Source organism: Cibotium barometz, chromosome 5 (assembly GCF_041138505.1).
Source record: "Cibotium barometz isolate CiBa-2024 chromosome 5, ASM4113850v1, whole genome shotgun sequence".
NCBI classification, from domain to species: Eukaryota; Viridiplantae; Streptophyta; class Polypodiopsida; order Cyatheales; family Cibotiaceae; genus Cibotium; species Cibotium barometz.
Window position 1 is genome coordinate 41,903,216 of NC_141050.1, and position 144,179 is coordinate 42,047,394.

Below are 144,179 nucleotides of genomic sequence, written 5' to 3' on the forward strand. Positions count from 1 at the left end.
ACAAAGTGAAACACATTGACTACATGTATATTGCCTTTATAGAGAACCCAGTTGGAGCCAGACCAACAGTTAAAATCTAGACTAAGAAGAGTGAAGTTTTGGAGAAACAGTCTCCTAAAGGCTGCACTACTGAAGCCATGATTAAGGCTTGCATTCAGCTAGGTTATCAGATTTCATGGGGACAATCTTCTTTTGCATTAGAAGATGACATATGGTTTTTGGTTTGTGATTTGTTGAACAGGGCTTGAATGCAATGATGTAAAATATGATGTAAAGATGTAAAACTACTTTTTGGTAATAAATATATATGTCTATTGGTCCCCAAAAAAATTGAGAGCACCTAGAAAGTGAAGTACTCAGAGAGAATCCGAGAAAGTTCTCACTAAGATCTCCTGAGTGTACTTGCACGGCTGAGTTACCCAATGGGTTAAAAAACTTTGAATGGTGCAATAGAATCTAAAATCCCTTTTACCCCAAACTCTCTATGTATTTTTTTTAGGAACAGTAAATATATATTATATTAAAAAGGGTAGCCCTTTACAGAGAGCACACTTGCAACTCTTCTCTTAGACATATCACCAAAGAGAACCTCATCCCTTTACCCCAAAATTCTAATGCAAAATTACTTTATCCTGAACACTTTGTGTGTCTAATGTGGAATTTCTTTGTCCAAAACTCTTTGAGTACGTTGAAGGCCGCCCAAAAGATTTGCTGCCGGCGCACCACCTAAAGTAGTGTGCCCAAAACTGTCAAGGAAAGCAAGTAGTGTGCCCAAAACCGCCCAGGCGAGCGAAGCCCTGTGGGTAGCAGGGGTCACTGAGGTGGAGCAAGCAGCAGAGTGAAGATGGCAAACTGGGTGGTTGACTAGCATTTGCTTGGAACTTCTCGGTATTAGACTAAGTGTTAGACCAGTTGATAGTTGGACTGTTTGATACACTAAGATTGTATATGTAGTTGGATCTCACAATGGTCACACGATGGATGCAGTTCCATAAAATTATTTTGATTCTAGGACTTTAGAGTTGAATGGACTTCCACTTGTTCATGGGGTGTAACCCATGGACATGTTCGGGGTGGAATATGTTGTAACCATCATCCTTCAAGATCTCTATTAATTAGATTGCATGGACCTTTAGTAACCTTAAGTTCATTCCAATTCGGTGGAATGAAAAGTAGCTTGAAGTATTATGTTGTCTTTAGGCCATTCGAGGACATGGGACGTACACTAGGGAGTTTTATGCTTACCATAAAGTAGATGTGAGTATCTATTGGTTATATGTGAAAACACAATCTAAGTTCAATCTTAGATGAGGATTGCAAAGGGGAGATATTGTGCGTAGAATATTGTACTGGTGAAGTACAGTATGATAGGATATTGTACTGGAAGTATAGTATCCTAGAATATTATACTTGTGGAAAGGGGAGATCTTGTAGCTAGAATACTATACTAGAAAGTACATGGCACAAGAGCGAGCAACCTCACTGGAGGCAGAAATGGCAATGGCACAGACGCCAAAGAGTTGGGAAGTGAGCCTACGGAAGGACGAGGTTAAAAAAGGAATAAAGGCAGATGGTTTGCCCTAGTGCTTTGAGTTTACCATAGGGATGTCACGTGCACACCTTAATCTAATGCCACGTGAACATTATTATTCCTTGTAGCCACCTTAGAGTCAAAGTTAGAGGGTGTATATTGTCGGTTTGGAGTAGCCTATAGGTGCCTAGGACATGCACTAATGGTTGGGGACAAGTATTAGGCATAATATGAACACATTTTATCACAATTCTCATAATGTTTATGGCTTGAAAAGGGATGGCTGACTTGAATATTACTTGCTATCAAAATTCCTATATAAAGATAAAACAGGAGTCATTTGTAACCATTAAGAGGCAGGGCATGCAAGGCTAAGAGCAAGGGCATGCAATAACAACATTTAGATTAGTAAAGTACATCTCCAAATCAGAGCTTTCCATTACAACTTCAAATCACGTTCATGATCTACAATCATTATAATTACTCATTCATTTAGTAATATACAGTAGGGGTAGGTTAGGTAAATACTCTCTCTCTACTTTTCTATGTCATCAATTGTGCATGTGATTAGCACTAATTTTTATAACTTAACATTAATCATCACATTAAGCACGCTTTTACATAGCTAGCATGTAACACTTTCAGATACTCCCTCGACAAGATCTTAACTCTAATAGAGAGGATTGTAGCTTTGATGCAAGAGTTCTATCGAGAAATTGAGGTGATAGACTCCTCCTGAACCTGAGCAGAGATAGATGGCAAAGTGAGAGAGAAGTACGACATGTCAGAAGGCAACAGAAAGAGGAGGATTGCAACTTTGATGCAAGAGTTCTATCGGGAAACTAAGGAGATAGACTCCTACTAAACCCGAGCATAAACAGGCAACGTGAGGAAGAAGCACAACATGTCAGAGGGCAGCAGAAAGATGTAGACAAATGATAAAAATGTTGAAGCACCAAGTCAGAGATGAGAGAAAACAACAAATCGCCGATGTAATAATCCTCAAGAAGCAAGATGCACCAGCCCATAGGCAAGGAGTGGTCTCCACAAGCAGAGGGCTGAAGAGTGCTCGCACCACATGGCTAAAAAATGATGATGATAATGAGGGGGAGGGGCTACATACATACTCTCCATATGCACTAGCCGACTCACCCATGAATCCAATGGGACCTAAAAAATAGGAACAAATAGGCAAAATTGCCATAAAAGGGTGGGCATCCCACATGAGAGGCCCAGGAAAAATAAGGAGGTGCGTGAACATGGGAAAGGCACCTGTAGACACCAAAATAGCCACCAACAAGAGATGATATATACTAACACCCCCTCTCAGGTATTTGGGATGCCCCAAGGCCCAAGGAGTTGCCACATGAATGCCAATAGCTGATTGAGATAATCCTTTGGTGAATAAGTCTATAGCATTGTCCTGGGTAGGACAATATTCAAGAATAATCTCCCTCCAAGATCCACTCCCGCACACAAAGTGGTATTGTATCTCTATATGCTTGGTCTGTACACATGAAATATCGGATTCTTAGTAAGAGCCAAGCAACTCTAGTTTTCGCATGAGATAATGGTAGGTTGATGTGGAAAATCGATCTCCTCAAGTAGCTTCCGCAACCAAATTCCCTCACAAGAAGCCGAACATGCCACTCAATACTCCACCTTAGTCCGATGAAAGCACCACCATAGGTTTCTTTTTACTTGTCCAAGAAATTGCTCCTAATCTAAGTATAAAGCAAAACCCTATAGTGGATTCTTGGGTGTCCACATCTCCAGCCTACTCCGAGTCACTCTAGCCACGTAAAGTGGCCCCCTCTCCATAGAAAATACCAAAATCCTTTGTTGGTACCTTGCAACAAGTACAAGAACACAAAGAGTGCTACTTGTGAGTGAACGTCCAAAGGTGTCTGCATGCATTGAGATTTCCCACCATACATGTACAATCAGGACGTGTGTTAAGCAACCAGATCGAGGAATCAACCAATTGTTTGTATATAAGTAAGTGTATTTGCACTAGGATCAGGTCCAGAAGAGGAGAGTTTGATGTCAAGATCCATGGGAGAAGTGATGGGCTTACAATCTATCATTCTGAAAGCCTCTAAGATCTCTATAACTTATTTCTCTGAGAAATGAATATGCCATCTGAGGCTCGAAGATCTCCAATCCAAGAGAGAATAGAAGAAACTGGAGATTTGTCATCTCAAAGTCCTTACTAAGGGTAGCCTTTTCTAAGCAATGTGCACTATATGACTACCTGTGAGGTAATCAAGTCATCCACATAGAGAATGACAAGAGTATACAACCCTTTCTTCAGAAAGATGTAGAGATTTGGAGCCGCCGACCCCTTGAAACCCTTCTTTTGAGAGAATGCATCAATGTTCTCATACTAAGCCCTAGGGGATTGTTTCAAACCATACAAGGCCTTTTTCAGCATGTAGACCATACCTTTGGAGTCAAGAATGTGAAATCCTAAGGGCTGTTCCACATAAAATTAATCCTTTAGCTCTCTATTGGGAGAGGAATGTTGACTTGACATACACATTGGCCCATTTGAAAGATGGACCAATGAGAGTGTGCAACAAGAGCAAGAATTGTCCGCATAGTCACCATCCGAGCAGTAGCCTCAGTGCAAAAGTATCATTAAAAAGCCACGTCAACTTTCTAAGAATATCCTTTGGCCCCAAGCCTAGCCTTGTGCTTATCCAGAGTCCCATCTTTGTACTTGGTCTTATAGACCCATTTGACACCAATCACCTTCCACTTTACCGATCTAGGAACTAGCTCCGAAGTGTGATTCTATTTAATAGAGTCAAGTTCTGCTTCCATGGTCTGATTCCAAGTCAATTTGGAGAGCATCTCCCTAATATGAGTAGGTCCGAGTCCTTATGGATATGTGACATTAGTGCATAATTGACGCACAGATTCTCCTAAGGTGATGTCGTGGTATGCAACTGCTCTAGTCAATAGGGACCCCTTGTTGTAGGTGAAGGCAACCATGCTACCTCTAAGTCCCGTGATGTCAAGTACACCAATTGGGAATATGATATTGCCCCTCTAGAGTAGAACCCTACTCCTAAGGTGTAGCTTGCTATGGAGCATCCACCAAAATCTCCTCCTCATCATCATTGTTGGATGATTCCTCCACCTAAGGTTTTGGAGGATGTGCCAATTCAAGTTGAGGAACTGGAGGATCCAATGAGGAACCAATGAGGAAGAGGAACTGGAGGATCCAATGAGGAACCAAGGAGAGGCTAAGTCAAATCAGACCCTGAAAATGAAGAAACCCCCTCTAGAAGATGAACTCTCATCAATGCTACCACATCTCTGCTAATGATGATCTTCAAAGTTACATGATTGTGGAGCCGATAACCTTTGGATTTTGAGTTGTAGCTAACCAAAATATGGTGCTTGGACTTAGCGTCCAGCTCCCCCTTATCACCATCAAGTACATGAACAAATGTATTTGACCCAAAAACCCAAAAGTGTGAAACCAAGGGTTTTCTTCCTATGTAGGCCTGAAAGGGGGTCTAACCTAGAATAGCAGTAGTAGGGGACCGATTGACAATGTAAACAACATTAGCAAAACTACCTTTTCCCAAATCTTTTAAGGTAGACTTTGATGTTCCAATATCATTTGAGCCATCTCAATCACCAATTTTTTTTTCACTCCATCATGTTGTTCTCTGAAGGAGTACCTATGTTGGCAAACTCCTATTGAATACCATTGAGGTCACAATACTAGGGTTAACCTCACAAGAAGTGAACTCGCCTCCTTTGTTGTCTCATAATGTCAAGACAGAGTGTCCCAACTGTTTCTCCACCAAGGTTCTCCATGTTTGGAATTTGTTGAAAGTTTCAACTTTGGATTTGAGAAATAGACCCAGGTATACATGCTAAAATCATCAACCAAAAGAAAAACATAACTACTACTAGCAGAATCAAGAGTCGGAGTATGCATCGGGTTGTATAAATCTACATGAACCAATTCCAGAGTAGCATTCTTTGGAAAGGCCTCCTGATGTTGTTTCCCTTTGAGACAAGAGTGAAAAAGGCCCTCATGTGTGCCAACATCTGGCAACTCATCCACTAGTTGCTCTTGAAAAGCCTTTTGCCCTGCAAGGCCTCCAAATGAGGTGTCTAAATCTAGCATGCCAAAGATCACTTGTGTGGGTACCTGTGTGAGAGTAAAGAGGTGTGAGTTTGTAAAAAGAGGCCATGGTCCTCTATGCCTTGCCATAGGATCCTGTCAGTGAGAGGGTCACGAATGACTTTAGAGTCCCCCATAAATTCCACCTTATTGCCCAATTTGCAAACCTTATGTGTACAAAGGAGATGGAACTCTAAATCTGGCATTGAAAGTCCACTTAATAAGTTGGGACAATACTTTAAAGGTGATAAGTCTAATGCATTACTACCATTCACCACCAAGGGCATCACAATAATGGGAGTCCTAGATTTTGGTACGAGAGTGATCTGTAAATGAGATCGAATGCCTAGTAAGGCATAGCAAAGTAGCATACGGACCCTCGGATGTTGCTAGCCTAATGAGTGATCTGTAAATGAAATTGAATGCCTAGTAAGGCATAGCAAAGTAGCAAACGGATCCTCGGATGTTGCCACAATCGGATGGCATTCTTGTCATCAGAGGTGAAATCTCCTAATGGACCCTGAATCCTACCATGTGTGGAGAGACTTAAAAGAGTGGGTCAAGGAAGGAACTTTAGAACCATAGGTGAGAGTAGGATGTGAAACAAGAGTCGCAGCATCTAAGGGAAGAGAGTAACACCCCCAAATTTTTACAAATCTAGCGACATCACTAAAAAAAGGATGACACAAATGTAGCCATCTCCATTTATCACCACAAGATCCTAGATGGTGGAGCAGATGTGAGTAGATGTTGGGAAAAAAAGGGGTAAGAACGGATAGATCTTATTGTGAAGATGGCCGATGAAACCTTTACAAGACCCATGGGAGTTTTATAGCAAACTAAATTAAAAATCTTTTCGTTCCGCTATCATCACACATTTGTAGTGATAAACTTCTTATGCCAACCGAACTCTTACAATGTCATTCTTTGTAGACCTTTTATGAGGGAGAATAGGCTGGTGTATGATTAAGCCTTGGAGAAAATCTATTTACAAGAAGAGACTCAAGTTCTAAATATGGATTTACAATCTTAGAACCGTCACTGTATGGAGGGAAACCTCTTTGCAAATGAGTCTTTCACCATTAATCATAACACATTAGTGCAAGTGTGTGGTGAACCAAACATTGTGCCAAACAAGGTTGAAGAGGAGGGCTTAATGTATACATCTCTCCCGCCTCTAGATTTTAGAAAAAATTGGATACACATATTATCCACAATCAATGTATTCCCTAGTCAAGGAACCAAGTTCATGGATTTGGATGATGCAATGATGTGCATACCCTCGAGTTTCGTCATGATGTTGAGAGTTGGGACTATTACTAAATTGAAAGAAACAAAGTTGATACAAACCTGACCACAAAGCATCACCACACGGGGGGAATCATGTAAGAAGAAGGTTAAGGTAAAAGTGCTACCAAGGTAGATGTAACAAAATCTCCACTTGCTCCATATAACAAAATGTTATGTTGCCAATGGTGGTGGACATTGGTGGTTTAGATACATCAAGGCTACAAAAATACACAAAGAAATCTCAGAAAACTAGGGCAAAGGGCTAGAAAAGATAACTACCTTTGGTAAGGCACACAAGAGTAACCCCAATCCCCAAAGAAATTTGAATCGTGACTTTATAAATCAGAAAGGCATAAGAGAAACAAAGCCTTAGAGCTAGAAGCCAAGAAGATACAAGCCCAACAAGGAAGATCATGACCAAGTCCTTGATTGTTATAAACCATATGTAGTGGGTGAACAAGTAGTTATCTTCCTTATAGCCCAATGCTCTAAGGAGTGGCAAGAGGGAATCTCTTACCATTAAAGTACATTTATAATGATGGGAGACAAGTTTTCCTATTGAGTTATGCCCTTTGGACTAACTAATAGCCCTTCAGCATTCCATTGGCTAAATGTGCATAGCTTTTAAAGACTATCTACCGAAGTGGTTGGAAGTTTTCATTGACAACTTGTGTGCTCACTCCAAGTGGAAAGAGTGGAAAGACCACCTAACTTGATTGAGCCAAGTATTTCAAGGTGTTAATTATATTGAATATCTTGGATCCCACTGAAATGCCAAATTTGGTCAAGCCTGGTGTTATATTTGAACACATTATGTCTAAAAATGTTCTCTACGGATGAAACCAAAGTCAAGTTGATTCTAGAACTTCCACTACCCACAAATTTTAAAGAAGTACAAAGGTATATTGGATATGTTAGGTACTACATAAGGTTCATAGTATTCTATATGCAGAGATTACATGACCATTGTTTAGAGACTATTTGTAGTCCTTGAATGGACCAAGGAATGTAGGCAAGCATATGATGAACTTAAGAAGTACACCAATCTTAAGACTCCCTAATTAGGACGACATAATCTTTCATATGTATATTGACGCATTAAACTTTGCCATTAGTGCGTTTGTGCTAACACAACCAGGGGCACAAATTGGACTACCTTATTTATTTTGCCAATAGGAAACTCAATGAGGAGTAAATGAATTACACCACCACAGAGCGAGAAGAGTTGTCTATGGTTTATGGCATGAAAAGGTATATACACTAGCTAATAAATTTGTATCCTTTGTGGATCAACAAACCTTGTTATATCTTGTTAATAAGCCCTACACTATAGGAAGGAGTACAAGATGGTTGATCCTACTCTTGGAGTTTAACTTCACTCCCACTCAAACACAACATTTACTAGCTTATAATTTGTCATAAATTCCTAATGGTGTGAGCCTGCAACACAAGAATCAATGACAATCTCTCAGATGCGTGCTTATTTGAAATTGACATGGTACTTGAGTGAACTGATGAAATCTCTTAATACCTTTCTTAAGGTTTTTTGCAAGATCAACCATTGAATAAAGATAAGATGCAATGGGTTATCAAGCTAGTAGCACCATATCAACTGATAACATGACAACTATACAAGCGAGTTAGAATGATGTTCTACGAGAAGATGATTTTGTGCAAGTACTCAAGGAAGAACACTCTAGAATTGCTAGAGGACACTGGGGAAGTGACAACATGAAAGGTTCTAAGTTGGGTTATGTGGCCAACGTTGTTTTAGTGATGTGGTTTGCGATGAATGTCAATGATTTGCTATACCATAATAGAGAGACCATATTCCTCTCAACAAGTAATAGTTTAGCATCCCTTCAAAAAATAGGGAATTGATTTTGTATGACACATTAGTCCTACCAGCAGACAAAGACCCCATGACCACTACATCATAGGAGCCCAAAGTTGGCATAATCTAGGACTACTAAGAAGGTTGATGCTCATACCACTGCTAAATTTCTATATTTACAAGTCATTTCTAGATTTGGATGCCCTTTATCAGGGTCACACTTTGTCAATGAGGTGATTGATCGCCTCATGAAAGGCTTTATGATAGCGCACAAGAATTCTTCGCCCTCCTATCCACACAAGCTAATGGCCAAGTAGAGAGCACAAACAAGATATTATGTGGCATTTCTAACAAAAACAATTCAAGTAAGTAGAATGGATTAGGAGAGTACCAGCTAACAACTGCTTTGTGGGCTTATCAAACATCATAGATGGTAGCAAAATGAGTTACACCCTATTTTGGTTTTGACCTATGGGGTTGATGCAATAATGCCCATGGATCACTATCAGCAAAAGATTAATTGATAATGAAATGGTTGAAAGGCTTATTGACCTACAAAAGTCAGAAGAAACCAAACTAATTGCCATACGTGGATTGATGGTAGAAAAGTTATGATGCAAGAAATGGTTTGATCAAAACGTCAAGGTATGAAATTAGGAAAAAAAAGTTGAAATTAGGGGATTGAGACCTTTCCAAATCACTGAGATTACTCCAGATGATCATTGAGATTAGTTGATCATGATTGATACCTTGGATGGTATTGAATCCCATGGGTACATCAATGAGATTACTCCAATCTCAATGAATGAGACCTTTCTAGATCACTGAGATTAGTCGATTACAATTGATACCCTAGATGGTATTGAAACCCATGGGTAAATCAATGAGATTACTCCAATTGATCACTGATACCTTTTCGGATCATTGAGATTAGTCGATCATGGTGGATACCCTGGATGGTATTGAAACACATGGGTACATCAATGGGAGAAAATTGAAAAATTAATATGGACCCTTGACATACGATATGTCGGCCAAAATACAAAAAAAGTGGGAGAGAAAAGAACAAGACAGGGTGAAAAGACTTGCCCAAGTAGAGGAGGTTGTAGCCAGGATCAACAAGCAAAAGATGAGTAAAACATTATCAATAAACATGGCTACACTATCATCTAAGGAAGATGATGGCCTGGATATTGAGCTTGCAAGGGTTAGTATTCAAGTGTGTGGCTAGAAACACTAACACAAGAATAGCTCTAAACATAGGAGCCAATCAAATAGTAGAAGGCACAAGTCAAGGCCAATAAAGAAAGAGATGCCACTGAAAGAAAACAAGCATTGGTGTGGAAAATAAAACTACAAATTCAACCTTGCCCATTGATGAAAAGGTCGAGGAAATCCAAATGGATCTAACTGAACCAAAGCTAATAAGCAAGAGCAACATCAATTACAAGGGTAAGTGTAAAGTTAAGGAAGAAACTACCCTAGCCCATTGATGAAAAGGTCAAGGAGATCCAAAGGAATCCGGCTAAACCAAAGCTAATAAGCAAGAGTAACATCAATGACAAGGGTAAGTTTAAAGTTAAGGAAGAAACTACCCTAGTTTCCATCACAGATCTATAGATCTAATAATGACTAGGTTTATCTGATGGTTTGGAAGAGGAGGTGCACAACTCAAGGAGGGAACTAGAAGATCTCTAGAGACAATATCCTTAAGCAAACAGATAAGGAAATCCTCCCACAAACTGGAGAGGTAGGAAGCCAAAGCTTAGTGCATTTCCCAAAAAAGGAGATAGATTGATTAAGTCAAGTTCTGCCACCTATAAGGTCGTCTTAGGTGGAGAAAACTCATGCCAAACATATCATAAAGCTAAGAGGATCAATCTATGAAGTCATGGGTATAAAATTATGAAAAACAATTGACGTGAAAAACCAACGGATTGAATAACTTGAGTTTTCCATGCCTAAAAAATCCCTACATTAAGCAAGAAAGACAGAACTAAACAAGTCAGTAGGATTACAAGACACAAGAAATCACTTCGAAAGATGGACACTCAAAAGATTTTTCAATGTGAAAAACTAGCGTCGTGAGTGAGTAACTTGAGTTTTTCATGCCTACAATTGTTGGTTTAAGGACAACAAAAATAATGCACGATGTTAGAGTATGACATTGAAATTCATAAGCTAAGCTCAGCTTGACAGAAATTGGAAGATTTTTCAACATGAAAAACCAATCGATACTCACAATCATGTGATGAGTAGCTTGAGTTTTTCACGCCCAAATTTTGCACCAAAATAATGATGTGAGCTAATAAAAGTATTCCCGAGGGTAGTGTGTAACCATCTATATGTGTTTGTAATTCACATTAAGTCATGCAATCATCTCTCAAGCACATTGAGTTTATCTCTCTAAATATCTCCCTTCTCTCTCTACAGCAACACACATATATGATGGAGTTCTATCCTCCATAGCCTATAGCTTATGCCTATCCCTAAGGCTAATATCTTTGAGCACCATCGGCCACCACCATTATCCTACTTAGAAAACTTTTGGCCTTGTGATATCTCTTTAAAAATGTCCTTCTATAATTCCTTGATGCGGTTCTACTAAGGCAACTTGTTGCTCAAATGTTCTCTTCCTCATCATCTTCTACTCCTTCTAAGTAATTCAAACCCTCAGCATTAAGTAATTCAAACCCTTAGCATAAGGTGGCCTTATAGATTTATTGACGTGTGCTTTACCTAGGATCGTAACCCATATCTTCTTCTTTCCTTTACACAAGCTGATTTGATTACTGGCCCAATTATTCTTGATCTTCTGTTGCCTTAACCATGGTCATCCAAACAGCATCATAGGTATGTGCTGTCAATTTCCTCCATGATCAACATTACAAAAAAATCACATCCAAACAATCTAGATTAGTGGCCCAATTATTCTTGATCTTTTGTTTCCTTAACCATGGTCATCCTAACAACATCATAGGTATGTGATGCTGATTTTCTTCATTTTCATGATCATGACATTGTTAAAAAATCACATCCAGACAATCTAGATTGGCAATCCGTGTACCAACCCCAAGGGCTTAACTCGTCTTTGATCCACCATTTTGACTAAAAAAGGAGTGGGTTCTAGCTCCTTGATTCCCAACTCCTTCTGCATGGTATCTGAAAGAATGTTGACTCTGGATCTACCATCTAGTAGAGCTCCAAGGATCTGTCATCCTTTTATTGTCACCATTACTTATGGTACTACTACATCCCAATCATGTATGGTTGCTGCAAAATGGTGGTTGGTGTCTACATCGACCTTATCTGTGTGCACCACTAGATCATCAACGTTGGGTTTGATGTGTCAACATCCACCTTATCTGTGTGCACCACTGGATCAAGTAGTTTGCCCAGAAGTTGTCTCCAATAATTCGACACTAGCCTAAGCAACTAGACCTCTAGCATCTTATTATGAGGTCGATCATTCATGTGATTAGGAGATTGTTGTCCAGATTGACTATCGTAATAACATTGCTATGTAGAGTCATTGGTAAGATTACAGATTGCACAATAATAAGCATGCTTGTAATCCTCCTTCAAATGTCCTAATTTGGAACATTTTGAACACGAGACATTTGGTTGGACTCTTGCAGAGGATCCTGCACTCTTTTCGTTTGCCTCCCAAGTCAAAGCGTGCGGATCACACGAGGAATCAATGATATGATGAAAATGCCCCATTCACAACCATTGCCAGTATGTATGAAGTATGTTAGAATCCACTAACAAGGACCGTGGTCCGTGATCTTTGGGATCTTGTGATAATGCCCCCTCTAAGATTTTGTCATGTTTGCATGGTAATAGTAAAATACACATAAATCTGTTACTACATTTGCAAGGCACATTATGAAGTCTCATTGCATGAGTTTCCCCCCTCTTTTCCATCTCAATGAGAAATGTGGTGAATGCATCAACAACGATTGCACAAGTGGTTTCAAAGTGTTGTCATGTGCACCTTTTTAGGTTATGGTTGATGGCTTAGGTAGAATCTTGCTTCCTCTTTCAACTCTATATTTGAATCTAAACATGGTGATTGGCGACTTCCTTTGTGGAAAATTCCCCCAAAGGATTTGCCTTGTAGATCTTTTGATGTGCTAGGGATCATTCGTCTTGGCGATGCCTTTATGGAGCAGAAGTCCCCCAAGGGATTCATCTTGTAATTTTTTGACGTGTGTAAGGGGTCATTCTGGTTGGTGAGGGATAGGCTAAGGGCTCTAAATTGAATTTCGAGATACGAGAGAAGCTAAGTACCATTCCTAACCTCCTTAACCTTATGCATAATGTGACAAAAGATTTTGAATGTACTTTTGAGATATGAGAGAAGCTAAGTTGCACTCCTAACCTTAACCTCATGCATAATGTGACAAGAGATTTTGAATGTACTTACGTGTCAAATTTTCCCTAATTTGGAAATTTGTATCCCCTTTTTGTATTATTTTTCCTAATTTCCCCTCTTTTGAACCTACTTTACTCTTGTCTACTTGTAGATATGCACTTTAATACCCTTAGCCTCAATAGCATGCAATCCCTAACAATGGTGCTCTAACTGGATTGTACAGGTGCATAAATATCTTTCTTAACCTTGCTTGAGGTTTTTCATCACTAGCCACATGGTCTATTTTAGTAAGACTTGGGCACACAAATATCTTTCTTAACCTTGCTTGAGGTTTTTCATCACTAGCCACATGGTCTATTTTAGTAAGACTTGGGCAAGGCCTAAGGTGGTTCGCTCTGGGCCTACTCATTCCCACCTCTTCTAATTATCACCTAGAAGATTTGCGCAAAGCTAAAGTTTTTAGTTCCACCACAAGATCACCTACACCTACTCCTAAGGTTTACTCTATCAATCCCCATCCTCCTAGACTAAGTGATGGCTACTCCATCCAAAGGCACCTTTTGCGTAAGTGCTCAAGCCCTCATATAGTTCCTTGGCTATGAGAGAAGATTAGTTTACATCCTTTATCCCTTTTTAAGCTTAATGAATTTGGTAGAAGGGACAAGAATATGAAGGATGTAATTTGGGGGCAAGAGAGACTGGTCGAGAAGCTGCTCGGAGACTACTTAGGTGTGACTGTAGAAGCTGATTTCAAAAAATTGAACTAATAGACTTAACAAGTACTTTTTTTAAAAAGTTATAATAGATTAATATAATAAAGATTGTGTCTTGCAATGACTACAAAAGTAATGCAAAAAAAGTACTATTTTATCTTTTGGAAAGGTTTGAGAAGATTTGGCCACATAGAGCCCCAACACTCACGTATCGTTAAAAAATAGCTCCACATGTGTACTCTTTAAAAAGAAAAAGAGCAAGATACCATTGCATCAATTGCATCATGCTACAAGATTGAGGAGTTGTAAAATGCAAAGATGCTTAATTTTTCATGCTCTATCCAAGCATAATCTCAAATCTAACCCCACTTAGGTATTTTCACCGAGGAAAATAGGTTTGGGAGACTTTCCAAAAACACTCATATCTTGCAAACGATAGGCTCATTTTTTCTTTGTCTTTTCAACTATGATGTCAAATCTACCCCTCCATTAAACATTCCTATTAGGGAAAAATAGGTTAGAAGGCACTATAAAAGGTCATAACTTACAAATTACAACAGACTCTGATTCTTTGTGTGAAATTTCAAGAATGAAAAAACATAATAATTAATAGTTCATGATCATAATAGATCCTATTTCTTGGAAAAGTAACTTTATTATGAGGTTAAATTTAATATCACCTCAAAAAACTTAGTTCGGAGCTTTTAGCTCAAAAACCGTACACATCCCTCTATAGAGGGACACATACCAACATGGCCATAAGCAATAGTTTAGCATCTAGGTGTTGCACTTAATTAGAGAGATCAAGGGGCACCTGAATCAACACAACCCATCTAGGAGCCTCATCGAAGACATCAATGGGTTTATCCTTTTCATCTGTTTTGACATGGCATCAATCAAGAGTCAGAATTGGCACCATAAATTTTCTCGATCAATGATTGGTTCAACAATGGTCGCAAGGTTTTGCTATTTTGCTATAGTGCACGTGCTGCCATGGCCCTTATGAAGTCTTGTCTAGAGTTGTTTTATTAGTGGCGTAGATCAATTGGCATTGTCTGTGAGCTCATACACCAACTACGAGCTAGTAATGTTTTCCGCACTTGTTATTCTTCATGATGAATAGCATGCATAACAATGTGTGAGAGAGATGTATATTTATATTTTTAATTGATGTCTACTGGTCTACTAGACCAAGTGTTGCATATGTTCCAAGCTGTTGAAATCACTGGCATGGACAACTAACAGGTTGAAAGAACAGCCAGTTCATAAACATGCAGGTAGGGAACACTCAACCTGAAAAAAATGACCATGGCCACATCCCCCTATACATCAACTTAAACACAGTAAAAGTAGTTGGAGTGGCGCTCACAACGCTCTTTTGACTTTAAAGGATGGTTGTTACCACATCAAACTAGGCATTTTCAAAGTTTGAAGGCCTCAAAAGAGATAAAAGACTTATATCTAGCACCTGTAGTCAAGTTCAAAATGAAAATGAAAAAACAGAACTTATGAATCTCTTGTATATATTTATTTACATCCACTCAAGGTTTATTTTAAGAAAGAAGACCGACGACATCAGAACAGCACATAACTGAAGCGCACGTGTATTACAATTTCTTGTCCAGTTTACTTCAGAATCAAAACCATCTTTACAATTTACTTCAGTTTCCTGTTCCGAGGGAATTACAACCTGAAACGCCTCTTTCCAACAACTCCATCCCACCACCATGCACTACACCCTAGGAGCAGCACCCACACAAACTACATACCCCACGCGTGGTTTGAGAGAGAAAGAGAGAAAGAGAGAGACTATTGAACTTTCGAAGGTTAGATGGCAAACTTGACCACAATGTGATGATGAGCCTGTTACTCATGCTCTTCGATTCCAAAAAAGAATTAAAGCAAAGCCCATCAATGGCTTCTCAAAAGGTCAATAATAGTACTGATTAGAATCAAGATATTGAAAACCTTGTTCTAGCTGTGCATAGGAGAGAATTCTGCATGGGCAGGAGGCCTATTTAACTGGGTCAAATGGAAAATTCCTTTACTTTAAAAAAAAAAGACCCTAGATACCTGGGCAGCCTATGAAGAGTACCACTGCTCACCTCACTTCACCTTTGGAGTTCCAAATTCCAAGTCTTTTCAAAGGACAACTTCGGAGGTTTGTTTTCATTCGCATGGACTGTGCACATTACCTGTATCATAAGTGCACAAGGCATCAAAGAACTCACTGTTGACTAAAAAGACGACACACTTCAAGAGATCGAAGGTTTCTTATGGAAAAAACTACTAGTAAGCACAGCTTGCTATTTCCAACAAAAAGACTAAATGGTATGCCGCTAACTAAATTTTGAGACTTGAAGTAGAGCCCTGAGCCTTGCAAGAAAGCATGGCCGTAACAAAATATCAGCAATCATTACATCATTAAAGAAAAGAATTTCATAAATAGATAGATAGATGCGGGTACGTATGCATTGATGTATATTGTGTATGTGTGTGCCTTGTATGTAATTATGTATATGCTAGGGGTGCTGGCATCTATGTACGGTATGAATGGTTGGTATGTGCGGCATGTTTGTCTTATATATGGTATTTATGCATGGTATGCATGAACGTATATATGGAATTTATGCATGTATGTACAGTAGTGAGCAGGTAGATCACCTTGAAAAAACCGGTTTCCTTTGACTCTCTGGTCCATTCTAGATCCACCACTTTCTTAGATGCTTCATAAGAGGCCTTCAATGTATTCTCTCCAGCCAGCTTTTGAGATGCAGCAAAGCTCCACGCCTCTGAATGGAAATCATAGGAGGGTTCCAAGGTAACACCCAAGCTGTGTACATATGAATATTTGAGTGAACCTTTTCCGGAATAAAAGCTGTATTTGCCAGTCACCTTGTTTGCAGGATCGAAAGCCAAAGTGCTCTCCAATACGGTAGCATTGGCCTTCTGAGAATGTATGTATGTCACCTTCAACTGTTTACCGCAAAGTTTGGCCGAATTCATGAACTGAAACCTGGCAGCCTATAAATATCATTTCAGAGTTCAAATGTCCTTCAGCACATACTTCAGAGATATCCTTATATTAGTGGAGTAAAGTAAATACCATTGTCAGTTTTTAATATAAGATCTCAAACAAATGTGCTGGCTTTACAGACCACTTTAAGCATAGTTGTCAAAACTCGACTTTTGCAAGGTCCCAACCTCGCTCTCACATTTTTCCCCTGGGAGGAGCCATTGCCAACCCCGTTGTGATGTTTACCTCCCAAGTTCCAACTTCCCAGCCAACCCTTTCCAACACCATTGACAGCAACACTGGAAAGCACTAGTCGGCAAGTTGGAAAGGGCACATTGCCACATCACATTTATTTTGGCTTTTTTTTTAAAAACTGTAGTTGTGGATGGAAACATTGTGGGCACCGTCATAAGGCAGCTGTGTCATTGCCATTTTAGTGCACCTTCAACCAACTCTTTCTGGCTTGTAACCTGTGACACACCCACGACCCTATAAGATCCATACATGACCTAACCAAGGATTATCTGACATAGAACCACAGAAGTGTTGGAGAATGCACAGGTGGAAGCATAAACAGAATGAAAACCCGGCCAACTGCATCTAGAAACAGGCCGACAGCTCATGACTTGCTACACAAGGGAAAAATACATAAAATGCCCAATAAATAGGGTAGCCTCATAACACAAAGATGCACAAATTTTAACAAGAAGATTAGGGTTAGATCCACATACGAGACAAACCCTACAAGAGGTTTCATAGACCTGACGGCGTGTGCATCCTATGACCACAATGGATTGTGGCTAGCGACTCACGAGTGACCACTCAACCATACGTTCAATGCCTCAAACCACCCCTAAGCCTAAGGTCCAATTTCTGCAAGCTTGCCAACCCCAAGTGACCCCAACTTGGCATCCCATACCACTACGCCACCCGCTCACAGCTCCATGGCCCTAAGGTCTTCTACATGCCCCTGGCAGCTCTCCTATCCATCGCGTGGATACCTCTCATAACTCGTAAGTGCCCCCCCAGGTCACTTATATAGCAATAACCCAGCTATTATTGACCCTTGCTTTATTTATAAGCTTTCGTCCTTGCGTTGGAGAGTCCTCATTATGCTATTAAATAGCATTTTTTCCTTGTCCACAGCAGGCTGACGGCCTCTAAAGTGAACTAACCAGCAACTAAAATCATATTCAAGAGGCGCCTCATCCACAGCATAAATCATTCAGTCATAAATCAGTCTACAAGCATTCCAAGAGCAGTTATGTGTGCCTAGAGCCTCCGGTCTCTTGTGCATACATTCAGCATTCAGCACTTTACTGTGCTACTGTGCTACAGTCCCAAGGCCTCCACGAAGATCCTCTTCAGCATTCAGCCAACATATGTGCATCCCTCAGTTATGGGTTTGCATAGTGGTCATTGAAGAGTTTTTCAAGGTATCCTAGACAGCATATGGTTCAGCCTACGTTCGTTCTACTTCGTCCTTGCGTTGTTGGACAGTCCTCATTGATCATTCAAATTTCATACTCATTGTACAAAGTTCTCCAAAGAAATACAAGCAAATACTCCTGCTTGTAAAGGGGTCCCTTCAGTGGGTAATTGGGACCCAATCTAGTGTCGACTCTCTATCTTCTCTCTCTTCTCTTCCCTCTCAATGTACAGTGGATTGCATAAGCTCACAGGTGTCATAAAGCTTTGTTGCGCATTACGATGATCAACCTATTGTATGCTACATTGGTATCAGAGCTGCAAGTTTAGCTACCCAAAAAACCCACCCAAGCTTCCACAATGTCAAGAGAGACTTTGTCAGAAAGCTACAAAGAAGATATGGAAGGAGAGATCTACAAAGAAGACACAACCACTACAAAAACGCTTCCGCAATTCAATGAAGACTTCGTCAAAGCAATCTTGGAACAAAATAGATTGCTCAAGCAACAGATAGAGGCTACAGAAGAAGAAGCAACCAAAGAAGAAAAAAAATAAAGACGCGGCTCAAAAAGCCAAGAAAGCAATTGAAAAGCCAAAAGAGCTCTCAGAATTGGAAAGATTGTTTCTTATCATGGAGCAACAAAGACAAAAAGAAAATGCAAAAGAACGAAGGGCCAAAGAAGCCCGAAGTGAGGATGAACAAAGGGCCAAGGACGCCAAAGGCAAGGTTTAAGAAGAGCAAAGACAAACAGACCAAGCAGCCCGAGAAAGACTTGATCATGTCGCTATAGAACTCGAGTACCAACAGTTGATAGCCACTATGCCAACAAACATGCTGTCACTTCTCTCTACCTTGGCGCACCAAGGGCCGAGTTCCTCTAAAACTACACCAGCTAAGTGTGAACGTCCTTGGACCCTGTCTCGTGAACAATACACACGTCACACTTAATATGTAAAAGCCAGATGCACATAACAACTAAATGATACATCATTGCACAAGATAATATGCAAAAGAGACAAGCACCGCAGAGTACACCATCACTGTGACCGCGAACGGGCCGATCCCCCCCTCAATACTAAAGTATATTATTGGAGTATTTAAATTTGTACAAAGTTCCAAGGGCTTGCCAGCCAAATAATCCAATGCAATGCAAGTATGAAGACAAGTTACCCTAACAAAAGTGTGTCAGAGTAGTTTGTCGATGCCAAACTCGTCGAATGAGTCTAAATAGCCTAGCCACTAGTCTCATACACTTGGAGGGAAATGAACATGAAACTATCATTCCGAGACCACGCACAAACAAGCACTTTCATACTAGATCCTGGCTCACCCCCACGCAGAGAATGTGGTTCAAGCATCCCTAGTACGAGTACACAAACATGTATTGGTACGCGATGTCAATAGTAGGTACTCCAACGGGTATTCTTGGTGCCGGTTCACAGCACGTACATCTGGTATTGTAGATGTAGGATAATAGTCAACATGTACGTGCAAGTTCAGTAGAGTTTTCAACTTATACTTGCAAGTTCAGTTAGGGTTTCAATCAGAGAAATGGGAAACGGAGAAACAAGAACGGGAACGGCCTTTTAGGGGGGGGGGGGGGGGGGACGAGAACGGGAAAGCCATGTACACATATTAGAATGGGCGGGAGAGGGGGAAGCGAGAGAGGAGAGGGAGACTACAGAAAATCCAATTTCCAAGTTGAAAAGTCTGAAGAGTCAAGGCTAATGCATTAATACTCAAGAGTTCAACTTCTACAAAAAGTTAAAATGAAGTACAATACCAAAAAGTTGGTAACAAAAAAGCTAAACAATAGACTCTAGAGTCTAGACAATTTCTTGCGGAAGGATGTCTATTTCCTCCTCGTCATTTGCATCATCATCTTGAGCCTCGATAGGCTCAACCTCTTCATCCTCCTCCTCAACCATTGCTTGTTGAATAGAACCAGATTCTACCTCAGTCTTATGAAAGCCGATATACATATCACGTGTATATTCACTTCATTTGGTAAGCAAACGTAAGTTCACATTAACAAAGACAAGGTCATCAACTTTCTGAGCTCTCAACCGGTTCCCCTTTTTGGAGTGGATGTAACTAAAGTGTCACATGCACTCTGCACTCAGTGCATGGTGACAAGATGGCTCATCATCAGAAGTGCAACAGTTGTACAATTTTAGAACCCAATAGGATGATAATTGTCGTATGCCGTGACCCCATTGTACATCCTCAGTCCAGGATAAGTCAGGCACGAGCTACATAGGTCATTCCTCAGCCTTAGCGGGTCAATCAGTCAGTCAAGTCCCTTAACCCACTTGGAGAGAATCATTCATGCATGTAGAGTCAGTAGAAGCCTTAGGGTTTGCATCAGAAAGCACTCTGCATCCTGCATAATATGCATTCATATGCGTGTGCATCATTTAGAACATCCCAGAAGTCTTAGGGAATTTACTAGGATTTATCTGGTATTTTTTCCATATTTAATAGTTATTTATTTAGCATTATTTGCATTATTGCGCATTTATAAATATAAACTTTATTAAAGGACCAACCTCCAATTAGTATAAATAGGCTGGCATAGGGCTTAGTTTCTCATTCAGTCTTCATTGTGCTAAGAGCTCTCCTCCTCAACCCCAGGAGTATCCTTGCCTTCAGCCCTAGACTAATCCAGCCCTTGGAGCTCATAAGCTTGCTTCTCCAGCCCCTTGAGAACCCTTGCTTCAGTCAGCCCTAGGCGCCTGCCATCAGCATCACTTCAGTCCCTGATTCAGCCTACAGCCCCACCTCAGATCAACGCCAGAATTCAGCGTTTCTATCCAGCCGTACAGCAGCAGCCTGCGTTTTCTGTCAGCATCAGCATACCTGCGTTTCAGTCCAGCAGCATCCCTGTAGGTCTGCGTTTCTGTCCACAACAGTTTCCAGCCCTGAATCAACAGTTTGCAGCAGTGTCCAGCCTTCTGTACATCATCCATACATGTAGCAGTCATCTGGTGAAGGTAACACAGCATTCATAAGTGTTTTCAACATTCTAACATAGTGTAGAACAGTCCACCTTCTTCTTTTCTCAGCCTCAGGTGTGCAGCCCTTCCTCATGCCCTTGGGAAGAGTGCATAGGCTCGAGATCAGGTCATCGAGGTGTTTCTACAGCTGTGTACAGATCAGCCACTCTCCGATCCTCGAAGATCTTGCGTTTGGCTTATCTACAGTCCACATTCATTCTCTCTAAAGAAATAAAGCAAATACTATCTCGTTATCGGGATAGGGGGCCCTTCAGTGGGTAATTCGGGACCCAATCTAGTGTACAGTTCTCATATCTCTCTCTCATCTCTCTTTAAAGTTTGAAGTATAAAAGTGGATTGCTAAACTCACGAAACTCAGGATACAGAAGACGGTGTGAGCATTTGTGTGACAGGATCTTCCAATACAAAGACTTCCGTTGCATATCACATTGGTACCAGATTCAGATTGTCCACACACACCGTATCCTAGCGTGGGGGCATCCTTGGATGGTTAGATTGCGTTCCGGCACGACCACCGACTTCAGCATCATGTCTACAGGAGAGAGTACTCATCAGCCGGAAGACGTCTCCCCCGAAGGAGACCTCGTTCTTCCGCCTACATCAGACACCATAGCTCTTCTTAGAGCTCAGAACCAACTGCTCATGGATTGTCTCCAACTCTTGGAGGCAGCAGCAGCACGTCCTTCTACGCCTCCATCTAAGAAGGACAGCAGTAATAGCTCCAGTTCAGGGGGTAAGAAGGATAAAGAACCTGGATAGAGAAGATGGCGAACAAGGCGAGACGAAGGGAAGGCGACGGCGATAGTAGCGAAGAGAGAGAGAGAGAGAGAGAGAGAGAGAGAGAGAGAGAGAGAGAGAGAGAGAGAGAGAGAGAGAGAGAGAGAGAGAGAGAGAGAGAGAGAGAGAGAGAGAGAGAGAGAGAGAGCGCGACTCTAGAGGCCCTTACCGGAAGGTGTACGCCGTACGGCCTGCAGAGTCTAGACGCTATCGGAGGCGAAACCCAAAAAAAAAACATTTATCACAAGCGAAACTCCACCCCCAAAAAAAAAACGTACGGATCGAAGGCGAAACACCCAAAAAAACGTACGGATCAATCCGTACGTACGGATCCCCGTACGGTACGGATTGGATCCGTACGTACGTTTTGATCCTACCTTGATCCCCTCCCTCTCAAGAGACCCTCTCTATGTCTACGCAGCTCCAGCAAGTATAATCCGAGGCATCTCTAATCTTGGTATCTCATGACTCTAGAAAGTGGTCCGAAACCCTCTCTAAACAGGCAGTGAAAACGGCCTCGTATCTCATAATATACTGGACAGTGACATATGTAATGTAACTCTGTCTCTGGCTCCATCTGGCACAGCTGACAAATCCTAGCCTCAGCTGGTACTCCTCTGAATCTGCCAGTCTCAATCTCTAGCTGGTGTGAGGATGTGCGCATCTGAGCAATAGCACACCGTACCCCATGAGAAAGATGAGTATCCATGTAGCTGGGTCTAATCACAAACCCATCCTTCGTGAGCTGGAGAAGATGATCTCTATAGAAAGCCATCTTCGTACCAAGCTCGTGTGTCGGCTGTATCCATGTCCTCCTAGTGTCCAGCTGAGTCAAGTCCTGCCTGGTAAGTCTGGTAATCTCTGCCCGTGTGAGAGAGGAGGGTGCATCCAGGGAGTACTGAAATGGAGGTAGCCTGTCCATACTAAAGCCATGCAGTTGGAACCAAGCTGTCATCTGTGCATACCAACATGATCCGTCTCCCTGTGATGCCAACTGTCGTGAAGACTCCAGGGCTTAGCGAGCATATCTGTCTCTAGGGAGAGCCCAAGTGCTATGTATAAAGGAGACTGATCGAGTGAGTGCCTCTACTACCAATGGGGGGGCAGCCATCTCTACTCGTAATATCATGTGGAACAGAGGCCTTGGCCCTAATCATCCAGGAAATCATAGAAACCAAGGGCCTCTTCATAGAAGCTGTGTAACTCTGCTATATACACACAAGAAAATCCTAGAATCTACAATGGAGAGTGTGGGGGACAAGGGATCATTTTATATGGCCCCAAGCTGCTGGTCGGCCAGTCCAAAACAGGCCAATGTCACATGCACTTTGCACTCAGTGCATAGTGACAAGATGGCTCATCATCAGAAGTGCAACAGTTGTACAGTTTTAGAACCCAATAGGATGATAATTGTCGTACGCCGTGACCCCATTGTACATCCTCAGTCCAGGATAACTCAGGCACGAGCTACGTAGGTCATTCCTCAGCCTTAGCGCGTCAGTCAGTTAGTCAAGTCCCTTAACCCACTTGGAGAGAATCATTCATGCATGTAGAGTCAGTAGAAGCCTTAGGGTTTGCATCAGAAAGCACTCTGCATCCTGCATAAGATGCATTCATATGCTTGTGCATCATTTAGAACATCCCAGAAGCCTTAGGAAATTTACTAGGATTTATTTGGTATTTTTTCTATATTTTATAGTATTTATTTAGCATTATTAGCATTATTTGTCATTTATAAATATAAACTTTATTAAATGACCAGCCAACTTGACCCCAACTTGACCAACCTCCAGTTAGTATAAATAGGCTTGCATAGGGCTTAGTTTCTCATTCAGTCTTCAGTGTGCTAAGAGCTTTTCTCCTCAGCCCTAGGAGTTCCCTTGCCTTCAGCACTAGACTAGTCTCATCCAGCCCTTGGAGTGCTTGAGGTTGCTTCAGTCAGCCCTGTTTCTCCAACACATGCAGTTCAGCAGTCCCTACAGCACTAGGCGCCTGTATTCAGCATCTATTCAGCCCAATTCAATGCAGCAGTCCCACAGATTCAGCAGTTCAGGTTCAGTCCATCTGTGCAGCCCATAAGCGCCTGCAGCCAGCCTGCGTTTCTGTCCAGCAGCAGCCGTACACCTGCGTTTTCTGTCCAGCAACAGCCGTACAGACAGCGTTTCTGTCCAGCAGCAGCACACCTGCGTTTTCAATCCAGCAGCATCCCTACACGTCTGCGTTTCAGTCCACAGCAGTTCTCAGCCCTGAATCATCAGTTTTCATCAGTATCCAGCCTTCTGTGCCTCATCCATACATGCAGCAGTCATCTGGTGAAGGTAACACAGCATTCATAAGCATTTACAGCATTCTAACACAGCGTAGAACAGTCCACCATCTTCTTTTCTCAGCCTCAGGTGTGCAGCCCTTCCTCATGCCCTTGGGAAGAGTGCATAGGCTCGAGATCAGGTCATCGAGGTGTTTCTACAGCCGTGTACAGTTCAGCCAATCTCCGATCCTCCAAGATCTTGCGTTTGGCTTATCTACAGTCCACAGTCATTCTCTCTAAAGAAGTAAAGCAAATACTATCTCGTTATCGGGATAGGGGGCCCTTCAGTGGGTAATTCAAGACCCAATCTGGTGTACAATTCTCATCTCTCTCTCTCATATCTCTTTAAAGTTTGGAGTATTAAAGTGGATTGCTAAACTCACGAAACTCAGGATACAGAAGACGGTGTGAGCATTTGTGTGACAGGATCTTCCAATACAAAGACTTCCGTTGCATATCACATTGGTATCAGATTCAGATTGTCCACACACACCGTATCCTAGCGTGGGGGCATCCTTGGATGGTTAGATTGCGTTCCGGCATGACCACCGACTTCAGCATCATGTCTACAGGAGAGAGTACCCATCAGCCAGAAGACGTCTCCCCTGAAGGAGACCTTGTTCTTCCGTCCTACAGCAGACACCATAGCTCTTCTTAGAGCTCAGAACCAGCTGCTCATGGAGCGTCTTCAACTCTTGGAGGCAGCAGCAGCACGTCCTTCTACACCTCCAGCAGCACCCAACTACATCTCCCTCTTCTTTCAAATGGAACAACAAAGGAGAGAGGACGAGGCCCGAAGAAAAAGAGAAAAAGCAAAAAGACGGGACTATGAGGAAGCCCAACACAGGATCGACGAAGACCGACGTCAAGTTGAACTCGCCGCTCGGGAACACCAACGTGAGCTTGATCGAGAACGTATGTTACTCGAGCACCAATGGGAAAAGGAGGCCATACACTTGAGGTATCAACAGCTCTCCTCAGTCTCCCCAATCATAGGTGTCACCAGCCAGCAGCCCGCAGCAGCATCAACCACCATCACTCGCAGTCAACCAAACTTCAGTAAGTATGATGGTAAGTGTGATCATTCATCAGTTAATCAATTTATCCATCAGTTTAATGCTCATTTTCCATTAGCTAGGATCACAGACCCCAAGACAAAGTCCACTTGGCAGCTCCCCATCTCACTGGTGAGGCAGTCACTTGGTGGCAGCATTGGTCTAGTATCCATACAGACCAGGCCACAGGTGTCACAGCCTTTGACTGGGACATCTTTGTCCATGACCTGAAGACCAGATTTCTCCCGCCCCAGTACATGACCGGTCTGAAAGATGAGTTCTATGGACTCAGACAGAACGGATCCCCAGTGCTTCAGTTTTCCGGTAAGGTTATTACTTTAGCACAGCAGTTAGGGTTATCTGAGCAGGCCAAGATGGAGCAATTCATTCGTGGATTGGACTCATAACATTTGGTTCACAGTTCGTAACTTTGAACCAAGTACATATGACCGGGCTCTGACTCTCGCTCAGAATGAAGAAATGAAGCTTAACAGGGGCAAGCCCAAGGAGGCATCTCAGTCCAATACCAAACCCCAGCACAGCAGCAATCAGTTGCACAGACAGGGAAAGGTAACGCATCTTCTAAAGATGCTAAGAAGGACAGCAGTAATAGCTCCAGTTCAGGGGGTAAGAAGGATAAAGAACCTAAGAAAACCCTTGATGAAAAGGCTAAAGCAGGCATTACTGGAGGTTATCTTCCTCCAGAGGAGCAAAGGAAGTACCAGTCAGAAAATAGATGTTTTTTCTGTCATATTATAGGGCATGGTAAGAAGGATTGCCACAAATGGCAAGCGGCACAAGCTGCCAAAGCTCCTTCGGCCACAGTTGCCACAACCTCCCCAGCTCCTCCAGCCCCGCCTCCTACCTAAATGCCTTCAACTTTTACCTTCCATGCATCCTATGTGTCAAATCCCCACGGATCCCCTCGTGATCGATCTTGGTTCGAAACTCGAATCCTGCAAACAAACGAACAAACAAACAAGCAAGGGAGTGCAGGCTTGACTCACCTTCCAACCATGACAGCCGTGGGCAAGCCCACAGTCTTGGCTGTCCCCACCGAGCCACGAGCTGAGCTAACTAGGATGACGTACCGACCAATCTCCTCCTCGCGACGTCCCATACCGCCACGAAGCTGCCCTCGCGGGCCTCGAGATTGCTGCCGGCCTCGGCTGCGTAAAGCAGGTGCACGTCTGCACTAGATCCAGGCTCCAAGACCATAGAGCTCTCACAAACACGCGAGACTCTCTATCATACAATAACTAACCTTGGCCACCCTTTTATAGGCTCTTGGCCGGTCATCGGGCGTCCACACTTGGCCGCCCGCCCGTCCATACTTGGGTGCCCGCCCATTAGTATTTCCCTAACTCAACTCATCAATCAGTCTGCCTAGTTCCAAGCTTCCCCAAGCCTCGAAACGAGTCTTGCGTGCGTGTAGCACACGGTAGATACACACTGTGCACATGACATACTCCCCTTCCTCTAAGAGCTCACTCCTGAGCTCACTAAAAAGCTAGGGTAATCTCTCTGAAGAGTAGTCAATGTCTCCCATGTAGCGTCCTCCTCAACACGATCCTTCCACTTGAACTTGTATTCCGTGATAAGCGTATTACGCAATCTTCTTTCACGAAATCCAAGAATCTTTTCAGGTTCGTGCAAAACAAATGTCATGTCCTTGACATCAATAATTTCTTAAGGAGTAACTACCTGATCTGCTCCACCCAGTAATTCCTTAAGTCTACTGACATGAAATATAAGATGAACTTTCACATGAGAAGGCAAATCCAATTCATATGCAACTGAACCAATCCGTCGTGTAATACGAAATGGTCCACAGTATCTAGGAGATAATTTCAAAGATCTACCTGTCCGTAAAGTCTCGGAATCTTTCGGAACTCGCAAATACACTATCGTTCCTTCAGAGAACTCTCTAGGTGAACGATGTCTATTAGAATAAAACCTGTCTCGATCTTGAGCACTTCTAATAGATTCCTTTGCAACTTGTAACATTTCCTGCATATCTTGCAAAAAATTACATGCTGCATCATGCTGAAGTCCTGAGAATCCTACTGTAACAGGTGATCTAGGTTGAAAACCATACATAAGCATGAAAGGACTAAACCCTGTACTCGTATGCTTAGTACTGTTATATGCAAATTCTAACATAGGAAGATAATCCTCCCATGAACTCTGTCTTTTGGATACATATGCTCGAAGCATGTCCTCCAAAATCTGATTCACTCTTTCAGTTTGGCCATCAGATTGAGGATGATTTGAGGAACCCAAATTCAAAGTTGTTTCCAACTTCTCAAAAACAAGTTTTCAAAAATCACTCGTAAACTTAGAGTCCCTATCACTGACTATGTCCTGCGGTAACCCGTACAATCTAAACAATTGCTCGATAAACTGCCGAGCTAATTGCGTAGCTGTAATAGTCTTCCGGGTCGATAAAAATCTAGCCATTTTTGTCAAGCGATCTACCACAACCCAAATAGAATCGTGGCCTTGATGTGTTCTTGGCAATCCGGTAATAAAATCCATAAAAATGCTTTCCCATTTATTACCTGGGATTCGCAAAGAATGCAACAACCCAACCTGTCTAAAGCGTTCAGCTTTATTTGCCTGACAAATCTGACACTTGAGAACATAATCTTCTACATACCCTTTCATCTTCGGCCAATAAAAAGTGTGTTTCACTAATGATAGTGTCCTGTGTACCCCAGGGTGTCCAGCAGAAGGGGCGTCGTGACACTCCTTAAGAATCTTGGACCTAATGTCCGAGATCTGTGGCACACAAATTTTGCCATTACGGAATAGCAAACCATTCCGAATCATCCACTGGCCTCCTGCAGCCTGAATAGTAGACTCCTCAGTCATCGAGTCTTGGTCAATCAATGAGCTCTCGTCCTGGATCTTCTGTCAAAATGGACCAAAATAACTATCAATCCTGCAAAGCCCTCTCAATGACTGAAATAAGTCAGTAGAAATCTCGGTGAACGACAAAGTATTCACCTCTCGAATTCGACTAAGTGCATCTGCAATACTATTCATGGACCCTTTCCGATAACGGATCTCAAAATCAAAATCTTGCATTAACTCTGCCCAACGAGCTTTCCTGCCTCTCAAATCATCCGCATCACACATACTTGATTGACTGATGATCAGTCAATACCACAAACTTGGAGCCATATAAATAATGTCTCCAAACCTTGAGAGCATGAATCACAGCATAAAGCTCCTTCTCAAGGATTGGCCAACGAGATTGAGTGTCGTCTAGCTTTTTACTTTCAAAAGCAACCGGTCTACCATCTTGAAATAAAGCAGCTCCGATAGCATAGTCACTGGCATCAGTTTCAAGAACATAAGGCCGACTAGGATCAGGCAATGCTAAGATAGGTGCTTCCTTTACTTTATCTTTCAAAAGTCTGAAGGCCATATCCAAATCGTTATTCCAAGTGATGGCTGAATTGACTTACGTCCACAATCTTTCAATAAGTCGATCATCGGTAGTGTGAGCTGAGAGTACTCCCGTACAAATTTCCGAAGAAAAACAACAAAACCAAGAAAAGAACGAAGTTTCACTGTTCGTGGTATAGGTCAGTCCAAAACCTTCTGAACTCGGTCATAGTCAATGCTCAACCCATCTCTAGTGATCTTGTGTCCCAAGTAAATGATGTCGGTGATAAAGAACTCACATTTACTCAATTAGCATATAGTCGATTCTGTCTTAAAATAGATAAAACAATCGCGAGGTGTCTGAAATGATCCTCAAGAGTACGACTATATATCAAAATATCATCCAGGAACACCACCACAAATTTTCCCAAATGTTCACGAAAAAGATCGTTCATCATTTGCTGGAAAGTGGCTGGCATTGGTTAGCCCAAAAGGTAATACGAGAAACTCGTAATGGCCATACCTAGTCTGAAAGGCGGTTCTTTCAACATGCCTTTCATGAATACGTATCTGGTGATAGCCAGTACGTAAATCTATCTTCGTGAAATATTTCGCTCCTGCTAACCGATCAATCAAGTCATCTGATCTAGGGAGAGGATAACAGTTCTTAATGGTCAGCTTGTTAAATCTCTTGTGATCTATACACATTCTCCAGGTATTGTCCTTCTTTCTCCTAAGCAACACACGTGCACCCCAAGGTGATTTACTTGGACGGATCTGGCCCATCCTCAAATAAGCTTCGAGTTATTTAGCCAACTCATCTTCCTCAACTTGGCTCATCCTGTAAGGTGGAATACTGACAGGGTGAGCACCAGGGTTCAAGTCAATACGATGATCTACTGCCTGTTCAGGTGATAAACCCGATGGCAGTTCCTTAGGAAATACATCTAGAAACGAATCAAGTATCTTCTGTAATTCTTTGCTTTCAAACACACTCAATTCATTTACATCCATGAAAGGAATGAGAAAAGAAGAGTGAAATCAATACACAATGGAAAGCGGTATACAAAGAAGAATCCATTATATTTCCAAAATCAATTGTATTTACAAGAGGTCCCTGAGAGGAATGAATACAATTACCTAAAATACTATACTTGGTGTCCCTATGCTGAGAAGAAAAAATATGACTAGACGAATCTATCTGGACGTCAAGAGTCTTAAACCACTCAATCCCTAATAACAAGTCTACATTTTCCAGATGCATAACATAGCATTCCAGAGTATCATTGTAGTCCTGAATCTGGATTGGAAGCATCTCCACCTTGCGATTCCAAACTTGCCTTCCCGCAGGTAGGCGTACCTCATAGGTATGGTCGCTGAGTGTCGTATCAAGACTCAATTTCTGCACAAGTTTGTAGTTAACAAAGTTATGCGAACTACCAGGGTCTAAAAGAATGTGAATTTTATGGCCATTCACTTCTCCATACACTCGGAGAAGATCATGCAAGCCAAATACCTTAGAATTGAACAGACAATCAGAACAAGTACTAGGATGAGAAAGTACAGTAATTGACTTACCTGTCAAAGACAACTGGTTAGCTGCCTTTGTCTTGGGTCCTGCGTTTGACTTGGTACTCTTTTACTTCGAGGACTCGTTACGCATGTGTGCTTTTTCTTCCAAGATAAAACAACGTCCTTCCTTCTTGAGCTTTAAAGCCCTAAGGAGTCGTTTCTTCTTCGCTAGTGTCGAACTTGAATTCTTCGAAGGTTGGTCCGAAGACTTTCCCTCTGTCGTGTTAGCCATAGGTGCGGAGAACTTTCTTTTATGCTTGTTCCCCTGCTCGGTAATGGGTTTCGACTTGGAAGAGACCATCGTATCAGCATAGATACGAGCTGAATGAATGGCCTCGTCCAAAGTTTTACATTTGTTATTTTTAACCTGTAATCGGTACGAGTCTGGTAAACCAGCTACGAAAAACCCCAAAAGAGTAGTGGGATCCATCTTTGTAGCTTTCATCTGCAAGTCACGAAACTTCTGGAGGTAGACCTTATAAGTGAGGTGCTGCGAGGTCATGGTCAAAGCTGAAAACCAGGCAACAACATCGTAATCATCCTCTTTCTTGAGGAATTCTTTCTTGAAAACGTCTTCAAATTGTACCCAAGTCGTTGGCTTAGGATTGAGTTCCTTCCACCAAAGCAAAGCTTTGCTGAACAGGAAACCTTCTGCTAACTGGATCTTCTTTCCATCATCATATGGATGAAATTGAAAGTGAACTTGCCCCTTATGTAGCCACGTGTCCACGATCTCCTTGGTTCGCTGCTTTTGCTCGCCCCCGAACGGTTCCGGAGTAATATTGGGACCTAAAGCTGAAGCCAAGGTATCCATACCCGAGAAAGTAGAGAGGGTAGTGGTCAATAGAGCAATGGAGTTCTGCAAAGCTTGCATCTGGGCTGCGATTTGTGCCTGACGTTCCGTCGAAGAATCTTCGAGAGCTACTTTGAACTCTTGGAAATCTGATTTTGACACAAAATCGTCAAAAAGATCGGCATCGGTACCTTCTGTAGCCGGCAAGCCTTCGCGTTCCACGAGGGGCTCCAACTTCGATTCTTGGGTCGACATCGTGAAGAGGGTACGCGGAGAGAAAATTCGATCTTTGCACAACAAAAGTACGAGCGAACTTGAGAGATTGAGAGCTTGAAAACTTGAGAACTTGAGAGATGTGTGGCAAGAAGCCCACTTGAGAGGGTTTATAAAGGTTTCCCCCAAAAGCCAAAAAATCTCCAAAAGCTAGGCTTAGCTTTTGCTTAGCTTTTATGTTTTTTTTTCCTTGAATAAATATATATATATATATATATATATATATATATATATTCTATAGTCTTTTTAAAATTAAAAAAAAATAAACACTTTGGAAACCTTGGAGGAGGGGTCTTTTAAAACTTTTAAAAAAAAAAATTAAACTCCAAAAAAAAAGCTAAAAAAACGTGCTTTCCTTGTTTTTCTTTCTCCCCTCCTGGAATAACCTGCCGACGAGCTGCCGTCAACTGATGTGCTGCCGACGCATGTTGTCCTGCCGGCGCTTGCACGCCTGCCGACGGCTACTGACTGCCTGCGCTTACTCGCCATCCTGCGCCTGCGACAACCCTGCATAGGTGTGGCCACCAGTCCACGTGTGCCTGGGCGCCCGCCTGGCCTGGCCTGGGCGCCGACCTGCTGTGCGTGGCCTGGGCGCCTGCCGGCCTAGCTTGGGCGCCGCCTAGGCTGGCTGCGCTAGCTTGGCCGCCTGGCTTGGCAAGCCTTGGCCGCCTTCAGCCGACGGTAGCCCCTCGCCCGCACAATCCCGCCAGTGCATCGTTCACACAAACGCTCTCTCTCTCTTGTTCAATGAAAAAGCAAACGTGCGTTTTTCTTCTTTTTTTTCTGTTTCTCTCCCTGCAGTTTATGCGTATGCACAACAAACATGCCTCTTCTTTGCAAAGCAATCGACCCTACTTAACTACCATCCCTCCCATCAACATGGATTTCTTTGATGAAGGAAAACACATACTATTCTGAAATCTGCAGTATGCACAGAAAAAACAGCAAGCTTTTGAACACATACCATTCTTCGACCTCTTCTTCTCTACCTACCGACTTGCTCGTTCACGAGGTATGCTCTGATACCACTATCAAATCCCCACGGATCCCCTCGTGATCGATCTTGGTTCAAAACTCGAATCCTGCAAACAAACGAACAAACAAACAAGCAAGGGGGTGCAGGCCTAACTCACCTCCCAACCATGACAGCTGTGGGCAAGCCCACAGTCTTGGCTGTTCCCACCGAGCCACGAGCTGAGCTAACTAGGATGACGTACCGACCAATCTCCTCCTTGCGACGTCCCATACCGCCACGAAGCTGCCCTTGCGGGCCTCGAGATTGCTGCCGGCCTCGGCTGCGTAAAGCAGGTGCACATCTGCACTAGATCCAGGCTCCAAGACCATAGAGCTCTCACAAACTCGCGAGTCTCTTTATCATACAACAACTAACCTTAGCCACCCTTTTATAGGCTCTTGGCCGGTCATCGGGCGTCCACACTTGGCTGCCCGCCCGTCCATACTTGGGTGCCCGCCCATTAGTATTTCCCTAACTCAGCTCGTCAATCAACCTGCCTAGTTCGAAGCTTCCCCAAGCCTCGAAACTAGTCTTGCGTGCGTGTAGCACACGGTAGATACACACTGTGCACATGACACTATGCCATCCGTGGTATTTGATGCTCTGCCCAGGGCCGACAGTTTGTAGTCCTTTTCGATATGGGTAGTTTTGAAGATGCCATCTCTCCCCAGTTGGCTAATAAATTGAACTGCACATTAGTCCCATATCATCTGGATGTAGACGGGTTTACACCTGGTCTTCGCACCCACATTTCCCAGAAGGCACAGCAATTTGCCTTTGAAGTTCAGAAGGCCTCATTTCAACGAGATTTCATCGTCTCACCTCTGTTGGAGTGTGACATGATCTTAAGAATTCAGTGGTTCCGTCAGTTTGAGCCTATTCCCAATTGGGAGCAGGACACTTTTACTATTTGTAAAGGTTTTCCTGAGCCTGTCATGATTCGTTGGGATAGAAGCATTCTTGGCATCCCATTGATTTCACATCTCCAGGCCAGACGAGCTATCCGCAAGGGAGCAAAAGGAGCACTCCTTTATGTGCGTGCTCAAACAGCCCCTCCCTCATTAGTAGCATCCGTTACATCTTCAGTCCCTCAATTAGCAGACCTCCTATCCAGACACCAGGACATTATGCTTAGGGGCGATCTCCCGCCCAGTCTCCCACCCTCTCGCCCTGAGGACCATCACATTGATTTGGTCCCTCGATCAGATCCTCCTAGCACGTTTCCCTATCGTCTTTCCAAGACTTTAGAGGGCGAGTTAGAAAAGCAGTTATCTGAGCTTCTCCGAGCCGGATTCATTCGGCCTTCTTCCTCCCCATTTGCTGCACCTATCCTATTTGTCCAAAACAAGGACAAGTCTGCACGCCTTTGTGTAGACTACACGGCATTAAACAAACGCACTATCAAGAATAAGTTTCCTATGCCCAGGATAGAGTACATTTTGGAGCGTTTAGATGCTGCTAAGTTTTTCACTAAGATCGACCTCAAGAGTGGTTACCATCAGGTCCGCATTTTTGAAGCTGACATTCCAAAAACAGCTTTTCGGACAGAGCGTGGTCACTACAAGTTCGTAGTCATGCCTTTTGGGCTTACAAATGCACCCGCAACGTTCAATAAGATGATGTCCAGGATTTTCGCAGTCCACATTGGGAAGTGTGTTTTCATATTCCTTGATGACATACTAGTCTTCTCAGCCACGCGAGCAGCATGAGAAAGATGTGGAGAAAGTCTTGCAACTTTTGCAAGATAATCAGCTCTACATAAACGCCAAAAAGTCTGTCTTTGGTGTTAAGGAAGTTCAATATTTGGGCTACATCATCGGTTCCGATGGGATTAGACTGGACCCATAAAGGTTCAGGAGATCTTAGATTGGGACATTCTTAAGACCGCCCAAGAAATCCGTTCATTCGTAGGTCTTTGTCAGGTCTATAGTACCCATGTCCATCAGTTTGCCAACCTTGGAGCACCTCTTACCGACTTGCTCAAGGGGGTGAAGACTCGCAAGTAGAAAGTCTCAGTTACAAGTAAGGCACTTGATGCATTCCATGCACTCCAGAAAGCTGCCTCAGAAGCACCTGTATTAAAGTTAGCATCATGGGACGAACCTTTCGAGGTCATCACTGATGCCAGCAATGTAGCCATAGGTGCAGTCCTCCAACAGGACAATAGACCCGTGGCATATTATAGCAGAAAGTTGGATGCCGCCGAAAAGAATTATTCGGTATATGACAAAGAGCTTTTGGGTGTGATCACAGCGCTCAAACATTGGAAGCCTTTTCTTTATGGACAGGCTTTCACAGTGAAAACAGACCACCAAGCACTTAAGTGGCTTCAGACTATGCCAAGTGCCCAGTGGAGTGATCGACAGGCCAGGTGGAGTCAAATCTTCCAACAGTTCGGAGGTATGATTGAATACATCCCTGGTAAACACATAACCCAGTAGCAGATGCTCTCAGTCGAAAATCCAAGAAGCTACCATTCTCGAAATCACGGGAAAGGACTTGGATAATATGAAAGACCAATATGTCGACTCCCTTGAGTTTGGTACTCAGTATAGTTTGGCCCTCACTTCTGAGCCTGGCTACTATTTAGTACAGAACGGTTGGTTGTTCTACAAGAACCGTCTCTATGTTACTCGGGAAAAGCGTTCCGCTCTTCTCCACGATGCCCATGACTCCTTAGTTGGAGGACATAGGCATATCAACAGTACCCTCGAGAAATTAGAACGGTCCTTTTATTAGCCAAAGATGAGGCGTGATGTCTATGCACATGTACAAGCCTGTAAGATTTGTCAAAAAGTCAAGGTTCCCCATACAAAGAAGATAGGTTTACTTCAACCTTTGCCTATCCCCGACGAACCTTTCATCGACATATCTATGGACTTTGTAGGGCCTCTACTAGCATCCACCGGATCCCGTAACACTCAATGTTTTACCATTGTGGATCGCTTTAGTAAATTCTGCATGCTCATCCCATGCAAGCATACGGCCACAACCGAGGACGTAGCCCGTCTATTTCTCAAGCATTGGTATCCAATTTGTGGTTTTGCCTAGCACCATAACATCAGATAGAGATTCCAAGTTTACCTCGCATTTTTGGAGGGCATTATTTGAAAACTTCGCAACCAAGTTGCAGTTGTCTAGTGCATTCCATCTCCCAGACAGATGGCCAAACAGAAATCTATAACCAGTTGGCCTTTGATGTCCTCAAGTCATACTGTTATGACCAGCAATCCAAATGGGAACACTATCTTCCATTGGTTCAAGCTATCTTGAACGACACTCATTCTTTTAGTGTCGGACGGACTCCATATGAAGCAACCTTTGGTCGCCGTTTTTCTTCTCTTTTGACGAGAATGGTGTCTCCATCGTTAGAGGCTACTAAAACCACGGAAGCATTTTCCGAGATCATTGAGTCAGTCAAGGACCGCTTGACCAAAACTCAGGAAGCATATAGCAGACAGGCAAATAAGTCTAGACGAGATGTCCACTTCAAGGAAGGGGATTGGGTCTATTTGCGTATCATGAAACAGAGATTGAAACAAGTGGGAAAACGTTGTCCCAAGCTTTCATTCCGTAGTTTTGGCCCTTTTCCAATAGTTAAGAAGTTAAGTGATGTCTCCATGAAGTTAAAGTTGCCTGCCAGTTGGACAATGCATGATGTTTTCCATGTTTCTTGGCTAAAACCATATGTTGGTCCAGAAGTGTTTGATGTTTCGGATGAACAGCAGCCAGACGTGGTAGACGAGGCAGACGTGATTGAGCAGACGTGATTGAGCCTGAGCAGATCCTTCTTCATCGATGAAAGCATGGTTTCGGTCGGCGGATTCGTCAGTTCTATACGAAATTCCGAGATCGAGGCACCCATGAAGCCGTATGGCTCGATGAGGAGTTCTTCCAGGAGTACCCCCGGTTATTGGCGGACTACTTGGAAGCCATGAACCTACCGCCAAGCTAATCAGGAGGGAATGTCACATGCACTCTGCACTCAGTGCATGATGACAAGATGGCTCATCATCAGAAGTGCAACAGTTGTACAGTTTTAGAACCCAATAGGATGATAATTGTTGTACGCCATGACCCCATTGTACATCCTCAGTCCAGGATAAGTCAAGCACGAGTTACGTAGGTCATTCCTCAGCCTTAGCGGGTCAGTCAGTCAGTCAAGTCCCTTAACCCACTTGGAGAGAATCATTCATGCATGTAGAGTCAGTAGAAGCCTTAGGGTTTGCATCAGAAAGCACTCTGCATCCTGCATAATATGCATTCATATGCTTGTGCATCATTTAGAACATCCCAGAAGCCTTAGGAAATTTACTAGGATTTATCTGGTATTTTTTTCATATTTTATAGTATTTATTTAGCATTATTTGCATTATTTGTCATTTATAAATATAAACTTTATTAAATGACCAGCCAACTTGACCAACCGCCAGTTAGTATAAATAGGCTTGCATAGGGCTTAGTTTCTCATTCAGTCTTCAGTGTGCTAAGAGCTTTCCTCCTCAGCCCTAGGAGTTCCCTTGCCTTCAGCACTAGACTAGTCTCATCCAGCCCTTCGAGTGCTTGAGGTTGCTTCAGTCAGCCCTGTTTCTCCAACACATGCAGTTCAGCAGTCCCTACAGCACTAGGCGCCTGTATTCAGCACCTATTCAGCCCAATTCAACGCAGCAGTCCCACAAATTCAGCAGTTCAGGTTCAGTCCATCTGTGCAACCCATAGGCGCCTGCAGCCAGTCTGCGTTTTCTGTCCAGCAGCAGCAGCCGTACAGCCAGCGTTTCTGTCCAGCAGCAGCACACCTGCGTTTTCAGTCCAGCAACATCCCTATAGGTCTGCGTTTCAGTCCACAGCAGTTCTCAGCCCTGAATCATCAGTTTTCATCAGTATCCAGCCTTCTGTGCATCATCCATACATGCAGCAGTCATTTGGTGAAGGTAACACAGCATTCATAAGCATTTATAGCATTCTAACATAGCGTAGAACAGTCCACCATCTTCTTTTCTCAGCCTCAGGTGTGCAGCCCTTCCTCATGCCCTTGGGAAGAATGCATAGGCTCGAGATCAGGTCATCGAGGTGTTTCTACAGCCGTGTACAGTTCAGCCAATCTCCGATCCTCCGAGATCTTGCGTTTGGCTTATCTACAGTCCACAGTCATTCTCTCTAAAGAAATAAAGCAAATACTATCTCGTTATCGGGATAGGGGGCCCTTCAGTGGGTAATTCGGGACCCAATCTGGTGTACAGTTCTCATCTCTCTCTCTTATATCTCTTTAAAGTTTGAAGTATTAAAGTGGATTGCTAAACTCACGAAACTCATGATACAGAAGACGGTGTGAGCATCTGTGTGACAAGATCTTCCAATACAAAGACTTCTGCTGCATATCATAGCCAACAACAGCCAGATGCTCACGACCAGCAACAGTATTGCTCATGCCAGCAAAACCCATGTCGGCCAAGTCCCAGTAATCGGCCAGGTCTGCAAATCAGGTCGGGTAGCAAACAAACCAGTCGACTAGCAAATGAATCCGCCAATAGCCCTCCCACACCCAGAAAAATGGGAACACCAAAACTGGGTGGGCACACCCACAACAAAGATAGGACAACAAAGGCCCTGGTGTAATGTACAGATAGGAGATGATTGCTAACAATATCTCCCGTTCCAAGAACATGTAAATAGCAAGTCTTTTCGAGCACAGAGTTGGCTCAGTGGGAAGCCTAAACTGGAATCCTTGAGAATGGGTTCCACATGTTGGCCGCACTACAAGTGACGTGGTCTAGCCTCCCATAGGTGACACGAGTCCAGGCCTCAGTACGAGCGACACAAAGCTCCTTGGCCTCTCGTATCTTGGCACGAAATAGAGAAAGCCCACTTGGGCGGCCAAGTGGTACCGCCCCAACCACCACCATCATATGAGCTTAACCAAATTTTGGTGAGTGTTATCATGCTACAATTATGCAATTTATTCATCAATTTATAGCTTATTTTTCTCTGGCTCAGCTTTCAGATCCTCAAGACTATGGTCACCATGAAACTCATTTCGGTGGCTTTGAAACTCGTTTCACGTTTCGGTGTTGAAACGTTTCATGTGCACATTGAAACCATATCGTTTCATGTGGAGAAAAAGGTTGTGATTTTGTGTGCTTTTTATCTTTTATAATTCTCTCTCTTTCCTTCTTTCATCGTATTTGTTCTTCTCTTCTCTTTTGTATATCTTCTTTGTTTATTGATGATAAATATACTAATATCATCTTATAACTATTGGCTAGTACCTTCACATTTTATGTATATGTGAACGTTTTGATCCAACGTTTCATTGTCCACCTACTTGGTGTTGAAACGTTTTATTCCAAAATAAATCGTTTCAGTAGTGAAACGTTTTGCAATGACCTTGCGAGTCAAGACCGAGTCCACCTAACACCTCTTGTAACTTGGTTGAACACAATGCTAATCAATACACTTAAATACACCAAGATTTAATGGACAACATGCTCAATACAAGAAGTAATTTGTTGAATTGACAAGAGACGCACAATGAGCCAAAACGGCCGACCCCTCCCTCAAATAAAGTATATTGATCTTGAAAGAATCAAGTACATAGTGTCATAGGCATTTCTGACTAAATTTTCATACCAATGTATATGAATACAGTATTGCAAACAATGTGGTTGTCAGTGTAGACTTGCAACTCACACTACCCTCTCAAGTGTCCATGTTTCCTACCATCTTCTCTCTATTGTTTCACCAACACATGGTAGCAACAATCTGCAAGAGAGCACGTAGAAGAAGAGAACACTACACAAAGTATGTGATCTTGTAATCCAGTTCCTCTCTCCTGCTACTTGCTTCCAGATTTAAGCACAAAAGCTTACCAATTGTAAGTAGAGTCGATGACAGCGAAAGTCTTCACGATGGAAGTGCTTGGAGTGTTAAAATCTTTGATTTGTCACAATTCTTCGCGACAAAAGTCTTCAAGAGGATGGAAGGAACCCTGGGAAAGCTTCCCTTATGGTTCAACAAGGTTGAAATTAAGATTTTCAGCAAAAAGACCAAAAATTACAACAAGAAAGAGAGTTGTTTTAGTGAATTTCAATCATTGGGAGTGTGTAAGAGAGTGAATAGCATTCAAAAACACTCTTTGGGAAACACCCTAGCTTGGATATGGAGTTGGAATGAGTTGTCCACTCTAGGTGTCATGTAAATACTATGTGGTGCAAGCTAGAACAGACACATGGTTGGTTACTCCCTTTGTGCAAAGGGGATAAGGTCTGGGCGATGGACATTGGGTTTTGTCCACCTCGGGACATCAGTGTGTGAACACCGAGCTAGTCATAATTTATAAGTGAGTTTTGGTCACCCAAAACTCAACGAAGTGTGTATACACTCACTTACAAATCAGTGCTAATTCTTAAGGCTAGGTTTATGATCAATACTTACCACCTGTCACATGCCACATAACCATGTCAACAGACAGTTTCACAGCACGATTCACGGGCAGACGTCCCCTTACCCGAAACTACGCATTGGTCAAGTAAGCATGAAAATAGCATTCAATTTCAATTGCAAGCAAGCACATAAAGATGTTATGCAGTGCAGCATTGGTATGGACAATCTCCGTTCATGAGACTACACCAAAATAGACGTGCTTCAGGCAAGTAAACGAGGACCCAATGAAACACCAATCCACCAGGCATTTCCGAGCATGTACACAGAGACGCAAGTCCCAACGGAAAGTCAATTTCATAGTATCACATGAGTGGCATCGATCCCCGACATACAACTACCATGGACACCAGTCCAATGTACATACATGATGAGAAAGCACGGGTGGATCAATTGGGTGGCCAAATGGTGACACCTTCTCACCTCTCCAACGCCTTGGTGGCAACATTGGTCCAGTCTACATGTAGACGGAATCAAGGAGGCTCCACAGATGTATTTCCGATCACGCCTACCGCATCCTCTTCGACCTCGATCCCCACATTCCACTTGATGAGCTTACTACACACCTCTCAGCCACCCTCCATACGTCCGCTGCAACCGCCTTCCCGCACTCCAGAGCCACCCCTACATCACTAGGAGGGACTGTCCCATAGAATAGCTGGTACGATGAGGAATGTCGTGATACTCGAGCCCGTCTACATCGGGAGATGGCACTGGGATCCACCACTCACCAACAAGCGCGAGTGATCTTTCGACGTCTCACACAGAGAAAGAAGAGAGCCTACCTAGCGAGGCTTGAGCAGGAGCTATACCAGCTATTTCTTGGAAGGGACTGTAAGGAGGCCTGGAGGATCTTCCACTTGCCAAAATCTCGACTCTCTCTCTCTAGCTTTCCACATCGGCATGGTGCTAGTACAGTGGACTATGTTATGGCTCAACCCAGTCTCATTCCCTCTTTTCAGGATTTTATGGTAGGCACTAGGCCGGTTGGAATAGCAGTGGATCATGCTATCTTGTCCTTCACTCTCACATTTCAGTTCAGCACCGCTCCATTGGGACAGGTCTCCACACACACTCGTTATACCTTTACGAGGGAGACTGACACCGTATACACGGATGAGATATACAGACGCCTATGTGCCGAGGAGCCGGGACGGCCATTAGATGAGCTCACTTAGATATTGATAGAGACGCTTCATGCTGCAGCATCAGAGGCATATCCCCATAGTCAGCCTACACAGAGACGATCTGGGAACATGCCCCAGAACAGTTGGTATGATGAGGAGTGCAGAGAGATGAGGATCAGATTACAGAGAGAGGTGCTCATGGGTGTTACCACTCACAGACAGTCACGGATTACCTTCCGGCACCTAGTGCGACGGAAGAAGAGGGCTTATCTTGCTCAGTTAGAGAGGGATTTGTACCAGTTGTTTATGAGTCAAGACTCAGGCGAGGCATGGAGACTATTCCATGAGCATTCACCATCACCAGCCATTACCTCCACAGAGATTTGGGGTGAGTATGGAGCATCCCTGTACACAGCACCAGGACAGCCGCCCCTGCCAGACCCATCGGAGCCATGCCCAGAGACGTGTGCTTTCTTTACTGCTGAGATGGTAAGGAAAGCTATTGACAGGATGAGCACTGGGAGAGCATATGATCATGATGGTTTGGTAGCAGAGCACTTTATTCATGCCAGAGATATGCTTGCAGAGCTTATTGCTATGATGTTTAACCGAGCCATGTGTGAGGGTTTTCCTGAGACTTGGAATATGTCCACGATTGTGCCTATCTTCAAGTCAGGGGATCCTATGCTTCCTGGGAATTATCGTACCATCATGATTGGTCACACATTGGCTAGATTATATGCATCTATTCTTGAGCAGGAGTTGAGTAGATGGGCAGAGAGAGAGGGCATACATGCATCAGGGCAGGCAGGGTTCAGGAGAGGTTTCTCCACTCTTGACCATATCTTGACACTCAGAGCTATTATTGAGGAGGGCAGATTATATGGCAAGAGGATTTATTGTTGCTTTGTGGATTTCCGCAAAGCTTTTGACACAGTACCGAGAGCCAGACTGATGCGCAGACTACAGGAGATGGGAGTGCCCACAAAGCTGATTTGGGGAATCGTGGCTTTATACAGGACAGTTGTGGGGCAGGTACGTACTACCCAGGGTGTATCTGAGATGGTTCACTCCACTATTGGGGTGAAACAGGGCTGCCCCCTTTCCCCCACCTTATTTGGGATGTATGTGGATGAGGTTTCGGACTATGTAGAGCGGGAGGGTGACAGAGAGCACAGCTAGCAGGGACATGGATTCCGCTGTTATTGTATGCTGATGATATTGTGCTGATCTCAGATTCTCCACAGGGGATGCAGCGTCATTTGGATGCATTGCACATGTTTGCAGAGGACAGTGGATTGTCTGTTAACCTTAGTAAAACCAAGGTGATGGTGTTTAACACCACAGCACAGTGGGTTAGGAGGTCAATGCCCACCTTTACATATGGTCAGGAGACAGTGGAGTATACAGATGCATATACTTACCTTGGTGTGGTTTTTAGTGGCCCACTATTTTCCTTGAGGAGAGCAGCGGAGACCAGATTGACCAGAGCTTATGCAGCATTGGGGAGACTAGAGAGGATGTGTTCGCAGGTTCAGTTTCAGGAACCTCGAACAAAGCTTTGGCTCTTTGACACTTCAGCCATGCTGTATGGAGTGGAGATATGTGGTCACTTCAGCCATGCTGTATGGAGTGCAGATATGGGGACCCTCAGTGGATCACCACAGCCGAGCTGGTAGCACTGATGGATGGAGACGAATGGAGAGGTCCTTGGTTTCTATGATTTCCCAGATGATTAGGGCCAAGGCCTCCGTACCACGTAATATTATCCGTGCAGAGATGGTTGCCCCCCCATTGGTAGTAGAGGCACTCACTCGATCAGTCTCCTTTATACATAGCACTTGGGCTCTCCCTAGAGACAGATATGCTCGCTTAGCCCTGGAGTCTTCACGACAGTTGGCATCACAGGGAGACGGATCATGTTGGTATGCATAGATGACAGCTTGGTTCCAACTGCATGGCTTTAGCATGGACAGGCTACCTCCATTTCAGTACTCCCTGGATGCACCCTCCCTCTCTCTCACACGGGCAGAGATTACCAGACTTATCAGGCAAGACTTGACTCAGCTGGACACTAGGAGGACATGGATACAGCCGACACATGAGCTTGGTACGAAGATGGCTTTCTATAGAGATCATCTTCTCCAACTCACGGAGGATGGGTTTGTGATTAGACCCAGCTACATGGATACTCATCTTTCTCATGGGGTACGGTGTGCTATTGGTCAGATGCGCACATCCTCACACCAGCTAGAGATTGAGACTGGCAGATTCAGAGGAGTACCAGCTGAGCCCAGGATTTGTCAGCTGTGCCAGATGGAGCCAGAGACAGAGTTACATTACATATGTCAATGTCCAGTATATTATGAGATACGAGGCCGTTTTCACTGCCTGTTCAGAGAGGGCTTTGGACCACTTTCTAGAGTCATGAGATACCAGGATCAGAGATGCCTCGGATTGTACTTGCTGGAGCTGCGTAGACATAGAGAGGGTCTCCTGAGAGGGAGGGGATCAGAGAGGGAGAGACACCTACAGAGGCATATTACAGACTTCTTTCGTCCAGAGATTGAGCAGTCACGTCAGCAGGCATTGCAGCTAGCCCCAAAGTACAGCCGCACCAGAGGTACACTGATTGATCGGGCTATAGAGCTGGGGCTGTCCAGGCGCCCCAAGATGAGAGGCCCATCTCGACACCGGCGGAGACTACAACAGAGGATCAAGACCATACTAGCACGGCATGGGAGACGTCCAGTCAGAGTACTCACCATGGAGGACATTGAGGATATCCGCCATCGACCGATGAGAGACATCTTTGGATAGTGATGTGTATGATGCTTACCTTTGTTGCTGGAGTTTTCCTCCCACATGTTATCCATTAGGAGCTCCTGGTACCGTACTTTTCCTCATAGTTGTTTCAGTTTCAGTTAGTTGTTTAGTTGTTTTTAGCTTTCCTTACACAGACATTGTATCAGATCCACCAATTGTTGTAACCTTTTTGGTCTCATAGGTCATTTTGGCCTTTTGAAGACGTTAATATATCATTTCATTTCATTTCATTTCTCTCTCTCTCTCTCTCTCTCTCTCTCTCTCTCTCTCTCTCTCTCTCTCTCTCTCTCTCTCTCTCTCTCTCTCTCTCTCTTCGACTCTCTCTCTCTCTCTCTCGCTCTGACTTTTATTACAAGCCAAAATTTTGACTCTTTTTTTTTTTCTAAACAGAATTTTGTCTGAGTTATGCAGAGCTTGGCGCCCCAGACCCCATGGCCCTCGCCCACGGCCACGCCACCACAGGAGGATCTGGGCCATCATCTCCCATCATCGCAGGACTTCTCGTGCCAGCTCAGTTTTACCACCTTGAGCACCATGTCACAGTGGCCCATGAGGGATGTATTAGGATGATATGAGAGCTCTTTGCTCATGTACCTAGATTAGTTCTAGATTTTTGTTATTTTTTTTTATTACTATTTTGTACCCAAGATGATGTACCTTATGGATATGATGTAACCTTTTGGTCTCATAGGTCATTTTGGCCTTTTGAAGACGTTAATACAACTCTCTCTCTCTCTGTTATTACAGGCACTAATATGAAAAGTTTTATTATAGGCAGAATTTCAACTCTCTCTCTCTCTCTTTTCAATAAGTAGTATCATTGTCAAGAAAAAAGAAAACTTAAATAACCACTAGTGACCACTACTTGTACCACTACCTTCTCTCATGATTCATAATGTAACTCGCAACGGCGGTGCCCGGGGGACTAGGGCCTTTGACACACTTGTTGATACCATCAATGCATATTAAAACATTTAAACATGGCCACAGCCTTAACACATATCCATCATCACTTTGCATAAAATATAAAGCTGGACAAAACATCCACAAATGCTGAAAATGGATCCTGCACATGTGACACCACATAGAGGCCGGAATGGGCCGACCCCCCCCTTGGAGTATTTTATTACCCAAGGAGAATAATATCATGTACAAGCTTTGAGGGCCTTACTCTCCCCACGGGAGATGCCGGATTATCCATATACAAATGCCATAACACAGCCCAACATGAGGCAACCAAGCCGGAACATAGGCTGTAGAAATGCCGAGCCAACAATATAATCCATATACCTCCGTGTGGGTACTGATTCTTCCCCAAAAACCACGGGTCTTCATGCAATAGAAAGGGTACAGCAAGTATAACTCTCCATTCAGCCGGTACAGCAGGTACAATGGCTGGTACAGCCGGTACAATGGCTGGTACAACAAGTACAACAAGTACAAATGCTGGTATAGCAGGTACAATTGCTGGTACAGCAAGTATAGTGGCTGGTACAGTCGGTACGGTGGCTGGTACAGCAGGTACAGCAAGTACAGTGGCTGGTACAGCAAGTACATTGGCTGGTACAGCCGGTACGGTGGCTGGTACAGCAAGTACAAATGCTGGTACAACACATACAATGGCTAGAAATCATAATAAATGATTGAATACCCTTGCCTTTAGTATTTCTTCGCGATGGAAGCCTCCAAAACAGTCCCCAACAGCCGGTATTCTTCATGGGCAGCCTTCAAGAGAGAGAGAAAGAGAGTAGCCATCATTAGAGAAACCTTCAACGGTGGTAGAGGCTAGTGTGCAGCAAGAGAGCCTCCATTAATGAAGAGAGAGGGCTCCAATTTATAGATTTGGGCCTCCCATGAGCTAAAATGGCAAGAGAAGGCTACAATGACAAGTGGAGAGCCACACAATAGCTGAAGTGACAAGTGTGAGGCCACTTGTCTCACTTTGATCCACTTTATAACAAGTGTCAGGCCACTTGTCTCACTTTGGTCCACTTTCTTGCCACATGTCCCAATCTAAGAGATGGGTCCTTCCATAAACTTTATCTCTAAAAATATCCCAACTGGTAGACATACTGTCATAGGCACTTTGCCAACTCTTGGTATCTGCTCAATTCCAGATGTAATGACGCGAACAGAATTTCCATCGGAGTCGGGCCAAAAATAGCAACTCTCCTAAATTTTAGGAGTGTGGTCCTTTGTATTCTAGGATAATCCCCCATTCCCAAAGCTTGTACTTTCCAAATATTTAAACATCCTGGAGTCCACCAGACCCCTTTCAGACTGGGAAATGTCCAGGCTGGTGACATCCTCCCCAACTTCTTAAAAGTTGTCTGCAACTTTAAGCTTCAAGCCATATATTCAAGATATAATCATGTCCCATCGATTGGGCGAGACGAGACAGTCTCAAAAAATCCAATATAACTGAAGAATCCATGTCCCAAAGAAATAGGCGAGACTAAATAAGTCTCCATAATACCAATATCAAAATCATGTCCCAAGATAAATGGGTGAGACAAAACAGTCCCATAAGTCCAGATATAATCCATGCCAATGCATATGAAATTCAACATTTAGAAAACAATGGTATGTCGATGTAGATCACCAAGGAGCTGCCTTGACGCCCGGCCCGACTTCAGTGCCCATATTCTCTACCATTGGCTCTATGTTCTACCAAGCAAGGTAGCAACATCTTGAAGAGCACTTAGGTCAAGAGAAATACTACACAGGGCGGCTAAACAAGGAGTCCTGAAAACAATCGCTCGCAGGCATAGATAACCTGGTGTTCCATACGCATTTCTGCTACACATAGTTTATAGGCATTTCGGCCACCAACTCACACTACCCTCTCAAGTGCCCATGTTCCCTTCCATCTGCTCTCTATTGTTCCACCCACACATGGTAGAAACAATCTTCAAGAGAGCACGTAAGACAAGAGAACACTACACAGGGTATGTTGTGCTTGTCACTACCCTTTGAAGTGCCCATGGTTCCCTTCCATCTGCTCTCTATTGTTCCACCTTCACATGGTAGAAACAATCTTCAAGAGAGCACGTAGGACAAGAGAACACTACCCAAGGTAAGTGAACCATGAGTTCCATAAGTCCAATGCATCCCAAATAAAGGGAGCCAAAAAGAATAATCCATCCCAGTAAAAGGGAGCCATAAACATAATCCATAAACCTGAGGATGGATCCAAATTCCTAGAAAAGAAGTCCAGGAATCCATACACCTGTATACCATAATCCTTGTATACCATAACTCTTACCACATACTCCGTGCTAACCACACACCTTGGAGTAGAGGTGAACTTAATCCATAAAAGCATCATATCCATGAGATAACCAAAGATTTCTTCTCTATAAACTCGAACAGATTCGTCCATAGAAATTGCCTGTTAAGCCCAATATCTATATAAATCTCGTCCAAGAAAGAAATCTCCATAGATATATTCCATCCCAATAAAGGGAGCCATGAAAAGAATTCATCCCATTAAAGGGAGCCATAAACAATGTTTCCCTGAAACCATCTCAAGGCAAACAACAACACCTTTCTCCTTGCATAGCTATACAAGGGTTAGTGACCATCAAAAACACTTCATAGCAAAAGCACTAACTTTGCAAACTCAAAGTATACTTAGCTTTTCTTTTCCAGGTTGGTCATGAAGCCAAAAGAAATATCTCGTCACCATATCCTTGAGATATCCTGAGATATATCTCCATATAGCTTGCCTGTAAGCTTGATAATATAATCCACAATATCCATATGGAAAGAGTGCTAAACGTGTGCACATAAAGCCAACTTCACACTTCCACGATAAAATTCTGTGAATTCATAAACCCTTAGATCAACAAGCTGTCTACTGCTCATGCTCTTGCTTCATAAGCTATAAAGCGGCTGGCCATGCTTAACAGCAATGATGGTAAGTGTGGTCCCCACTTGAGATCTTTTCTCTTCCTTATTGATAGAAGGAAGCCTCCGCTTCCCAAGAAAGCCTATGCTCTGATACCAATGTAACTCGCAGCGGCGGTGCCCGGGGGACTAGGGCCTTTGACACACTTGTTGATACCATCAATGCATATTAAAACATTTAAACATGGCCACAACCTTAACACATATCCATCATCACTTTGCATAAAATATAAAGCTGGACAAAACATCCACAAATGCTGAAAATGGATCCTGCACATGTGACACCACATAGAGGCCGGAATGGGCCGACCCCCCCCTTGGAGTATTTTATTACCCAAGGAGGATAATATCATGTACAAGCTTTGAGGGCCTTACTCTCCCCACGGGAGATGCCGGATTATCCATATACAAATGCCATAACACAGCCCAACACGAGGCAACCAAGCCGGAACATAGGCTGTAGAAATGCCGAGCCAACAATATAATCCATATACCTCCGTGTGGGTACTGATTCTTCCCCAAAAACCACGGGTCTTCATGCAATAGAAAGGGTACAGCAAGTATAACTCTCCATTCAGCCGGTACAGCAGGTACAATGGCTGGTACAGCCGATACAATGGCTGGTACAGCAGGTACAGCAAGTACAAATGCTGGTACAGTAGGTACAATGGTTGGTACAGCAAGTATAGTGGCTGGTACAGCCGGTACGGTGGCTGGTACAGTAGGTACAGCAAGTACAGTGGCTGGTACAGCCAGTACAGTGGCTGGTACAGCAAGTACATTGGCTGGTACAGCCGGTACGGTGGCTGGTACAACAAGTACAAATGCTGGTACAACACATACAATGGCTAGAAATCATAATAAATGATTGAATACCCTTGCCTTTAGTATTTCTTCGCGATGGAAGCCTCCAAAACAGTCCCCAACAGCCGGTATTCTTCATGGGCAGCCTTCAAGAGAGAGAGAAAGAGAGTAGCCATCATTAGAGAAACCTTCAACGGTGGTAGAGGCTAGTGTGCAGCAAGAGAGCCTCCATTAATGAAGAGAGAGGGCTCCAATTAAAAATAGCAACTCTCCTAAATTTTAGGAGTGTGGTCCTTTGTATTCTAGGATAATCCCCCATTCCCAAAGCTTGTACTTTCCAAATATTTAAACATCCTGGAGTCCACCAGACCCCTTTCAGACTGGGAAATGTCCAGGCTGGTGACACATAACCACCTGCTCATGCATTAATTTCACCATCTCTCCACTATCCCACCCATCAAGAACTTCTTCTTCCATGACTCCCCTTCAGTCTTCTATCCACCTATATAAAAGCACTTGCATATACTCTTCCTCACATCTCAAGCTAATACATCTTGTTAGGCATCCTTTACACTTACTTTTTTGAGCCCTCTTAATCTTAAGCCGCTCTCTCAATCACCATCTTAGCCTTCTCTACCACTCTAACCTTCCAACTCTTTGACAATGAATCCTCAAACAATTGAAGCTCAAATCTCTAAGGTCCGAGCTGAGAAGGAGATGACCCAAGCTGGCTATTGGTGGCGACAAGTTGAAATAGTTCGCAAGTACGACAACAATAGAGGTGGTACAAGAAAATTCCAATGCCGATACTGTGGGCTTCAGAGATGAGATTGTGCACAATGTGTGAAGGCTCATTTACTCGGCATCAATGGACATGACATTGGTCCATGCACAAAAATCACAACAACAGATAAGAAAAGGATGAGGGAGGAATACATTTCTAGAAACAAGACCTCGCAAAGATCAACATGTACTACCAGCTTCAAGGCCCGTGAATGCCGCACGTGGAGCTCCTCCTCACCTTGACCAATCAGCCCAATGTGCTCAAAATCTTGCAAGGGATCATGCGGCATCTTCTCAAGCCAAAGGTAAACAAAGCACTTTATTTACTTCTTGGCATCCACAAAGGAAGGCACAAGTTAATGCAGTTGTGGCTCATTTCTTCTATTCTTGTGGAATTTCATTCAATTTGGCACGGTCTCCTTTCTTTAAAGAGATGGTGGCAGAGATTAAAGCCTTTGGTCCCAGTTATCAACCACCAAATTATGATGCACTACGTGAAAAGCTGTTAGAAGAGGAGGTCTCAAGCATCAAAGAGGCCATCGCACCAATAAAACAAAAGCGGAGCATCTATGGTGTGTCTTTGTTAGGTGACGGTTGGACCGATGTATGGAGCAATTCTTTGGAGGACATCCGCGCATCTTGCAGAGGTAAAGCTTTGTATATCAAATCTACACAGTGTTGTGTGCGCCAAAAAACAACACCACTACTTTGTGAAATGTGGAGTGAACGAATAGAGTATGTTGGTGCACAAAATATTGTGCAGTTTGTGTCCGACAATGAGGCCACAAACAAAGCGGCTGGAGATTTGTTAGAGCAAAGGTACCCACATATCACTTGGAGTCTTGCATGGCCCATTGTTTAAATGATCTACTAAAAGACATTGCCAAGTTGCAATGGGTCAAGAGCACAATAGATACTGGGAAGGAAACCATCACATTTGGCACTCGACATCATTTCTCCCTTGCTTTGTATAGGAAGTTTGCAAAGAAGGAACTGTTGAAATACTCTGAAACCCACTTTGCATATAGCTTCCTTATGAGTACTCTGAAATACTTTGACAATGAGGCCACAAACAAAGCGGCTGGAGGTTTGTTAGAGCAAAGGTACCCACATATCACTTGGAGTCCTTGCATGGCTCATTGTTTAAATAATCTACTAAAAGACATTGCCAAGTTGCAATGGGTCAAGAGCACAATAGATACTGGGAAGGAAATCATCACATTTGTCACTCGGCATCATTTCTCCCTTGTTTTGTACAGGAAGTTTGCAAAGAAGGAACTTTTGAAATACTCTGAAACCCGCTTTGCATATAACTTCCTTGTGGGTTGACTACCATAAGTATATAACATGCACATTCCTAGAAGGTGAATTTGGGCATGTTCCTAGATTCATCTAGGTATATAATTCAGTTGTAGTAGCGGACATGCAGATATCACATTGTGAAGGTTTCGTCTGAGTTGCGGCCAGTTGATATTGTGCTAATTCTTTCTATCTTTAGCGGTGCATTTACCCTATCAACTGCTTATTTGTTGTACTAATTCTTTCTATTTGCTTCTTCCCTTAGTGCTAGGCTTCATTATGGTTGAGTTTGCCCTGCATCTTCGGAGGTTTGACAGAAACTCAGTACGAAGAGCTTTGTGTGAATATATGCTCTTATGTGTGTGTGTGTGTGTGTGTAAGCATATCTTGATACAGAGTTCTACACCCACTATTGGGCACTGATGACGATAGTAGGGATGTCGTAATATCTAGCCCATACTATGCATAATGGAGTTGATAGTTATATAGTCTTGTGGGTTGACTACCATGAATATATAACATGCACGTTCCTAAAAGGTGAATTTGGGCATGTTCTTGGATTCATCTAGGTATATAGAACTTCTTTATGCTTCGTCGTTTGTACAACATGAGGCCAGCCTTGAAGCAAATGGTAGCAAGCCCGGAATGGGCACCTTGGCCTACCTCTAATTCAACCATGGCACAATTGTGCTATAGTACTGTCACTCAGGAGGAGTATTGGCCTGAAGTGAAGCAACTTCTTCTCATTTGCTTGCCTATTGTAAACGTCTTACGCCTGGTCGATGGCGATATACCCATCATAGGAAAAATCTATGAGGCAATGGATCGGATGATTGAGAACATCTGAACCATAGAGACAGACCAAGAGAGACTTCAAGAACTTGAAGAACTTGCAATGAGCAGATGGAATCAATATTATTCTACAATTTATACTACAGCATATGTGTTAGACTCGGAGTTTCAACACAAGGGCAGGCAACAGCAAGCTGATAGCCAGGTAGCTCGAGGGTGGATCTCAACACTCCAAAAGTTGATGGGCTCTGTTGAACAATGGCGACTTGTGAAGGACCAGCTTGCAAGCTATCGTGGCAAAGAGGGCATGTTTGGATGGGAGGATGCTCAACATGATAGGTAAAAAATGGGTGTATAATATATATTAATCGATTTCTATCTAGGCATTTAAGAAAGATCTTTACTTTCAAATCCCGTGTTGGTGGTGTTACATGATAGGAGGATTATGGTGCTGATACTCCAGAGCTTTAGAATTTGGCCATAAGGATATTAAGCCAAGCGTGCTCTTCTTCAGCATTGGAGCGACTATGGAGTATCTTTATGTGATATGCAGCGGAAGTCTTTGTATTGAAAGATCCTGTCACACAAATGCTCACACCGTCTTCTGTATCCTGAGTTTCGTGAGTTTAGCAATCCACTTTAATACTTCAAACTTTAAAGAGATATGAGAGAGAGAGATGAGAACTGTACACCAGATTGGGTCCCGAATTACCCACTGAAGGACCCCCTATCCCGATAACGAGATAGTATTTGCTTTATTTCTTTAGAGAGAATGACTGTGGACTGTAGATAAGCCAAACGCAAGATCTCGGAGGATCGGAGAGTGGCTGATCTGTACATGGCTATAGAAACACCTTGATGACCTGATCTCGAGCCTATGCACTCTTCCCAAGGGCATGAGGAAGGGCTGCACACCTGAGGCTGAGAAAAGAAGAAGGTGAACTGTTCTACACTATGTTAGAATGCTGAAAACACTTATGAATGCTGTGTTACCTTCACCAGATGACTGCTGCATGTATGGATGATGCACAGAAGGCTGGACACGGCTGCAAACTGTTGATTCAGGGCTGGAAACTGCTGTGGACAGATACGCAGACCTACAGGGATGCTGCTGGACTGAAACACAGGTATGCTGATGCTGACAGAAAACGCAGGCTGCTGCTGTATGGCTGGACAGAAACGCTGATGTGCTGCTGTACGGCTGGACAGAAACGCTGATGGGCTGCTGCTGAATTCTGGCGTTGATCTGAGGTGGGGCTGTAGGCTGAATCAGGGACTGAAGTGATGCTGATGGCAGGCGCCTAGGGCTGACTGAAGCAAGGGTTCTCAAGGGGCTGGAGAAGCAAGCTTATGAGCTCCAAGGGCTGGATTAGTCTAGGGCTGAAGGCAAGGATACTCCTGGGGTTGAGGAGGAGAGCTCTTAGCACAATGAAGACTGAATGAGAAACTAAGCCCTATGCCAGCCTATTTATACTAATTGGAGGTTGGTCCTTTAATAAAGTTTATATTTATAAATGCGCAATAATGCAAATAATGCTAAATAAATAACTATTAAATATGGAAAAAATACCAGATAAATCCTAGTAAATTCCCTAAGACTTCTGGGATGTTCTAAATGATGCACACGCATATGAATGCATATTATGCAGGATGCAGAGTGCTTTCTGATGCAAACCCTAAGGCTTCTACTGACTCTACATGCATGAATGATTCTCTCCAAGTGGGTTAAGGGACTTGACTGACTGATTGACCCGCTAAGGCTGAGGAATGACCTATGTAGCTCGTGCCTGACTTATCCTGGACTGAGGATGTACAATGGGGTCACGGCATACGACAATTATCATCCTATTGGGTTCTAAAATTGTACAACTGTTGCACTTCTGATGATGAGCCATCTTGTCACCATGCACTGAGTGCAGAGTGCATGTGACACTTTAGTTACATCCACTCCAAAAAGGGGAACCGGTTGAGAGCTCAGAAAGTTGATGACCTTGTCTTTGTTAATGTGAACTTACGTTTGCTTACCAAATGAAGTGAATATACACGTGATATGTATATCGGCTTTCATAAGACTGAGGTAGAATCTGGTTCTATTCAACAAGCAATGGTTGAGGAGGAGGATGAAGAGGTTGAGCCTATCGAGGCTCAAGATGATGATGCAAATGACGAGGAGGAAATAGACATCCTTCCGCAAGAAATTGTCTAGACTCTAGAGTCTATTGTTTAGCTTTTTTCTTACCAACTTTTTGGTATTGTACTTCATTTTAACTTTTTGTAGAAGTTGAACTCTTGAGTATTAATGCATTAGCCTTGAGTATTAATGAACTTCCTTAAGACCAAAGACAGACTTTTTGGCGTTAATGTACAGCTGGTTATCTCGCAAAAGTTGCAAGACTTTCTCCACATCTTTCTCATGCTGCTCCGCAGTGGCTGAGAAGACTAGTATGTCATCAAGGAATATGAAAACACACTTCCCAATGTGGACTGCGAAAATCCTAGACATCATCTTATTGAACGTTGCAGGTGCATTTGTAAGCCCAAAAGGCATGACTACGAACTCATACTGACCACGCTCTGTCCGAAAAGCTATTTTTGGAATGTCAGCTTCAAAAATGCCGACCTGATGGTAACCACTCTTGAGGTCGATCTTAGTGAAAAACTTAGCACCGTCTAAACGCTCCAAAATGTACTCTATCCTAGGCATAGGAAACTTATTCTTGATAGTGAGTTTGTTTAATGCCCTGTAGTCTACACAAAGGCATGCAGACTTATCCTTCTTTTGGACAAATAGGATAGGTGCAGCAAATGGAGAGGAAGAAGGCCGAATGAATCCGGCTCGGAGAAGCTCAGATAACTGCTTTTCTAACTCGCCCTCTAAAGTCTTGGAAAGACGATAGGGAAACCTGCTAGGAGGATCTGATCCAGGGACCAAATCAATGTGATGGTACTCAAGGCGAGAGGGTGGGAGACTGGGCGGGAGATCATCCCTAAGCATAATGTCCTGATGGCTGGATAGGAGGTCTGCTAACTCAGGGATTGAAGATGTAAGGGATGCTACTAATGAGGGAGGGGTTGTTTGAGCACGAACATAAAGGAGTGCTCCTTCTGCTCCCTTGCGGATAGCTCGTCTGGCCTGGAGATGTAAAATCAATGGGATGCCAAGAATGCTTCTATCCCCACGAATCATGACAGGCTCAGGTAAACCTTTACAAATAGTAAAAGTGTCATTGGGAATAGGCTCATACTGACGGAACCACTGAATTCCTAAGATCATGTCACACCCCAACAAAGGTGAGACGATGAAATCTCGTTGAAATGAGGCCTTCTAAACTTCAAAGGCAAATTGTTGTGTATTCTGGGAAATGTGGGTGCGAAGACCAGGTGTAAACCCGTCCACATCCAGATGATATGGGACTAATGTGCAGTTCAATTTATTAGCCAACTCGGGAGAGATGGCGTCTTCAGAACTACCCATATCGAAAAGGACTACAAACTATCGGCCCTGGGCAGAGCCATAAGCTCGGATGAGGCTCTTTTGAGCAGCATCGCTCTCACCCTCTGCTTAGCATTAGATACCATGGATGGCATAGGATGCATGGAAGGTAAAAGTTGAACTGCATTTGAGGTAGGAGGCGGGGCTGGAGGAGCTGGGGAGGTTGTGGCAACTGTGGCAGAAGAAGCGTTGGCGGCTTGTGCCGCTTGCCATTTGTGGCAATCCTTCTTACCATGCCCTATAATATGACAGAAAAAACATCTATTTTCTGACTGGTACTTCCTTTGCTCCTCTGGAGGAAGATAACCTCCAGTAATGCCTGCTTTAGCCTTTTCATCAAGGTTTTTCCTGGCCCCGTTTCCGCACCCACCCTTGCTCAGGCCCCCAAGGCAGCAACATAACTCTCTCTCTCTCTCTCTCTCAGAGCCTTAGCCCACCATCTGTGGAACGTGCACTGAGCTCTCAGCCTCTCTCTCCTCTCTCTCTCTCTCTCTCTCTCTCTCTCTCTCTCTCTCAGCTGAGCTGCCACTAAATATTATGCATTGCATGATTGCTGAATCTTGATTGAAATTGTATGGCATTGTGCATTGAATTTGTCTGAGCAATCATGCCGAAGCGAGAGAACCCATACTGGAAGGCGCACACAAACGTCATTCGCATTGTGACTACTCCAAGGCAGGCAGGTAGTGGCACTCGACAATGGCAGTGCAAGTACTACAATTTCACCCTCACGAGTACCATTACTCGTGTCATCAAGCACCTCACAGGCATTGGCACCACCAACAATTGTGCTGGGTGCAAGAGAGTGCCACCAGCATTGAGAGATCAGTTGATTGCTGAAAATTTCCCTGCAATGGGGACAGCTGGAAGAGGAAGAGGCACGCAAGAGAGACAAGATGCGCTTCATGATGCTCTTCTTGGGGACTTGGCCGGTCCATCCACGCAGGTTGATGAATCTCAGCCTGCCTTTTCTGAGCAGGCATCGTCTGCCAGAAAGAGGCCTTCTGTCATGCAAGATGAGGATGAGGGTGATACATATATGGAAAGGCAAACCACCTTGCCTTCTCGTGTGCATGCACAGTCTTGGGTCAAAGAAAGCCAAAAGGTGGTTGACTGTAATATGCGGAAGCTTCGGAGGAGGATCGGTACTTCAAAACTCAGAAATCAGCACTCTTTTCGCGACGGAATTAACGCACAAACTGAAAGGAGAAGTGTAGAAAATAGAGAGAGAAGGGGGAGATGGAGAGGACACAGTATTGGGTCCCAATTACCCTCTGTAGGGCCCCCACCACGGATGGTGTATTTGCTTTATTAGAATGATGTAAATCTGAAAACAAATGCAGAAACTTGACCTTTTCTTGGCTGGAAAATCCTGCCCTTGACCTTCAGTCTTTCACCCCTTTGCGTTAGCAACTTCTTGGCTGTCCTGGCCCTTGTTTGCTTGATGCACTTGGTGAATTATGAGATGCCTTCATTGATTCTTGGCTGGAGTATTTATACTCCCTTTATCATCCAATCGGCCAGCTTTATTAAGCCTCACGACCATGTCTTTAGTAATATTGTGCTTTCAAATTGCTGGCCACTCTGTGCATGCCTGCTGGGACAGTACCAGGCTGCTGGGCACTCTGCGCATGGGTGTGGGACTGCCCTGGCCGACCTGCTGGGTAGGGTTTCTAGCCCTGTCGGCTGCCTGTCTAGAAGCACTAGGGCTGGCCGACAGCCCTTCCAGCCCATGCCATGGCTGGTGGGCACAGCCTGGGCCCTCCTGGTCCCTTGGGGGTGGTTCTACATCCTCCCCCATGCCCACACTAAGAGTGCAAATCTTCGCACTGGGGTAGCCCTATGGGCTGGCCCCATCTCTACATGCAAACCTACATGCCCACAGAGGTCTGGCATCCGGTTGCAAACTAGATACACAGAAAATCTGACATCGTTCCAGAGGGAGACTCACAGCGCGGACTGGCACTGTTTCATGTGCAGGACAGTGCACACCTGACCTTGGACTCATGTGCAGGACAATGCACACCTGACCTCGGACGACTGAGATGGATCCCTGGCTGACTCGTCCCGGACTGGGCTCACATGGGACCAGTTCACCATCCCAGGTCCTGCACCTTCTGTACAGAAAATGTCTACGTGGCATCCAAGTGCGGGATGCACGTGACATCCCCTTCTGCTTAACTTGACGGAAGCTGCATAGCCTCCAAATAATCCGTCAATAATGCCGGATAGTCTTCGAAAAATTCTTTGTCGAGCCATACCGCTTCATGAGTTCCTCGGTCTTGAAACTTCGTGAGGAACTGTCGTAGTCTTTAGCCTGAGCCATGCTTGAAACGGTACAGAAGGATCTGTTCTGGAACCATTACTTCTGCTTCATCAATAATGTCTGGTTCCGCTTCGTCTACCTCTGAAGGGGGTGGACCTGCATATAGCTTTAACCAACTGACATGAAATACATCGTGCATAGTCCAACTCGGAGGTAGCTTTAACTGCATAGACACCTCATTAATCTTTTTCCGGATGGGAAATGGTCAGAAGCTCCTGAAAGACAACTTTGGGCATCGCTTGCCCACCTGCTTCAATCTTTGCTTCATAATCCGAAGATACACCCAATCCCCTTCCGAAAACTTCATGTCCCTTTGGTCTTTATTGGCCTGTCGAGTGTAGGCCTCTTGTGCTTTAGTCAATCTGTCTTTAACGGACTCTAGGATCTCCTGGTAAGACTCCGTCACTCTATTCGCCTCCGGTACTGAAGACGAAGTCCTGGTTAACAACGACTGGAAAGGCCTTCCAAACGCTGCCTCATATGGAGTCCTGCCAATAGCTGAAGAAAAAGAGTCATTCAAAACAGCTTGAACTAAAGGCAAAAACGATTCCCACTTACCTTGCTGATCGTGGACATAACACTTCAGCACATCAAAGGCCAACTGGTTGTATATCTCTGTCTGGCCATCTGTCTGTGGGTGGAATGCACTGGAAAAATTCAACTTAGTACCAAAATTATCAAACAATGCCCTCCAAAAATGACTGGTAAACTTGGCATCTCGGTCTGACACTATGGTCCTAGAAATCCCGCCAATCGGGTACCAATGCCGAATGAATAGCTGGGCAACATCCTCGGCGGTCACATTGGCCCTGCAAGGAATAAGCATAACAAATTTGCTGAACCTATCAACAATAGTTAAACACTGTGTATTACGCTTACTCGGACTGGGAGGCAGATTTGTGACAAAGTCCATTGAAATGTCCTGGAAAGGACCCTCAGGAATTGGCAAAGGCTGTAACAACCCTATCTTCTTTCCACGAGGAGCTTTCACCTTTTGACAAATGTCACAGCGTTGTACATATGTAAACACATCACGCCTCATCTTTGGCCAATAGTATTGCCGTTCTAATTTCTCCAGAGTCGAATTCATGCCCCTGCGACCACCTGTAATGGCGTCATGGGCATCATGGAGAAGAGCTGCCCGGAATGACTTCATGACACATAGTCGGCCCTTGTAGAAAAGCCAACCATCGTGTATCAGGAAATGGCATGGTCCTGTAGCATCCAATGCCTGTTCCCACTGTGTACCGAATTCCTCGGAATCCGCGTACGTGTGCTTCATGTCTTCTAGTCCTGTACCAACAAGGTCAAGTCTAGTGGTTTGAATCGCACATACTTGTCCCTTCCTGCTCAAAGCATCGGCCACTGGATTGGCCTTTCCTGGAAGGTACTCAATCATGCCACCGAACTGCTGGAATATCTGACTCCAGCGGTGTTGTCGATCACTCCACTATGCACTTGGCATCGTCTGAATCCAACGCAATGCCTGATGGTCAGTGCGAACCTCGAAGTCACGGCCATACAGGAAATGTTTCCAATGTTTCAAGGCCTGTATAACTGCTAGGAGTTCACGATCATAGACTGAGTAGTTCTTCTCGGCGGACAGTAACTTACGAGACATGTAAGCTACTGGATGACCATTCTGTTGCAATACACCTCCAATTGCGATGTTACTCGCATCGGTGATCACTTGAAATGGTTCGTCCCACGAGGCAAGGGCTAAACAAGGCGCTTCTGATAAAGCCACCTTGAGGTTCTGGAATGCCTCCAACACTCGTGGAGTCATTCGAATCTTTTGCCTTCTTGTTTTCACTCCCTTTAGCAGATCGGTGAGGTCTGCCGAGAGGTCGGAAAACTTGTCAATATGGGTGGAATATGCCTGGCATATATCCACAAATGATCTAATGTCATAAGCGGTCTGAGGTACTTCCCAGTTAATAATCTCGGCCACTTTAGCCGGATCCAGTCGAATGCCTTCAGCACTAATTATATATCCCAAGTAATGTACCTAGAACAGATAAAATTCTGACTTCTTTTCATTGACATAGAGCTCGTTGCTTTCCAGCAACTTAAGGACTTTCTCCACATCAATGTCATGCTGCTCAACTGTGGCTAAAAATATGAGTATGTCATCCACAAATATGAACACACACTCTCCAATCAACTCCCGGAAAATACGCATCATCATGCGGTTAAATGTAGCTGGGGCGTTCGTCAATCCAAATGGCATAACCACAAATTCATAGTGGGCCCGTTCTGTACGGAAGGCTATCTTGGGGATGTCCCCCTCTACAATCCGTACCTGGTGGTACCCACTCTTTAAATCCAGTTTGGAGAACACCTTAGCTCCATTCAGCCTCTCGAGAATATAGTCAATTCGAGGCATCGAGAATCTGCTCTTGATAGTCAGCTTGTTGAGTGCACGATAATCAACACACAACCGAGAAGACCCATCTTTCTTCTTGACAAACAGATCGGTGCTGCAAATGGCGACACGCTGGGGCGGATGAAGCCAGCTTGCAACAATTCTTGGAGTTGGCGGTCCAACTCCGATTCCATTGCCTTGGAAAGGCAATACGGAAACTTGCTCGGGGGTTTCGAGCCTGGGAGGAGGTCAATCCTGTGATCCTCCGGTCTGGACGGGGGAAGCTGGGGAGGGAGACTGTCTCGAAGAAAAATCTTCTGGAACTTTTCATGGAGAACCGAGTACTTCTCGGAAGCACTGGCCACCGTCTGGTGGGATGTCTCGATGTAAATCATCGCACACTGTGCGCCTTTCCTGACTGCTCGCTTAGCCTGCAAGTGGCTTATGAGCGGAAAGTTTGGAATACCTGGCTCACACTTAATGGTCACCGGGATGTTTGACACATTCCGATCAATCTGGAACGTGTGCTTGTCCCACTTGACATCAGGAAGAAACTTGTGAAACCACTGGATACCCAAAATTATGTCTGCTCCTACAAGAGGGGCAGCCATAAAGTCACGCACAAACTCTATGCCCTGAATCACTAACTTAGCACCTAGAGCTTCATACTTGACGCTCGTTGTCATACCTGTGCTAAAACCCTCAACTTATTTGTCCACCGGAGTCAGCTCGAAACGGGCACGCCTAGCGGCCTGTTCCGTGACCACATCCTCCGTGCTGCCGCTGTCAAACAAGACAATGACTCTCTGGCCACCTATGTAGCCAAAGAACTTGAGCAATTCCTTGCGCTCATACTCCTGGTCATGGGCGCCCTTCTGCTTATCTTCGAGCTCCCGGCTAATAATTGCTCCAACTGAAGCACCGGGGGTTGAAGAACTAGGGGTAGCCGCTGGGATCTGTGTGGGAGCTATGCTCACCACGGAAGCTGTGGAGGCGGCGGCGGCCTTTGGAGGCTTCTTCGGACAATCCCGAGAAGTATGTCCTTTTGTGTGACAAAAGAAACATCTACCCTCCTCCTTGTACTGAGAAAGCTCCTCAGCACTCAACTTGCCACCTGTCTTGCCTGTCTCCGCTTTCTGGTCTGGAGTAAGCTTAGACGCATTGTTCGAGTACTTGGAGCCTGAGGCTCCCGGGCTCTGTCCTGGGGAAGACCCCGTCTGGTTCTGGCTTTTGCCCCCCGAGGCGTTAGCCTTGGGAGAAGCCGGCTGGGAAGTCTTGGGCTTGCCACCATTGTGTTTCATTTTTGCACTCTGCGCAAGCGAGAGTGCGTCCTCAAAGGTGGCTGGCCTAAACATACGCACCTCCCATTGGATTTGCGTGTCCAGGCCATACAAAAACTGCCCTTTCTTGTCCGTATCAGATAAGCCTAATTGCAGACACAAGGTCGAAATTTTATTGGCAAACTGAAGGACTGGTTGCGCGTTCTGACGTGCTCCCCTGAACTCGTCTTCGAGTCGCTCAAGATAGTGGGGCGGTAGAAACCGCTGCTTAAGGTCGCGGACGAACTCGTCCCACACATAAGCTGCCATACCTGCTCTGGTGTGGGCATGAGCCCACTGAGTCCACCAAGGAATGGCCTCACCTTCCAAGTACCAACTAGCTAAAATCACTTTGTCAGTATCTGTTTACCTAACTGCGGCAAAGTAAGCTTCAAATTGATGTAACCATGAATAAAGAGTAGTGGGATCGAGTTTACCATTATACTTACTGAAATTCATTTTCTCGGGAAAATGATTCGAGGGCGCCGCCGGTGTCAATCTGGCGTCCAAAGCTCTGAGGTAACGCTCGTGTTCCACTCGTCGCATGGCGTCGTCTTCTCGTTGTCGAATCTCCAATGCACGCATCTGCATCTCAAGCAAGAAGCTTGGCTACGGCTGTGACCCCGTGAGAGGGTCCCTGTGACGAGGATCTGGTATCTGGAATACGGAAGGAGAGGGAGGAGGAGATGGAAAACGCGACGCTGGAGAGCGAGAACGCTCCTCCAGAGCCAAAATCCGCGCCTTCTGCTCATCCAACTTGGTTGTCTAGTCTGCGATTGCTCGCATCATCTGCTGGAACATGTCTGTGACACTCAAGCCGGGTGCCCTCGTTGGGCTGCCTGGTGCACTCTGGTCCCATGGTTCTGGTTCTCTCTCGTCGCCAAAGCTCGCCATAGCGGGAAAATGCAATTCCTTTCCGGAACGCAATCTGACCATCCACTATCTGTGTGGGAGACTTCCGGAGGCTTCCGGAGGCTAAAAACCAACCGTCCTTCAAGGGACAGGAGTCACTCCGAAAGGGGGTAGTCCACTGGCGTCTAAAAACCAACCACACAAGCGAAAAAATTTTCTGGTTTTGTTTGTTGAATCTTTGTCCTTGAAGTAGGCTCTGATACCACTGTAATATGCGGAAGCTTCGGAGGAGGATAAGTACTTCAAAACTCAGAAATCAGCACTCTTTTTGCGACGGAATTAACGCACAAACTGAAAGGAGAAGTGCAGAAAATAGAGAGAGAAGGGGGAGATGGAGAGGACACAGTATTGGGTCCCAATTACCCTCTGTAAGGCCCCCACCACAGATGGTGTATTTGCTTTATTAGAATGATGTAAATCTGAAAACAAATGCAGAAACTTGACCTTTTCTTGGCTGGAAAATCCTGCCCTTGACCTTCAGTCTTTCACCCCTTTGCGTTAGCAACTTCTTGGCTGTCCTGGCCCTTGTTTGCTTGATGCACTTGGTGAATTATGAGATGCCTTCATTGATTCTTGGCTGGAGTATTTATACTCCCTTTATCATCCAGTCGGCCAGCTTTATTGAGCCTCACGACCATGTCTTTAGTAATATTGTGCTTTCACACTATTGCAAACTGCTGGCCACTCTGCGCATGCCTGCTGGGACAGTACCAGGCTGCTGGGCACTCTGCGCATGGGTGTGGGACTGCCCTGGCCGACCTGCTGGGTAGGGTTTCTAGCCCTGTCGGCTGCCTGTCCAGAAGCACTAGGGCTGGCCGACAGCCCTTCCAACCCATGCCATGGCTGGTGGGCACAGCCTGGGCCCTCCTGGTCCCTTGGGGGTGGTTCTACATCCTCCCCCATGCCCACACTAAGAGTGCAAATCTTCGCACTGGGGTAGCCCTATGGGCTGGCCCCATCTCTACATGCAAACCTACATGCCCACAGAGGTCTGGCATCCGGTTGCAAACTAGATACACAGAACATCTGACATCATTCCAGAGGGAGACTCACAGTGCGGACTAGCACTGTTTCATGTGTAATGCGCGGAAGCTCTGGGTAGTCTTCTTTCAGCCCTAAACACTCTTGAAAACCTTCTGATGCAAAAACGCACCATCTGATGCAAAAACGCAGGTAGAGAGAGAGTAGAGAGAGAGAGTGAAGTGCTGGAATTTCAGTATATACTATGGTACAAAAAGGTACATATCTGTACAGCCATGGGCTGCCTTCATAAAAAGGTTGTTAACCCTAAAATCTGTCCCCTATGGGACCTCCTATGATCCAATCCCCTAGTGGGAGAGAATGCCTAAAACAAAGAGCAAGGGGGGCTATTTATAGCCCCTTGAACAAAATGGGGAACTGGCCGACTGCTGGTCGGCCAGTTAATAATTCATTAATATCCAATAAATGCAGCCAGACTGGATCTCTTGATGCGCCTGCTGCCAGCACCTTCTGCCCTGCAGCCGACAACCTTTTGGTACTACTGATGTCAGCCTCCATGCAGACGACAGCCCTTCTGATCCATGCTTTGCTACAAGTCCTGCTCCATGTCCATCTTCTACTGGTTCATAGTCTTTATCTGCTTGCCCCTTCTGGTTTTAGTCTTGAGAAGGTCCATGGCATTGCTGATGCACATGACATCCCCCTCTGCTAAACTTGATGACGGGAATCCAACCTGCTCTTGGATGACTGTCATCATCCCAATCCTGTCCCGAAGTCCCTTTGTCATCATCCATCCCTGGCAAACCTTTTTCTCTGAAAATCCGATCTGTTCTCCAAACCACTCTGTCTCTGATGAAGATCTATGCATCTGGTCTTCCTCTAGTCCACAATCCATTCCTGCCCTGACTCTGAACACCGTCTTGGTCTTCGTTCCTGGAACTGAGTCTGGCACTCTCACATCACCCTTGGAGGATCAACCTCCCTTGGGACCGTTCCCTTAGAACCTATCTGGCTCACGGAACTGCCATCCCCATCTGGCACTGTGGAACACCACCAACAAACCTCCTGGGAGTTCTTCCCGATCTGTGTTCCCGCCTTGGGCTTCGAATCCATGTACTTTCCTGTACCTTGGACCTGTACACCATCATATGGGACTGATTCAGTGTTTAGCTTGGCTGAGCCTGATGCTCTGATACCAATGTAATGCGCGGAAGCTCTGGGTAGTCTTCTTTCAGCCCTAAACACTCTTGAAAACCTTCTGATGCAAAAACGCAGCATCTGATGCAAAAACGCAGGTAGAGAGAGAGTAGAGAGAGTGAGTGAGAAGTGCTGGAATTTCAGTATATACTATGGTACAAAAAGGTACATATCTGTACAGCCATGGGCTGCCTTCATAAAAAGGTTGTTAACCCTAAAATCTGTCCCCTATGGGACCTCCTATGATCCAATCCCCTAGTGGGAGAGAATGCCTAAAACAAAGAGCAAGGGGGGCTATTTATAGCCCCTTGAACAAAATGGGGAACTGGCCGACTGCTGGTCGGCCAGTTAATAATTCATTAATATCCAATAAATGCAGCCAGACTGGATCTCTTGATGCGCCTGCTGCCAGCACCTTCTGCCCTGCAGCCGACAGCCTTTTGGTACTGCTGATGTCAGCCTCCATGCAGACGACAGCCCTTCTGATCCATGCTTTGCTACAAGTCCTGCTCCATGTCCATCTTCTACTGGTTCATAGTCTTTATCTGCTTGCCCCTTCTGGTTTTAGTCTTGAGAAGGTCCATGGCATTGCTGATGCACATGACATCATGTGCAGGACAGTGCACACCTGACCTTGGACTCATGTGCAGGACAATGCACACTTGACCTCGGACGACTGAGATGGATCCCTGGCTGACTCGTCCCGGACTGGGCTCACATGGGACCAGTTCACCATCCCAGGTCCTGCACCTTCTGTACAGAAAATGTCTACGTGGCATCCAAGTGCGGGATGCACGTGACATTGAGATGGAGATTGCTCGCACTCTCATAGAGTGCAATATCTCCTTCAATGTTTTGAGGACTGACCAATGGAAGAGGATGGTCAGAGCTAAAGCCCAGGTTGGACACACGGAGTCATGGTTAGAGCTTGAGTACAAAAAGATGCACGTTTATGTCCAGAGAGATAGAATTCTTTGGCGTACCAAAACTGACCGTAAGGCAGTGCATCTTCTCAAATGCAGTTATGTTTGCACGCCAAAGATGCATGGGGGTTTTACATGTTCATGTGCTTGCTCGCAAGGCCATGCTCTAGCCTACTTTCTTGGAACAGCGTCAGCCTTGGACACTCATGCTTTCTCGCTTGTTTGCCTCTCTCAGGACAGTAGCATTTGGGCACTGGACACCAGCTATCCCGGATGTTATTTTCGGGCATTTTCAAGGCCGCATACCTAGTTGTCCATTTTCTACCCGTTTGATTTCCGACTGGCAACAGCTTTTGACACATTTATCTTGGTCTGGCCGCCCTCCGAATCCAGGCAACTTGCTTCGTCAGCAGAGTCTACACTGGAGTCGGGTCTTTCATATCTCAGGTATGTATATCATGTATGTACTATGCCATATAAACTAGTCTTGTGAAGCTTGTTGGGAATTACCGAGCTCACATGAATGAAGCACTTTTTTTGAATTGGAGTGCAGGATTGTTCAGCACGTGCTTGTGAGCGCAACTGGAGCGCTTACTCGCTCATACATACAAAGATACGCAATCGTTTGAGCACCTCTCAACTAGAGAGACTCGTCTATTGTAGGGCCAACATGAAGCTCGTACGAGCTTATCATGCTTTGGGCACCCCAAAACAGGTGAGTTTATCCTATTCATTCTCTTATGGGGATTGGTCTCCCATTTACATAGCTTTTATACTATAGTATACACACAGTTGAGTCGTTGACACTCTGCGTTCTCTTTGGTTTTACGTTGAATAGGTGGATCCAACACGTGTCAAGCTGGTCCCAGATCCTACCACCATTGATGAGACAGAGCAACGGTTGAGAGATGAGCAGGACAAGATTCTTTGCCTCCTGCATAGAGAGCTGGAAAATTCAAGGGACCTGCAGATGCAGAGAGTTCTGGCCGGAGAGGGAAGCTGCCTATTCAGACTCCTCGAGCACGTGCGAATGAGGCCGTTCGCCTCATTCACACTACCCAGTAGGATGATGCAGAGGCAGGGACAGGGACATCTGAGGCAGCCCACCCACCTGTGCCCATGATGACAGGACCTAAGTATGATGACGAGGACAATGTCATCACAGAGGGTTATATGCTTGATTCTCTAGGGTCATCATCCTCATCGGATGATGAGTTTTGATTTGGATTACCTTAGTTTTGATTTGGTGCTGTATGGACATGGCACATTTTGTCATTATTCATAGACTCGTTTTCAAATTTCATCATTTTTTGATGTGAATTGTGAGTTGTCACGACTCACTTGTGACAATGTGACTTGTCTTAAGTAATAAGTAATAAGTATTAAGTATTAAGTATTAAGTACGATTAACTTATTAAGTATGATTGACGACTTGTGATTCTAATTTCTCACTTTTGAATTAGTAGGTTTTTGACCTTGTTGTGTCTCTATTTCGAAAGTTTTATATGTCAATGTGGACATGGACTGAAATTTCTGAGATTTTATGTATTTTTATGTATTTTTACCAATGGTACGTATTTTTACGTACCTTAAAATTTTTTTCCATACCAAACAACGTACAGTACGTACGCATCCGTACAGTACATAATGTTTGGTACCACCTTGGAGGAGATGAGAGAGGGAGAGACACCTACGGAGGCAGATTACAGACTTCTTTCGACCAGACACCGGCGGAGACTACAACAGAGGATTAGGACCATACTAGCACGGCATGGGAGACGTCCAGTTAGAGTACTCACCATGGAGGACATTGAGGATATCCACCATCGACCAATGAGAGACATCTTTGGATAGTGATGTGTATGATGCTTACCTTTGTTGCTAGAGTTTTCCTCCCAGATGTTATCCATTAGGAGCTCCTAGTACCGTACTTGTCCTCATAGTTGTTTCAATTTAAGTTAGTTGTTTAGTTGTTTTTAGCTTTTCTTACACAGACATTGTATCAGATCCACCAATTGTTGTAACCTTTTTGGTCTCATAGGTCATTTTTGTCATGTGCACAGTGGGTATCTACCGTGTGCTATACGCATGCAAGACTAGTTTCGAGGCTTGGGGAAGCTTGGAACTAGGCAGGCTGATTGACGAGCTGAGTTAGGGATATACTAACGGGCGGGCACCCAAGTATGGACGGACGGGCGGCCAAGTGTGGACGCCCGATGACCGGCCAAGAGCCTATAAAAGGGTGGCCAAGGTTAGTTATTGAACATAGAGAGTCTCGCGAGTTTGTGAGAGCTCTATGGTCTTGGAGCCTGGATCTAGTGCAGACGTGCACCTGCTTTATGCAGCCAAGGCCGGCAGCAGTCTCGAGGCCCGCGAGGGCAGCTTCGTGGCGGTATGGGACGTCGCGGGGAGGAGATTGGTCGGTACGTCAACCTAGTTAGCTCAGCTCGTGGCTCGGTGGGGACAGCCAAGTCTGTGGGCTTGCCCACGGCTGTCATGGTTGGGAGGTGAGTCAGGCCTGCACCCCCTTGCTTGTTTGTTGTTCGTTTGTTTGCAGGATTCGAGTTTCGAACCAAGATCGATCACGAGGGAAGATCCGTGGGGATTTGACAGTGGTATCAGAGCATACCTCGTGAACGAGCAAGTCGGTAGGTAGAGAAGAAGAGGTCGAAGTACGGTATGTGTTAAAAAAGCTTGCTGTTTTTTCTGTGCATACTGCAGATTTCAGTTTTGTATGTGTTTTTTCTTCATCAAAGAATCCCATGTTGATGGGAGATGTAGTTTTGATTGGGTTGATTGCTTTTGCAAAGAAGAGGCCTTGTGTACAGTCGCATGTACAGTCGTGAGAGAAAACAGAAAAAAAAAAAAGCATGTTGATTTTTGTTGCTTTTTGGCGCATGAGAGAGAGAGCGAGCGCAGAATTGCTTGAATCGTTGCTGGCGGGTGTGCGTTTTGGGCCGCAAGAGAACCTGTAGGCAGGCGCCTAAGGCCATGTAGGCCTACGCAGCCTAGCGCAGGCAGCCCAGGCCAGGCCGGCGCCCAAGCCAGGTAGGCTAGGCGGGCCAGCGCTCATGCCAGGAACCGGCGCCCAGTCCACGTCCAGCAGGTTGGCGCCCAGACCATGCCCAGCAGTCTGGCGAAGCGCATGCTGGCGGTCAGCGCTCGAGCGAAGGTGCAGCCGACTACGTCAGCAGTCCACGATGGCAACCGGCAGCTAATCCAGGCGCCGGCAGCTCACCGACGGGTGAATTCAGGAGAGAAAAAAAAAAACAGAAGTAAAGCTTACGTTTTTACAAGCTTTCGTTTTTTTTAAAAAGTTTAAATTTTTTATAAAAATTTAAAAGTCATCTCTCCTCCAAGGTCTTTAAGGTTTCCAAGGTTTTTATTTTTTATTTTTAAAGACAAGAGAATATATATATCCATATATATATATATATTAATATATATATATATATATATATATATATATATATATTTATTCAAGAGAAAAAAAAAAGAAAAAAAAACACAAAAGCTAAAGTAAAAGCTAAGCATAGCTTTTCAAGATTTTTTTTGGCTTTTGGGAAACCTTTATAAACCCCTCTAGTGGGCTTCTTGCCACACATCTCTCGAGTTCTCGAGTTCTCAAGTTTTCGAGTTCTCAAGTTCTCAAGTTTTCAAGCTCTCAAGCTCTCGAGTTTCGCTCGCACTTTTGTTGTGCAAAGACCAAATTTTCTCTCCGCGTACCCTCTTCACGATGTCGACCCAAGAATCAGAGTTGGAGCCCCTCGTGGAACGCGAAGGCTTGCCGGCTACGGAAGGCACTGATGCCGATCTTTTTGACGAGTTTGTGTCAAAATCAGATTTCCAAGAGTTCAAAGTAGCTCTCGAAGCTTCTTCGACGGAACGTCAGGCACAAATCGCAGCCCAGATGCAGGCTTTGCAGAACTCCATCGCTCTATTGACCACTACCCTCTCTACTTTCTCGGGAATGGATACCTTGGCTTCAGCTTTAGGCCCCAATATTACTCCGGAACCGTTCGGGGGCGAGCAAAAGCAGAGAACCAAGGAGATCGTGGACACTTGGCTACACAAGTGGCAAGTTCACTTTCAGTTTCATCCATATGATGATGGAAAGAAGATACAGTTAGCAGCAGGTTTCCTGTCCGGCAAAGCTGTGCTTTGGTGGAAGGAACTGAACCCAAAGCCAACGACTTGGGCACAATTTGAAGATATTTTCAAGAAGGAATTACTCAAGAAAGAGGATGACTACGATGTTGTTGCCCGGTTTTCAGCTTTAACCATGACCTCGCAGCACCTCACTTATGAGGTCTATCTCCAGAAATTTCGTGACTTGCAGATGAAGGCTACAAAGATGGATCCCACTACTCTGTTGGGGTTTTTCGTAGCTGGTTTACCAGACTCGTACCGATTACAGGTTAAAAATAACAAATGTAAAACATTGGACGAGGCCATTCATTCAGCTCGTATCTATGATGATACGATGGTCTCTTCCAAGTCAAAACCCGTTACCGAGCAGGGGAACAAGCATAAAAGAAAGTTCTCCGCACCTATGGCTAACACGACTGAAGGCAAGTCTTCGGACCAACCTTCGAAGAATACAAGTTCGACACCAGCGAAGAAGAAACGACTCCTTAGGGCTTTGAAGCTCAAGAAGGAAGGACGTTGTTTTATCTGCGAAGAAAAAGGACACATGCGTAATGAGTGCCCGAAGAAAAAGGGTACCAAGTCAAACGCAGGACCCAAACCAAAGGCAGCTAACCAGTTGTCTTTGACAGGTACGTCAATTACTGTACTTTCTCGCTTACTGTACTTTCTCGCCCTAGTACTTGTTCTGATTGTTTGTTCAATTCTAAGGTATTTGGCATACATGATCTTCTCCGAGTTTATGGAGAAGTGAATGGCCATAAAATTCACATTCTTTTAGACCCTGGCAGTTCGCATAATTTTGTTAACTACAAACTTGTGCAGAAATTGAGTCTTGACACGACACTCAGCGACCATACCTATGAGGTACGTCTACCTGCGGGCAGACAAGTTTGGGATCGCAAAGTGGAGATGCTTCCAATCCAGATTCAGGACTACAAAGATACTCTGGAATGCTATGTCATGCATCTGGAAAATGTAGACTTGTTATTAGGGATTGAGTGGTTTAAGACTCTTGATGTCCAGATAGATTGGTCTAGTCATATTTTTTCTTTTCAGCATAGGGACACCAAGTATAGTATTTTAGGTGATTGTATCCATCCCTCTCAGGGACCTCTTGTAAATACAATTGATTTTGGAAATATAATGAATTCTTCTTTGTACACCGCTTTCCATTGTGTATTGATTCCACTTTCTTCTTTTCTCATCCCTTCATTGGATGTGAATGAATTAAGTGTGTTTGAAAGCAAAGAATTACAGAAGATACTTGATTCGTTTCAAGATGTATTTCCTAAGGAACTGCCATCAGGTTTACCACCTGAACGGGCAGTAGATCATCGTATTGACTTGATCCCTGGTGCTCATCCTGTGAGTATTCCACCTTATAGGATGAGCCAAGCTGAGGAAGATGAGTTGGCTAAACAACTCGAAGATTATTTGAGGATGGGCCAGATCCGTCCAAGTAAATCACCTTGGGGTGCACCTGTGTTGCTTAGGAGAAAGAAGGACAATACTTGGAGAATGTGTATAGATTACAAAAGATTGAACAAGCTGACTATTAAGAACCGTTATCCTCTCCCTAGATCAGATGACCTAATTGACCGGTTAGCAGGAGCGAAATATTTCACGAAGATAGATTTGCGTACTGGCTATCACCAGATACGTATTCATGAAAGGCATGTCGAAAGAACCGCCTTTCGGACTAGGTATGGCCATTACGAGTTTCTCGTATTACCTTTTGGGTTAACCAATGCTCCAGCCACTTTCCAGCAAATGATGAACGATCTTTTTCGTGAACATTTGGGGAAATTTGTGGTGGTGTTCCTGGATGATATTTTGATTTATAGTCGTACTCTTGAGGATCATGTCAGACACCTCACGATTGTCTTAGCTATTTTAAGACAGAATCAACTATATGCCAAGATGAGTAAATGTGAGTTCTTTATGACCGACATCATTTACTTGGGACACAAGATCACTAGAGATGGATTGAGCATTGACTATGACCGAGTTCAGAAGGTTTTGGACTGGCCTATACCGCGAACAGTGAAACAACTTCGTTCTTTTCTCGGTTTTGTAGTTTTTCTTAGGAAATCTGTACGGGAGTACTCTCAGCTCACACTACCGATGACCGACTTATTGAAAGGTCGTGGACGTAAGTCCAATCAGCCTATCACTTGGAATAACGATTTGGATATGGCCTTCAGACTTTTGAAAGATAAAGTCAAGGAAGCACCTATCTTAGCATTGCCTGATCCTAGTCGGCCTTATGTTCTTGAAACTGATGCCAGTGACTATGCTATCGGGGCTGCTTTATTTCAAGATGGTAGACCGGTTGCTTTTGAAAGTAAAAAGCTAGATGACACTCAATCTCGTTGGCCAACCCTTGAGAAGGAGCTTTATGCTGTGATTCATGCTCTCAAGGTTTGGAGACATTATTTATATGGCTCCAAGTTTGTGGTATTGACTGATCATCAGTCAATCAAGTATGTGTGTGATGCGGATGATTTGAGAGGAAGGAAAGCTCGTTGGGCAGAGTTAATGCAAGATTTTGATTTTGAGATCCGTTATCGGAAAGGATCCATGAATAATATTGCAGATGCGCTTAGTCGGATTAGAGAGGTGAATTCTTTGTCGTTCACCGAGATTTCTACTGACTTATTTCAGTCATTGAGAGGGCTTTGCAGGACTGATAGTTATTTTGGTCCATTTTGGCAGAAGATCCAGGACGGGAGCTCATTGATTGACCAAGACTCGGTGACTGAGCAGTCTACTATTCAGGCTGCAGGAGGTCAGTGGATGATTCGGAATGGTTTACTATTCCGTAATGACAAAATTTGTGTACCACAGATCCCGGACATTAAGTCCAAGATTCTGAGGGAGTGTCACGACGCCCCTTCTGCTGGACACCCTGGGGTACACAGGACACTATCATTAGTGAAACACACTTTTTATTGGCCGAAGATGAAAGGGTATGTAGAAGATTATCTTCTGAAGTGTCAGATTTGTCAGGCAAATAAAGCTGAACGCTTTAGACAGGCTGGGTTGTTGCATCCTTTGCAAATCCCAGGTAATAAGTGGGAAAGTATTTCCATGGATTTTATTACCGGATTGCCAAGAACACATCAAGGCCACGATTCTATTTGGGTTGTGGTAGATCGCTTGACAAAGATGGCTAGATTTTTACCGACCCGGAAGACTATTACAGCTACGCAATTAGCTCGGCAGTTTATCGAGCAATTGTTTAGACTGTACGGGTTACCGCAGGACATAGTCAGTGATAGGGACTCTAAGTTTACGAGTGACTTTTGGAAACTTGTTTTCGAGAAGTTGGAAACAACTTTGAATTTGAGTTCCTCTGATCATCCTCAATCTGATGGCCAGACTGAAAGAGTGAATCAGATTTTGGAGGATATGCTTCGAGCATATGTATCCAAAAGACAAAGTTCATGGGAGGATTATCTTCCTATGTTAGAATTTGCATACAACAGTACTAAGCATACGAGTACAGGGTTTAGTCCTTTCATGCTTATGTACGGTTTTCAACCAAGATCACCTGTTACAGTAGGATTCTCAGGACTTCAGCATGATGCAGCACGTAATTTTTTGCAAGATATGCAGGAAATGTTACAAGTTGCGAAGGAATCTATTAGAAGTGCTCAAGACCGAGACAGGTTTTATTCTAATAGACATCGTTCACCTAGAGAGTTCTCTGAAGGAACGATGGTGTATTTGCGAGTTCCGAAAGATTCCGAGACTTTACGGACAGGTAGATCTCCGAAATTATCCCCTAGATACTGTGGACCATTTCGTGTTACACGAGGGATTGGTTCAGTTGCATATGAATTGGATTTGCCTTCTCATGTGAAAGTTCATCCTGTATTTCATGTCAGTAGACTTAAGGAAGTACTGGGTGGAGCAGATCAGTTAGTTACTCCTCAAGAAATTATAGATGTCCAGGACATGACATTTGTTCCGCACGAACCTGAAAAGATTCTTGGTTTTCGTGAACGAAGATTGCGTCATACGCTTATCACGGAATACAAGATCAAGTGGAAGGATCGTGTTGAGGAGGACGCTACATGGGAGACATTGACTTCTCTTCAGAGAAATTACCCTGGCTTTTTAGTGAGCTCAAGAGTGAGCTCTTAGAGGAAGGGGAGTATGTCATGTGCACAGTGGGTATCTACCGTGTGCTATACGCATGCAAGACTAGTTTCGAGGCTTGGGGAAGCTTGGAACTAGGCAGGCTGATTGACGAGCTGAGTTAGGGATATACTAACGGGCGGGCACCCAAGTATGGACGGGCGGGCGGCCAAGTGTGGACGCCCGATGACCGGCCAAGAGCCTATAAAAGGGTGGCCAAGGTTAGTTATTGAACATAGAGAGTCTCGCGAGTTTGTGAGAGCTCTATGGTCTTGGAGCCTGGATCTAGTGCAGACGTGCACCTGCTTTATGCAGCCAAGGCCGGCAGCAGTCTCGAGGCCCGCGAGGGCAGCTTCGTGGCGGTATGGGACGTCGCGGGGAGGAGATTGGTCGGTACGTCAACCTAGTTAGCTCAGCTCGTGGCTCGGTGGGGACAGCCAAGTCTGTGGGCTTGCCCACGGCTGTCATGGTTGGGAGGTGAGTCAGGCCTGCACCCCCTTGCTTGTTTGTTGTTCGTTTGTTTGCAGGATTCGAGTTTCGAACCAAGATCGATCACGAGGGAAGATCCGTGGGGATTTGACAATTTTGGCCTTCTGAAGACGTTAATATATCATTTCATTTTCATTTCTCTCTCTCTCCCCACTCGCCTGTTCGCTTCTCCCTCTTCGCCTCCTATTTTTCTCCTCGCTGCCTGCATCTCTCTTCGCCCGCTTCTGTTCATTTCGTTTCTCTCTTTGCACCCTCTCCCCACCCGCCTGTTCACTTCTCCCTCTTCGCCTGCTTCTGTTCGTTTCGTTTCTCTTCGCACCCCCTTTCCCCACCCGCCTGTCCGCTTCGCCCTCTTCACCCACTTCTGTTCGTTTCGTTTCTCTCTTCGCACCCCCTTTCCCCACCCGCCTGTTCGCTTCTCCCTCTTCGTTCCCTATTTTTCTCCTCGTTGCCTACATCTCTCTTCGCCCGCTTCTGTTCATTTCGTTTCTCTTCACACCCTCTCCCCACCCGCCTGTTCGCTTCTCCCTCTTCGCCCGCTTCTGTTCGTTTCATTTCTCTCTCTTCGCACCCCCTTTCCCCACCCACATGTTCGCTTCTCCCTCTTCACCCGCTTCTGTTCGTTTTGTTCCTCTCTCTTCGCACCCCCTTTTCCCACCCGCCCTTGCTCAAGCCCCCAAGTCAACAACATAATCCTATTTGCTGCTACTTGCCTCCCCACTTGCAGTTGGCCATCTATGGGGGCCACCAGCTGAGGACCAAAATCAGTACTAGAAGGGGGACCCCTTTAGTCCTCACCGGCAACAAGGACTAGAGGTGAGAAGGAGAGGAAATACAACTCGATTTGGGCGAGCACACTGAAGATCGGTGATCCCCATATCAAAACATGCCTGACCACCATGAGAGAAGTATGCAAAATGCAAGATACGGACATTGAGCACCTACAAAAGAAGCTCGGGGAGAACAAGGATAGTGATGACCTTAGGCATGAGTTGCGTGCCTCCATGCAAGAGGAGATGGATAGGTGGAAGGCAAACATGCAAGCATACATGGCAACTCAGCTAAGCAAGATGCAGGAGGAAACGGTCCAAATGTTGGACGCAAAAACCAACCACCACACCTCACTAATCACGGAGCTGGAGGCCCAAGTCGCCACCCTTAAAGTGGAAAACGAGACCTTGAGGGCACGTACTCGATTCGAAGAAGGAGAGATTCAACTATCCCTCAATGATGAGCTGAATACACTTAGAGAGCAAATGAAGACCCTCCAGGAACAAGAGGAGAAGAAGGCAAACGAGGCAACCACATGGGCCGAGGTGATTAAGAAGACACAGAAACAAGTGGAAGAAGCAGACAACTGGATTGAGGTTGCCAAGAAGCAACAGAACCCACCATCATCCCGGACGCCATAGCACTATGCAGAAAGCTGAAAATTGTTGATACCTCTTTCGTCGAGGCATGGAGGGTGGGCAAAGACACCACTAAGGAACGCGCACTCATCCTCAAGTTTGCGGGGTTGGAGGCGAGGCAAGCATTCCTTACCAAAAGGCGGGCACTAAAAGGAGAAAAGCCTTACCTCTAAGACTATCTCACACTAGCACAGGTGACACACAGGAGGGAGTGCATGCCACGCATGTTGGACGCACGAAAGGCAAGAAAATGGACAGCGTACAAAGATGGGAGGGTGATCATCACTGAGCGACGCGCCCAATGATGGTGCGAGACCTATGAGACCAAGCTAGAGATTGCGGTTTGGAACTGCAATGGCGCCTTGAGGACAGATGTAGGTCTGTTCGAGTAGACATGTAGAGTGCACCCTCCAATTCTAAATATGCCACCCATGGAGAGTCCCCGTACCTGGCCCTTTATGATGACATTATGAAGTTTTGCAATCTAGGGAACATCCTCCTGATTGGAGACTTCAATGCCTGCACCGCTGTGCACATGTACCCTTCTTTGAGACAAATGATCTCGTGTACCAAGAGATTGACACGGTGGGTACAGATCTGGAGCGGACATCACAAGATACAACAGCCCGCACAAACCATGGAGAGTATCTCTTAGCCCTCGACGGGGCTCATAGGCTAGCCATTTATAATAGCCTTGCTAGATGGCCTAGATCCAACTCCTTCACCTCCTACCCCTTCGGACAGGGAGCTAGTACAGTGGACTATCTAATGGGATCCCTCTCTCTGACCCCACTCATTCCGGAGTTTACCATCTCTCCTTGCCCCATCGGTGTTGCTCTCTCTCTCTCACACACACACACACACACTCTCACACACAATGTACCTGATTGGGGAGATCGTAGTCCATGATAAAGAGTCCAGGCTTCTCGACCCCGAGAGAGACGCCGGCGAGGCTAAGGCCATCTTCGACGGTGCGATCTGTGCAAGAGGCCTTGAGCTTCAAGTCTCCCACGCCCACGGCCAGGGTAGCAGAAGCGGCCTGGGCAGAGGGCTCATACCTAGCTTTAAGGGAAAGCTTTGACATTGGAATGCAATAATGGACGTCCTGGACAAAAAGTAGGAGAGGCCGACGAAATTTAAGGGAGACGAATGAGCTCAAGGGCGCCAAAGTGGTTTCAGACTTTCGCTTCGGACACAGGGTGGGGTTGGTGATCCGTCCGCCAAACACGTAAAACGAGTTGGGATTACACACATTTATGGGCTGTACGATTAATAGCTCAGAGAATATTCCTGATTTGATATGGAACTAAAACAGCATGCCATAAATATATATGAATCTTCTTAAAGAACGCCAACAAAAATAGCCAGCCTCCTCTCTCTCTCTCTCTCTCTCTCTCTCTCTCTCTCTCTCAGTATATGCCCTCGTGTTGCATTCTACCGACATTAATACCTCTCTCTCTCTCTCTCTCTCTCTCTCTCTCTTTTTGAGTTTGTGTGACAAGAAGCAAAGATTTCTCTCTCTCGTTCCATCTCGCATCTCTCTCACAAAACAAGCAAAGCTTTCTTCTCTCTCCCCCTCATGCAATCATCGCCCTATAATACCACATTTGCCAAAATGGAGATCCTTAAGCAATCAAAGAATCTGATGTATGGATTGCATACAAGCTTACCCCAGCACAACTAAAGCAAAAAGGCATCGAACTTGCAAAAGTTAGAGCGGCACGGCACATCAAGGAGGCAATTGGGCTATTTTTCATGATGCTCTCATCCAAGATTTTTCCAAGCCAAAACTAGTTGTTTCCCAATTGTTGACTAGACTAGTAACAACTATGAATGCCTCAACATTAAAGTTGCCATCTATTGTAACTATCAAATCTTATAAGGGCATAATAGTTAATGATCTAGGATTTTTCTTCTTCTTTTTTGTTTGGTTTCATGTTTTGGATTGCAAATTTGTCTTAGACCATCATGGTCTTTATCTTATGTATTAGATCCCATAGGCCATTTTGGACTTCTATGGACGTTAATCAATCTCTCTCTCTCTCTCTCTCTCTCTCTCTCTCTTCTTCTTCGTCTTCTTCTTAACATCTCCTAATCATCATCTTTGTACATAAGAATTTTGCTTGCATTTTTCTCTTCACAATCCAACTAATTAATTGTAGTCAAAAGTCAAATAAAGTAGGAGCAAGGGTGATGGTGGCAAAATAAAAGGATATCGTGTAGCAACAACAAAGCAGCCATTTATCATGCTTGGGAACAATGCTCCGATTTTAGAGGAGGAAGTCTAGGCTCTTTTATTCGAAGGGAAAATTTAGACTAACATTATTTTGAGTGGGTTGGGAAGGGTTGATGAATTTTGTGGCTCCTTTCCTCCTCCTCATCCTCCCCCCACACAATGATCTAGCACCTTATATATACCAAAAGACAAGCCCTAGAAGCATGGGAGTGGAACTTTATAGAATCTCGATATTCATGTTACAGCATTGAGCACGAGAAGGTGCTTTGCTTCTCCTTATAACATTGTTTTGAATGCATAAAATAACATGTATGTTTAGAGAGCACAAATTCATAATTCATAACATTGTTTGGGATTCATGACATATTGTGTTAGCTAACTCATAAAATTCTTTTGAATGCATGAAATAATGTGTTACCTAATTATGTTTAAAGAGCAAAATTATCATACTTAATAAGAGGAAAATTAGTAACATTATAGGGGGACAAGGAGACGAGGAGGTGGAGGAGTAGCTACACTAGCAACAATCACTGTAGTAGGAAAGGAGGATTAGGAGAAGAGGTACAGGTACACTAGGAGCAACAACCATTAGCAACAATGTAGGAGGAGTAGAAGAAGCACTTGCAAGTGTAGTGGAGGCAACAAAGATGTGGGTGCAGTAAATTGAAAGAGAAGTAAAGGTGGATGAGAAGGAGATGCAAGATTAGGATGATGAGTAGTGACATCAATAGAGGAGGAGGAGGAGGAGTCGTGCATGATAGTTTATGCAAGATGGTGTGTCCATGATAAGTTTGAGGTGTTTATCAATTGATTGGTATGCCCATGGTGTGAAATGTAATGTTCATGCTATGTTTGGAATTCGTGTGATGTGTAATGTGTAGATTATGTCAACGATGTGCTTTGGTAATCTCATCATGTGCATGGTATGTCTACATGTGCCATGTGGTATGTTGACTTGGACACTACATTGCATAGTGCCATATCAACACCCATATAAAACATGTTGGAAATTGGGTGGGGGGCCAAGTCTCAGGAGGTCACCCATCTCAATTGTGTTCATGCCAATGTGCACTTAATTAGAGGTTTCCACAAATTGGTCTAAACCTTAAGTTGATGGAGGACCTCTTGTCTATCTATTTTATGGAAATCTCCTAGTGCTATACTTGGCACCACTTTTCTCAACACCCCCCCCTTGGTGCCAACTTGTCCGCTTTTCTTAGCTCAGAGGTTGAACTTATCCATGTTTTCTTCACTCAGAGGCTCAACTTGGCTTGTCTCATGCCTCAAAGGTTACACTTCAACTCATGGTTCTGATACCATGTTGGAAATTGGGTGGGGGGCCAAGTCCCAGGAGGTCACCCATCCCAGTTGTATTCACGCCAATGTGTACTTACGTAGAGGTTTCCACAAATTAGTCTGGACATCTAGACCTGAAAACCTTAAGGTGATGGAGGAAACAAAACAAAAGATTACAAAAGAAAATGCACGTCTCATCAAATACTCGCAAAATCCCAAATGGGTGGCACCCCTTTTTGTTTTGATGTCATCATCGGCCATACTAATGGTGTTGCCACCTTGGAGCTACCTCGCCCCCTTATCCAAAGCTGGCCCACTTTTACCATGCCCTAGTTTTGTTTGCGGGCGTAGTCGGCCGTCCTAATGGCATTGCCACCTTGGATCGCGGCGTCGAGGCTACCTCCTGCACCAGTGTGGCCACTTGATGCCCTTGCCCAGATTTGGCTCGCTTTCGCCTTGGTCCAATGCCTTGAGACACCCTAAACGGGCTCTCATCCCCCACCAAGCAAGCCATGACCACCCTGTTTGACCCCCTGATCGAAAACGCCTTGGATCTATGGATAATGTACTATGTTGCCCATGTCGGATAGTACCCACATGAGCCGATGCCTATGTGTCTCGCAGTTTTGTTTTCTGTGTCATCCTTGTTTATGTGCCTCGCTTATTTCTTGTTTATGTTATCATTTGTTTCTTGTGTCGTCATTTGTTTCTTTCATTTGTTTCTCCATGTGTACAATCATACTTACCTTTTGATATCATAGAGCCAAAGTTCATTTTTCAACATTTTATGTAGACATCTTCCGTCTTTGGCAACCATCTCATAGAATCCTAATACATAGACTAGGCATCCAATAAGTCTTTGTAAAGCTGAGTTTTATGAGGGATCTTGTCTAGAAATCCTTGTAATGCCTCAAGTACATGGGATTATAATTGTGTTTCCCCACTTTCAAGAATTGTTATTCTTAAAAAATCTATTTTAGGTTTGGAAATCTTAATTTTTGTTGGGGTGGGGGAGAGGACTAGACCAACTTTACCAATCTCTCTTTATGAGACTGACAAGTAACACTAAACGGTAAGACTAGGTAAGATTATTTATATGTAAAAGGTTGTATGTAAATAAGGTTCACGGGATTTCAAATAGGAAATACCTAAGCAATGGTTAATAGGCATTAAAGTTAAAGTAAAAAGGGAAGTAGATGGTGCACAATGGAAGCCCAAGGGACACAGGGGTAGTTGAAGAGGCATTGGACAAGGAAAAGGTAATGTCTAGTCAATGAAAGGTCAAGGGGCTGAAGTTGGAAGGTCATGCACCAGTTAGGCTAATATAACCATGAGTTAAGGGACTATTTAGGATATGATTAGGTGGAGAATCAAAGTTATAGTCTTACAAGTCCTCAAGTTTATAATGTAAGGAGCATTACATTAGTATTTGTTGCACTTAGCAGCCCAATGGCGGCAAAGTGATCAGTCTAACCACCTTCCACATTGTGAGCACCACCTCGGTAGTGCACGTGTGAAGATGGCGAGATGTAACCACCAGAGTAGTCGTTGCCAAGAACAAGAAGATCGAGCTTAAAAAGATGGCGCAAGGCGAGAGGGCGAGAGAGAGAGAGAGAGAGAGAGAGAGAGAGAGAGAGAGAGAGAGAGAGAGCCAACTTAAGATTGGAGAAGAGTATGTTTTCAGTCTTGTGTTGAGCAATTGCTCAGTTGTGAACTTGTACTGGTTGTGGAAGTAATACAAGAACAATGCTGCTTTTCTCTTCATCTCTATGTGATTTCTACAATGTATTAGATAGGAATGTTGTAACGTCATCTTAAGAAACATGTTGTGTACTTGAAAGAGAGAGAGAGAGAGAGAGAGAGAGAGAGAGAGAGAGAGAGAGAGAAAGAGAGTCAGTGAGTGAGTGAGTTATGTGGTGGTGTGAGAGCACAGTATGTGTGTGAGAAGTTCCAAGGCCGAGCGATGTTCTGAGTGTCCCCATAACCACACTAGAGTTGGTGTTCGAATCTAGAAGCTCTGGCACGTGGCTACATGTCTCCCATGGCATTGCCTGATTGGTCCATTACCCCAGACTGCTGTCTTGCCATTTCGTTGTTGAGAGGGAAAATAGCGAGAAACATCCTATTAGGGGGAACTACTACCGCAAAACCGCTTGAAAACTTCCTGTTTGAAAGAACTCTACTCTTCCTTGTGGGATACCATGGTGAAGGAGCTAAAAGAAGACCCCAAGAATGGGAAGGTATGAGAGCAGAGGCCGTGAAAATTACTCAAGTAGGAGAAGCCAAGGACATGCTGGTGGATATACCACCTTCACACACTACTATTGCCAACAACCATGGCACACCAAGGCGGAATGTGCCATGAAGCAAAAGCATGATGAGGAAAGACAGGAAAAATTGATGCAACTCAAAGAAAATCTACCAAGCGCCAACATGATGCAGCTAGATGACATGCTGATAGAGATTCAAGACATCCTAGCATGGATGAAGAGGGGGTATGCATGTGCAGTTCTTTTTAGTTTTTTATTTTGTATTAGTTTTAAAATTTAATTTCTCAATCATTCCTAGGTATATGTGTCTATATAATCAATAAAAGGTAGTATGTTAAATATGTATAATTGAGGTATAAGGCTTTTGGCTTACCTTGTGAGCTCACTAAGCGAAGGCAAAAAATCACTCCACAAGAAAGCTTTGATGCCATTACCATATACCTAGGAATGATTGCTTGATGCTCTTTCTTGTGGAACTTGGATACGTGACTCGTATTCAATTGTCCATGCAAACAGTTACCTTGAACACTCCTGCAAGCATTGTACAATTGCTATTAACGGGAGGAAGAGACCTTGGAGGAGCTAGAACTTCCAAAATATCTTACTGAAAAGATCCCTAGGATTCTGGTTGGATTAGAACTTTCCAATAAAATCACCACAGCTCAAGCATAGCTTTATCCAACAAGAGAACACAATCTCATGACCCTTGAGTTATGGTATTTGTTAGGTCAACCAATACTCTCACGGCTCATCTTGAAAGAATTCCCTTTACACAAGACTTGAACATGCCATGTTTGGGTTACTTTGAACATAAAATGTATATTGAAACTAACCCTCTTACTTGCAAGTTTTTTGTGGTTGAGTATGTGTTGGAAGCAGATTTTATCTTGGGTCGTAAATTGACTATTGCTACCCAAGCACTACTGTGCTTTGCTAGAGCGATAGGGTCATCTCATGATGGTCAACGGCACAAAGCTGACAATACCATATTGCAAGAAAGAGGATCCAACCTTAATGGATTTCTATGATGCTGAACGCAAAAAGTTACAAGCCTCTTCCATGAAAACCCCTCTACACAATGACCTATCATCTGCATCAACAACCGACTTTGATAAAGCATCTACTCCTTCAACCCCATTCTCACCAACGAAGTTCGATGCCAAAACCTCGCAAAATCAACAGCTATTCCTGAAGAAGTTCCCCCATGCAGCCATCTATCTCTAACAAGGAACTCAAAGGAAAAGCCCCGAAGCCTATGCCTCTTCATCGACAAACCTCACCAAAGGAGACAACTTTATGCTTGAAAGTCTCATCCGACAACCACTCCACAAGAGAATCTAGCCTCATCATCGTAAAAAATGCCCACCATGAGTCTCAAGTATGTAGCCTCAGTGCCAATTAATGTGAAGGAGGGTTCACAACCTTCCACTTCAACCAAAAAGAAAACTCCACCAAGACAACCAAAATCAAGGTATCTTAATGGTATCAAGATGGTGGAGAAGTAGCTACTTGTAGCTCAAGGCTACTACAAAGGTGCCAATCAAATTTGGGTGCCTCGATCATCAAAATTCTCTTCCTCAATGCAGCACTTAGAGGCCAAGGAATAATAAAAATACTCCATAACACCATCCATAAAAGCCTATGCAAGTTCCTCAGAGCGAACTCTAACATCTCAGTAAGTGTGGGTACCCAAAAGATTACTGCAAGCACAAGGATACTACCAACAAAATACCAACACTTGGATTTCCAAGCGCATCACAAAGTCCCCTAAGCTTGCACAAAGAAGGAGCCTCAGCACTAAAAGCATCAGCCACCACCAATTTATAATGTTCATCAAAGATGGGTGCCTGTGAACGTACTTCAGGATACTATGATGGTAATCCCATCATATAGTTGCCAAAATCAAACAAAGTGAAGACAGCCTCACTATCGACTTTAACCCCAACATCTTCACCTAAAGTTCAATAAGAATGGAGGTCCAAGCAACACCAAGCAAGTCACTCAAACACTCTCATGCATTCACCTACACAAGAGCGTGTGTGTTCAAGCAACCCCAATGGTAACCAACTAGTGGTCTTACCTACCGCCTTGACAACATTTGAGCCAAGAATCCAAGAATCAACGGAGACTTATGAGCACATCAAAGACCAACTCACAATCCTCTTTTCACCCCTCTGGATGTGAAGCGCAGGTGCAGAAGCAACATGGTAGACATAGGAACCTATTCTGTCAAAAAGAAGAGTAGCACATCAGAACTTATTGCTCGCAAGGTGGTAGTAAAACACACACACACACACACACATACACACAAAAACAAGGGAGTAATGCATATGGTAACTCCCAAGGATCTTAAATAGCCATTCCATTTTTGTTAAGCTTATAGCTTACTAGGGTTAACAAGAGCTACCGCCATTATCTTACATCAAGGAGTCAAGGTAGATACACCAAAAGGTAATACATTCAAGATATGAAGCAATGGTCTCCAAAGCTACAACTTGGATGAGCGCCCATAATGGTCCGATGGAATACTTGAGGCAATTCCCACTTTCAAGAGCGTGTAATAGAAAGTTAGGATGAAGTCCCAAGTGATGTACTTCATGGATATATTATGAGAGTAGTCATTGTAATAATAGCATTAGGCCTCATGAGCCTAAAGTGCCAATTCGACCACAGTTTAAGTAAATGTGAACACTTATGGCCATGTATATAAGTGAATTTCTCTCATAATACAACAGACTCTCATATTGTGCAATTTAGTCTTGCTCTTGCTAATCTCTCTCCCTAATGCATGCTAGTGAGTGTGTGTGAGTGAAGTGAGGTGAGAGGAGGAACGAGTACTCTTAGTGCAACGCGACAGTGTGACAACGCTCACGGGAGGCATGGTGGAATTGCTTCTCAAGGAGTTGTAGAGCTTGGAGATCTCAAGGGTTACGAGGAGCTCAGCCATTGGAAAGATCCTCACGACAGTTGCAGTTCACCAGGTAATCTCTTGTTGGGATGTGTTTCAAGGGGGGTTAGAGTGAGCCATAACAATAATATTAGCTTAAAAATTTTCATCAACCTTTATAAAACTAGAAACCTTCATAGTAATCATATACATAATCATAATCATGCTCATAACCACTTGTTTAGTTTCTCAATAAATGAGGTCATTTGAATAAGGCATGCACATATTGGATGGACAAAAGTAAAGGGTTCTCCCAGCGACCCCTCCTATAGCCAACCATGAAAATGGCTGAGATCTATGACAAGTTTCATAATCAAAATCAAGTATATATTGCAATAACAAGAGCATTAATTGTTCAACTAACCATCACCATTAAAATTGTATTCATTATTGAGTCGTCTCCTTGGGAATCATTGATGTCGTCGGCTTGGAATAGTGCCCCGCCACTTTGTGCTTCACCCACTTCCACCTTGTTCCCCACCGCCATCTTGTTCACCACCGCCACCTTGTGGCCCAAATAAGTTTTGAGCTACCTTGGACCTATGTTCTCCTTGTGGATCAACTAGTGGTGGTGGCTGTGATATAGAGCCCTATGAAGGATTTGCTAAAGCACAAACACTTAAAAAAGGAATGCTACACAAAAAGAAGAATATCAACGTTTTCAAAGATGAATTTCAACGTTTTTTACATTCACTTGAACATATGTAAAACAATGCATGTGAGATGTTTATTGGAATACATACCTTGGTAAAGATCTTCCTCGCTTGGATGTCTCTCATTGTGAGGGCAATCGATCCACCAAGGACAGCATACCTGATCCCAATCCTAATAAGTGTTATGGGCTACCACACCTCCAAGAATGCATCTAAGGGAAGAGCAATAGAACACAATTGTCATAGGGCACTTACCAATGCTTCGAACTTGTGTCCCTTGAGGCCTCCAAGCTCACTTGAGAAACTCCAATCCTCCAAGCTCCACCTCCATGTTGTCACCGTAGAGTTGCTCACACCATCACATAAGGCAATCACTCACTCTCACTCTTCAACACAAGCATGAAACATACAAGTATAGAAGAGGAACAAGTGCTATAATGTTCTCTCTCAATCTCTCTCATCAGGCAATCAATCACTCTCACTCCCACTCTTCCAACACAAGCATGAATCATACAAGTATAGAAAAGGAACAAGTGCTAGAATGTTCTCTCTCAATCTCTCTCATCACAAGACAAAAACAAGAGCTCTCAATAGCACAAAGGGGGATTGTGTCCATTCATTATATGAGAAAATGACATATACAATTGGCCCTTATTCACACTTGGGCGCCCAAAACTTACTTAACTAAGCCTTGGGTGGCCAATATCTCATAATGTATAACTTTTATAGTGCCTTTGCATGACACTTATTAATGTCCTCAAATGGAGGAGTATACTTGTTAATCCAAAATGGGATTGACATCCCCCCTACTTGATGTAGGTTCTATCCTCAGAACCTGTTACCGAGGTGGAAATACCTTGTCACCAAACTCGTGAAACAGTAGAAGTTACAGCGTGATTGAAGCTTTTTTAGGGTTCTTCGGAATTTCGAGTGTGATCTCTAGAACCCAATGTCGACCATGTCCTCGAATGTGACATGCATATAGGCAGGAAGACACCGTAGGTGATGATAATACAACATCATGCCTCTATCAGAGGTCCTTGATTCATGTCAAATTACAATTGCTCAGCATCATACCCATTATATTGTTCCTTTGGTTGATTGATTAGGACCACAAGCAATTTTAAGAATCAAACGCTGGCTACTATTGTCGGGTTCGGGATATGACGCCATGCTTGTATCCAATTTAGCATCTGCTTTCTTTGTTCTCTTATGTCTGTAAATGTGGCTGCAAATGTGAATCCCGTTGCTTGGCCTCTTGAAACTCCAAAGGTGTCCATCTTCTCTCTAGTGGCATGTACAAGGGATCAACTCATTGAGTTGGTGGCGCACACATATTTTCATGGCTGTATTTTGTGATTGTGAGGAACTCCTTTCTCCAGTTTGGCTGCATGCCGAAATCTTCCAGCTTGGGGCTGTTACCATATTATAGTAGTGATGTGTGTGAACACACTTAGGACCGCCGGGGCACTTTTTCCCTCACTAGGAGGTTTTTTCCCCCGTGCATTGTATATACGCCCATTATCTTCTAGGGCTGGTTATCTTTCATTTTTGGCACTCATAATACACTACTGTGTTGTGCTCAAGCTTCCTCATCTTCTTGAAGTTGTGTGTGCATTCCTGCAACCCTAATTCCAACAATTGGTATCAGAGCAGGCTTCCTCCTCCCGGGCAGCATCACCGGCACCTGCCGCTTCATCTCCTCCGATTGCGACGAGGTTTCACGAGCGTCTGCAGGTTAGTATATGCCGTGGGAGAGCCCATAGGGCTTGTTCGTTTCAGAATTTTGATCTGAAGTCATTTCGCCCTCCGTTTTTGCATTCCAAGTACTGCGCAGGCAAAATCGTCCTACTGTGCAGATTTTCTGTCAAGATTAAAATCTGCAGGACAGGTGCCCATTCGTCTGTTTTGGGCTGTGCTACATAGCACAGGTCGATTTTATACAGGTTTACCTCTTACAGACAGCATTTACATCTAGTAGTACAGTCATTGGCCATGGCTGACAACAATGATGTATTCCGCATGTTGGCTGCTGAGGATAAGTTGGATGGCACCAACTATCCATTGTGGGCATATATGATGCGACATGTATTGGTAGCAAAGGGGTTATGGAACATTGTGCAGGGTATTGATGCACGTCCTATTGTGGCTGGGAATGCTGCAAACACATCAGAAACAGGTACTGTTGATGATGGTGCAGGCACAAGTGCTGTAGCAGCTGTTCGAGAACCACCACTTTCAGCAGAGCAGATTCGTTGGGATGGTAGAGATGCGCAGGCTCATGCCTTGATTGCGCTGTCTGTCAAACGTACCATTATCCCACATATTCGCTCCTGCAGGACTTCTAAGGATGCTTGGGATGTACTTGCCACATTGTATCAGGCAAGAAATGAGGCTCGTGTTGCTTATCTCCGAAAACAGTTGGAGAGTGAGCATATGAACGAAGGTGATTCTATGGATAGCTTTTTGACAAAGATCAAGGATTTCAAAGAGCAGCTCATTTCTGCAGATGAAATCCTGTCAGACAGTTCACTTGTGCAGACTGTTTTGAATGGTCTACCAGATTCTTATCAGGGTTTTGCTTCCACTCTTCGCTTGATGATGAAAGGCAATCCCAATGCCTTATCATTTGAGGAGTTAGTTTCTGTTTTGCTGCAAGAAGACCAGTCAAGGCAAAACAGGAATATTATGCGTGTCGCAGATCAAGCTTTCGTTGCTAGTCAGAGAAGCGGGAAAGGTAAAGCTGGCTTTTCTTCTAGTAAGCAGAAATCTGCAAATGCTGCGCAACCAAAGAAGGAAGACAAAGATGAGAAGAAGGGTGACAAACAGAAGACATTTTGCAAGTACTGTAAGGGAAATGATCATGTCATCAAAGCGTGTCCTAAGCTGGCTGCGAAAGAGGCTAAGAAGAAAGAGGCTGGTATGGCTGTTGCAGATGCCTCTCCTTCTAACAATGAATCTGCTAATGTTGTGCTAGATACAGAATGGGCATTCAATGCGCAGTGCAGTTATGACCCATCTTTGCATGACACATGTATGTCTGCAGTAGATTCAGATGTATGGTACTTTGACAGTGGTGCCACTAAGCATATCACCTCGCAGCGCAGTTTATTCACTTTCCTTGAGTCTGCTCCCACAGGGAATACTGTCACTTGTGCCAATAACTCCTCTTATCCCGTTGAAGGAGTTGGACAGATTGTGCTGAATGTTGCAAATGGCAACACCTTTACACTTTTTGATGCATTGTATGTGCCAGGGATCAAAAAGAATCTGCTGTCAGTCTCCGCATTTGCCAAAACAGGTTTGGTTGTAAAATTTGTGGATGACAGATGTACTGTTCATGATCTCTCTTGTGGTGACATCATTGTAGCATCTGGTTCACTATGTCGAGGGCTGTATAAGCTCAATATGGATGGCAAATGTGTAGAGGATTCAGCATGTGCTATTATGGATACGCAGGCTATTTCAGATGCAAAACTGTGGCATGCACGTTTTGGTCATCTGAATTTTGCAAGTTTGCTGCGCCTGCAGAAATCTGAAATGGTGTCTTCTTTGCCTAAGCTTGAGGCACCTGTCAAGCATGTTTGTGAGGGCTGCATATTGGGTAAAATGCAGCGTGCTTCCTTTCCCAAAGATGGATCAGTGAGAGCTGAACGCAGATTGCAGCTTGTTCACAGTGATGTTTGTGGTCCCATGCAAACTCCATCATTTGGAAACTACCTTTACTTCGTGACTTTCATTGATGATTTTACCAGGCATGCATGGGTATATCCTTTGAAGGCAAAGTCCGAAGTGTTTTTGTGCTTCAAACAGTTTTTGGTTATGGCTGAAAATGTGTTAGAAAGTAAGATGGGCACCCTCCGTTCAGATCGAGGGGGGGAGTATATGTCTTCAGAATTTAATGCATTTCTGGTTGAGCGTGGGATAAAACACCAATGTACAGTGCCGTATACACCACAGCAAAATGGTGTGGCTGAGAGAAAAAACAGGTCTCTCATGGAAATGGCAAGATGTATGGTTAAGAGTCAAAGTCTACCACATGGTTTTTGGCTTGAGGCTGTCATGTGTGCCACTTATGTACTAAACAGGTGTCCCACCAAAGCATTACAGGTTGTCACTCCATATGAGGCTTGGCATAGCCGCAAGCCATCTGTTGGCCATTTACGTGTTTTTGGTTGCCTGGCATATGCATTAGTGCCTGTGCAACATCGCAGAAAATTGGATGACAAAGCTATCAAATGTATTTTTGTTGGATATAGTGCTGAGAGCAAAGGCTATCGTTTGTATCATCCACAGACAAAGCGCATTTTGGTTAGCCGTGATGTTGTATTTGTGGAAGATGCAGTTCAGCCCTTGGTTTCATGTACTAAGGAGACAGATATCAGCTCACGTGATGTCTATGATACATTGTTGCCTCTTTTCAGTGGTGCACAGTCAAGTGCAATACCTCATGAGGCAGTTTTTCAGCCTATGCAGGTTTTAAATGATGGCACAGATCAGCCTATATCTGATGCAGATGTGCATGATGCACTTGAGGATGAGAGACAAGAGATTGAGGGCTCTAGGAATATGCCTAGATGGCTGGTGCAGACTTTGCGTGACAGCAAGTTGGATGCCCCTTTGTCTAGTCGCACTCGTTCTGGCTCTCATGGTGCCTCTTATGCGTCAGATTGTTATGCATTGGCTGTTTCTAGTATGTGCGATGAAAGTGAGCCTGTTTCATTTGATGAGGCACAAAGTTCAGAAAATTGGATGGCTGCTATGCAAGCAGAATACGATGCTATTATGAAGAATGGTACATGGTCTTTATGTGACTTGCCCCCTGGCAAGAAGGCCATTGGCACTAAGTGGGTATACAAATTGAAGCGTAAGCCTGATGGCACAGTGGATCGCCATAAGGCTAGGCTTGTTGCAAAAGGTTATGCTCAAGAGAAGGGCATTGATTTTGATGAGACTTTTGCTCCCACATGTCGTATGACCACTGTTCGTAGCATCTGTGCATTAGCAGCTCATAATGGTTGGAATGTACATCAGCTGGACATAAAGACTGCGTTCTTAAATGGAGATTTGCATGAGGAGGTGTATGTATCGCAGCCTCGTGGTTTTGTTCAAAGAGGGCAGGAAAACAAAGTGTGCAGGTTAAAAAAGGCTTTATATGGTTTAAAGCAAGCTCCACGAGCTTGGTATGAAAAAATACATGCATATTTGACTGCACATGGGTTTCAGAATAGTCCAACAGAAAGCACTTTGTATGTTAAACGTGTGGATGGTGTACATCTAATCATTGCTCTCTATGTCGATGACATGCTGCTCACAGGACCAAATGAGAGTCATATTGCTGATTTTAAGGCTGATTTGAATGCCTCTTTTGAGATGTCAGATTTGGGGCATTTGCATCATTATTTGGGGATACAATTTAAGCAGTGTGATGGAGGTATTGCTTTGTGTCAGACAAAGTATATTGAAACATTGTTGCGGAGATTTGGCCTTGAAGACTGCAAGCCTATTGCTACTCCAATGGAGACAGGTTTGAAGTTGAGTCTTCATGATGCTGGAGATCACTTTGATGTCACACTCTATCAGACAGCTGTTGGTTGCCTCATTTATGTATGCATTACGAGGCCAGACATTCAGTTTGCAGTCTCACAGGTGAGCAGATTTATGCATAGCCCAGGCATTAAGCATTGGCAGGCAGTGAAGCGTATCTTTCGCTATTTGAGTGGTACTCGGCATCTTGGGTTGTTTTATCCCAAGGGGGGATCATTGCCGCCAGATTTACATGCTTTTTCAGATTCTGACTGGGCTGGTTGTTATGACACACGCGTGTCCACGAGTGGTTTTTGCTTCATGCTTGGAAGCTCATGCATATCATGGTTGAGCAAGAAGCAGCCTACTGTGGCCACTTCTAGTTGTGAAGCTGAGTACAGGGCAGCTTTCACAGCTACGGTTGAGTGTGTGTGGCTCAGACGCCTTATGGCTGATTTGGGTGTTGGGCAGCCATCTGCCACCACCATCTTCACTGACAGTCAGAGCGCATTGGCAGTTGCGCGGAACCCAGTGTTCCATGCTCGTACGAAGCACATTGAGGTGCACTACCATTATGTCAGGGAGAGACTCTCTGCAAGAGAGATCAGTTTGGCTTATGTGCCAACACAGGATAACCTTGCAGACCTTTTCACAAAGGCTCTGCCTCGTGAGAAGTTCGAAGCTTTTCGCAAAGCTTTGGGCTTACTCCCTTTTGTGGATTCGTCCACATAGCTAGACACTTCCCTATACATGAGTGCTAGCTCTTGTTCACCGCATCACTCCAGGGGGGATTTGTTACCATATTATAGTAGTGATGTGTGTGAACACACTTAGGACCGCCGGGGCACTTTTTCCCTCACTAGGAGGTTTTTTCCCCCGTGCATTGTATATACGCCCATTATCTTCTAGGGCTGGTTATCTTTCATTTTTGGCACTCATAATACACTACTGTGTTGTGCTCAAGCTTCCTCATCTTCTTGAAGTTGTGTGTGCATTCCTGCAACCCTAATTCCAACAGGGGCTTGCATCATCTGTGATAATTGTTGTATACCCCTCTCTTGTGTGGACTAGGTGAGCCTTCCTCCACCTGTGGAAGCAATAACTGATCATAAATGTCACCATCTTGATTTCCAATAGGTCAGCCAATTGTGGATTTGCTAACTTGGTGTGCCGTGCCACGTTAGACCATAAAGTGCCCTCTCCAGCCAAAGGGAGCAGTTCTTCTAATTCCGAGCGAGGTGCCTAGAGAGGGCACGGTACATAAGGTTGCTTTGTTTGAGTAAGCTTCTGGTAAAATCTGCCAAGTTGGTTCAATTGGTATTATTTGCATTAACACCTTGAACATAGGTTTTGGCTTTAGCAGTGGATTGCCAGCTCTTATGAATCCTTCATACTCTGCACCAGACAAGGACTCCAGAATAGTATCATCAGTAAAAGATTCAAAGGTGTCTTGTGGGAGAGTATGACGTACCTCCCGAGTTTGCCGTGGGGGAGACAAGTCAGGTGCCGGTACCTCCTCGAGGGCGAGAGTGTTAATGGGAAATTCTAAAGGTTGAGAAGGGAGAGTAGAAAAAATGCAGTCTACTTGAGACTTGTTAGTAGGCGGAGCATTAGGATATGGATTAAGTAATTTACTGGCTACATTAGAATACATGGGCTGAGTACGGTTAGATGATGAACTTGATGTCTCTTCCTGACCATGGCTAGAGCTTGGGGGTGGGTGGCTCGGTTTGTGTAGTTTCATAAAGTCTTGGAGCTCAGTTATATCCTTAGGACTTATGTTAGGATATTCAATATGTGTTTTTATTAAAAGTGTAAATGACATTTGTTAACATTGCCTCTAGATGCTTATAGATATGATAGAGTTTTAGAATACCAAAAGGGTGATATAAATAAGATTCACATAGGTTTAAGTGCTGGTGAGTATTGTATACTCTTAGCCACCCATGGCTTATGATCCATTGATAACTCTGGGCTACAACCTCGTAGTTGGCCGGTGTGTCAAGATTATCATCTAGAACAAACAGGTCGAATTTGTCGATGTTGTTGTCCAGGATTTCAGAGTTCTGGAGCACCTGACACCAACTACAAAGGTTTAGCACAATTGGGTGCAAGGGATAAAAGTAAATATCCAAAGGATTAGTTAATACTATGTCCCTCCAAACAATTCCCATAATGATAGTGGGATCAGCATCACGTTCGGTATTTTGCTTAATGAGTGTTAGTTCTCCTAGGCTTGGGTCCTCAGATAGGTTTATATCATATTGAAGCAATGAGAGGGTTAGTGTAGACAAAAAGAGAGTAAGAGTTTGAGGAGGGGCTTGAGGAGTTACTAGCAAACTGACCTCTTCTCCGCATTGGCTTTGTTGTTTTGTTCTCTTTCTTGTTGCAAGTGGGTCACTCTGTTTTTTGCTTCCTTCAGAGTGTTTGGATATGGCCTTGTAGCTCTTCTTCCTTGGCTAGGGAAGTATGCTTGAGCTCTTGTACCTGCTGGGCATGGATAGCTGCTAGCTCTTGGTTATGGGTGACTTCCTTCTAAACTTATTCTTTATCCTGCTCTAGCTGCACTTTCAAATCTGTATTCTCTTTAATTCTTTGCACAATAGTTTGGTTGAGAACCAAATTATTATTTTCCAGTACTTGGCACTTGGCTTCCTGCTCCTCAGTTGCCTTTAAACTATTTATGATCACATCCCTATGGGTGGCCTCTGCTGCTATTAGGTGTTATTGCAAGGTCTGCACTTGGTTGTTTGCCTCTTGAACCTGCTTCCAAAGTGTGGCATTGCGATCATGAAGTATATGGGTCGTGATGAGATGGCACCGCCATACCCGTTATTCCTGCTCCCATAGTGAAGCACTTGTTGCCGTTGCCCCTTCTAGTCTTGCATGTGGCAGATTCAGGAGCTCATCCAGTCCTTCCATAGTTTCTTGAAAGAATTTTTCATAATCCAGATTGTGTAGGAATGAAGTGTCTGGTATCACCTTCTCGTCCTCCAAACACCTCCTTTTGCATGGACTGGGTGTATCTTCAGCCCTTGGCCTTTTGCCTGTATCCAATGGAACTTCTGTGACTTGCACTGGGAGTGATGTAGCTTCTTCAAGTTCTTCGGTTCTTCTATTGGCACTACTTCTGCTTTAGGCTATGGTTGCAACCCCATAGCCAAGTGTGTCTGACATAGTAGAATTCCTCAAAGGGGAGATAGATTTTTGAAGATTAATTGAGCTGGGCTTTGAGGAGGAGTCATTTTTTGTGCTTCTGTCCTCTCTTCTTGTGTGACCTTGCTGACACTGGCTTCTTGCTGCCCTAGTACTTCTTGGTACGACTTGATTTCTTGTGCGAGTTCAGCCTCAATTCTCTATGTTTCTTCATACACATCTCGTATGAAGCCTCTCATCTTTCTTTCAGTCTTCTTTTTTCTTCCTCTCTTGATCTCCTTCATTATCGCTTTAGTCTCCATGAGTACAGCTTGTTCTTCTTGCATTTCTGCAGAGCAGTTAGCATTGGTTGCTCTGTGAGGAGTGCCAATTACATTCGCTCTTTTGGTTCTGGTTCTGGGAGAGGCATCCGAGCCACATGGTTCAGTACTTGTGTCATTAGGTATAGGTTGCAAATCTTTGACTAATGGGCCTTAAGGTAGTTCTCCATCTCCCTGTGGATGTAATAGGCCCAATCCACCTCCTTTTCTTCATGCACCTTTGCGATTTGGTTTAGTGGCACCCTGTTGTACCTGTCCGCCCGCCGCTGGCTTCACTTGCATGATTAGTGACGTAGCCCTGCATGCTTTTTTGTGACTTCATCCTTGATATTCTCATATTCAGCTCCATTAGAGTTGTAGGAACTCTTCTTCAACATGGCATCTAGGGGCATCTTGTCAAAGGCATGTGTATGGATTTTTACTGGTGGTGGGAGCTATAGAGCCTCATGTATTAATTCTTCAGTGATTAAAACTTGCTCCGTGGTGCCATCTGCTTTTATCACTGTCCCCCTCTTGGTGGCTTTGTCGTAAGTCTTTATATATTCTGTACAAAGTTCTGTGTCTATGTTCCAAGGGAGAACCTGTGCCATCCTCATGAGGCCCACCTTCTCCAGCTTGTCTTTAAATCCTGCCTCTTCTAGAATCTGGAGGCACTTCGGGCTATGGTACTATAAGGCCACCTTTCCATGTGCCATGTGGATCTCTTTGCTGATGATGGCACTATGGAAAGCCTGGGCATATGGACCCAGGTAGTTCAGGCCCTGTGTTGGTCTTTTCTTTTGGCTCACCGGGGATCCTGTTGCAATGACCTGTATCACCGCGGGGGTCTCTGTGGCTTCTGGGTCTGAGGTCGACATCTGTACATGGAAAAAAGATCAGTGCATACACTAGTGGGCCATGTGTCATGCCTTGTTGTTGTCTTTTTTCTTTTTTTTGAATGGTAAGAAGGTCAATTGTGATGGGAAGTGTGTTAGTGGTGTGAGCAATTAATGGGGTATGTTAGCTGTGATATGACAAGGTCAAATTAAGTACCGTGAAAGTGCGGGTGTTAAAGCTGTGAAAGAGCAAGCCGTGAGGGGTAATCCCATGAAATGGGGTAAACCTATGAGAGTTAGTTTCATGAGTTGCATTTTCGTGAGGTGGAAATCCATGAGTTGGAATTCTGTGAGAGGTGGAAATCCGTGAGGTGGATTTCCGTGAGGTGGAAATCTGTGATGTGGATTTCTGTGAGGTGGAAATCTGTGAGTTGGAAATCCGTGAGGTGGAAATCCGTGAGTTGGATTTCCGTGAGGTGGAAATCCGAGAGTTGGATTTCCGTGAGTTGGCAGGTTTTGCCGTAGCCGTAAGTTTGCAGGTTTTGGCCGTGAAGTATTTAGGTTTCATTTTTTTTAATTTGATGAATGCATTATTTGATCGGACCGCAAAGCGAGGTTTTTTGCAAGGATAATCAACGAGGCAATTAATGATGATGACATTGATTGACAATCAAAGACATTTGTTCGAAATGCAAGAACTTTGTTTGAAATGCAAAGACATTGTTTGTCCAAGGCATTCAATTGATTACGATCAATGTTTGAATACATGAAAGAAAAGAAAACAGAAAGAAGGGCCCAAGCTCTTACCTGAACCTGTATGTGTTGATTGAACTCGAAGAAGTGAGGAGGAAGGCGATACAAGGAAGGCTCGATTGCTGCATTGTACACACGATGATCGGCGATTGCAAAATGAGGAAAAAAGGAAAGAATTACGATTTTATTACGCAATCGTCGAACTGGGTAGTTGCCTTAATGAAGAATGCCATGTGTCTTCCTATGATTGGTCTCGAAAAAGTAATTGTTTCATGGCGTGAAGCATTTTGGATCAGTTCTTCATGGCGTGAATCTTTTTGTACCGATTTGCGGCGTGAAGCATTTGGACTAGTTCACGGCGTGAACCTTTTAAGATTAGTTCACGGCGTGAAGCTTTTTGTACCAGTTCACGGCGTGAAGCATTTTGGATCAGGCGTGAACCTTTTTGGATCATGTGTGTGCAAGATTAATACCCTATATTTCTCTTCATGCTCAAACACTCAAACATGAATTTAAATAAGTGAATGATACCCACTTTTACCTTGTATCCATTCTGTGACTAATGGATATCTTTATCTTTTTATTACCATGGAAACCAAGGTGGTACTTTGGCACTTCTAGGTAGGTGGTGTTGTAGGCATTTTAACTATGTGTGGGAGTGCTTGATTCTTCCCTCCACCCAACTGAATAGTGTTTCTACTGAGTCCTATGGATTGGGGCTTGTATCAATGTCCATTTGTTGCACCTTCTTTTTTCTCCTTTTAAGGTCCTTGTCTAGCTTCTTGATCGAGGTGGTTACAGGTATTGGTTTGGTTATATATAACCCGTCTTTTTGGGTTGTCTTCTTCCTCCACACCAGTGTTTGGTTATATATAACCCATCTTTTTGGGTTGTCTTCTTCTTCCACACTAGTGTTTGTGCACTCTTACCATTGGTTTTAGTTGGGAGTTGGTTCTAAATGCCTTTACTACCCTTTCCTTTGTATTTGGAGGTGTTCGCCCCCCACAGTGGCCACTGTGGGTGGAGTTTGGGCACCCATATTGTTGTATTGCCTTGGTAGTAACCTTGTGCCATTAGCAAGTCCTTTCGGATCCATTGCTTACGAATGCTTTGTGGAGTGTTGTTTTGTTTGGAGTACCGCCAACTTACCTGTGTGAAGACCATTTCTATCCCTTGTCTCCCTTTTGAATCCTTCTTGTTGCTTCCTTATTGACACCCTTGTCATCCTTGTAGAGCTAGTTTCCAAGTTGACCCTTAGACACCCATTGCTGTGTACCCAGTGAGACGGGCTGCTTTTTGCATAGGGATTGCAGAATTGATACAGTTTTTGCTTCATGAGCTGATGTCACCATGTTTGGTGTTTCTATATCCTCAATCATGGTCTACTTCTTCCCTGTGTTTATCAGGCTCCATAAGGGTACGGAAATGACATTGTTGCCCTCGTTCAGCAGTGTTGTCCTCTTCTACCATTGGATATTACAGTTGCTGGCACAAATCCAGGATCATCCTAGAATCATTTCCTCCTCCCATGGAACTTGGCACATGACAAACACCTTCCCAACCAAGGAATTATTTCTGATGGAAACATTAACACCTAAAAATCCCTCAGCTTTCGTAGTTGTCAAGAGCACACTGCATACTTGTGAAGGTGTGGTTTATCTAAGGCTACATACGTTTCATATGAGATTAGGTTATGACTTGATCCCATATCTATCAATGCAATGCTCGTTGCATGACATTTAGCCTAGAGAGTCCCACCCTAAGTCGTGCTGGCTCAATGTTTAGTTCCTCTTTGTCTAGGAGAGTTAGTGAAGCCATGTTCACGTGCAACATTCTCTTCTGGAATATATGTTTGGCTTTGGCTTCCCTTGCCTTATTTTTTCTTTTGTGAGATCCTTCCGTTGTTCTAAAAGATGTTCTTGCAAGAGTATCTCTTGGGTAAGTGGTGGTCCAAAATATTTTTTAAGTTTGCTCCCATTGACGTAACCCTCCATCTGTACGCCCTCAATTGTCTCAATTCTAACCGACCCCTAAGGTGTGATCTCGGACACTTGGAAGGGTCCTAGCCTCTGTACTTAAGTTTCTTTTTCTGGTGCTCCCTACACCATACATGAGGACAAGGTCCCTCGTTTCCAGTTCTTTTTGTTTTAAGTTACTATTGAACAAATGTTTTCTTCCTACTTTTTCGACCATAAGTCTATGTGATGCAATTAGTCTAGTCTCATCAAGCTTCTCTAAATCGATTAGCCTTTCAGCTAATGCATTTTTCGTCAGACGTTCTTGCACTGCAATCCTTAAGTTTGGAACTAGGTATTCCATAGGCATTACTGCCTCAACACCATAAGCTAGATGGAAGGGAGTGTATCCCGTTACTACCTTACATGATGTTCGGTATGTCCAAAAGGCTGCTGTTAGCTTATGCTCCCAATCCGTTCGACTTGCTTCCAATGTTTTCGTCAAGATAGTACACAAAATCTTGTTTGTACTCTCTGCTTGACCATTAGCCTGTGGATAATAAGGTGATGACTTCTAGTTGACTACTACGAATCCAGCAAGTAAGTGATCAATCACCTCATAAATGAAATGTGAACTGCGATCACTCACTAACTCTAATGGGCAACCGAATCTCGAGATAAGTTGCTCAAATAAGAATTTTGATGTCATTCGTGCATCATCTCTCTTAGAGGCTCTGGCTTCTACCAATTTTGTGAAACAGTCCGTGGTTACGATTACATATCGAGCTTGTGTGATGGATGCGCCGCTGGACTAATAGGTTCAACAAAATCAATCCCCCATTTCTCGAGAAAAAGGTTGTCCTATAATAAGAGGGGTGAGTGGTATCCTGTCCCTTTGTTGCAGGATAGCAAATCGCTGATATTCCTCGCACCTTTTGAAAAACTCTATGGCATCCTTGAACAACGCAGGCCACCATAGTTCTACTTGAAGCACCTTGCGAGCCGTAATATCTCCAGCAAAATGTCATCCGGCTATCCCTGAATGTGCTTCATCCAATATTGTGAGACGAACTCATCTTCTCTCACGCATCTTCTTAGGACATTGTCCTTACCTAGCTTATATAGTTCTCCCATATTAATTAATAAGGTGCAGCAAGCTTGATAAGCCGCCACATTTTATCTTTATTCAAAGGTCGTTCTTGCAGAAAACCATAAGCTAGATAAACTGATATTTTCTCGCTCCATTAGGGCACCATGTCTAGTTTGAACAAACAAGCATCAGGGAGGTCATCTCATCAACACCAATTTTCGGTTTCCCATTTGGAATTCTCAACATATGATTGGCTAACACACGCTATGTCCCCTTTCTCACCGTAACTATAAAGTCGAATTCCAATAGTAATAGCAACCAGCGTGTGATTCTCCCTGTGGTGCAAGGCTTGTTCACCAAATATAATAATGCATGATGGTCCACGAAGAACACGAATTTGTTAGCGAATAGGTAACGTTCATACTTCTTGACTGCAACATTGATCTCTCTATTTTTTTACCTCGTTGTCTTGGCTTCATCATATTGTCTCACCTTCACATGGTGGTAGTAATGTTTAAGCCAACTCTTTGTATGTTGACCAACAAAAACCATTAAATTCTTATTGACTTTTGGTGCTTGGGCGGTGACTTCAACATGATAGAGGCAGTAGAGCACAGACTTGGAGGTGGCATGGCCATAGTCTCAGGAGTAGAGTATTTGGCTTGGGAGGAGGAGATAATTCTAGTACTCAAGGGACATGACCCTTCGCATCTTCCAGAGTTTGGGTGTACCATAGCCAATCTATCTCGCTCTGCGTTCTCTTTGGTTTTACGTTGAATAGGTGGATCCAACACGTGTCAAGCTGGTCCCAGATCCTACCACCATTGATGAGACAGAGCAACGGTTGAGAGATGAGCAGGACAAGATTCTTTGCCTCCTGCATAGAGAGCTGGAAAATTCAAGGGACCTGCAGATGCAGAGAGTTCTGGCCGGAGAGGGAAGCTGCCTATTCAGACTCCTCGAGCACGTGCGAATGAGGCCGTTCGCCTCATTCACACTACCCAGTAGGATGATGCAGAGGCAGGGACAGGGACATCTGAGGCAGCCCACCCACCTGTGCCCATGATGACAGGACCTAAGTATGATGACGAGGACAATGTCATCACAGAGGGTTATATGCTTGATTCTCTAGGGTCATCATCCTCATCGGATGATGAGTTTTGATTTGGATTACCTTAGTTTTGATTTGGTGCTGTATGGACATGGCACATTTTGTCATTATTCATAGACTCGTTTTCAAATTTCATCATTTTTTGATGTGAATTGTGAGTTGTCACGACTCACTTGTGACAATGTGACTTGTCTTAAGTAATAAGTAATAAGTATTAAGTATTAAGTATTAAGTACGATTAACTTATTAAGTATGATTGACGACTTGTGATTCTAATTTCTCACTTTTGAATTAGTAGGTTTTTGACCTTGTTGTGTCTCTATTTCGAAAGTTTTATATGTCAATGTGGACATGGACTGAAATTTCTGAGATTTTATGTATTTTTATGTATTTTTACCAATGGTACGTATTTTTACGTACCTTAAAATTTTTTTCCATACCAAACAACGTACAGTACGTACGCATCCGTACAGTACATAATGTTTGGTACCACCTTGGAGGAGATGAGAGAGGGAGAGACACCTACGGAGGCAGATTACAGACTTCTTTCGACCAGACACCGGCGGAGACTACAACAGAGGATTAGGACCATACTAGCACGGCATGGGAGACGTCCAGTTAGAGTACTCACCATGGAGGACATTGAGGATATCCACCATCGACCAATGAGAGACATCTTTGGATAGTGATGTGTATGATGCTTACCTTTGTTGCTAGAGTTTTCCTCCCAGATGTTATCCATTAGGAGCTCCTAGTACCGTACTTGTCCTCATAGTTGTTTCAATTTAAGTTAGTTGTTTAGTTGTTTTTAGCTTTTCTTACACAGACATTGTATCAGATCCACCAATTGTTGTAACCTTTTTGGTCTCATAGGTCATTTTTGTCATGTGCACAGTGGGTATCTACCGTGTGCTATACGCATGCAAGACTAGTTTCGAGGCTTGGGGAAGCTTGGAACTAGGCAGGCTGATTGACGAGCTGAGTTAGGGATATACTAACGGGCGGGCACCCAAGTATGGACGGACGGGCGGCCAAGTGTGGACGCCCGATGACCGGCCAAGAGCCTATAAAAGGGTGGCCAAGGTTAGTTATTGAACATAGAGAGTCTCGCGAGTTTGTGAGAGCTCTATGGTCTTGGAGCCTGGATCTAGTGCAGACGTGCACCTGCTTTATGCAGCCAAGGCCGGCAGCAGTCTCGAGGCCCGCGAGGGCAGCTTCGTGGCGGTATGGGACGTCGCGGGGAGGAGATTGGTCGGTACGTCAACCTAGTTAGCTCAGCTCGTGGCTCGGTGGGGACAGCCAAGTCTGTGGGCTTGCCCACGGCTGTCATGGTTGGGAGGTGAGTCAGGCCTGCACCCCCTTGCTTGTTTGTTGTTCGTTTGTTTGCAGGATTCGAGTTTCGAACCAAGATCGATCACGAGGGAAGATCCGTGGGGATTTGACAGTGGTATCAGAGCATACCTCGTGAACGAGCAAGTCGGTAGGTAGAGAAGAAGAGGTCGAAGTACGGTATGTGTTAAAAAAGCTTGCTGTTTTTTCTGTGCATACTGCAGATTTCAGTTTTGTATGTGTTTTTTCTTCATCAAAGAATCCCATGTTGATGGGAGATGTAGTTTTGATTGGGTTGATTGCTTTTGCAAAGAAGAGGCCTTGTGTACAGTCGCATGTACAGTCGTGAGAGAAAACAGAAAAAAAAAAAAGCATGTTGATTTTTGTTGCTTTTTGGCGCATGAGAGAGAGAGCGAGCGCAGAATTGCTTGAATCGTTGCTGGCGGGTGTGCGTTTTGGGCCGCAAGAGAACCTGTAGGCAGGCGCCTAAGGCCATGTAGGCCTACGCAGCCTAGCGCAGGCAGCCCAGGCCAGGCCGGCGCCCAAGCCAGGTAGGCTAGGCGGGCCAGCGCTCATGCCAGGAACCGGCGCCCAGTCCACGTCCAGCAGGTTGGCGCCCAGACCATGCCCAGCAGTCTGGCGAAGCGCATGCTGGCGGTCAGCGCTCGAGCGAAGGTGCAGCCGACTACGTCAGCAGTCCACGATGGCAACCGGCAGCTAATCCAGGCGCCGGCAGCTCACCGACGGGTGAATTCAGGAGAGAAAAAAAAAAACAGAAGTAAAGCTTACGTTTTTACAAGCTTTCGTTTTTTTTAAAAAGTTTAAATTTTTTATAAAAATTTAAAAGTCATCTCTCCTCCAAGGTCTTTAAGGTTTCCAAGGTTTTTATTTTTTATTTTTAAAGACAAGAGAATATATATATCCATATATATATATATATTAATATATATATATATATATATATATATATATATTTATTCAAGAGAAAAAAAAAAGAAAAAAAAACACAAAAGCTAAAGTAAAAGCTAAGCATAGCTTTTCAAGATTTTTTTTGGCTTTTGGGAAACCTTTATAAACCCCTCTAGTGGGCTTCTTGCCACACATCTCTCGAGTTCTCGAGTTCTCAAGTTTTCGAGTTCTCAAGTTCTCAAGTTTTCAAGCTCTCAAGCTCTCGAGTTTCGCTCGCACTTTTGTTGTGCAAAGACCAAATTTTCTCTCCGCGTACCCTCTTCACGATGTCGACCCAAGAATCAGAGTTGGAGCCCCTCGTGGAACGCGAAGGCTTGCCGGCTACGGAAGGCACTGATGCCGATCTTTTTGACGAGTTTGTGTCAAAATCAGATTTCCAAGAGTTCAAAGTAGCTCTCGAAGCTTCTTCGACGGAACGTCAGGCACAAATCGCAGCCCAGATGCAGGCTTTGCAGAACTCCATCGCTCTATTGACCACTACCCTCTCTACTTTCTCGGGAATGGATACCTTGGCTTCAGCTTTAGGCCCCAATATTACTCCGGAACCGTTCGGGGGCGAGCAAAAGCAGAGAACCAAGGAGATCGTGGACACTTGGCTACACAAGTGGCAAGTTCACTTTCAGTTTCATCCATATGATGATGGAAAGAAGATACAGTTAGCAGCAGGTTTCCTGTCCGGCAAAGCTGTGCTTTGGTGGAAGGAACTGAACCCAAAGCCAACGACTTGGGCACAATTTGAAGATATTTTCAAGAAGGAATTACTCAAGAAAGAGGATGACTACGATGTTGTTGCCCGGTTTTCAGCTTTAACCATGACCTCGCAGCACCTCACTTATGAGGTCTATCTCCAGAAATTTCGTGACTTGCAGATGAAGGCTACAAAGATGGATCCCACTACTCTGTTGGGGTTTTTCGTAGCTGGTTTACCAGACTCGTACCGATTACAGGTTAAAAATAACAAATGTAAAACATTGGACGAGGCCATTCATTCAGCTCGTATCTATGATGATACGATGGTCTCTTCCAAGTCAAAACCCGTTACCGAGCAGGGGAACAAGCATAAAAGAAAGTTCTCCGCACCTATGGCTAACACGACTGAAGGCAAGTCTTCGGACCAACCTTCGAAGAATACAAGTTCGACACCAGCGAAGAAGAAACGACTCCTTAGGGCTTTGAAGCTCAAGAAGGAAGGACGTTGTTTTATCTGCGAAGAAAAAGGACACATGCGTAATGAGTGCCCGAAGAAAAAGGGTACCAAGTCAAACGCAGGACCCAAACCAAAGGCAGCTAACCAGTTGTCTTTGACAGGTACGTCAATTACTGTACTTTCTCGCTTACTGTACTTTCTCGCCCTAGTACTTGTTCTGATTGTTTGTTCAATTCTAAGGTATTTGGCATACATGATCTTCTCCGAGTTTATGGAGAAGTGAATGGCCATAAAATTCACATTCTTTTAGACCCTGGCAGTTCGCATAATTTTGTTAACTACAAACTTGTGCAGAAATTGAGTCTTGACACGACACTCAGCGACCATACCTATGAGGTACGTCTACCTGCGGGCAGACAAGTTTGGGATCGCAAAGTGGAGATGCTTCCAATCCAGATTCAGGACTACAAAGATACTCTGGAATGCTATGTCATGCATCTGGAAAATGTAGACTTGTTATTAGGGATTGAGTGGTTTAAGACTCTTGATGTCCAGATAGATTGGTCTAGTCATATTTTTTCTTTTCAGCATAGGGACACCAAGTATAGTATTTTAGGTGATTGTATCCATCCCTCTCAGGGACCTCTTGTAAATACAATTGATTTTGGAAATATAATGAATTCTTCTTTGTACACCGCTTTCCATTGTGTATTGATTCCACTTTCTTCTTTTCTCATCCCTTCATTGGATGTGAATGAATTAAGTGTGTTTGAAAGCAAAGAATTACAGAAGATACTTGATTCGTTTCAAGATGTATTTCCTAAGGAACTGCCATCAGGTTTACCACCTGAACGGGCAGTAGATCATCGTATTGACTTGATCCCTGGTGCTCATCCTGTGAGTATTCCACCTTATAGGATGAGCCAAGCTGAGGAAGATGAGTTGGCTAAACAACTCGAAGATTATTTGAGGATGGGCCAGATCCGTCCAAGTAAATCACCTTGGGGTGCACCTGTGTTGCTTAGGAGAAAGAAGGACAATACTTGGAGAATGTGTATAGATTACAAAAGATTGAACAAGCTGACTATTAAGAACCGTTATCCTCTCCCTAGATCAGATGACCTAATTGACCGGTTAGCAGGAGCGAAATATTTCACGAAGATAGATTTGCGTACTGGCTATCACCAGATACGTATTCATGAAAGGCATGTCGAAAGAACCGCCTTTCGGACTAGGTATGGCCATTACGAGTTTCTCGTATTACCTTTTGGGTTAACCAATGCTCCAGCCACTTTCCAGCAAATGATGAACGATCTTTTTCGTGAACATTTGGGGAAATTTGTGGTGGTGTTCCTGGATGATATTTTGATTTATAGTCGTACTCTTGAGGATCATGTCAGACACCTCACGATTGTCTTAGCTATTTTAAGACAGAATCAACTATATGCCAAGATGAGTAAATGTGAGTTCTTTATGACCGACATCATTTACTTGGGACACAAGATCACTAGAGATGGATTGAGCATTGACTATGACCGAGTTCAGAAGGTTTTGGACTGGCCTATACCGCGAACAGTGAAACAACTTCGTTCTTTTCTCGGTTTTGTAGTTTTTCTTAGGAAATCTGTACGGGAGTACTCTCAGCTCACACTACCGATGACCGACTTATTGAAAGGTCGTGGACGTAAGTCCAATCAGCCTATCACTTGGAATAACGATTTGGATATGGCCTTCAGACTTTTGAAAGATAAAGTCAAGGAAGCACCTATCTTAGCATTGCCTGATCCTAGTCGGCCTTATGTTCTTGAAACTGATGCCAGTGACTATGCTATCGGGGCTGCTTTATTTCAAGATGGTAGACCGGTTGCTTTTGAAAGTAAAAAGCTAGATGACACTCAATCTCGTTGGCCAACCCTTGAGAAGGAGCTTTATGCTGTGATTCATGCTCTCAAGGTTTGGAGACATTATTTATATGGCTCCAAGTTTGTGGTATTGACTGATCATCAGTCAATCAAGTATGTGTGTGATGCGGATGATTTGAGAGGAAGGAAAGCTCGTTGGGCAGAGTTAATGCAAGATTTTGATTTTGAGATCCGTTATCGGAAAGGATCCATGAATAATATTGCAGATGCGCTTAGTCGGATTAGAGAGGTGAATTCTTTGTCGTTCACCGAGATTTCTACTGACTTATTTCAGTCATTGAGAGGGCTTTGCAGGACTGATAGTTATTTTGGTCCATTTTGGCAGAAGATCCAGGACGGGAGCTCATTGATTGACCAAGACTCGGTGACTGAGCAGTCTACTATTCAGGCTGCAGGAGGTCAGTGGATGATTCGGAATGGTTTACTATTCCGTAATGACAAAATTTGTGTACCACAGATCCCGGACATTAAGTCCAAGATTCTGAGGGAGTGTCACGACGCCCCTTCTGCTGGACACCCTGGGGTACACAGGACACTATCATTAGTGAAACACACTTTTTATTGGCCGAAGATGAAAGGGTATGTAGAAGATTATCTTCTGAAGTGTCAGATTTGTCAGGCAAATAAAGCTGAACGCTTTAGACAGGCTGGGTTGTTGCATCCTTTGCAAATCCCAGGTAATAAGTGGGAAAGTATTTCCATGGATTTTATTACCGGATTGCCAAGAACACATCAAGGCCACGATTCTATTTGGGTTGTGGTAGATCGCTTGACAAAGATGGCTAGATTTTTACCGACCCGGAAGACTATTACAGCTACGCAATTAGCTCGGCAGTTTATCGAGCAATTGTTTAGACTGTACGGGTTACCGCAGGACATAGTCAGTGATAGGGACTCTAAGTTTACGAGTGACTTTTGGAAACTTGTTTTCGAGAAGTTGGAAACAACTTTGAATTTGAGTTCCTCTGATCATCCTCAATCTGATGGCCAGACTGAAAGAGTGAATCAGATTTTGGAGGATATGCTTCGAGCATATGTATCCAAAAGACAAAGTTCATGGGAGGATTATCTTCCTATGTTAGAATTTGCATACAACAGTACTAAGCATACGAGTACAGGGTTTAGTCCTTTCATGCTTATGTACGGTTTTCAACCAAGATCACCTGTTACAGTAGGATTCTCAGGACTTCAGCATGATGCAGCACGTAATTTTTTGCAAGATATGCAGGAAATGTTACAAGTTGCGAAGGAATCTATTAGAAGTGCTCAAGACCGAGACAGGTTTTATTCTAATAGACATCGTTCACCTAGAGAGTTCTCTGAAGGAACGATGGTGTATTTGCGAGTTCCGAAAGATTCCGAGACTTTACGGACAGGTAGATCTCCGAAATTATCCCCTAGATACTGTGGACCATTTCGTGTTACACGACGGATTGGTTCAGTTGCATATGAATTGGATTTGCCTTCTCATGTGAAAGTTCATCCTGTATTTCATGTCAGTAGACTTAAGGAAGTACTGGGTGGAGCAGATCAGTTAGTTACTCCTCAAGAAATTATAGATGTCCAGGACATGACATTTGTTCCGCACGAACCTGAAAAGATTCTTGGTTTTCGTGAACGAAGATTGCGTCATACGCTTATCACGGAATACAAGATCAAGTGGAAGGATCGTGTTGAGGAGGACGCTACATGGGAGACATTGACTTCTCTTCAGAGAAATTACCCTGGCTTTTTAGTGAGCTCAAGAGTGAGCTCTTAGAGGAAGGGGAGTATGTCATGTGCACAGTGGGTATCTACCGTGTGCTATACGCATGCAAGACTAGTTTCGAGGCTTGGGGAAGCTTGGAACTAGGCAGGCTGATTGACGAGCTGAGTTAGGGATATACTAACGGGCGGGCACCCAAGTATGGACGGGCGGGCGGCCAAGTGTGGACGCCCGATGACCGGCCAAGAGCCTATAAAAGGGTGGCCAAGGTTAGTTATTGAACATAGAGAGTCTCGCGAGTTTGTGAGAGCTCTATGGTCTTGGAGCCTGGATCTAGTGCAGACGTGCACCTGCTTTATGCAGCCAAGGCCGGCAGCAGTCTCGAGGCCCGCGAGGGCAGCTTCGTGGCGGTATGGGACGTCGCGGGGAGGAGATTGGTCGGTACGTCAACCTAGTTAGCTCAGCTCGTGGCTCGGTGGGGACAGCCAAGTCTGTGGGCTTGCCCACGGCTGTCATGGTTGGGAGGTGAGTCAGGCCTGCACCCCCTTGCTTGTTTGTTGTTCGTTTGTTTGCAGGATTCGAGTTTCGAACCAAGATCGATCACGAGGGAAGATCCGTGGGGATTTGACAATTTTGGCCTTCTGAAGACGTTAATATATCATTTCATTTTCATTTCTCTCTCTCTCCCCACTCGCCTGTTCGCTTCTCCCTCTTCGCCTCCTATTTTTCTCCTCGCTGCCTGCATCTCTCTTCACCCGCTTCTGTTCATTTCGTTTCTCTCTTTGCACCCTCTCCCCACCCGCCTGTTCACTTCTCCCTCTTCGCCTGCTTCTGTTCGTTTCGTTTCTCTTCGCACCCCCTTTCCCCACCCGCCTGTCCGCTTCGCCCTCTTCACCCACTTCTGTTCGTTTCGTTTCTCTCTTCGCACCCCCTTTCCCCACCCGCCTGTTCGCTTCTCCCTCTTCGTTCCCTATTTTTCTCCTCGTTGCCTACATCTCTCTTCGCCCGCTTCTGTTCATTTCGTTTCTCTTCACACCCTCTCCCCACCCGCCTGTTCGCTTCTCCCTCTTCGCCCGCTTCTGTTCGTTTCATTTCTCTCTCTTCGCACCCCCTTTCCCCACCCACATGTTCGCTTCTCCCTCTTCACCCGCTTCTGTTCGTTTTGTTCCTCTCTCTTCGCACCCCCTTTTCCCACCCGCCCTTGCTCAAGCCCCCAAGTCAACAACATAATCCTATTTGCTGCTACTTGCCTCCCCACTTGCAGTTGGCCATCTATGGGGGCCACCAGCTGAGGACCAAAATCAGTACTAGAAGGGGGACCCCTTTAGTCCTCACCGGCAACAAGGACTAGAGGTGAGAAGGAGAGGAAATACAACTCGATTTGGGCGAGCACACTGAAGATCGGTGATCCCCATATCAAAACATGCCTGACCACCATGAGAGAAGTATGCAAAATGCAAGATACGGACATTGAGCACCTACAAAAGAAGCTCGGGGAGAACAAGGATAGTGATGACCTTAGGCATGAGTTGCGTGCCTCCATGCAAGAGGAGATGGATAGGTGGAAGGCAAACATGCAAGCATACATGGCAACTCAGCTAAGCAAGATGCAGGAGGAAACGGTCCAAATGTTGGACGCAAAAACCAACCACCACACCTCACTAATCACGGAGCTGGAGGCCCAAGTCGCCACCCTTAAAGTGGAAAACGAGACCTTGAGGGCACGTACTCGATTCGAAGAAGGAGAGATTCAACTATCCCTCAATGATGAGCTGAATACACTTAGAGAGCAAATGAAGACCCTCCAGGAACAAGAGGAGAAGAAGGCAAACGAGGCAACCACATGGGCCGAGGTGATTAAGAAGACACAGAAACAAGTGGAAGAAGCAGACAACTGGATTGAGGTTGCCAAGAAGCAACAGAACCCACCATCATCCCGGACGCCATAGCACTATGCAGAAAGCTGAAAATTGTTGATACCTCTTTCGTCGAGGCATGGAGGGTGGGCAAAGACACCACTAAGGAACGCGCACTCATCCTCAAGTTTGCGGGGTTGGAGGCGAGGCAAGCATTCCTTACCAAAAGGCGGGCACTAAAAGGAGAAAAGCCTTACCTCTAAGACTATCTCACACTAGCACAGGTGACACACAGGAGGGAGTGCATGCCACGCATGTTGGACGCACGAAAGGCAAGAAAATGGACAGCGTACAAAGATGGGAGGGTGATCATCACTGAGCGACGCGCCCAATGATGGTGCGAGACCTATGAGACCAAGCTAGAGATTGCGGTTTGGAACTGCAATGGCGCCTTGAGGACAGATGTAGGTCTGTTCGAGTAGACATGTAGAGTGCACCCTCCAATTCTAAATATGCCACCCATGGAGAGTCCCCGTACCTGGCCCTTTATGATGACATTATGAAGTTTTGCAATCTAGGGAACATCCTCCTGATTGGAGACTTCAATGCCTGCACCGCTGTGCACATGTACCCTTCTTTGAGACAAATGATCTCGTGTACCAAGAGATTGACACGGTGGGTACAGATCTGGAGCGGACATCACAAGATACAACAGCCCGCACAAACCATGGAGAGTATCTCTTAGCCCTCGACGGGGCTCATAGGCTAGCCATTTATAATAGCCTTGCTAGATGGCCTAGATCCAACTCCTTCACCTCCTACCCCTTCGGACAGGGAGCTAGTACAGTGGACTATCTAATGGGATCCCTCTCTCTGACCCCACTCATTCCGGAGTTTACCATCTCTCCTTGCCCCATCGGTGTTGCTCTCTCTCTCTCACACACACACACACACACTCTCACACACAATGTACCTGATTGGGGAGATCGTAGTCCATGATAAAGAGTCCAGGCTTCTCGACCCCGAGAGAGACGCCGGCGAGGCTAAGGCCATCTTCGACGGTGCGATCTGTGCAAGAGGCCTTGAGCTTCAAGTCTCCCACGCCCACGGCCAGGGTAGCAGAAGCGGCCTGGGCAGAGGGCTCATACCTAGCTTTAAGGGAAAGCTTTGACATTGGAATGCAATAATGGACGTCCTGGACAAAAAGTAGGAGAGGCCGACGAAATTTAAGGGAGACGAATGAGCTCAAGGGCGCCAAAGTGGTTTCAGACTTTCGCTTCGGACACAGGGTGGGGTTGGTGATCCGTCCGCCAAACACGTAAAACGAGTTGGGATTACACACATTTATGGGCTGTACGATTAATAGCTCAGAGAATATTCCTGATTTGATATGGAACTAAAACAGCATGCCATAAATATATATGAATCTTCTTAAAGAACGCCAACAAAAATAGCCAGCCTCCTCTCTCTCTCTCTCTCTCTCTCTCTCTCTCTCTCAGTATATGCCCTCGTGTTGCATTCTACCGACATTAATACCTCTCTCTCTCTCTCTCTCTCTCTCTCTCTCTTTTTGAGTTTGTGTGACAAGAAGCAAAGATTTCTCTCTCTCGTTCCATCTCGCATCTCTCTCACAAAACAAGCAAAGCTTTCTTCTCTCTCCCCCTCATGCAATCATCGCCCTATAATACCACATTTGCCAAAATGGAGATCCTTAAGCAATCAAAGAATCTGATGTATGGATTGCATACAAGCTTACCCCAGCACAACTAAAGCAAAAAGGCATCGAACTTGCAAAAGTTAGAGCGGCACGGCACATCAAGGAGGCAATTGGGCTATTTTTCATGATGCTCTCATCCAAGATTTTTCCAAGCCAAAACTAGTTGTTTCCCAATTGTTGACTAGACTAGTAACAACTATGAATGCCTCAACATTAAAGTTGCCATCTATTGTAACTATCAAATCTTATAAGGGCATAATAGTTAATGATCTAGGATTTTTCTTCTTCTTTTTTGTTTGGTTTCATGTTTTGGATTGCAAATTTGTCTTAGACCATCATGGTCTTTATCTTATGTATTAGATCCCATAGGCCATTTTGGACTTCTATGGACGTTAATCAATCTCTCTCTCTCTCTCTCTCTCTCTCTCTCTTCTTCTTCGTCTTCTTCTTAACATCTCCTAATCATCATCTTTGTACATAAGAATTTTGCTTGCATTTTTCTCTTCACAATCCAACTAATTAATTGTAGTCAAAAGTCAAATAAAGTAGGAGCAAGGGTGATGGTGGCAAAATAAAAGGATATCGTGTAGCAACAACAAAGCAGCCATTTATCATGCTTGGGAACAATGCTCCGATTTTAGAGGAGGAAGTCTAGGCTCTTTTATTCGAAGGGAAAATTTAGACTAACATTATTTTGAGTGGGTTGGGAAGGGTTGATGAATTTTGTGGCTCCTTTCCTCCTCCTCATCCTCCCCCCACACAATGATCTAGCACCTTATATATACCAAAAGACAAGCCCTAGAAGCATGGGAGTGGAACTTTATAGAATCTCGATATTCATGTTACAGCATTGAGCACGAGAAGGTGCTTTGCTTCTCCTTATAACATTGTTTTGAATGCATAAAATAACATGTATGTTTAGAGAGCACAAATTCATAATTCATAACATTGTTTGGGATTCATGACATATTGTGTTAGCTAACTCATAAAATTCTTTTGAATGCATGAAATAATGTGTTACCTAATTATGTTTAAAGAGCAAAATTATCATACTTAATAAGAGGAAAATTAGTAACATTATAGGGGGACAAGGAGACGAGGAGGTGGAGGAGTAGCTACACTAGCAACAATCACTGTAGTAGGAAAGGAGGATTAGGAGAAGAGGTACAGGTACACTAGGAGCAACAACCATTAGCAACAATGTAGGAGGAGTAGAAGAAGCACTTGCAAGTGTAGTGGAGGCAACAAAGATGTGGGTGCAGTAAATTGAAAGAGAAGTAAAGGTGGATGAGAAGGAGATGCAAGATTAGGATGATGAGTAGTGACATCAATAGAGGAGGAGGAGGAGGAGTCGTGCATGATAGTTTATGCAAGATGGTGTGTCCATGATAAGTTTGAGGTGTTTATCAATTGATTGGTATGCCCATGGTGTGAAATGTAATGTTCATGCTATGTTTGGAATTCGTGTGATGTGTAATGTGTAGATTATGTCAACGATGTGCTTTGGTAATCTCATCATGTGCATGGTATGTCTACATGTGCCATGTGGTATGTTGACTTGGACACTACATTGCATAGTGCCATATCAACACCCATATAAAACATGTTGGAAATTGGGTGGGGGGCCAAGTCTCAGGAGGTCACCCATCTCAATTGTGTTCATGCCAATGTGCACTTAATTAGAGGTTTCCACAAATTGGTCTAAACCTTAAGTTGATGGAGGACCTCTTGTCTATCTATTTTATGGAAATCTCCTAGTGCTATACTTGGCACCACTTTTCTCAACACCCCCCCCTTGGTGCCAACTTGTCCGCTTTTCTTAGCTCAGAGGTTGAACTTATCCATGTTTTCTTCACTCAGAGGCTCAACTTGGCTTGTCTCATGCCTCAAAGGTTACACTTCAACTCATGGTTCTGATACCATGTTGGAAATTGGGTGGGGGGCCAAGTCCCAGGAGGTCACCCATCCCAGTTGTATTCACGCCAATGTGTACTTACGTAGAGGTTTCCACAAATTAGTCTGGACATCTAGACCTGAAAACCTTAAGGTGATGGAGGAAACAAAACAAAAGATTACAAAAGAAAATGCACGTCTCATCAAATACTCGCAAAATCCCAAATGGGTGGCACCCCTTTTTGTTTTGATGTCATCATCGGCCATACTAATGGTGTTGCCACCTTGGAGCTACCTCGCCCCCTTATCCAAAGCTGGCCCACTTTTACCATGCCCTAGTTTTGTTTGCGGGCGTAGTCGGCCGTCCTAATGGCATTGCCACCTTGGATCGCGGCGTCGAGGCTACCTCCTGCACCAGTGTGGCCACTTGATGCCCTTGCCCAGATTTGGCTCGCTTTCGCCTTGGTCCAATGCCTTGAGACACCCTAAACGGGCTCTCATCCCCCACCAAGCAAGCCATGACCACCCTGTTTGACCCCCTGATCGAAAACGCCTTGGATCTATGGATAATGTACTATGTTGCCCATGTCGGATAGTACCCACATGAGCCGATGCCTATGTGTCTCGCAGTTTTGTTTTCTGTGTCATCCTTGTTTATGTGCCTCGCTTATTTCTTGTTTATGTTATCATTTGTTTCTTGTGTCGTCATTTGTTTCTTTCATTTGTTTCTCCATGTGTACAATCATACTTACCTTTTGATATCATAGAGCCAAAGTTCATTTTTCAACATTTTATGTAGACATCTTCCGTCTTTGGCAACCATCTCATAGAATCCTAATACATAGACTAGGCATCCAATAAGTCTTTGTAAAGCTGAGTTTTATGAGGGATCTTGTCTAGAAATCCTTGTAATGCCTCAAGTACATGGGATTATAATTGTGTTTCCCCACTTTCAAGAATTGTTATTCTTAAAAAATCTATTTTAGGTTTGGAAATCTTAATTTTTGTTGGGGTGGGGGAGAGGACTAGACCAACTTTACCAATCTCTCTTTATGAGACTGACAAGTAACACTAAACGGTAAGACTAGGTAAGATTATTTATATGTAAAAGGTTGTATGTAAATAAGGTTCACGGGATTTCAAATAGGAAATACCTAAGCAATGGTTAATAGGCATTAAAGTTAAAGTAAAAAGGGAAGTAGATGGTGCACAATGGAAGCCCAAGGGACACAGGGGTAGTTGAAGAGGCATTGGACAAGGAAAAGGTAATGTCTAGTCAATGAAAGGTCAAGGGGCTGAAGTTGGAAGGTCATGCACCAGTTAGGCTAATATAACCATGAGTTAAGGGACTATTTAGGATATGATTAGGTGGAGAATCAAAGTTATAGTCTTACAAGTCCTCAAGTTTATAATGTAAGGAGCATTACATTAGTATTTGTTGCACTTAGCAGCCCAATGGCGGCAAAGTGATCAGTCTAACCACCTTCCACATTGTGAGCACCACCTCGGTAGTGCACGTGTGAAGATGGCGAGATGTAACCACCAGAGTAGTCGTTGCCAAGAACAAGAAGATCGAGCTTAAAAAGATGGCGCAAGGCGAGAGGGCGAGAGAGAGAGAGAGAGAGAGAGAGAGAGAGAGAGAGAGAGAGAGAGAGCCAACTTAAGATTGGAGAAGAGTATGTTTTCAGTCTTGTGTTGAGCAATTGCTCAGTTGTGAACTTGTACTGGTTGTGGAAGTAATACAAGAACAATGCTGCTTTTCTCTTCATCTCTATGTGATTTCTACAATGTATTAGATAGGAATGTTGTAACGTCATCTTAAGAAACATGTTGTGTACTTGAAAGAGAGAGAGAGAGAGAGAGAGAGAGAGAGAGAGAGAGAGAAAGAGAGTCAGTGAGTGAGTGAGTTATGTGGTGGTGTGAGAGCACAGTATGTGTGTGAGAAGTTCCAAGGCCGAGCGATGTTCTGAGTGTCCCCATAACCACACTAGAGTTGGTGTTCGAATCTAGAAGCTCTGGCACGTGGCTACATGTCTCCCATGGCATTGCCTGATTGGTCCATTACCCCAGACTGCTGTCTTGCCATTTCGTTGTTGAGAGGGAAAATAGCGAGAAACATCCTATTAGGGGGAACTACTACCGCAAAACCGCTTGAAAACTTCCTGTTTGAAAGAACTCTACTCTTCCTTGTGGGATACCATGGTGAAGGAGCTAAAAGAAGACCCCAAGAATGGGAAGGTATGAGAGCAGAGGCCGTGAAAATTACTCAAGTAGGAGAAGCCAAGGACATGCTGGTGGATATACCACCTTCACACACTACTATTGCCAACAACCATGGCACACCAAGGCGGAATGTGCCATGAAGCAAAAGCATGATGAGGAAAGACAGGAAAAATTGATGCAACTCAAAGAAAATCTACCAAGCGCCAACATGATGCAGCTAGATGACATGCTGATAGAGATTCAAGACATCCTAGCATGGATGAAGAGGGGGTATGCATGTGCGGTTCTTTTTAGTTTTTTATTTTGTATTAGTTTTAAAATTTAATTTCTCAATCATTCCTAGGTATATGTGTCTATATAATCAATAAAAGGTAGTATGTTAAATATGTATAATTGAGGTATAAGGCTTTTGGCTTACCTTGTGAGCTCACTAAGCGAAGGCAAAAAATCACTCCACAAGAAAGCTTTGATGCCATTACCATATACCTAGGAATGATTGCTTGATGCTCTTTCTTGTGGAACTTGGATACGTGACTCGTATTCAATTGTCCATGCAAACAGTTACCTTGAACACTCCTGCAAGCATTGTACAATTGCTATTAACGGGAGGAAGAGACCTTGGAGGAGCTAGAACTTCCAAAATATCTTACTGAAAAGATCCCTAGGATTCTGGTTGGATTAGAACTTTCCAATAAAATCACCACAGCTCAAGCATAGCTTTATCCAACAAGAGAACACAATCTCATGACCCTTGAGTTATGGTATTTGTTAGGTCAACCAATACTCTCACGGCTCATCTTGAAAGAATTCCCTTTACACAAGACTTGAACATGCCATGTTTGGGTTACTTTGAACATAAAATGTATATTGAAACTAACCCTCTTACTTGCAAGTTTTTTGTGGTTGAGTATGTGTTGGAAGCAGATTTTATCTTGGGTCGTAAATTGACTATTGCTACCCAAGCACTACTGTGCTTTGCTAGAGCGATAGGGTCATCTCATGATGGTCAACGGCACAAAGCTGACAATACCATATTGCAAGAAAGAGGATCCAACCTTAATGGATTTCTATGATGCTGAACGCAAAAAGTTACAAGCCTCTTCCATGAAAACCCCTCTACACAATGACCTATCATCTGCATCAACAACCGACTTTGATAAAGCATCTACTCCTTCAACCCCATTCTCACCAACGAAGTTCGATGCCAAAACCTCGCAAAATCAACAGCTATTCCTGAAGAAGTTCCCCCATGCAGCCATCTATCTCTAACAAGGAACTCAAAGGAAAAGCCCCGAAGCCTATGCCTCTTCATCGACAAACCTCACCAAAGGAGACAACTTTATGCTTGAAAGTCTCATCCGACAACCACTCCACAAGAGAATCTAGCCTCATCATCGTAAAAAATGCCCACCATGAGTCTCAAGTATGTAGCCTCAGTGCCAATTAATGTGAAGGAGGGTTCACAACCTTCCACTTCAACCAAAAAGAAAACTCCACCAAGACAACCAAAATCAAGGTATCTTAATGGTATCAAGATGGTGGAGAAGTAGCTACTTGTAGCTCAAGGCTACTACAAAGGTGCCAATCAAATTTGGGTGCCTCGATCATCAAAATTCTCTTCCTCAATGCAGCACTTAGAGGCCAAGGAATAATAAAAATACTCCATAACACCATCCATAAAAGCCTATGCAAGTTCCTCAGAGCGAACTCTAACATCTCAGTAAGTGTGGGTACCCAAAAGATTACTGCAAGCACAAGGATACTACCAACAAAATACCAACACTTGGATTTCCAAGCGCATCACAAAGTCCCCTAAGCTTGCACAAAGAAGGAGCCTCAGCACTAAAAGCATCAGCCACCACCAATTTATAATGTTCATCAAAGATGGGTGCCTGTGAACGTACTTCAGGATACTATGATGGTAATCCCATCATATAGTTGCCAAAATCAAACAAAGTGAAGACAGCCTCACTATCGACTTTAACCCCAACATCTTCACCTAAAGTTCAATAAGAATGGAGGTCCAAGCAACACCAAGCAAGTCACTCAAACACTCTCATGCATTCACCTACACAAGAGCGTGTGTGTTCAAGCAACCCCAATGGTAACCAACTAGTGGTCTTACCTACCGCCTTGACAACATTTGAGCCAAGAATCCAAGAATCAACGGAGACTTATGAGCACATCAAAGACCAACTCACAATCCTCTTTTCACCCCTCTGGATGTGAAGCGCAGGTGCAGAAGCAACATGGTAGACATAGGAACCTATTCTGTCAAAAAGAAGAGTAGCACATCAGAACTTATTGCTCGCAAGGTGGTAGTAAAACACACACACACACACACACATACACACAAAAACAAGGGAGTAATGCATATGGTAACTCCCAAGGATCTTAAATAGCCATTCCATTTTTGTTAAGCTTATAGCTTACTAGGGTTAACAAGAGCTACCGCCATTATCTTACATCAAGGAGTCAAGGTAGATACACCAAAAGGTAATACATTCAAGATATGAAGCAATGGTCTCCAAAGCTACAACTTGGATGAGCGCCCATAATGGTCCGATGGAATACTTGAGGCAATTCCCACTTTCAAGAGCGTGTAATAGAAAGTTAGGATGAAGTCCCAAGTGATGTACTTCATGGATATATTATGAGAGTAGTCATTGTAATAATAGCATTAGGCCTCATGAGCCTAAAGTGCCAATTCGACCACAGTTTAAGTAAATGTGAACACTTATGGCCATGTATATAAGTGAATTTCTCTCATAATACAACAGACTCTCATATTGTGCAATTTAGTCTTGCTCTTGCTAATCTCTCTCCCTAATGCATGCTAGTGAGTGTGTGTGAGTGAAGTGAGGTGAGAGGAGGAACGAGTACTCTTAGTGCAACGCGACAGTGTGACAACGCTCACGGGAGGCATGGTGGAATTGCTTCTCAAGGAGTTGTAGAGCTTGGAGATCTCAAGGGTTACGAGGAGCTCAGCCATTGGAAAGATCCTCACGACAGTTGCAGTTCACCAGGTAATCTCTTGTTGGGATGTGTTTCAAGGGGGGTTAGAGTGAGCCATAACAATAATATTAGCTTAAAAATTTTCATCAACCTTTATAAAACTAGAAACCTTCATAGTAATCATATACATAATCATAATCATGCTCATAACCACTTGTTTAGTTTCTCAATAAATGAGGTCATTTGAATAAGGCATGCACATATTGGATGGACAAAAGTAAAGGGTTCTCCCAGCGACCCCTCCTATAGCCAACCATGAAAATGGCTGAGATCTATGACAAGTTTCATAATCAAAATCAAGTATATATTGCAATAACAAGAGCGTTAATTGTTCAACTAACCATCACCATTAAAATTGTATTCATTATTGAGTCGTCTCCTTGGGAATCATTGATGTCGTCGGCTTGGAATAGTGCCCCGCCACTTTGTGCTTCACCCACTTCCACCTTGTTCCCCACCGCCATCTTGTTCACCACCGCCACCTTGTGGCCCAAATAAGTTTTGAGCTACCTTGGACCTATGTTCTCCTTGTGGATCAACTAGTGGTGGTGGCTGTGATATAGAGCCCTATGAAGGATTTGCTAAAGCACAAACACTTAAAAAAGGAATGCTACACAAAAAGAAGAATATCAACGTTTTCAAAGATGAATTTCAACGTTTTTTACATTCACTTGAACATATGTAAAACAATGCATGTGAGATGTTTATTGGAATACATACCTTGGTAAAGATCTTCCTCGCTTGGATGTCTCTCATTGTGAGGGCAATCGATCCACCAAGGACAGCATACCTGATCCCAATCCTAATAAGTGTTATGGGCTACCACACCTCCAAGAATGCATCTAAGGGAAGAGCAATAGAACACAATTGTCATAGGGCACTTACCAATGCTTCGAACTTGTGTCCCTTGAGGCCTCCAAGCTCACTTGAGAAACTCCAATCCTCCAAGCTCCACCTCCATGTTGTCACCGTAGAGTTGCTCACACCATCACATAAGGCAATCACTCACTCTCACTCTTCAACACAAGCATGAAACATACAAGTATAGAAGAGGAACAAGTGCTATAATGTTCTCTCTCAATCTCTCTCATCAGGCAATCAATCACTCTCACTCCCACTCTTCCAACACAAGCATGAATCATACAAGTATAGAAAAGGAACAAGTGCTAGAATGTTCTCTCTCAATCTCTCTCATCACAAGACAAAAACAAGAGCTCTCAATAGCACAAAGGGGGATTGTGTCCATTCATTATATGAGAAAATGACATATACAATTGGCCCTTATTCACACTTGGGCGCCCAAAACTTACTTAACTAAGCCTTGGGTGGCCAATATCTCATAATGTATAACTTTTATAGTGCCTTTGCATGACACTTATTAATGTCCTCAAATGGAGGAGTATACTTGTTAATCCAAAATGGGATTGACATCCCCCCTACTTGATGTAGGTTCTATCCTCAGAACCTGTTACCGAGGTGGAAATACCTTGTCACCAAACTCGTGAAACAGTAGAAGTTACAGCGTGATTGAAGCTTTTTTAGGGTTCTTCGGAATTTCGAGTGTGATCTCTAGAACCCAATGTCGACCATGTCCTCGAATGTGACATGCATATAGGCAGGAAGACACCGTAGGTGATGATAATACAACATCATGCCTCTATCAGAGGTCCTTGATTCATGTCAAATTACAATTGCTCAGCATCATACCCATTATATTGTTCCTTTGGTTGATTGATTAGGACCACAAGCAATTTTAAGAATCAAACGCTGGCTACTATTGTCGGGTTCGGGATATGACGCCATGCTTGTATCCAATTTAGCATCTGCTTTCTTTGTTCTCTTATGTCTGTAAATGTGGCTGCAAATGTGAATCCCGTTGCTTGGCCTCTTGAAACTCCAAAGGTGTCCATCTTCTCTCTAGTGGCATGTACAAGGGATCAACTCATTGAGTTGGTGGCGCACACATATTTTCATGGCTGTATTTTGTGATTGTGAGGAACTCCTTTCTCCAGTTTGGCTGCATGCCGAAATCTTCCAGCTTGGGGCTGTTACCATATTATAGTAGTGATGTGTGTGAACACACTTAGGACCGCCGGGGCACTTTTTCCCTCACTAGGAGGTTTTTTCCCCCGTGCATTGTATATACGCCCATTATCTTCTAGGGCTGGTTATCTTTCATTTTTGGCACTCATAATACACTACTGTGTTGTGCTCAAGCTTCCTCATCTTCTTGAAGTTGTGTGTGCATTCCTGCAACCCTAATTCCAACAATTGGTATCAGAGCAGGCTTCCTCCTCCCGGGCAGCATCACCGGCACCTGCCGCTTCATCTCCTCCGATTGCGACGAGGTTTCACGAGCGTCTGCAGGTTAGTATATGCCGTGGGAGAGCCCATAGGGCTTGTTCGTTTCAGAATTTTGATCTGAAGTCATTTCGCCCTCCGTTTTTGCATTCCAAGTACTGCGCAGGCAAAATCGTCCTACTGTGCAGATTTTCTGTCAAGATTAAAATCTGCAGGACAGGTGCCCATTCGTCTGTTTTGGGCTGTGCTACATAGCACAGGTCGATTTTATACAGGTTTACCTCTTACAGACAGCATTTACATCTAGTAGTACAGTCATTGGCCATGGCTGACAACAATGATGTATTCCGCATGTTGGCTGCTGAGGATAAGTTGGATGGCACCAACTATCCATTGTGGGCATATATGATGCGACATGTATTGGTAGCAAAGGGGTTATGGAACATTGTGCAGGGTATTGATGCACGTCCTATTGTGGCTGGGAATGCTGCAAACACATCAGAAACAGGTACTGTTGATGATGGTGCAGGCACAAGTGCTGTAGCAGCTGTTCGAGAACCACCACTTTCAGCAGAGCAGATTCGTTGGGATGGTAGAGATGCGCAGGCTCATGCCTTGATTGCGCTGTCTGTCAAACGTACCATTATCCCACATATTCGCTCCTGCAGGACTTCTAAGGATGCTTGGGATGTACTTGCCACATTGTATCAGGCAAGAAATGAGGCTCGTGTTGCTTATCTCCGAAAACAGTTGGAGAGTGAGCATATGAACGAAGGTGATTCTATGGATAGCTTTTTGACAAAGATCAAGGATTTCAAAGAGCAGCTCATTTCTGCAGATGAAATCCTGTCAGACAGTTCACTTGTGCAGACTGTTTTGAATGGTCTACCAGATTCTTATCAGGGTTTTGCTTCCACTCTTCGCTTGATGATGAAAGGCAATCCCAATGCCTTATCATTTGAGGAGTTAGTTTCTGTTTTGCTGCAAGAAGACCAGTCAAGGCAAAACAGGAATATTATGCGTGTCGCAGATCAAGCTTTCGTTGCTAGTCAGAGAAGCGGGAAAGGTAAAGCTGGCTTTTCTTCTAGTAAGCAGAAATCTGCAAATGCTGCGCAACCAAAGAAGGAAGACAAAGATGAGAAGAAGGGTGACAAACAGAAGACATTTTGCAAGTACTGTAAGGGAAATGATCATGTCATCAAAGCGTGTCCTAAGCTGGCTGCGAAAGAGGCTAAGAAGAAAGAGGCTGGTATGGCTGTTGCAGATGCCTCTCCTTCTAACAATGAATCTGCTAATGTTGTGCTAGATACAGAATGGGCATTCAATGCGCAGTGCAGTTATGACCCATCTTTGCATGACACATGTATGTCTGCAGTAGATTCAGATGTATGGTACTTTGACAGTGGTGCCACTAAGCATATCACCTCGCAGCGCAGTTTATTCACTTTCCTTGAGTCTGCTCCCACAGGGAATACTGTCACTTGTGCCAATAACTCCTCTTATCCCGTTGAAGGAGTTGGACAGATTGTGCTGAATGTTGCAAATGGCAACACCTTTACACTTTTTGATGCATTGTATGTGCCAGGGATCAAAAAGAATCTGCTGTCAGTCTCCGCATTTGCCAAAACAGGTTTGGTTGTAAAATTTGTGGATGACAGATGTACTGTTCATGATCTCTCTTGTGGTGACATCATTGTAGCATCTGGTTCACTATGTCGAGGGCTGTATAAGCTCAATATGGATGGCAAATGTGTAGAGGATTCAGCATGTGCTATTATGGATACGCAGGCTATTTCAGATGCAAAACTGTGGCATGCACGTTTTGGTCATCTGAATTTTGCAAGTTTGCTGCGCCTGCAGAAATCTGAAATGGTGTCTTCTTTGCCTAAGCTTGAGGCACCTGTCAAGCATGTTTGTGAGGGCTGCATATTGGGTAAAATGCAGCGTGCTTCCTTTCCCAAAGATGGATCAGTGAGAGCTGAACGCAGATTGCAGCTTGTTCACAGTGATGTTTGTGGTCCCATGCAAACTCCATCATTTGGAAACTACCTTTACTTCGTGACTTTCATTGATGATTTTACCAGGCATGCATGGGTATATCCTTTGAAGGCAAAGTCCGAAGTGTTTTTGTGCTTCAAACAGTTTTTGGTTATGGCTGAAAATGTGTCAGAAAGTAAGATGGGCACCCTCCGTTCAGATCGAGGGGGGGAGTATATGTCTTCAGAATTTAATGCATTTCTGGTTGAGCGTGGGATAAAACACCAATGTACAGTGCCGTATACACCACAGCAAAATGGTGTGGCTGAGAGAAAAAACAGGTCTCTCATGGAAATGGCAAGATGTATGGTTAAGAGTCAAAGTCTACCACATGGTTTTTGGCTTGAGGCTGTCATGTGTGCCACTTATGTACTAAACAGGTGTCCCACCAAAGCATTACAGGTTGTCACTCCATATGAGGCTTGGCATAGCCGCAAGCCATCTGTTGGCCATTTACGTGTTTTTGGTTGCCTGGCATATGCATTAGTGCCTGTGCAACATCGCAGAAAATTGGATGACAAAGCTATCAAATGTATTTTTGTTGGATATAGTGCTGAGAGCAAAGGCTATCGTTTGTATCATCCACAGACAAAGCGCATTTTGGTTAGCCGTGATGTTGTATTTGTGGAAGATGCAGTTCAGCCCTTGGTTTCATGTACTAAGGAGACAGATATCAGCTCACGTGATGTCTATGATACATTGTTGCCTCTTTTCAGTGGTGCACAGTCAAGTGCAATACCTCATGAGGCAGTTTTTCAGCCTATGCAGGTTTTAAATGATGGCACAGATCAGCCTATATCTGATGCAGATGTGCATGATGCACTTGAGGATGAGAGACAAGAGATTGAGGGCTCTAGGAATATGCCTAGATGGCTGGTGCAGACTTTGCGTGACAGCAAGTTGGATGCCCCTTTGTCTAGTCGCACTCGTTCTGGCTCTCATGGTGCCTCTTATGCGTCAGATTGTTATGCATTGGCTGTTTCTAGTATGTGCGATGAAAGTGAGCCTGTTTCATTTGATGAGGCACAAAGTTCAGAAAATTGGATGGCTGCTATGCAAGCAGAATACGATGCTATTATGAAGAATGGTACATGGTCTTTATGTGACTTGCCCCCTGGCAAGAAGGCCATTGGCACTAAGTGGGTATACAAATTGAAGCGTAAGCCTGATGGCACAGTGGATCGCCATAAGGCTAGGCTTGTTGCAAAAGGTTATGCTCAAGAGAAGGGCATTGATTTTGATGAGACTTTTGCTCCCACATGTCGTATGACCACTGTTCGTAGCATCTGTGCATTAGCAGCTCATAATGGTTGGAATGTACATCAGCTGGACATAAAGACTGCGTTCTTAAATGGAGATTTGCATGAGGAGGTGTATGTATCGCAGCCTCGTGGTTTTGTTCAAAGAGGGCAGGAAAACAAAGTGTGCAGGTTAAAAAAGGCTTTATATGGTTTAAAGCAAGCTCCACGAGCTTGGTATGAAAAAATACATGCATATTTGACTGCACATGGGTTTCAGAATAGTCCAACAGAAAGCACTTTGTATGTTAAACGTGTGGATGGTGTACATCTAATCATTGCTCTCTATGTCGATGACATGCTGCTCACAGGACCAAATGAGAGTCATATTGCTGATTTTAAGGCTGATTTGAATGCCTCTTTTGAGATGTCAGATTTGGGGCATTTGCATCATTATTTGGGGATACAATTTAAGCAGTGTGATGGAGGTATTGCTTTGTGTCAGACAAAGTATATTGAAACATTGTTGCGGAGATTTGGCCTTGAAGACTGCAAGCCTATTGCTACTCCAATGGAGACAGGTTTGAAGTTGAGTCTTCATGATGCTGGAGATCACTTTGATGTCACACTCTATCAGACAGCTGTTGGTTGCCTCATTTATGTATGCATTACGAGGCCAGACATTCAGTTTGCAGTCTCACAGGTGAGCAGATTTATGCATAGCCCAGGCATTAAGCATTGGCAGGCAGTGAAGCGTATCTTTCGCTATTTGAGTGGTACTCGGCATCTTGGGTTGTTTTATCCCAAGGGGGGATCATTGCCGCCAGATTTACATGCTTTTTCAGATTCTGACTGGGCTGGTTGTTATGACACACGCGTGTCCAGGAGTGGTTTTTGCTTCATGCTTGGAAGCTCATGCATATCATGGTTGAGCAAGAAGCAGCCTACTGTGGCCACTTCTAGTTGTGAAGCTGAGTACAGGGCAGCTTTCACAGCTACGGTTGAGTGTGTGTGGCTCAGACGCCTTATGGCTGATTTGGGTGTTGGGCAGCCATCTGCCACCACCATCTTCACTGACAGTCAGAGCGCATTGGCAGTTGCGCGGAACCCAGTGTTCCATGCTCGTACGAAGCACATTGAGGTGCACTACCATTATGTCAGGGAGAGACTCTCTGCAGGAGAGATCAGTTTGGCTTATGTGCCAACACAGGATAACCTTGCAGACCTTTTCACAAAGGCTCTGCCTCGTGAGAAGTTCGAAGCTTTTCGCAAAGCTTTGGGCTTACTCCCTTTTGTGGATTCGTCCACATAGCTAGACACTTCCCTATACATGAGTGCTAGCTCTTGTTCACCGCATCACTCCAGGGGGGATTTGTTACCATATTATAGTAGTGATGTGTGTGAACACACTTAGGACCGCCGGGGCACTTTTTCCCTCACTAGGAGGTTTTTTCCCCCGTGCATTGTATATACGCCCATTATCTTCTAGGGCTGGTTATCTTTCATTTTTGGCACTCATAATACACTACTGTGTTGTGCTCAAGCTTCCTCATCTTCTTGAAGTTGTGTGTGCATTCCTGCAACCCTAATTCCAACAGGGGCTTGCATCATCTGTGATAATTGTTGTATACCCCTCTCTTGTGTGGACTAGGTGAGCCTTCCTCCACCTGTGGAAGCAATAACTGATCATAAATGTCACCATCTTGATTTCCAATAGGTCAGCCAATTGTGGATTTGCTAACTTGGTGTGCCGTGCCACGTTAGACCATAAAGTGCCCTCTCCAGCCAAAGGGAGCAGTTCTTCTAATTCCGAGCGAGGTGCCTAGAGAGGGCACGGTACATAAGGTTGCTTTGTTTGAGTAAGCTTCTGGTAAAATCTGCCAAGTTGGTTCAATTGGTATTATTTGCATTAACACCTTGAACATAGGTTTTGGCTTTAGGAGTGGATTGCCAGCTCTTATGAATCCTTCATACTCTGCACCAGACAAGGACTCCAGAATAGTATCATCAGTAAAAGATTCAAAGGTGTCTTGTGGGAGAGTATGACGTACCTCCCGAGTTTGCCGTGGGGGAGACAAGTCAGGTGCCGGTACCTCCTCGAGGGCGAGAGTGTTAATGGGAAATTCTAAAGGTTGAGAAGGGAGAGTAGAAAAAATGCAGTCTACTTGAGACTTGTTAGTAGGCGGAGCATTAGGATATGGATTAAGTAATTTACTGGCTACATTAGAATACATGGGCTGAGTACGGTTAGATGATGAACTTGATGTCTCTTCCTGACCATGGCTAGAGCTTGGGGGTGGGTGGCTCGGTTTGTGTAGTTTCATAAAGTCTTGGAGCTCAGTTATATCCTTAGGACTTATGTTAGGATATTCAATATGTGTTTTTATTAAAAGTGTAAATGACATTTGTTAACATTGCCTCTAGATGCTTATAGATATGATAGAGTTTTAGAATACCAAAAGGGTGATATAAATAAGATTCACATAGGTTTAAGTGCTGGTGAGTATTGTATACTCTTAGCCACCCATGGCTTATGATCCATTGATAACTCTGGGCTACAACCTCGTAGTTGGCCGGTGTGTCAAGATTATCATCTAGAACAAACAGGTCGAATTTGTCGATGTTGTTGTCCAGGATTTCAGAGTTCTGGAGCACCTGACACCAACTACAAAGGTTTAGCACAATTGGGTGCAAGGGATAAAAGTAAATATCCAAAGGATTAGTTAATACTATGTCCCTCCAAACAATTCCCATAATGATAGTGGGATCAGCATCACGTTCGGTATTTTGCTTAATGAGTGTTAGTTCTCCTAGGCTTGGGTCCTCAGATAGGTTTATATCATATTGAAGCAATGAGAGGGTTAGTGTAGACAAAAAGAGAGTAAGAGTTTGAGGAGGGGCTTGAGGAGTTACTAGCAAACTGACCTCTTCTCCGCATTGGCTTTGTTGTTTTGTTCTCTTTCTTGTTGCAAGTGGGTCACTCTGTTTTTTGCTTCCTTCAGAGTGTTTGGATATGGCCTTGTAGCTCTTCTTCCTTGGCTAGGGAAGTATGCTTGAGCTCTTGTACCTGCTGGGCATGGATAGCTGCTAGCTCTTGGTTATGGGTGACTTCCTTCTAAACTTATTCTTTATCCTGCTCTAGCTGCACTTTCAAATCTGTATTCTCTTTAATTCTTTGCACAATAGTTTGGTTGAGAACCAAATTATTATTTTCCAGTACTTGGCACTTGGCTTCCTGCTCCTCAGTTGCCTTTAAACTATTTATGATCACATCCCTATGGGTGGCCTCTGCTGCTATTAGGTGTTATTGCAAGGTCTGCACTTGGTTGTTTGCCTCTTGAACCTGCTTCCAAAGTGTGGCATTGCGATCATGAAGTATATGGGTCGTGATGAGATGGCACCGCCATACCCGTTATTCCTGCTCCCATAGTGAAGCACTTGTTGCCGTTGCCCCTTCTAGTCTTGCATGTGGCAGATTCAGGAGCTCATCCAGTCCTTCCATAGTTTCTTGAAAGAATTTTTCATAATCCAGATTGTGTAGGAATGAAGTGTCTGGTATCACCTTCTCGTCCTCCAAACACCTCCTTTTGCATGGACTGGGTGTATCTTCAGCCCTTGGCCTTTTGCCTGTATCCAATGGAACTTCTGTGACTTGCACTGGGAGTGATGTAGCTTCTTCAAGTTCTTCGGTTCTTCTATTGGCACTACTTCTGCTTTAGGCTATGGTTGCAACCCCATAGCCAAGTGTGTCTGACATAGTAGAATTCCTCAAAGGGGAGATAGATTTTTGAAGATTAATTGAGCTGGGCTTTGAGGAGGAGTCATTTTTTGTGCTTCTGTCCTCTCTTCTTGTGTGACCTTGCTGACACTGGCTTCTTGCTGCCCTAGTACTTCTTGGTACGACTTGATTTCTTGTGCGAGTTCAGCCTCAATTCTCTATGTTTCTTCATACACATCTCGTATGAAGCCTCTCATCTTTCTTTCAGTCTTCTTTTTTCTTCCTCTCTTGATCTCCTTCATTATCGCTTTAGTCTCCATGAGTACAGCTTGTTCTTCTTGCATTTCTGCAGAGCAGTTAGCATTGGTTGCTCTGTGAGGAGTGCCAATTACATTCGCTCTTTTGGTTCTGGTTCTGGGAGAGGCATCCGAGCCACATGGTTCAGTACTTGTGTCATTAGGTATAGGTTGCAAATCTTTGACTAATGGGCCTTAAGGTAGTTCTCCATCTCCCTGTGGATGTAATAGGCCCAATCCACCTCCTTTTCTTCATGCACCTTTGCGATTTGGTTTAGTGGCACCCTGTTGTACCTGTCCGCCCGCCGCTGGCTTCACTTGCATGATTAGTGACATAGCCCTGCATGCTTTTTTGTGACTTCATCCTTGATATTCTCATATTCAGCTCCATTAGAGTTGTAGGAACTCTTCTTCAACATGGCATCTAGGGGCATCTTGTCAAAGGCATGTGTATGGATTTTTACTGGTGGTGGGAGCTATAGAGCCTCATGTATTAATTCTTCAGTGATTAAAACTTGCTCCGTGGTGCCATCTGCTTTTATCACTGTCCCCCTCTTGGTGGCTTTGTCGTAAGTCTTTATATATTCTGTACAAAGTTCTGTGTCTATGTTCCAAGGGAGAACCTGTGCCATCCTCATGAGGCCCACCTTCTCCAGCTTGTCTTTAAATCCTGCCTCTTCTAGAATCTGGAGGCACTTCGGGCTATGGTACTATAAGGCCACCTTTCCATGTGCCATGTGGATCTCTTTGCTGATGATGGCACTATGGAAAGCCTGGGCATATGGACCCAGGTAGTTCAGGCCCTGTGTTGGTCTTTTCTTTTGGCTCACCGAGGATCCTGTTGCAATGACCTGTATCACCGCGGGGGTCTCTGTGGCTTCTGGGTCTGAGGTCGACATCTGTACATGGAAAAAAGATCAGTGCATACACTAGTGGGCCATGTGTCATGCCTTGTTGTTGTCTTTTTTCTTTTTTTTGAATGGTAAGAAGGTCAATTGTGATGGGAAGTGTGTTAGTGGTGTGAGCAATTAATGGGGTATGTTAGCTGTGATATGACAAGGTCAAATTAAGTACCGTGAAAGTGCGGGTGTTAAAGCTGTGAAAGAGCAAGCCGTGAGGGGTAATCCCATGAAATGGGGTAAACCTATGAGAGTTAGTTTCATGAGTTGCATTTTTGTGAGGTGGAAATCCATGAGTTGGAATTCTGTGAGAGGTGGAAATCCGTGAGGTGGATTTCCGTGAGGTGGAAATCTGTGATGTGGATTTCTGTGAGGTGGAAATCTGTGAGTTGGAAATCCGTGAGGTGGAAATCCGTGAGTTGGATTTCCGTGAGGTGGAAATCCGAGAGTTGGATTTCCGTGAGTTGGCAGGTTTTGCCGTAGCCGTAAGTTTGCAGGTTTTGGCCGTGAAGTATTTAGGTTTCATTTTTTTTAATTTGATGAATGCATTATTTGATCGGACCGCAAAGCGAGGTTTTTTGCAAGGATAATCAACGAGGCAATTAATGATGATGACATTGATTGACAATCAAAGACATTTGTTCGAAATGCAAGAACTTTGTTTGAAATGCAAAGACATTGTTTGTCCAAGGCATTCAATTGATTACGATCAATGTTTGAATACATGAAAGAAAAGAAAACAGAAAGAAGGGCCCAAGCTCTTACCTGAACCTGTATGTGTTGATTGAACTCGAAGAAGTGAGGAGGAAGGCGATACAAGGAAGGCTCGATTGCTGCATTGTACACACGATGATCGGCGATTGCAAAATGAGGAAAAAAGGAAAGAATTACGATTTTATTACGCAATCGTCGAACTGGGTAGTTGCCTTAATGAAGAATGCCATGTGTCTTCCTATGATTGGTCTCGAAAAAGTAATTGTTTCATGGCGTGAAGCATTTTGGATCAGTTCTTCATGGCGTGAATCTTTTTGTACCGATTCGCGGCGTGAAGCATTTGGACTAGTTCACGGCGTGAACCTTTTAAGATTAGTTCACGGCGTGAAGCTTTTTGTACCAGTTCACGGCGTGAAGCATTTTGGATCAGGCGTGAACCTTTTTGGATCATGTGTGTGCAAGATTAATACCCTATATTTCTCTTCATGCTCAAACACTCAAACATGCATTTAAATAAGTGAATGATACCCACTTTTACCTTGTATCCATTCTGTGACTAATGGATATCTTTATCTTTTTATTACCATGGAAACCAAGGTGGTACTTTGGCACTTCTAGGTAGGTGGTGTTGTAGGCATTTTAACTATGTGTGGGAGTGCTTGATTCTTCCCTCCACCCAACTGAATAGTGTTTCTACTGAGTCCTATGGATTGGGGCTTGTATCAATGTCCATTTGTTGCACCTTCTTTTTTCTCCTTTTAAGGTCCTTGTCTAGCTTCTTGATCGAGGTGGTTACAGGTATTGGTTTGGTTATATATAACCCGTCTTTTTGGGTTGTCTTCTTCCTCCACACCAGTGTTTGGTTATATATAACCCATCTTTTTGGGTTGTCTTCTTCTTCCACACTAGTGTTTGTGCACTCTTACCATTGGTTTTAGTTGGGAGTTGGTTCTAAATGCCTTTACTACCCTTTCCTTTGTATTTGGAGGTGTTCGCCCCCCACAGTGGCCACTGTGGGTGGAGTTTGGGCACCCATATTGTTGTATTGCCTTGGTAGTAACCTTGTGCCATTAGCAAGTCCTTTCGGATCCATTGCTTACGAATGCTTTGTGGAGTGTTGTTTTGTTTGGAGTACCGCCAACTTACCTGTGTGAAGACCATTTCTATCCCTTGTCTCCCTTTTGAATCCTTCTTGTTGCTTCCTTATTGACACCCTTGTCATCCTTGTAGAGCTAGTTTCCAAGTTGACCCTTAGACACCCATTGCTGTGTACCCAGTGAGACGGGCTGCTTTTTGCATAGGGATTGCAGAATTGATACAGTTTTTGCTTCATGAGCTGATGTCACCATGTTTGGTGTTTCTATATCCTCAATCATGGTCTACTTCTTCCCTGTGTTTATCAGGCTCCATAAGGGTACGGAAATGACATTGTTGCCCTCGTTCAGCAGTGTTGTCCTCTTCTACCATTGGATATTACAGTTGCTGGCACAAATCCAGGATCATCCTAGAATCATTTCCTCCTCCCATGGAACTTGGCACATGACAAACACCTTCCCAACCAAGGAATTATTTCTGATGGAAACATTAACACCTAAAAATCCCTCAGCTTTCGTAGTTGTCAAGAGCACACTGCATACTTGTGAAGGTGTGGTTTATCTAAGGCTACATACGTTTCATATGAGATTAGGTTATGACTTGATCCCATATCTATCAATGCAATGCTCGTTGCATGACATTTAGCCTAGAGAGTCCCACCCTAAGTCGTGCTGGCTCAATGTTTAGTTCCTCTTTGTCTAGGAGAGTTAGTGAAGCCATGTTCACGTGCAACATTCTCTTCTGGAATATATGTTTGGCTTTGGCTTCCCTTGCCTTATTTTTTCTTTTGTGAGATCCTTCCGTTGTTCTAAAAGATGTTCTTGCAAGAGTATCTCTTGGGTAAGTGGTGGTCCAAAATATTTTTTAAGTTTGCTCCCATTGACGTAACCCTCCATCTGTACGCCCTCAATTGTCTCAATTCTAACCGACCCCTAAGGTGTGATCTCGGACACTTGGAAGGGTCCTAGCCTCTGTACTTAAGTTTCTTTTTCTGGTGCTCCCTACACCATACATGAGGACAAGGTCCCTCGTTTCCAGTTCTTTTTGTTTTAAGTTACTATTGAACAAATGTTTTCTTCCTACTTTTTCGACCATAAGTCTATGTGATGCAATTAGTCTAGTCTCATCAAGCTTCTCTAAATCGATTAGCCTTTCAGCTAATGCATTTTTCGTCAGACGTTCTTGCACTGCAATCCTTAAGTTTGGAACTAGGTATTCCATAGGCATTACTGCCTCAACACCATAAGCTAGATGGAAGGGAGTGTATCCCGTTACTACCTTACATGATGTTCGGTATGTCCAAAAGGCTGCTGTTAGCTTATGCTCCCAATCCGTTCGACTTGCTTCCAATGTTTTCGTCAAGATAGTACACAAAATCTTGTTTGTACTCTCTGCTTGACCATTAGCCTGTGGATAATAAGGTGATGACTTCTAGTTGACTACTACGAATCCAGCAAGTAAGTGATCAATCACCTCATAAATGAAATGTGAACTGCGATCACTCACTAACTCTAATGGGCAACCGAATCTCGAGATAAGTTGCTCAAATAAGAATTTTGATGTCATTCGTGCATCATCTCTCTTAGAGGCTCTGGCTTCTACCAATTTTGTGAAACAGTCCGTGGTTACGATTACATATCGAGCTTGTGTGATGGATGCGCCGCTGGACTAATAGGTTCAACAAAATCAATCCCCCATTTCTCGAGAAAAAGGTTGTCCTATAATAAGAGGGGTGAGTGGTATCCTGTCCCTTTGTTGCAGGATAGCAAATCGCTGATATTCCTCGCACCTTTTGAAAAACTCTATGGCATCCTTGAACAACGCAGGCCACCATAGTTCTACTTGAAGCACCTTGCGAGCCGTAATATCTCCAGCAAAATGTCATCCGGCTATCCCTGAATGTGCTTCATCCAATATTGTGAGACGAACTCATCTTCTCTCACGCATCTTCTTAGGACATTGTCCTTACCTAGCTTATATAGTTCTCCCATATTAATTAATAAGGTGCAGCAAGCTTGATAAGCCGCCACATTTTATCTTTATTCAAAGGTCGTTCTTGCAGAAAACCATAAGCTAGATAAACTGATATTTTCTCGCTCCATTAGGGCACCATGTCTAGTTTGAACAAACAAGCATCAGGGAGGTCATCTCATCAACACCAATTTTCGGTTTCCCATTTGGAATTCTCGACATATGATTGGCTAACACACGCTATGTCCCCTTTCTCACCGTAACTATAAAGTCGAATTCCAATAGTAATAGCAACCAGCGTGTGATTCTCCCTGTGGTGCAAGGCTTGTTCACCAAATATAATAATGCATGATGGTCCACGAAGAACACGAATTTGTTAGCGAATAGGTAACGTTCATACTTCTTGACTGCAACATTGATCTCTCTATTTTTTTACCTCGTTGTCTTGGCTTCATCATATTGTCTCACCTTCACATGGTGGTAGTAATGTTTAAGCCAACTCTTTGTATGTTGACCAACAAAAACCATTAAATTCTTATTGACTTTTGGTGCTTGGGCGGTGACTTCAACATGATAGAGGCAGTAGAGCACAGACTTGGAGGTGGCATGGCCATAGTCTCAGGAGTAGAGTATTTGGCTTGGGAGGAGGAGATAATTCTAGTACTCAAGGGACATGACCCTTCGCATCTTCCAGAGTTTGGGTGTACCATAGCCAATCTATCTCGCTCTGTGGTAGTGTAATTCACCTCTGCATCATTCAATTGGTGACAAACTAGCGAAGCAGACTGGATAGTCCAATTTGAACTCACCAAGCTGTGCCAATACGCATCCAATAGTGAAGTTTGATGCATCAATATGGACATGAAATATAAGGTCCCAATTAGGTGCTTATAGAATTAGCGCGCTAGCCAATGCCTGGTTCAATATTGATCATATGCTTCTTGGCATTTCTCAATCCATTCAAAGACAATGAGTAGCTTGTATAATGGCCTGGCGATTTCAGCGTAAAAGATTATGAAGCGGCGGTAATACCCAATGTGGCCCATAAATATTTGCACACCTTTGTAATTAGTGGGGGGTGGTGGTAGTTCCAAGATCAACTTGACCTTGTTGTCATCTGTGGATATACCATTCTTAGAGAAAATATGTCCTAATATCACACCGTGTTAGACCCAAAATTGGTGCTTTAAAGGATTTAGGGATATACGATATAATTGACATCGCTCAAACACCTTCCTTAAGCAAGCCAGATGGTCTGTCTATCGAGAGTGTGCACACAGATCATCAATGAATACCTCCAACCACTTCTGCACATTGAAGGCTTTGCACATTAATCGTTGGAATGTTGCTGGGGCATTAGTGAGATCGAAGGGCATGACTTTGTAAAAGTAAACGTCCCCCACATTGTATTGAAAGTTATCTTATGCTGGTCTTCTCATGTTATAGTAGACACCTGATTGTAGCCTAAAAATTCGTCCAAGAAGCTATAAGCTTCTTCACCAGCTACTCTCTCCAAAAAGTATTCCGTGTAGGGCAATGAATAATGGTCTTTCCTACTAGCTGTGTTGACCTTTTTAAGATCGACACATACCCTAAGTTTTCCATTCTTCTTTGGCACTATTATGATTGGTGACAACCAATCCGTATGTTTTATCTCATAGATGAAATCTACAGCAATAAGTTTATCGATTTTCCCTTTTATAATTGCCGCATATTTAAGATTCATCTGGTATGGTTTCTGCATAGTTGGTCTTAATCCTTACATGATTGGGATCGTATGTTGCACCACCTCAGGTGGGTGGTACACCCTTCATCTCCTTGTAGTTCTAGGAGGCGAAACAATCCTTAAACTCCTTAAGGAGAGTAACGAGCTCATCTTCTTCAATCGAAGTCAAGTCCTTAGCGATATAAATAGGTTTGGCTTCCTCCCCTAGTCCCGCAATATCAACTTCCTTGACTTCAGCTGGGCCATCGTATGATGTGGACATCTCATCTTCCCTAACCCTTTTTGTCGTCAGTCGGATCACTTTTCGTTTGTCAATTATGTAGGTTTTGAAATGTTCTAGTACTGAAAGTAAGTCTGGTTTATCCTCATTCTCACTTTTTGTTTTAGCCATAATTTTCCTGGCCTCTCGCTAAGCTTCTGCCAACACTTTGTTTCGTTTTCGGCGCCCAGCTTTTGTAAGCTTAGGCATTTCTGGTTCTTGAAGGATGACTTCCTCCTTATGTTTCCCTTCAAGTGATATCTTACTCAATTCCTCACCCCAATCCTTAGAAAACTCATCGTGCACCTTAGTGGCTTCAAGGTATCTTAGCCACTGGGCATCCATGGGTTTTCTAGGGCATTTTGTCGAGCAATATATCGTTTCTGCTTTTGCCATTTTCTAAGGCATTGGGCGCTATACAGCCTTGTCATCCAGCCCCTTCTATGCTAGAGACCTCCTCTTATGATTCCTCATCAATGGTTTGCCAATTGACCATACAGACTGAGGTAGTGGGAATAGTTCCAGATTCCACATATTAGGTTCCTAGGGGTTGCATCACATCTATGGTAGCTAGCACATGCATCTAGTTTTCATTGAAATCCAGAGGAGGAAGTGATGCATACATTTCCATTTCCTCTTCCTCATTGGAATTTTCCACCGTGGGCTGGTATATTTACGGATGTGGTCCGCTCGGTTATGATCCAATCATTACCAAACAGTTACCCTTCCATGGGGTGTGCTCTCCATGTTCTCAGATCTATCTTTAAAATTTACGAATCCCTACGCACATACACATAATCTAATGCCCAATCGTGTATCGATTTGGACTCCCTCATCATGAAGGGTCTCCCCAATATTATGTCATATGAGTCTGGTTGGCTCAGAAAGTCCATTACTACAAATGTATGATGGTAGCAAAACGTAAAGAGTTTGAGTCTCACATTCTCTAAAAGCCCAATGGGCCTTGAAGATGTTCCATCTGCCATTTTAACGATAAGATCTGCTCTTTTTAGATCGGGTTTTTCCTAGTTTTCCCAACATCGTTTTGTGATGATGCTGACCCCCTCCCCACCATCCAAGATAGCCAGTGCCTGGTACCCGTTATATGATAAATTGGGATTGTAGCACTAGTGTCGTCACTTTCATAATAACGCCCCAATTGTGCAGCGCTAATCGCGGCGTTGATGCCAGGAGCATTTCACGGCATGAAGTTACAGAAAATGGTTCACGTCATGAACCATTTTCTTGCAATTTCATGTGGGAACTTCCCGTGTCGACTAAGGTGATTTTGGGTGCTAAATCCTTATCCAACTTCTTCCAAGATGATTGTGCCATGCCTAAGGAGTGTAATACAAGTTCAAGGCACAATCAATGGCTCCTTATATGTTTTTTAAAAGAAAGAAAAACAAAACACCAACCTGCTCGTTCACGTTGATGATTCTAGTGATGCAAACATCAAAATTAACTAGAAAAAACAGTGAAACTCTCTTCCAAGACCACTCCACCACACAAATACACAACAAACACAACCAATTTCTCATGATTTTTCACTTCCACTCAGATCTTATCCATTCATTTCCTACACAATGCACTACCATAATGCAAAGGCAATCATGAATCTTATATAATGGGAGTTGAAACTCAAAGAGGATGGAAGAAACAAAGGTCTTTCCCCTGCAACGGTGCCAAAAATGTTATGGGCTACCACACCTCGAAGAGGGAACTCAATGCATTCACCTAAGGGAAGAGAAATAGAACACAACTGTCGTAGGGCACTTACCAATGTTTCAAACTTGTGTCCCCTGAGGTCTCTAAGCTCACTTGAGAAGCTTTAATCCTCCAAGCTCCACCTCCACGGTGTCACCGTAGAGTCGCTTCGCACCATCACATAAGGCAATCACTGTCTCTCACTCTTCAACACAAGCATACAACATACAAGTATAGAAGAGGCACAAGTGGTAGAATGCTCTCTCTCAATCTCTCTCATAAGACACAAACAAGAGCTCTCAATAGCACAAAGGGGGATTGTGTCCATTCATTATGAGAAAATGAATTATATACAATTGGCCCTTATTCACACTTGGGCGCCCAAAACTTATTTAACTAAGGCCTTGGGTGGCCAATATCTCATAATGTTCAACTTTTATAGTGCCTTTGCATGACACTTATTAATGTCCTCAAATGGAGGAGCATACTTGTTAATCTAATGGGATTAACAATAAGCCCTCATCTTTCCAACGAGAAAGATACATGCATGAAGGACTATCGAACATCAACCAATCATTTGCGTCGATGGGCCTTTGTGTAAGCTTACCCTTTTCCATGAGGGATGACAACCATCTATACAAAGTCACCTAAAAAAAAGAATTATCGAAGACAATACAAAGAATTAATACAAAGAATTATCAAATAGTGAATACAAAGCACTATAAATACCAAAAGAAATATCAAAGACTTTTATTTACCAATAAACCAAATGAGTGGTTGTGTACTCTATTTGAGATTGTTTATCCATGGACTCGGCATTCTTCATAAGAGGCTCCGCTCACAAAGGCATTTCTAAAATGCAACATCTCCATCTTTGGTATGTAAGCCTCAGCTCCCTCGGGTAAGGGCTCTCCCCCACTCTCCAAGTTCTTGATAATCGCTAGTGCTCTTTCACTGACATGAAACCCTTGTTGATGTATCTTCCACATCTTCCACTTTGTCCTGGCAAATGCCCAAAGCAAGTCATATTCTTGTCTGGCTCTATCCTTCAAATAGCCCACATTGTTTTGGGCATTTTTGTCTTGATACATCCATGTGTTTCCCCTCCTTGTGCACCTTTTGGTGGACCTTGCCACTTTTTCACTATAACAGTCACACATTTAGGTTTGTGGCTGTCTTCTTCTAAGATGACACCTAGACCTGCATGCACCGGTCTTTTTTTTGTGAACACTATGTTGATTTATATTTCCATGTTGCATCTCACGAGAATTTATCCCCATCTCTTTTATTGATGAGTGTGCTAGATTAACCAGTCTTTTGTTTATAGAAGCCCCCGTTCCATGAATGTAAAATCTCTCTGCCATTTCTTGCATCATTGGTCCATTTTATATGCGCATTCCTTTCAAGTATGCATTGCATTTAACACTTTGTAGAACTACCATCGCCACGTCTGATGTTGCCTCATAGAGTCAAATTTGGCTCTTGTAACCGACACTTGCTTGCATGCTTACATGCTTAGTCTCTGAAATGTTAGTTGTGGGAAGAAAAACATCCTTGCATGTTTAGCCTCTAAAAGGTTAGTTGTGGGAAGAAAAAAATCAAACTCATCCTGTCACAAACCAAGATTCCCAATGGAACGCTTGTATATCCCACCAAGCTAACCATATTTCTAATGCCAGAATCTCTCCTTGTATTGCATACCCTGACCACCAAAATTTTCTAATTTCATTTTTCCTCAGACGGTGAATTTCTCCATTTTAACATAAAGACTCATGATCCTCATGGAAAGGGCGACGTATACATTTTTGGGTATGACACACCATGCTCTACAGTGAAAAATGCAAGTTCTTTCTTTCTTAGGCACCCTTTTTGGGCTCCTCCAAAGTAAATAGTATGAACCACAACCCAATTTGCATTAGCCTTGTCTGCCCCATGAATCCCCAAAATTCAGGTTCTTGTAGCCATTCTCTTGCACCACATAATTCAACATCTTCCAAAATTCTATTTGTGCATACCTATCCTCAACTTTAAACTCACATGTAGCTATAGTCAAAAGCTCATGGACATAAGGATCATACACATGAGTAAACATTATTGGCCAAACAAGGACTCTATGGACATGGTCAAAATGCACCCACATATCTTATAGATTTTCTCCTTGTCTCATCCTATTGACCAAGTCAAGGCCACTTCCAGGATCTTTAGTTGACATTTTAAATACATGTGGTTGATATTACTTAACTGCCTTGGGAAAAGTACACTATGGATAAATGGATATTTGCATGTTTTTTTTGAGATGTAGAACCACTTCAAGACCCTTTGATGTAATGCTTTTGGCTCTTTTAGCATACTCCAAACATCTTTCTATCCTCCTTTTATTTGACAAAGGAGTGACATACTCAAGTAGCTCTGCAAATTCATCTTCTCCAATCTCTGAATTGCCAGGTTTCATATCCCTCATTAGCATGTCTAAAATTACATCTTGAGCCACATATGTCTCCAATTGTTTCGCCATTGTAAAGGGATTTATGCAGCATGAGACAACACCTTCTCCTCAATTTTTGGTTCAATAATCATGCATAGCCCCCCTCATAAAAAGGATGATTATGATTACCAAGATGTATAGCACATCTTGTAGTATTGTCATGGTATCTTGGAAGATAGTAATAAATAACTATTGGGCATGTGGAGATGGACTCAGGAATTTGAGCATAGTGCTTGCACAAGCAATGTTTCCAAACTCTGGACAAATCAATTCTACAAGATTACTCCATTTCAATCTTACTTTCTGTAAGATTCCTCCCTCCGTCTTTTGAGGTGTGTAGGTGTGAGAACCTCCCCTTCTAATCTTACAAGATTACTCTGTTTCAATCTTACTTTCTGTAAGATTCCTCCCTCCGTCTTTTGAGGTGTGTAGGTGTAAGAACCTCCCCTTCTAATCTTATAATTATTCCCCTCTCTGAAATACAAGAAAGATCTTGTTTTACCCTGTTTTGGCCTAGAGAGAGAAAATATTCTAGAGAGAGATTATTTAATTTTTAGATATTTTTGGATGGAAAAATATCTCTTCTTATTAAAATAAATTCCCCCGAAACAGAAGTTCAAAAAGATTTTCAGAAGGTGCATTAGAAATCAATTATAGTATGTTCAAAAGGCCTTATCCTAAGGGTCCAGATTTTCGAAAATTTTTAGATTAAAGTTCTGAGGGGCCAATTAGATTAATCCAAATGTAGGGAGGAGATAAATTGAAGAAATAAAGAAAATTTCCCAAAAATGAGTAAATACTCACATAAGATGAAGAGTTGACTAAGGACAAGGATATTAGTTAAAAAAGAAGAGATATTTAGAGAAATGATGCATTTTTCAGTGTGGGGGAATTCCCCTCATGAAGGAGGTGCCTATTTCACATGTGTGGTTGAGTTTTAAACTCACAAATAATGAGATATTTTTATCTCTCCTCTCTCTTCAACTAGATCCAAAAAGTAAGCTAAACTGACCTAAAAATGGTCAAAAATTGACCAAATTGATCTCGAAAATTCTAGAATCAGTTTGCTTGGTTAGAGGCTCACTTTTTCCTATGAATGAAGCCTCCCTCTTTGTAAATGGATAATAGTGTTTTATGCACTGTTACTCTACTTCTTCCCCCCCAGAGTCAAAAACTGTGAATTTATTAATAATCTTGTTGTTGCAAACAAGAGTAGATCCCTCAAACCATCAAGCCAAAGGAAAGCTCTCCCAGAAATTCATGTAAGTTAGAAATCCTACTTTTTCTTATTCCTTTTAATGGTTTTCTAATTTTTGTTTTGTTTTAAAATATAAAATGATGCTATGCCTTGCTGGAAAGGCTTTCCCCCTCTCTTCTTCTTAAATTCAGCCTTTCATTATCCTAGATAAGTAATCTAATTGTTGGAATTAAACTTTTCATATTGTTTCTCTTTTAAAAGTGAAATTTGATTAGTTTAGAATGCTTTAAACCATTTGGGGATAATTTTTAAGTAACTTAAGAATAGGAAAATTTGAAAAATGGTCAGCCATACAAAGGAGGTTATGGCAAAATTTTCTTAAATTTTGTGAAATAAGTTTTATCTTTATTTTTTCAAAAAGAGTAATCCCCATCGTTTGTCTATTCTAAAAGTGTTATTTTCATTCTATGCATAGAAAAATGCATAGTAGAAATATTTTTATTATAAGAGTGTTATTTCTATTAAAATTAAATTCTATACATAGAAAGATGCATATTGAATTTTTTTTATTATAAAAGCGTTACTTTTTCTTAAAATTGAAAGTGTTATTTTTAATTTTATTTTGAAAGTGTTATTTTCCTTAAAATTGAATTTATGCATAAATAGATGTATAAAGGGATTTTTATAAAAGTGTTATTCCCACTGAAGTTGATTTTTATAAAAGAATGAATGGATGGATAGATGTGATGTGAGTCAGATAAATGTGAATGAATAGATGGATAGATGTGATGTGAATCAGATAAATGTGAATGAATGGATGGATAGATGTGATGTGAATCAGATAAATGTGAATGAATAGATGGATAGATGTGATGTGAATAAGATAAATGTGAATGAATGGATGGATGGATGTGGATGTATGTGAAGAATAGAAGTGGATGTATGTGAAAGAATGGATGTGGATGTGTGTATGTGAAAGGATGGATGTGGATGTATGTGAAGAATAGAAGTGGATGTATGTGAAGAGTAGAAGTGGATGTATGTGAAAGAATGGATGTGGATGTATGTGAAAGGATAGATGTGGATGTGTATGTGATAAGTATGGATGTGGATGTATGTGGGAGAATACATGTGGGTGATGGATATGAAATGAGAATTGAGGCGATGAGATGTGATGTAAATTGGATAGATATGAATGATATAGGATGTGAATGAATGTGTTAGTATGTGAATCAGGATGTGAATGAATGATAAGGGATGTGATGTGATGTGAATCGAGATATGAATGAATGATAAGTGGTGAAGTGATGAGCTATATGGGTAGATGCAAGTGGATGAGACCTGATGAGGATAAATGAGGAATTAAGTGATGAGATAGAGAAAGATGTGATTAGATGAGAATGAGAATACTTATAAAATGAATGTGGATTAATGTGTGGGTAATGTGGATTGATGTGGATGGATGATGTGGATTGATGTGGATGATGTGAATGGATGTGTGGAGAATGTGGATTGATGTGGATGGATGTGTGGATAATGTGGATTGATGTGGATGGATATATGGATGATATGGATTGATGTGGATGGATGTATGGATGATGTGGATTGATGTGGTTGATGTGGATGGATGTATGGATGATGTGGATTGATGTGTGGATGATGTGATTGGATGTGATTTGATGTGGGAATAATGTGATGTGACAGGGATCGATGAAGAAAATAAAATTGTGGTAAGATGAGCAAAGATGGGGACTAATGTGAAAGGATGTGGAGTAATGAGAAAAGATGGAAATATTGATGGAACTGTATTTGTATGTGAAATATGTTTTTAAATGACTGTTATCTGTTAAAGTTACAACTGCTAACGGAGAGTCAACGGAGGACGTCTCGCATAGCAAGGTCGGCCGAGGTCTTGACCAGCCTCGGTTTGATTTAAATGGTGAGCTTCCGGTACAGTGGATGAGGGACCAAGGAAGCGGCCTATGAGTGAAGCACTAGGTGACCTGCGAAGGATCCTAGAGGTGCTGACCATACGGTGCTCGGGCTCTGGGTCGCCAAAGATACCCACAAGTACGTCGGGGAAGATATTGGAACAAGGAGTAAGAGTTGTATTCTAAATTCGGGCATGGATCTGGTTGATTGACCTTGCTGGTCCTCAACGGATGAGTCCATGGCTCTTTTATATGGATCCGTTGGTTGATCTTGCTGATCTTCAACGGAGATTCCATCTGGATATTTTTATGTGATTATATTGTCGGGTACTATAAGCTAGGAACTATTGAAAAGGCCCTTGAGTGAACAGGTGGGGTGAGCGTTCTGGTTGCAATGATGCCATAGGTACACCGATGAGAAGGAATGAATTGAAAATTAGGATTCAACTAGATAATTAGAGGATTATGATCAGTAATTAGAGGATTATGATCAGTAACACTATGGTTTCATTAAATGATTGTTTTAAAGATTGTTGAATCTGTGAAAAAGGCAAGTTCATATTGGGTGTGTAAGTGGTGTGACTAGTTTTATGTTTGCATGAATATCCGGCTAGAAGGCCTGGGAACTCTTTTCCCTGGTACCCAAGATAAAACCTAACCAAATTCCTAATTGGATCTCATCACTACAGTGGCTGGGTTGGCTAACCCTAACCCATGGGACTAGATGGGCTGGACTGATGGATCCATAAATCGAGACTCAATTTCTGTATAGTACGATAGATGAGGTAAATCTTGGATAAAAATTATTCTATGGAAAAGAATCAACGGCTGTGCCTCTCAATGAGGAAAAAAGCGTTGGTCTCTATGATCCAAGTACAATCTTTTCCCTGATCTAACTATGGGACTTACGAGTTCGGTCAGATCAATTCAGTTACTTCAGGTTTTGACTACGTTAGAGAAAAGTTATCCTAGAGGAATCGCCGGTGCTTCTGGGCAAGGGAAGTTTTTTTGAGTTCGGTTTTGGAAGAACCGATGGATTAGTCTCTTGTCTAGATATCCGTGGGCGAGGCCCCGAGTGTGGGACCCTGCCCCGCGCAAGAAGTGCTACTTTCGCTGCTAGCACCCCCGAATTCGTTGCGCAGTGGGGTCAGGGATCTTACACTTTCCACTGTATAGCACATCTTGTAGTATTGTCATGGTATCTTGGAAGATAGTAATAAATAACTATTGGGCATGTGGAGACGGACTCAGGAATTTGAGCATAGTGCTTATAAGCAATGTTTCCAAACTCTAGACCAATCAATTTTATAGGATAACTCTGTTTCATTATGATAATGTAACCTAGAGTAGTAAGGGCAATTAATATTCATTCATCACAAATGGCCAGAGCATTCACTCAAACGCACATCACCATAAAAAACAATTAAAACTACATGTGACATACTCTACCAAAGAGTGGCTATGATTCTTTTGTTCCATACTAGACATTGTAGACTTTGTCGCACAAGGAGGTAGCTCATATGCTATGTACCCATCATAAGATGTTAGAAGCTCCTCTACCTTCTTAATATTTTTTACACTATGCAAAGCCACATACAAACTTTTGTTCAACCGTAGCAGTTCAATCATGCTCAAGACACAGATAAGCTTCTCAATCACGAATGGCTTTATTATCATCCTCCATGTTAATTGGTGTTACATTCTCACTAATCTTATAAAACTCATGAAGTTCTACGTCTAGTAGTACGAAACCTTCTTCTCCATCAGAGACAATTATTCGCTCCAGCTTTACAATCTCATGAGCGGTTTCAATGTCATTGGCACTCCTTACAAATCAAAATATTCCTTTAGAAGATCAAGTTTGAGCTCCTTCCATCTGCCTTCGAAAACTAGCAAAAGTTTCTATCTAGGAAAAGGCCCATAAATAGTGATGTTTCTGGTCATTGCGCTCAGAGGAGGACATAGTAGGAACATGAACACAAGAACAAAAGAAAAATATTGAACAAGATACGGCAACTAGAGAGAAATGAGGAAGGAAGGTAAATACTGGAATAGAACAAAATCTTCCACCACCTGAATAATAAAAAGAAATATTTTAAAATAGTAATTTTATAATAATATTTTGAATCATTACCTATTAATAGTTTTTTTTTGTAGAAAAAATGTGTTTTTTTATTTCTAATGTGTATATTTTTATTTCTTGTGTGTATATTTTTAGTTTTTTTATTTAATTTGTTTAAACAAATTTATGTCTCTAAAAACAGATAAGTTATGCAGCAACTAAAATTGTAAATTGTGATATTAGTTACAATAAATGCTATAAAATTACAATCTCTTATATTCTTTCCAAATAAATATTTAAAGATAATATAGAATGATAGAATATAATTGCTCTGGAATACTAATTGCTCCCTCTATTCAATGCAATGATTATTACATATTCTCTATAGAACTCCATTGTATTATTGTTTTCACCGAATCTTTTACATTACTCTCTATCTTAAAATGGTGCGATACTATGTATCTTTGTTGATTGTTCACTCTAGGAAATAATTGGATCAAGGGTTGTTTAAAGACATACATTAATTTTCATGCATTTTTCATTTTTGATCAAAGTGGTCTCAAAGTTTAAACACGTCCCTAGACTTCACAAAGTTTTCATGTTTACATTAATTGAAATTTATGATTTGATAAATGGACCACTAATCAAAATCCAGCCTAGGGGTTCATGAGTGCATTCATGGGGGGTAAAATGCTATTGGAAACGGTCAAGTATCTTTTAGAATAAACAAAATATGGGTTCGTTGCATTCTATGTAGGAGATTCCACGCCCATATGCATGATGACCCCCATGCTCCAAGAAATCTTAGCATGTAGATGGTAAAGGGATATAGGATTCCTTTACGGATTTTTAATGGCTAAGAAACAAAAGTAAGTAATAAGCAAAAGTTTTGAGGATGAGTGTGAAGGAGGGACCGAACTGAATTTGGTCTCCCACACTAGCTCTGTATGTTTGAAATATGGTTCACACCCATACTACTGTTTCTGAGAGAGGAGGTAGCACTTCATCTCTAGTTATGGCAAGCATGAAATTCACTGTGTGAGGAGGCATGGCTCCACAAAATTCACAAGGAAAAATTGGCATGGCTCCACGAAATTCACAGGTAAAAAATTCCCTGAAGGAGGCCACGCTGGTACCTCCTATGGGCCTCTACCCTATGTGGTTGGACAAAAAGCACTGGGGTCCCTAAGAAAGAAGGAGGAGTCTTTATGGCAGTCCTCTACCATGGGCCTCCACACTATATGATGGGGTACCTATTTGTTGCTTTATTTAAGCCAAAGGGAAAATTGGTCCATGCCAATTTTTTATTATATTCAAATTGATGGTTTATGTTTAAATGTACGATTGTGATTAGATTGGCTATTAGCTTTGAAGAGACTAAAGAGAGTGATTCTGATGCATCATGCAAAGAACA

General features: G+C 43.5%; 1 protein-coding gene across 1 annotated transcript; it reads right to left on the reverse strand.

The window, feature by feature from the left end:
* Positions 1-15,481: 15,481 nt before the first annotated feature.
* LOC147638510 (outer envelope pore protein 24, chloroplastic-like) lies at positions 15,482-76,395 on the reverse strand. Its single transcript, XM_086798424.1, has 3 exons — positions 76,108-76,395; positions 16,558-16,917; positions 15,482-16,088 (listed from the first exon to the last, which is right to left on the reverse strand). Exons 1-3 carry the CDS (start codon positions 76,306-76,308, stop codon positions 16,005-16,007), a joined length of 645 nt encoding a protein of 214 aa, XP_086654550.1. The 5' UTR covers positions 76,309-76,395; the 3' UTR covers positions 15,482-16,004.
* Positions 76,396-144,179: the final 67,784 nt, after the last annotated feature.

Coding starts and splice junctions, on each gene's coding strand:
- LOC147638510 (XM_086798424.1), bottom strand. CDS start 76,308: ATGTCAAAGCTTTCCCTTAAAGCTAGGTATGAGCCCTCTGCCCAGGCC. Junction 16,918..76,107: donor ACTACGATCTCCCCAATCAG/GTACATTGTGTG, acceptor TGATATTTATAG/GCTGCCAGGTTTCAGTTCAT. Junction 16,089..16,557: donor AGGAAACCGGTTTTTTCAAG/GTGATCTACCTG, acceptor CTTATGATACAG/GTAATGTGCACAGTCCATGC.